General features: G+C 38.1%; 4 protein-coding genes and 1 pseudogene across 5 annotated transcripts; all 5 read left to right on the top strand.

The window, feature by feature from the left end:
• Positions 1-17,335: 17,335 nt before the first annotated feature.
• Positions 17,336-47,083, top strand: LOC311494962 (tumor necrosis factor receptor superfamily member 5-like; the record flags this gene model as incomplete). The annotated part of the gene is made up of 9 exons (XM_084554243.1): positions 17,336-17,395; positions 32,998-33,091; positions 43,338-43,463; positions 43,717-43,872; positions 45,865-45,952; positions 46,055-46,227; positions 46,361-46,392; positions 46,483-46,533; positions 46,644-47,083. 9 exons carry the CDS (start codon positions 17,336-17,338, stop codon positions 46,665-46,667), a joined length of 804 nt encoding a protein of 267 aa, XP_084410369.1. The 3' UTR covers positions 46,668-47,083.
• Positions 47,084-52,769: 5,686 nt separating this feature from the next.
• Positions 52,770-57,398, top strand: LOC311494404 (tumor necrosis factor receptor superfamily member 5-like; the record flags this gene model as incomplete). Its single annotated transcript, XM_084553434.1, has 6 exons — positions 52,770-52,829; positions 53,935-54,028; positions 54,314-54,439; positions 54,696-54,851; positions 56,661-56,748; positions 56,846-57,398. The coding sequence occupies 6 exons, from the start codon at positions 52,770-52,772 to the stop codon at positions 57,036-57,038; spliced, it is 717 nt and encodes a 238-aa protein (XP_084409560.1). The 3' UTR covers positions 57,039-57,398.
• A 10,122-nt stretch (positions 57,399-67,520) lies between these two features.
• On the top strand, positions 67,521-84,759 carry LOC311494405 (tumor necrosis factor receptor superfamily member 14-like). The gene is made up of 9 exons (XM_084553435.1): positions 67,521-69,112; positions 69,923-70,016; positions 70,257-70,382; positions 70,638-70,793; positions 73,022-73,109; positions 84,113-84,285; positions 84,419-84,458; positions 84,568-84,630; positions 84,725-84,759. Exons 1-7 carry the CDS (start codon positions 69,071-69,073, stop codon positions 84,439-84,441), a joined length of 702 nt encoding a protein of 233 aa, XP_084409561.1. The 5' UTR covers positions 67,521-69,070; the 3' UTR covers positions 84,442-84,458; positions 84,568-84,630; positions 84,725-84,759.
• Positions 84,760-88,897: 4,138 nt separating this feature from the next.
• On the top strand, positions 88,898-94,334 carry LOC311494398 (tumor necrosis factor receptor superfamily member 5-like; annotated as a pseudogene). The gene is made up of 9 exons (XR_014699962.1): positions 88,898-89,799; positions 90,905-90,998; positions 91,237-91,362; positions 91,619-91,774; positions 92,609-92,696; positions 92,769-92,950; positions 93,062-93,084; positions 93,187-93,232; positions 93,362-94,334. The product of XR_014699962.1 is annotated as a tumor necrosis factor receptor superfamily member 5-like (transcript).
• Positions 94,335-96,841: 2,507 nt separating this feature from the next.
• LOC311494399 (tumor necrosis factor receptor superfamily member 5-like) lies at positions 96,842-101,408 on the top strand (the record flags this gene model as incomplete). Its single annotated transcript, XM_084553429.1, has 6 exons — positions 96,842-96,901; positions 97,647-97,740; positions 98,005-98,130; positions 98,377-98,532; positions 99,172-99,259; positions 99,353-101,408. The coding sequence occupies 6 exons, from the start codon at positions 96,842-96,844 to the stop codon at positions 99,597-99,599; spliced, it is 771 nt and encodes a 256-aa protein (XP_084409555.1). The 3' UTR covers positions 99,600-101,408.
• Between the last annotated feature and the right edge of the window lie 3,157 nt (positions 101,409-104,565).

Here is a 104,565-nt window from a genome sequence, read left to right as displayed (position 1 = left end):
TCCTGTTTACATCTCACATGCATCCAACAACTCAAAGTCAACTGTATGTTCTCTCGTTACCCTCTGATGAGATATGCTGTAGAGCAGAGTTCAACCAGTCTGTACATTCAGTAACACTGTGTGTTATATAGAAAACTCATCCACCATAACAGTACAGAATGAATCCTCTCTGCATTTACAGACCAAGCTATTCTGTAGTTTAACTTGTATTAGTGTTAAATAACACGATTATCAACAACTCTTATGTGACAGTGTTTGATAAATGACCTGTAACAGAAACTTTCATTATTATAGTAGAACTGGTTTTGATTGAGTGACAGGATATTTATCCCACTGTTCTGGCTTTTGTTTTATCTTTTTTAGACATGGTACTGTCAGGGAGACTTCAACATCATAATGTAATCTTAGTGTGGTATTGGTGAATGTTTAGTCAGTCCACAAACTCCTTTTAGTGATTTGACTGTTTTTGACTTTACTGAATAACCAACAGTAAAGTCAAGATATGCATGTATATACGTTAACAAATTTACAGAGTGCTTGTAAAAGTCACCTAATATGATCCAGACAGATTACAGTTTAAAGAAAAGTCAGAAAGGAGAGATGGACGGATCAAAGAAACATGGGAGATGACTGATTTTATGACTGTTCACAGATAATTGTGATGAAAGTCTTGTGCTGTCAAACCCTCAGTTGTCAAGTGATTTGTGCATAGTTAAACTAGGTATAAACAACCTGGGCTGAAGGAGAGGGAAAAATTCCTCCTTCGACAATTGACTGAGTGGAGTGAAGTCCAGTTTGAGTGTTTGGCATAATTCAGGAAGCAGAAGAGAATCTTTAAACTGACTGTTTCTTTTGGCTGAGTCAACGCATCATGTGACCCCTTCTGTCTCTTCCTTTTTTTCCTCTTAACTTTAATTCGTTGGTTTCTACGTTTTTTGTTGGATTTGGGTTCCTACATCTGTCGTCGCCAGTAAGTTCCTCATGGTCGATATCTGTATAATTATGACCCATCTAATAGGATTCAACTTCTATATATGACCTGTTTATACTCTAAATGCTGTCTCTCTGTTCTCCAGTACTATGGCTCGTCTCCCTCTTCATAATACCAGGGTGGAGTTGTCGAACTAAGAAGTACGACACGAGTGAAGGACAGAGTTGTTGGATGTAACACGAAGGTACTGAAATAGAAATGATTCAAGGATTCAAGGATTCTTTATTGTCATTTCAACACATGTTGGTACATGGGATGGAACGAAATTAGTTTCTCTGGTCCCGATTCAAGCCATAGCAGAGATAGAAAATAGAAAAGTATAAATATGAATAAAATTAACTAACTAAGAATCTGTACAACAAAAAATAAAATAAAATAAAATATCAAGAAGTATATAAATAAGCACTGTAGTAATTGGAAGTACTAAAAGGGGGCTTGACCCCGGGAGCATGAGAAGCCGCTCCACTAATACCGCCATCTTGATCGCCTATATAGATCGCCTATACGACAATTGTCAGAAAAATAAACTACATCCTCCATTTTGTGTTTGTGCTGAACACGAGGTCTGAATCCCGCGTCCCTTCACTGGACAAGCGGTTACAGAGGAAGATGACTCAATTGCAGGCAACGTAGGGCTTTAGAGAAGTGGTAAAACACAAAGAAAAGAGGAGCTGATTGAGAGAATAGCATAAGTCAGCAAAACTGTCATCAAAGCCAAAGCCAGTGATATAAGATATAAAACACATTCTGTTTTTCTTAATTCTTCTTTGTTTACAATTCCTCATGTGTTCCTTCATAGTTTTGATGTCTTCTGTATTAATCTACAATCTAGAAAATAATAAAAATACAGAAAAACCATTGAATGAGAAGGTGTGTCTAAACTTTTAGTGAAATCTATAAACTGAAACTCAACTGTATAGTGAATGTACTCTGTTATTGATATATGTAACTGTAACTATAATGTATAACCAGGATTCCTGCTGGAAAATGCAGTTTTTGTAAAGATTTAATTTTGCTTACAGATGCTGTTCTGATGTCTTGCATGTTCAAACTCACCTCATCCCAAATCTCACTGAGATGTCTTCAGGTCAAGAAACAATGTACCTGCCATATAACAAGACTTCAAGAAGAACATCTTGGAGAACTTCAGTTTTTCTGGTAAAATTCTTTACTGCAGAAAATCACAGGATAATAAATCATAATGCTCCTCCTCTAATCCTCCTAATCCTGGGAGATTCTTTCTATTAGTGGGATAGAAGCAGTGGGGTTGTTCTTGAAGTCCTGTTTACATCTCACATGCATCCAACAACTCAAAGTCAACTGTATGTTCTCTAGTTACCCTCTGATGAGATATGCTGTAGAGCAGAGTTCAACCAGTCTGTACATTCAGTAACACTGTGTGTTATATAAAAAACTCATCCACCATAACAGTACAGAATGAATCCTCTCTGCATTTACAGACCAATCTATTCTATAGTTTAACTGTATTAGTGTTAAATAACACAAATATCAACAACTCTTATGTGACAGTGTTTGATAAATGAACTGTAACAGAAACTTTCATTATTATAGTAGAACTGGTTGTCAGATGAGTGACAGGATATTTGTTCCACTCTTTAGGAGTTGATTTTTAAAAGTCACTGATTTAAACTGTTCTTGAAGTGGAACTGACAACGAAATCAAGATATTTATGTATATACTTTAACAAATTTACAGTGTTTTAAGAAGAGACTGTCCCCCTGTAAAGAATGCCTTCATCAAATGCTTGTGCAAGCTTCCTATTATGATCCAGACAGGTTTCATTGTTAAGAAAAGTCAGAGGGGAGAGATGGACGGATCAAAGAAACATGAGAGATGACTGTTTTTGTGACGTTGTTTCTTTTAACTTCTCTTCACAGATAATTGTGATGAAAGTCTTGTGCTGTCAAACCTCCATATGTTTTCCAGAGGAGTATCAGATAGAGAATAAATGCTGCCTGAAGTGTCTACCTGGTAAGATCCAACTGAATACTAAAGGTTCCTTGTCCTTTGCCGTTAAATGTATGATCATAAGTGAAAACTGCTACTGAACAAAAAAAAACAAAGAAGTTTTATTTATACTCTTTTTTTAATTTGCCATCATCTGATGGTAGTAATAATAATGACAGTATAACAGATAGCAGTGTGTGAATCTTTGCTTCACAACATGCTCTTTATCCTAAGGTTTAAAAAAAAAAGATTTCTTGAAACATAATAACTGGTTGTCTTTTCAACAGGAAACAGAGTTAAAATAGATTGCACAGAGTTCAGAAGTACGTCATGTCTGCCCTGCTTGAAGGGAACTTATATGGATAAACCTACTGAACGTACGCACTGCTTCCCATGCACCAACTGTGATGCAGGTACATTTCTGTTAATATTATTTATTTATCAGTAGAAATGTTTTTCCTTTTTTCAACTAGTGAATTTTAAATTAAATCCACATCAGACAAGTTAATTTATGCAGATGTTTCCTATGAATTCATAAACTGAAGAGACTATTGTGTCACATTTTCTAAAGTTGTTCTAACCACTGAAGGTATCTTTAAATCAGAAACAGATTAAACACAATAGGAGTTTTGTTTCTGCATGTTTTGTAACTTCCATATGTGTTGATAGGTTCTGGTCTGAAGGTAAACAGGTCATGTACACCAACATCAGATACAGTTTGTGAACCACTTGAGGGATTCTTCTGTATTGACTTAAAGGACCAATGTGAAGCAGCACAGAAACACAAGGTCTGTCATCCAGGACAATACATCAAGGAGAAAGGTTGGTTTTCTAGTTTTAAATGAGAACAAAGTTTAAGGAAACTGATCTTTCTGACAGTTTGCTGCATGTGCTGATTTCTGACCACTAGATGGTAGTAAAGATCACCAAAAATCTAATAAAGATGTTTGTATCCACATTTACTGAGTAGTACAGTAAATGAGTAGTTTTTTAGGTTCAAAAACTACTTTGTCATATTAATCCCATGACGCTTTAAGACAGATTTAACAAGCCACCATGTGGACGTTGCTCAGTTGTCCTGTCATATTGGAGTTTAAATAGGAACATCCGTGGGTGTTTATCCACCTGGAACTCACACCTGAAATTGGAGGAATATCTTTTCATCCTGTTTCCTTTTCGCAATGAATGATACTCAAATGATTAATGGTCTGAGACTACAGACTCATGTTATGAACGAGGCTCTACGTACTTAAATAAATAAATAAATAAATAAAACATTACTTCACTGTTCCGATGATTAATGGTGTAATTTCAGGTGTTTTCTCATTAGTGTGTCTTATCCAATGATGTAAAGCCTGCACTCTAATGGTGTCTTGATATCTGAAGATTTCCTGTCTTTGATTGTAAAACATTGTTCTTAAGTTGTAAACATTACAAGACAATTTGTCATTTTAATGTAGTTAAACATGACATGGATATACGCATCTAGACCATGTTTCTACATTAGTCTGATTCTTCATAGATTAATAAACCACATTCCAACACATTACTTACTCATTAATTCATCTCTTCATACTTTAGACTGAACTAGTTTCAACTTCCATATAATTTGTGTGTGTGCAGGCTCAGCCTCCTCAGACACTGTGTGCTCTGACTGCAGTGATGGAACATTTTCAGATGGAACATTAACATCTTGTCGCAAACACACAAATACTGGAGGGATCATCACTGGTGTGGTGTTTTTATTAGTCATTCAAATAGTAGCAGCAGTATTGTACTACGTCTACAGAGAGAAAATATGTCCAACAGGTAGGTTTCATTTATAGCAGGAAAATGTTCTTCTTTTCTATGTTTTGTCATATCTTTGATGGATGATAATGTTTTCTGCTGAGTCATGACAGTGCTGGTAATTATGTTTTTCACTGGTTTTGTTCAATTATAGTCAGAAACAGAAATGCAGACAACTCCAGAGAGGTATGTTTATTTCTCACTATTTGGTTATGTGCACTGTTACAGATCACAGCACTGGGTTTATCTAAGGAATTAAATTATGTCTTTTTTTTTCTTTGTTTTTTTTTATTATTATTATTCTCAAAAGAATGTCCAAGGTACAGTAGAACCAGTCCAAGAATCATTGCCACTACAGGAGGTAAGACAGCTGTGTGTTCTTCAATGAAATGTTTATTAACTGAGGATCGTCTGGCTGTGTGATGTCTCTACAAATGTTTCTGCTTTAATGAATGTGTTTCTCTCCTCAGGGTGAAGTTTAGCAACCAGTCTAAACTCTCAGATGAAACCATTCTCTGTGGAGTACATTTGCTCCAGAATCCAGTTATTATACATTTGGATGCTGTCAAATTATCTTTTCAGAGAACAGTAAAGACAGCTCAGTAGATCAACTTCTGTCTTGAACACCCTGCCTCAGTCCACATGAACACCCTGCTGACAGTGACATAGAGACGCTTTATTTTATTTGGAGACAGTGTTATGTATGAATGCTGACTGATTGTTGTATTACATAAATGAAATCTATTGCTGCCTTTGCATGTGAAAATACCGCATATGGCTGTTATAACAGTTAAAAAATAAGCTCGTCAGCCTTAAAGTATCAGTAAACATTAAAATATCATAGGTTTTTAATTTTTTCATTTTATTTTATATTTTGCCAAAGTTTGAGACTGTCCTGGTTGGACCTGTATGCCTTGGTAAAAAAAGTTGAGCATGGGGAAATATAAGTTGTTGCACTGTTTCTAACTTCAGTTTTAACATTTGAAGTTCATTTTACTTGGAGAAAAAAAAAATGCTGGCGTGGTGGTTAGCAAAACAGGTCATTACAGAAAATGATTGAATGAATGAATGGATGAGTGAATGTTCTCACCTCATGTTTGCATTATTGTGGATACTGGTGACTGTGTGAATGGATATATGTTTGTTTGTTTTTATCTTTGTACTGTTTAGATGTAGCATACTATTTTGTTGTACTGATGTTGAATATATTAGTTGAATATATTAGATTAAAACACAAATATATAAATAGTGAAGTCAGTCTGAGTCTGAGAGGAGAATCTTTAACCTTCGGGTTCAGGACTTCTATTGGCTGAACCAACGGATCACATGACCTCAGAGAAATACAAGACAGACTTTCACTTAATTTTTTCTACTTTTTAGGATGTTGTTCTTAGTTGGTTCCTACGTTGATCGTTGTCAGTAAGTCCCTCATGAGTAAATACCTGTACTGATTCTGACTCATCTTCTCGGATTCAGCTTTCATATATGACCTGTTTAAACTCTAAACCAGGGATGTCAAACTCAATCAGAGAGGGGGCCAAAATTAAGAACTGACTCCAAATCAGAGGCCAACCAGAATGGAAAGAAGTTCCTGGACAACCAGTCTGCCTAAAATATTATCTTGCAGGCCAGATACAAATAGAATAGAATAGAATGTCTTTATTGGAATAAATTAAAAAAAAGTAAATGTAAAAAAACTAGAATATAAAACCCTACCATGACATAACAATCCCATTCCCAGCTACATCGTTAAAAGATACACGATAAAAAGGCACAAATTTTATATCTACAATGTTCTTTTTACTGATGTTTGTTTGAATTTTTGGAGTTTTTTGTTTTTTAAATTAAGATGGCTCCACCTGCATACTTCTTTAACGGCTCATCTTTCGAAGGGTGTCATGGTTTGTTTAGTTTCCTTGGTTTATTGTATTCTGTTTTCTGTTTACTGTTTCATTTTGTTAAGTTCTTGATTTCCTGTTGTGTTACTTCCCTGTTTTCCTTTTGATTAGGTCATTGGTTTCACCTTGTGTTATTTCTTGATTTGCTTCACCTGTGTCTCGTCACCCCTCTCTTCCTTGTGTGTATATATAGCTCTGCCTTCCCCTTTGTTCCTTGTTGTGTCATACTGTTTGTCTGCCATGTTCATGTGTTCCAGGTCATGGTTTTTTCATGTCTTGTTCTTGAATGAAATAGTGTTTGGATTTAGTGTTTGGATGATCATGAACCATGAACAGTTTACGGTGATCAGACTCAAACCACAGATTTTTCCATTTTCAAATGACTGGACCTTGTTTCTGGCATAAAATACTATCGAAACACATGGTCTGTCATTACAGATCACAGCACTGTGTTTATCCAAGGAGTTAAATTATGTCTTTTTTTCCTTAATTTCTTCTACAAAGAATTCCCAATGTACACCAGAACCAGTCCAAGAATCTGTGTTACTACAGGAGGTAAGACAGCCGTGTGTTCTTCAATGAAATGTTTATTAACTGAGGATCGTCTGGCTGTGTGATGTCTCTACAAATGTTTCTGCTTTAACTGAATGTGTTTCTCTCCTCAGGGTGAAGCTGAGCAACCAGTCTAAACTCTCAGATGAAACCATTGTCTGTGGAGTACATTTGCTCCAGATTCCAGTTAATATACATTTGGATGCTGTCAAATTGTCTTTTCAGAGAACAGGAAAGACAGATCAGTAGATCAACTTCTGTCTTGGAACACCTTGCCTCAGTCCACGTGAACACCCTGCTGACAGTGACATAGAGACGCTTTATTTTATTTGGAAACTGCGTTATGTATGAATGGTGACTGATTGTTGTATTACATAAATGAAATATATTGCTGCCTTTGCACGTGGAAATACCACATATGCCTGTTTTAATGGTTGCTGTGTCTTTATGATTTATATCAGTTAAAAATAAGTGTCTCTCTTAATATACTGGTAAACATTTCCTAGAATATCATAGATATTTCATAACTAAAAGTATTTTATTTTATATTTTGCCAAAGTTTGAGACTGTCCTGGTATGACTAGACAAAAAAGGTTGAGCATTAACTTGTGTTTTATATAAGTTGTTGCATTGTTCCTAACTTCAGTTTTAACATTTGCAGTTCATTTCACTTAAAGAAAAAAAATATCTAATATACATATGTATATTATTTATTTATTATTTGTTTTTCAAGTTAAAAAAAAAAGTACTGATGCCTCATAGCAAGATGGTTCTGGGTCTGAATCCTTTCTGTGTGGAGTTTGCATATTTTCCCTGTGTCACCCCCTGAATGAATAAATGAATGTTCTCATGTTTGTATGATTGTGGATACTGGTGGCTGTGTGAATGGGTATCTCTCTAATTTATTTTTTTTTATTATCTTTGTACTGTTCAGATGTGGCATACTATTTTGTTGAACTGATGCATAAGGACAATAAAGCATTAATTCAGTTCAGTATAGAACACTGCCTCTGTGATTTTACACCTTAAAAGACTTAAACCTTAGTTATAAATACTTTTAATAATAATATAATATTTAATATTATAATATCTGAAGATACTTCACAGTAACAAAATATCTTAAAATATATCAAATATCAAAATATCTAGTTAGCATAAAACTTCTGTGTGTGCTCTGTTCCGGGCATCCTCTACCATACCGCGCATAAGGAGGTTAATGAGAAGCCCCAGCACTGGCTCTGTACCAATTTACCAAACTCTGCGTGAATCTAAACTAAACCTATCGACAGGGTCAAGTTGTCGAGTGATTTGTTCATAGTTAAACTAGCCTTTCCAATAAAGAACCTGGGCTGAAGGAGAGGGAAAAATTTCTCCTTCGACAATTCACTGAGTCGAGTGAAGTCTAGTCTCAGTGTTTTTGGTTTGTCCTCTAACTGATGAAGCATAATTCAGGAAGAAGAAGAAAAACTTTAAAATGACCCCTTATTTCGCTTCCTTTTTTTTAACGTTAATTCGTTGGTTTCTACGTTTTTTGTTGGATTTTGATTTCTACATTGGTCGTCGTCGGTAAGTTCCTCATGGGTCGATATCTGTACAATGATGACTCATCTAATAGGATTCAACTTCTATATATGACCCGTTTAAACTCTAAACATAATACCAGGGTTGAGTTATTGAACAAAGAAGTACAACACGAGTGAAGAACAGAGTTGTCTGATGTAACACGAAGGTACTGAAATGTAAACCACAACTGCCAGAAAAGGGAACTACATCCTCCATTTTGTGTTCAGACACCGTATTCAGCACTCAGACAAAAGTAATTTTTAATCTATCCGTAACAAAACCACCATAAATCTCTAAAGGAACAATCAAAAAGATACACGATAAAAATGCGTAAGCCATATATATCCATAATGCTCTTTTTACTTAGTCCCCCCCCCCCCCCCCCCCCGCGTCCCTTCACAGGACAAGCGGTTACAGAGGAAGATGACTCAGTTTCAGGCAACGTACAAAGGGCTTTAGAGAAGTGGTAAAACACAACGACAAGAGGAGCTGATTGAGAGAATAACATAAGTCTGCAAAACTGTCATCAAAGCCAAAGCCAGTGATATAAGATATAAAACACATTGTGGTTTGATTAATTCTTCGTTTACTACACAATTCCTCATGTGTTCCTTCATAGTTTTGACGTCTTCTGTATTAATCTACAATCTAGAAAATAATACAAATACAGAAAAACCATTGAATGAGAAGGTGTGTCCAAACTTTTAGTGGAATCTATAAACTGAAACTCAACTGTATAGTGAATGTACATTCATTCATTCATTCATCTTCTATACCCGCTTATTCCTGTTAAGGGTCGCAGGGGTCTACTGGAGCCTATCCCAGCTGTCATCGGGCAAGAGGCAGGGGTACAGCCTGGACAGGTCGCCAGTCCATCGCATGGCCAACAGAGAGAGAGACAGACAACCATTCACACTCACATGCACACCTACGGCCAATTTAGAATCACCAATTAACCTAATAAGCATGTTTTTGGATGGTTGGAGGAAGCCGGAGTACCCAGAGAGAACCCACGCAGACACAGGGAGAACATGCAAACTCCACACAGAAAGGCCAGCCTTCTCGCTGTGAGGCATCAGTGCTAACCACCTCCCCACTGTGCCGCCCTGAATGTACACTGTTATTGATATATGTAACTGTAACTACAATGTATAACCAGGATTCCTGGTGGAAAATACAGTCTTTGTAAACCTTTAATTTTTCTTACAGATGATGTTCTGATGTCTTGGATGTTCAAACTCACCTCATCCCAAATCTCACTGAGATGTCTTCAGGTTAAGAAAAAATGTACCTGCTATATAACAAGACTTCAAGAAGAACATCTTGGAGAACTTCAGCTTTTCTGGTAAAATTCTTTACTGCAGAAAATCACAGAATAATAAATCATAATGCTCCTCCTCTAATCCTCCTAATCCTGGGAGATTCTTTCTATTAGTGGGATAGAAGCAGTGGGGTTGTTCTTGAAGTCCTGTTTACATCTCACATGCATCCAACAACTCAAAGTCAACTGTATGTTCTCTAGTTACCCTCTGATGAGAGTTGGTACGTTAAAGAAAGAAAAACCCACGGTGGTCACTTAAATAACCAGAAGCTTTTGACTTGTGGGTCAACAGAATCATTTTGCCCATTTAAAGGGTGAAAAGTAATCACTGTGCTGCTTGGTATCACGATGTGTAACACACTGAACATGGAGCACAGAAAGTTAAGGAGCGAGCTGTCTCAGGATATTAGAATCCGTTTTAAAGGTAAAGGCTACGAGGCCATCTCCAAGCAGCTTGATGTGCCTGTGACTACAGCTTCACATATTATTCAGATGTTTAAGGTCCATGGAACTGTAGCCAACCCACCTGGATGTGACTGCAAGAGGAAAACTGATGACAGATAATATGAATGATAACCAAAGTTATGTTCTTGGCTGCTTTGCTGCATCTGGGACAGGAGGTTTTGGCGCTGGACTCAGTGGCTCCTCTTTTAACAAAAACAATTAAGACAAAACCTACAACCCCGCAGAGAAATGAGGAGATAAAGAAATTGAAAAGAGTCTGCAGGAGTACTGAAAGGAGATGGAGAAAATCAAAACTAACAGTCCACCATGAACTTTTATGTCAACAACTCAAAACCAACAATAATGCAATCAAACAGGCAAGAATTTCCCATCTCAAAAGACTTATCATCGACCATAAAACCAATTCTAAATTCCTCTTCTCCAGCATTGATCTCCCATAAAATAACAACAGATACCTTCTGTGAAGACCACTTCAGAGGTAAAATTGATGTTATCAGATCCAGTCTTTTATCTCAACAGATTTTAACTGTTGCCACACCTGGATCATTGATTTTACCTGAGGAAACACTGGAGAGTTTTGCCCTGGTTGATGCAAGGACACTTGGTCGAGTTTTCTCTCAAGTAAACTCTACAACCTGCCTTTTAGATCCAATTCCCACACCATTTTTTAAAACAGTTTATGGATTCCTTGAGGAACAGCTTTAAAACACTGAATTGCTCTCTTCAGACGGGTGTCTTCCCACCTCCTTTAAAAAGGCGGTGGTGAAGCCCCTTCTGAAGAGGAGCAACATTCTTAATAATTACCGGCCTGTATCCAACTTACCATTTTTAAGTAATATTTTCGAAAAACAGTTTTTTAACCAAGTAAATGATTTTTTTAAACACGAACAACATTTTAGAGAGGCATCAGTCTGGTTTTAAGACGAACCACAGTACTGAGACAGCCCTTTAAAGATTTTAAATGATATCAGGTTCAACTTGGATAAACATAAACTCACAGTCTTGGTACTACTGCATCTAACCGCCACCTTTGATACAGCGGACCATCACATTTTGTTAAACAGAACCTGGTCAGCCTCTCTGATAATGCTTTCAAATGGTTCGTCTCTTACCTCACAGATCGACACTTCTTTGTAAGTATGGATACATGTTCCTCAGGAACCCATGAGATCAAGTGTGGGGTTCCCCAGGGGTCAATTTTAGGTCCAGTTCTTTTTAATCTCTACATGATTCCCCTCGGGGATGTCATCAGGAGGCACAGCATCAGCTTTCATAGTTATGCTGACGATACACAACTGTACATTGCCGTGTCTCCTGATGACACAGGGCCTATTGATGTCCTTTTTAACTGCATTTTAGATATCAAGTCATGGATGGCAGCGGATTTCCTGCAGCTCAACCAGGACAAAACAGAGGTTTTAGTCATTGGTCCTGAAGGCCAGAGAGAGAAACTTTTAACAAAATTACAACATTTTAAACCATCTCAAACTGTAAAAAACCTGGGTGTGATTTTTGACTCTGAGCTTAGTTTTATCCCACATATCAAAAACATAACAAAGATTGGTTTTTACCATCTTAAGAATATAGCCAGAGTCCGCCCATTTCTCTCTCAGGCCAGCACGGAGGTGCTGATGCATGCTTTTATCTCTTGTCATTTAGATTATTGTAATGCCCTGCTCTGTGGTCTTCCCAAAAAAAGTATCTCTAATCTCCAACTACTATAGAATTCAGCTGCACGAGTGCTGACGAGGACCAGAGGGCGGGAACACATTACACCAGTTTTAAAATCGCTGCATTGGCTTCCCGTGTGCTTCAGGATTGATTTCAAGGTTCTTTTACTTGTTTTTAAGTGTCTTAATAGTCTTGGGCCTCCTTATTTATCTGACTTACTTTTACCATATCAACCCTCACAGACCTTGAGGTCTTCTGGCACTGGCCATTTAACCATACCAAAAGTTAGATCGAAAACACACGGGGAGGCGGCTTTTAGTTATTATGGCCCCCGATTGTGGAACAGCCTGCCAGAGAACCTCAGGGCCGCAGAGACTGTTGATGTTTTTAAAAAGAGGCTCAAGAACCACCATTTAATCAGGCTTTTAATTGATTTCATTGATTTCATTGATTTCATTGATTTCCTTTATTCCTTTTAATTACACTTTTTGTCATATTTAATCTCTGTTCTGTACTATTTTAATTATATGCTTTATCTACATGTTTTAATTTTATGAGCTCAAAAGCATTTTATTTATTTTGTTCATTTTTATCCTATTTTACAGTTTTAGTCCCACGGTTAGTAGTAGCTCCAGTGTTTCCTCATCGGGGCCTACCACACTGAGAGTTGCTGCTGGTCTTACTGACAGGGGTGCTGTCCTGTGGGCGGCTCTGGCCCAGGTGGCTGGAGGGCTCTGCACCTTGGTGTGGGGCCTCCTGTCTGCCCGGGTCGGGACTGTCTCTATGGCGGCGCTCCCTGTAGTGGTGGGCTGGAGGCCCTCTCGGTGTGGTCGGCCCCCAAAGGTGGCTTTTTCCTTGCTCCAGGTCTAGGTGCCCGGCCATGTCTCTTTTCTAGTGTGTACAGTGAGTGTGAGCTTGTGTGTGTGTGTATGTGTGTGTGTCTGTATGTCTCTGTGTCTCGGTTACTCTCTGTGTTTTTACGGGGGTGGGAGGGTTGGGGTTTTGTCCTTGCTGTTTTTAGCCCCTGTGAGGTACTTTGTATTGCTTTTAAGTATGAAAAGTGCCATATAAATAAAATTTTGATTGATTATTATAGTAGAACTGGTTGTCAGGCGAGTGGCAAGATGTTTGTTCCACTCTTTAATTTTAGGAGTTCCTGATTATTTTAAAGTCAGTGATTTAAGCTGTTCATGAAGTGGAACCAACAGCAAAATCAAGATATTTCTGTATATACGTTAACAAATTTACATTGTGTTAAGAAGAGACTGTCCTCCCATAAAGAATGACTTTTCTCATAGATTGTACAAGCCTCCTACTATGATCCAGACAGGTTTAGAAAAGTCAGAGGAGAGAGATGGACGGATCAAAGAAACATGGGAGATGATTGTTTTTATTGTTTTAATTATGTTGTTTTTTTTTAACTTCTCTTCACAGATAATTGCGATGAAAGTCTTGTGCTGTCAAACCTTCACATGAGTATCAGATAGAGAATAAATGCTGCCCTATGTGTACACCTGGTAAGATCCAACTGAATACTAAAAGGTCCTCGTCCTTTCCTGCTTTTTAATGTATGATCACAAGTGAAAACTACTATTGAACAACAGCAATAGATTAATATTTAATTATACTCTTTGTTTTATCTACCTTCATCTGATGGTAGTAATAATAATGACAGTATAAGAGGTAACAGTGTATGACACTATACTTAGCATGCAACAGATTGTATTTTAATTGAATTAAAAAAAGATTTCTTGAAATATAATCACTGGTTGTCTTCTCAACAGGAAACAGAGTTAAAATAGATTGCACAGAGTTTAGAGCTACATCATGTCTGCCCTGCTTGAATGGAACTTATATGGATAAAGCTAATGGACGCACGCACTGCTTCCCATGCACCAACTGTGATGCAGGTACATTTCTGTTAATATTATTTATTTATCAGTACAAATGTTTTTCATTATTTTCTGCATCAATAACATCAACTGGTGAATTTTAAATCAAATCCACATCAGACAAGTTAATTTATGCAGATGTTTCCTATGAATTCATAAACTGAAGAGACTATTGTGTCACATTTTCTAAAGTTGTTCTAACCACTGAAGGTATCTTTAAATCAGAAACAGATTAAACACAATAGGAGTTTTGTTTCTGCATCTTTTGTAACTTCCATATGTGTTGATAGGTTCTGGTCTGAAGGTAAAGAGGTCATGTACACCAACATCAGATACAGTTTGTGAACCACTTGAGGGATTCTTCTGTATTGACTTAACAAAGGACCAATGTGAAGCAGCACAGAAACACACGGTCTGTCATCCAGGACAATACATCAAGGAGAAAGGTTGGTTTTCTAGTTTTAAATGAGAACAAAGTTTAAGGAAACTGATCTTTGTGACCGTTTGCTCATTAAAGCTGCACATGGTGATTTCTGACCACTAGATGGAAGTAAAGAGCACCCAAGATGTAATAAAGGTCTTTATTACAGAACTGCTCCTCGAAAATGAACTGGTGGCTAACTGCAGTAAAGGTCATAAGCTCCAGTTATGGTTTCAGTCACAATTGGAGAATATAAAAATAAAATCTATTGTTCATACCTGCCTACAGGTTAGTTTGTTTGTGATTGGGTTCACTTGAGTCACTTGAACCAGTGTTGTCGTACACTGCTCCCTCCACCACCCCATACAAAATAAGTCAAAAGTAGAACAAGTTAGAGAAGTTAAATAAGTTAAACTTATAAAAGCAACAAGAATTGCAAAAAAAAACAAAAAAAAACCAAAAAAAAAAAAAAAAAACTGAATAAAAAGCCTAGCTCACTTAGATAGGATGCACCGCACTTTAATGTTTCACCTTGTAGAAACCATTTAGAGCCGGGGTGGAAAGCTACTGAATACACGAAAGGCCGCGCTCCTTACACTGTCTTTGGGCGGAGTTAGCATAAAACTTCCGCACGTGCTCTGTTCCGGGCCTCCTCTACCAGACCGCGCCTAAGGAGGTTGATGAGAAGCCCCATCGCTGACTCTGTGCCAGTTCTCTGCGTTAATCTAAAGTAAACCTATCAGAATCAGAATCAGAATCAGAAAATACTTTATTGCCAAGCATGATCGTACATACAAGGAATTTGCTTTGGTGTTGTTACGCCTAAAATAAAATAAAATAAAATATAGAAACTATATTATAGAATAAATATAGAAACTTGCTCTCAGATATATAAAATATAAAAATACAACAAAATACAAAAATATATACACAGTATATATATGTATATTCCACCAGAACATTTATTGTGGGATGGTAGTGGGTTTGATGTGTTCATGGTGGGGGCTTGGCATTGTTCAGTAGACGCACTGTGGATGGAAAAAAACTGTTCGCCATGCGAGTGGTCCTACACTCGATGGATCGCAGCCGTCTGCCAGAGGGGAGTCTGTTGAATAATCCGTGTCCAGGGTGAGAGGGATCAGCCACAATCTTAGCTGCACGCGAGTCCTGGAAGCGTACAGCTCGTCGAGAGGTTTCAGACTGCAGCCAATCACCTTCTCTGCAGAGCGAATGACACGCTGCAGTCTGCTCTTGTCCTTAGCAGAGGCTGCAGCATACCAGGTGGTGATGGAGTTGGTGAGGATGGACTCAATGATGGCAGTGTAGAAGTGAACCATCATTGTCTTTGGCAGGTTGAATTTCTTCAGCTGCCGCAGGAAGTACATCCTCTGCTGTGCTTTTTTAATTATGGCACTGATATTCAGCTCCCATTTGAGGTCCTGGGAGATGATGGTGCCTAGGAAACAGAGGGACTCCACAGTGTTGACTGTAGAGTCACACAGGATGATGGGGAGGAGTGGGGCTGTGTTCTTCCTGTAGTCCACAATCATCTCCACTGTCTTGGAGGCGTTCAGCTCCAGGTTGTGGCAGGTTGTGCCTCCTGTCAGCATGTGAGGCTCCTCCTATCGACAGGGTCAAGTTGTTGAGTGATTTGTGCATAGTTAAACTAGCCTAAACTCCTCCTTCGACAATTCACTGAGTGGAGTGAAGTCCAGTCTGAGTTTTAATGGTTAGTCCTCTAACTGACGAAGCATAATTCAGGAAGAAGAAGAGAATCTTTAAACTGACTGTTCTTCTTTTGGCGGAGTCAACGCATCACGTAACCCCTTCTTTCTCTTCCTTTTTTTTTCATGTTGTTCTTAACGTTAACTCGTTGGTTTCTACGTTTTTTGTTGGATTTTGGTTTCTACGTTGGTCATCATCGGTAAGTTCCTCATGGGTCGATATCTGTATAATTATGACCCATCTAATAGGATTCAACTTCTATATATGACCTGTTTATACTCTAAACACGTGTCTCTCTGTTTTCCAGTACTATGGCTCGTCTCCCTCTTCATAATACCAGGGTTGAGTTGTGGAACAAAGAAGTACGACATGAGTGAAGAATAGAGTTGTCGGATGTAACACGAAGGTACTGAAATACAAACGAAAACTGTCAGAAAACGAAACTAAATCCTCCATCTTGTTCAGACCTCGTGTTCAGCACTCAGACAAAAGTAATTTTTAATCTATCCATAACAAAACCACAATAAATCTCTAAAGGAACAATCTAAAAGATGAAGTCCGCAGGACCAGCAGTTACAGAAGAGGAAGATGACTCAGTTCCAGCCAACGTACAAATGGCTTTAGAGAAGTGGTAAAATACAAAGAAAAGAGGAGTTGATTGAGAGAATAACTCTGTCTGCAAAACTGTCATCAAAGCCAAACCCAGTGATATACAATATAAAACACATTCTGGTTTTCTTAATTCTTCTTTGTTTACAATTCCTCATGTGTTCCTTCATAGTTTTGATGTCTTCTGTATTAATCTACACTCTAGAAAATAATACAAATACAGAAAAACCATTGAATGAGAAGGTGTGTCCAAACTTTTAGTGAAATCTATAAACTGAAACTCAACTGTATAGTGAATGTAAACTGTTATTGATATATGTAACTGTAACTACAATGTATAACCAGGATTCCTGCTGGAAAATACAGTTTTTATAAACCTTTAATTTTTCTTACAGATGCTGTTCTGATGTCTTGGATGTTCAAACTCACCTCATCCCAAATCTCACTGAGATGTCTTCAGGTCAAGAAACAATGTACCTGCTATATAACAAGACTTCAAGAAGAACATCTTGGAGAACTTCAGCTTTTCTGGTAAAATTCTTTACTGCAGAAAATCACAGGATAATAAATCATAATGCTCCTCCTCTAATCCTCCTAATCCTGGGAGATTATTTCTATTAGTGGGATAGAAGCAGTGGGGTTGTTCTTGAAGTCCTGTTTACATCTCACATGCATCCAACAACTCAAAGTCAACTGTATGTTCTCAAGTTACCCTCTGATGAGATGCGCTGTAGAGCAGAGTTCAACCAGTCTGTACATTCAGTAACACTGTGTGTTATATAGAAAACTCATCCACCATAACAGTACAGAATGAATCCTCTCTGCATTTACAGACCAATCTATTCTATAGTTTAACTTGTATTAGTGTTAAATAACACAAATATCAACAACTCTTATCTGACAGTGTTTGATAAATGACCTGTAACAGAAACTTTCATTATTATAGTAGAACTGATTGTCAGGTGAGTGACAGGATATTTGTTCCTTCGCTTTAATTTTAGGAGTTGATTTTTTAAAAGTCAGTGATTTAAACTGTTCTTGAAGTGGAACTGACAGCGAAATCAAGATATTTATGTATATACTTTAACAAATTTACAGTGTTTTAAGAAGAGACTGTCCCCCTGTAAAGAATGCCTTCATCGATTGCTTGTGTAAGCTTCCTATTATGATCTAGACAGGTTTCATTGTTAAGAAAAGTCAGAGGGGAGAGATGGACGGATCAAAGAAACATGAGAGATGACTGTTTTTGTGACGTTGTTTCTTTTAACTTCTCTTCACAGATAATTGTGATGAAAGTCTTGTGCTGTCAAACCTCCATATGTTTTCCAGAGGAGTATCAGATAGAGAATAAATGCTGCCTGAAGTGTCTACCTGGTAAGATCCAACTGAATACTAAGAGTTCCTTGTCCTTTGCCGTTAAATGTATGATCATAAGTGAAAACTGCTACTGAACAAAAAAAAACAAAGAAGTTTTATTTATACTCTTTTTTTAATTTGCTATCATCTGATGGTAGTAATAATAATGACAGTATAACAGATAACAGTGTGTGAATCTTTGCTTCACAACATGCTCTTTATCCTAAGGTTTTAAAAAAAAAGATTTCTTGAAACATAATAACTGGTTGTCTTCTCAACAGGAAACAGAGTTGGCATAGATTGCTCAGAGTTCAGAGCTACGTCATGTGTGCCCTGCATGAATGGAACTTATATGGATAAAGCTACTGGACTTAAGCAGTGCTTCTCATGCACCAACTGTGATGCAGGTACATTTCTGTTAATATTATTTATTTATCAGTAGAAATGTTTTTTCCTTTTTTCAACTAGTGAATTTTAAATCAAATTCACATCAGACAAGTTAATTTATGAAGATGTCTCCTATGAATTCATAAACTGAAGAGACTATTGTATGGAATTAGAACGCTGCCATAAATCGTGCATTTTTGCCCCCCGAGCGCTTTTCCAAGCACTCGCGAGCTATTTTGTAGCTCGCGCGCGCGCAGAGTCCGCTCGCAAAACTTTCCCCTGCTCGCTCGCGAAACTCTCCTCTCCTCGCGCGGAAAACTGTCCCCTGCTCGCGCGCGAGTTATTTCTTTTACTGGGCGTTTTTGTCAGTGAGGGGGACGGGCCTGGGGGCATGCCAATCACCATTGTATCCCCGAATATAATTGGTTGAGCGTATTGGCCAGTTAAACAGCAGGGTACGGCAACACTAATAGGACAAACGGGACAAACCACACTTATTCACACTCCAGAACAGAAGGTGGCGGTAATGCACCAAAAAGCTGGTTGCCGAACCGCCATTCAGGTAACGTCAAAGACAGTACCCTGCAAACATTTCATCAACCTTGACGGTAGGTCTAAGGGGCGACCTCTAGCGTGAAACGAGTTTAAAATAGGTCTAGGTCGCGCTTCGACCACAAACCAACTTGATGAAAAAAATAAATGTAGGTCTAGGTTGCACCTCGACCACAAACCAACTAGAAGAAAAAATTAAATTATACAACCAATCGGGTGAGCCCTTCTAGCCAATCAGAGGCGGAAAGGGCGGGACCTTCTACTCCAAACCTGGCAGCGGAACGACTGCAGAGAAGCAAGTACGGCACGTACCGAACAGTTTTTTCGGTAAGTTCGTTGACATAAAACATTAGAGACGGTTTATATGTGTTCATTATCATAGACTGTAGGTTCATATTGCAACTTTCTGTGTTTTAAAAAGTGTCATTGACCGACCGTGCGTTATGTGTTTAACTGTCGAGTGGATTTCAAGCTAGCTGCTCACTCGGCTAACATGAAACAGGGCTCTTCAGTGTGCTTTCTGTCTAATATTCTGATATTTTTGGACTATTGGAGTTTAGAAATCCAGACATAAATCAGTGAAGCACTTATACAGACGAGCTGACATGGAGGTGTCCAGAAAATGCATTTTTTTCCCCAAGATAATTTGAAAATGTTAATTTATCTTCATTAAAAAACAAACAAACAAAAAAAACAATAGTAGCCTAATCTATTGATTAGCTGTTAAAATGTTAATATTCAGTGGATTGTGAACATAAAAATTTGACTCCCAATGCAATGCCTAATTGTCTGCTTTGTTAATCAACAATGTTTCTTCTGTTTAAGATCATGTAATGTTTTTATTTTATCATTATCTGGGACTTTATGGCCTATGTAAATATAACCAAAAAGCAATTTATGTCTGTTTCATGACTTAACATTCATGTGATGTATGTAGTATGTACGTAGGTGAATTAGATGGTAAAACGGTGTATAATTTTCCAAGATGTGTTTAAGAATTGTTAAGTAATATACTTCAAATGTTTTTCCAGCTTCACATGACAGAGTGAGGATCTCCACTCCAGGTGAAGGAGCCATTGATAGGAGGGAGAGGGGTCCAGAGGAGATCGTGATCGCCTACAAAGTGTTTTTCAACTGTGTGGGTGTTTTTATGTTTATTGCACATACAGCTAAAAATAAAGAGACCACTGCTGCGATTAAATTGGGATTATTCCACTAACGTTGATTTCTAAACTCCTCCTAAGTTTGAAAAGTAGTGTTGTGTTCTAAAATGAATATGAACCTGTTTTCTTTGCATTATACAACGTCTGAAAACACCAGAATTGTTTTGTCATATTGACCTGTTGCCATTTTCTGCAAATACATGTTCTAAATGATAATATTTTTTTTTCCAATTTGGGAGAAATTTTGTCAGTAGGTTATAGAATGAAACAAAACTGTTCATTTTACTCAAACACATAGCTATGAATAGTAAAACCAGAGGAACTGATCATTTTGAAGTGGTGTCTTAACTTTTTCCAGAGCTGTATGTGTAAGAATCATGTTGGTCTGATTAGTTTTTAGTTTTTCAAGTGTTCTGATTGTTTGTGTAATAAAACTTTAAAGAAATTGCACTTTTGTGTTGTCAAACTTATAATTTCCCCCCAAAGGTAGGTTCTGTTAATACATTGTATTTATATAAATGTGTTAATTTATAGCAAAAAATATTTTTAATATCATTTATTATTCATTAAATGTATTATCTATATGTAAACACTAATTGTTACAGTTAATCAGTCAGTTTGAACAGATAACATTTCGACGTTGAACAAACGTTAAAACGACGTCGAGACCGAGACGCAGCCAGGGGCTTTAAAAGTAATGCTGAAATGCAGGTTGAAAAGACGTCAGATCGCAACGTCAACATCTTCTCTACCTGCATTTGTCAACCTCTTTTTAACTTCACTGCAGAAACAACATCTAAAACTCGACACATACAGCTGTAAATATATATCAGAATATTTACTGGATCGTTTTTAGAAGGTGAATAATGCGCGCTTAGAAGACATCTGTGTTACAACGGGACGTTGTTTATGACCGTTAAAAAGACGTCGAGGTTGCAACGCGACGTCGTTTCAATTTGCCTTTCAGCATTACTTTTAGACCTCCTGGCGACGTGTACGTTTAGACGTTGTTTCAACGTTTATTAGACGTCGAAATGTTTGCAGGGTTGTGTCTCTTAAAAAGAGTGTCCATGGGCATCTTTGCCTTAATAAGATTTTAATAAGAAATAGCCTACTATATTTTGACACACATCTGCATCTGGACCATACGTCTATATGCTGCTTTCATATCGAGAGTTGCTGACGCCTATATAAACTACAGGCCTTCTATCTTTTTTATTTTTAGGATTTTTTAACATTACGTTTATAATTTTCAGGGAGAAAGAAGAAGTCTAAATCGAGAATATGAACAAAACAGTTTTACCAAAATAAAAAATGTCGTTGTGCAACAGAATCCAAGTTACAAAAAATGATCAGCATTTTATCAGATTAATGTCGACGATGGAGGGAAGGAAAGACAGCACTCAGTCAAACATACTGAAGTTCATTGCTCTGTGTGACATTTTGCAAACTTTCAAGTCAAGACACCAAATCACAATACATGTCATTCAGGCATTCGGGGCTGTGTGGTTTGTCCCGTTTGTCCTAGTAGTGTTGCCGTACCCTGCTGTTCAACTGGCCAATACGCTCAACCAATTATATTCGGGGATACAATGGTGATTGGCATGCCCCCAGGCCCGTCCCCCTCACTGACAAAAACGCCCAGTAAAAGAAATAACTCGCGCGCGAGCAGGGGACAGTTTTCCGCGCGAGGAGAGGAGAGTTTCGCGAGCGAGCAGGGGAAAGTTTTGCGAGCGGACTCTGCGCGCGCGCGAGCTACAAAATAGCTCGCGAGTGCTTGGAAAAGCGCTCGGGGGGCAAAAATGCGCGCGCGGATGTTTGATTTGCGCTCGCGCGAGTCTCATTGCGCTCGCGCGAGTCTCATTGCGCCGCGCACGATTTATGGCAGCGTTCTAATTCCATACTATTGTGTCACATTTTCTAAAGTTGTTCTAACCACTGAAGGTATCTTTAAATCAGAAACAGATTAAACACAATAGGAGTTTTGTTTCTGCATGTTTTGTAACTTCCATATGTGTTGATAGGTTCTGGTCTGAAGGTAAAGAGGTCATGTACACCAACATCAGATACAGTTTGTGAACCACTTGAGGGATTCTTCTGTATTAACATAACAAAGGACCAATGTGCAGCAGCACGGAAACACACGGTCTGTCATCCAGGACAATACATCAAGGAAAAAGGTTGGTTTTCTAGTTTAAATGAGAACAAAGTTTAAGGAAACTGATCTTTGTGACAGTTTGCTGCATATGTTGATTTCTGACCACTAGATGGGAGTAAAGAGCAACAAAAGTCTAATAAAGATGTTTCTAACCACATTTACTGATGTAGTGCAGTAAATGAGTAGCACTCCTGTGTTTTTTAGATTCCAAAACTACTTTGTCATATTAATCCTATGATAGATTTAACAAGCCACCAGGTGGACGTTGCTCAGTTGTCCTGTCATATTGGAGTTTAAATAGGAACTTCTTTGGATGTTTATCCACCTGGAACTCCTGAAACTGGAGGAATATCTTTTCATCCTGTTTCCTTTTCCCAATGAATGATACTCAAATGACTAATGATCTGAGACTACAGACTCATGTTATGAACGAGGCTCTATGTACTTAAATAAATAAATAAATAAATAAAACATTACTTCACTGTTCCAATGATTAATGGTGTAATTTCAGGTGGTTTCTCATTGGTGTGTCTTATCCAGTGATGTAAAGCCTGCACTCTAATGATTTCTTGATATCTGAAGATTTCCTGTCTTTAATTGTAAAACATTGTTATTAAGTTGTAAACATTACAAGACAATTTGTCATTTAAACGTAGTTAAACATGACATGAATATACTCATCTAGACCATGTTTCTACATTAGTCTGATTCTTCATAGATTAATAAACCACATTCCAACACATTACTTACTCATTAATTCATCTCTTCATACTTTAGACTGAACTAGTTTCAACTTCCATATAATTTGTGTCTGTGCAGGCTCAGCCTCCTCAGACACTGTGTGCTCTGACTGCAGTAATGGAACATTTTCAGATGGAACATTAACATCTTGTCTCCAACACACACAGTAAGTAAATCTTCACATCACACATGGAGACACATACATTTGTTGTATCTGTACATTTCTCTATAAAATGTCCCTTTATTGTTCCAGATGTGAATCAAAAAACCTTCGGCTGATAACACCAGGAACTACGTCAACTGATTCTGTATGTTTAGGACAAACTTCAAATGTTGGCGGGATCATCACTGGTGTAGTGTTTTTATTAGTCATTCTAATAGCAGCAGTACTGTGCTACGTCTACAGAAAGAAAATCTATTCAGCAGGTAGGTTTCATTTATAGCAGGAAAATGTTCTTCTTGTTTATGTTTTGTCACATCTTTGATGGATGATAATGTTTTCTGCTGAGTCATGACAGTGCTGGTAATTATGTTTTTCACTGGTTTTGTTCAATTATAGACAAAAACAGAAATGCAGACAACTCCAGAGAGGTATGTTTATTTCTCACTATTTGGTGATGTGCACTGTTACAGATCACAGCACTGTGTTTATCTAAGGAATTAAATTATGTATTTTTTTTTTCTTCTCAAAAGAATACCCACGGTACACAAGAAACATTGCTAGAACCAGTCCAAGAATCATTGCCACGAGGTAAGACAGTCGTGTGTTCTTCAATGAAATGTTTATTAACTGAGGATCGTCTGGCTGTGTGATGTCTCTACAAATGTTTCTGCTTTAAGTGAATGTGTTTCTCTCCTCAGGGTGAAGCTGTGCAACCAGTCTAAACTCTCAGATGAAACCATTCTCTGTGGAGTACATTTGCTCCAGAATCCACTTATTATACATTTAGATGATGTCAAATTATCTTTATATAGAACAGAAAAGACAGATCAGTAGATCAACTTCTGTCTTGGAACACCCTGCCTCAGTCCACATGAACACCCTGCTGACAGTGACATAGAGACGGTTTATGTCACAGTCAGTTAGGGATATTGTTATTTACATGAGTGCTTTTCCAATTTGGTCTGAATTTAAAAGTAAAAGTTCCCTTTGATATTACTAATAATGAATGAGAAAAAAAACCATTTCCATTAGTTTAATATTCATTACCCCAAAATTTTAGACAATAACAAGGATAGCCCCAAATAACAAAAACTGACAATGTCAGTAGCGGGTGTTTCCACCATTTGCCACAATGACAGCTTGACAGCTTGACAGCGACGTCTCATGCTCCTCACTGGCCTCATGATGTTGTTCTGAGGCAATGTGTTCCACTCTTCCACAAGTGCTACACGCAGTTCTGCCAGGTCACGTGGGGGTGGGGTACGATCATCCAGTCTCTGCTTCAGCTGGTCCCAGACGTGCTCTATGGGGTTCAGGTCAGGGGACATTGCTGGCCATACCATATGAGGCACTCCGACTTCCTGAAGTTGAGCTGTGACAATTCTGGCACGATGTGGTGGAGCATTATCATCCATGAACAGAAAGTTGGGGGTGTGCTGGTGGAATTGGGGGATGATGATGTGTTCTATGATGTCTCTGAGGTAAGAATGTGCAGTGACTAAGCCATCTAAAATAACCAAATCTGTTTTGCGCTGACTGGTGATGCCTGCCCAGACTGTTGCACCTCCTCCATCAAAGCGAACCTTGGGGACCATGTTCACCTCGGCGTATCGCTCACCTCGCCTTCTCCAGCAACGCTGACGACCGTCATTTCTGTGCAAGGTGACCCGACACTCATCAGTGAACAGGACGGTAGACCACTGCTGCCTTGTCCAGGTCACATGATCTTGTGCCCACTGCAAACGTTCACGGCGGTGTCTTGGTGTCAGTGGAATCACCTGCAACGGTCGTCTGGCATTCAAGCCAAAGCGGTGGAGTCGGTTGTGAATGGTTTGTCTGGAAACCCTAGTACCCTTCACATCTCGTAAACGGGCCTGCAGCTGTGTGGCAGTTGCATAACGATGTCTGAGTGCATAGGTCCTTAGGTACTGGTCATCGTTGTGGTCTGTCACTGGTGGGGCTCCACTCCTGGGTCTGTCTCAAACTCTAAAAAGGAAAATAACGGGGGACGAGCGAAGTCCTGTAGCTGCCCATTTTAAGCGAGCTGGCCACAATGTGAGCGCTTTGAGATATGTTGGGGTGGAATATGTAAACAGCCCTTCAAGAGGGGGCAATCGTGATAAAAGGCTTCTCCAAAGAGAAACTTTTTGGATGTATTTCCTCAACACAATGTCGCCAGGGGGCTTAAATGAGGAGTTTGACATAAAGCCTTTTCTTTAATGTATATTCATGTAACATACAATGTAATTTGGTTACCTTCTAAACAGGGTGTTGGTCTTTTTTTTTTTTTTTTTCTTTCTTTCTTTCTTTCTTTTTCTTCTTTTTTCTTTTTCTTTTTCTTTTTCTATATTTATATCTACTCTGTGTTTAGTGTGGTAAAACTGGATATCTACCTTTAACACTAATTGTCTTATGTGGTGGCACATGTGTGACGAATGAGGTGATACTTTGGCCTTCAAGGCCTTGTTAATCAGTATAAATGGACTGATGAATGATCAGCTGAGCAGGTATATGCTCTATATATATGCTTGAGCCACTGCTGTATACCATTTGCCTGAAGAAGACCCAGCCGGGTCGAAACGTTGCAATAAATAGGGGAGTTTTTGAGTAGAGTGCGGGCATTTTATTTTCCTTTATTTTCCTTTTTTGAGTTCTAGTTACATTTGCCCTGTACCTCACCGGTGGGGATGTGCACACCACTACAACTACTTGATCTGTCTCAAACTCTGCCAGTAGTTCTTTGTCTTGATGCAAGTCTGCTGATGACACTTTGAGACAAACCAAGTTCATGAGCAACATCTGACTGCCTGCCACCGACCCGAAGGCGCGCTATGGCCAGGTGACGCTGCTCGTCCGTTAAGTGACGTTGTGTGTTCATGGCTGTTTGAATGATGAACTTGGAATGACTTACTGACAATACCAGCTTTTTATACCCACAGAATGTTGAAATTGATGCCACATAGAAAAGGGTTGTCTTTTAGTATTTTTTGGTATTGGCCCCAATATGTAAGGTACACTGTACACAGTGAGACCATTACGTGGAAAACACAAAATGAGGTGTGTCCATCACCCCAATACAGTTGCCTCCGTATCCCAAAAATCTCTGAAGTGAAACAAACACCGTATGTATGACATCCACTGAGTCTCTCACAATATCCCTAACTTATTGTGAGAAGTGTTACGTATGAATGGTGACTGATTGTTGTATTACATAAATGAAATCTATTGATGCCTTTGCACATGGAAATACCACATATGCCTGTTATAACAGTTTAAAAATAAGCTATAGTATGAGTAAACATTTCCTATATTATTGATATATCATTTTTTTCATTTTATTTTATATTTTGCCAAAGTTTGAGACTGTCCTGGCTGAACCTCTATTACTTAGCAAAAAAGATGAGCATTAACATTAACGTGTTTTATCAAAGGAAGTTGTTGCACTGTCACCTCCTCCCCCCCATAAGCTGATACAGAAAATGAATGTATGAATGAATGTTCTCATGTTTGTATGATTGTAGATACTGGTGGCTGTGTGAATGGGTATCTCTGTTTGTGTTTTTATGTTTGTACTGTTCAGATGTATCATACTATTTTGTTGTACTGACTTACAATGACAACAAAGCATTTAATTCAATATAGGATACTGCCTCTGTGATTTTACACCAGTGTAGAGACTTAAACCTTAGTTATAAATACATTTAATAATATCTGAAGATACTTCACAGTAACAAAATACCTCGAGGTCGGTGCCAGTCAGAACTGTACAGTCAGGAAACCACTTGTGCTACCATGACTATTAAATATTCAAAGTACATATGGAGAATATAAAAATAAAATCCATTGTTCATACCTGCCTACAGGTTAATGTGTTTGTGATTGGGTTCACTTGAGTCACTTGAACCAGTGTTGTCGTATGCTGCTCCCTCCACCACCCCATACAAAATATGTCAAAAGTAGAAGGACAAGTTAGAGAAGTTCAATAAGTTAAATATATAAAAGTAACAAGAATTGCAAAAAAAAAAATAATAATAATGCTTTCTAAACAAAAACAACCAAACTGAATAAAAAAGTGTCATCATATCCTGTGAATAAAATATATCAGCCACACAATGAACACCAGTGAGTTAAACCACTTGTTTACTGTAATATTTAACTTATTATTTAGATTCTGTTGGATATTAAAGGGTTATGCGAGGTCAAAAACAGGAAGAAGCTCTCTTCTTCTATCATATCATAAATGGGGTTATTTACCGCTTTGCTGCAGCCTCGCTCACTTTGATAGGATGCACCACACTTTAATGTTTCACCTTGTAGAGACCAGTTAGAGCCGGGGTGAAAAACTACTGATGCACGAAAGAGCGCGCTCCTCACATTGTCTTCAGGTGGAGCCAAGGCTGGATTAAGAATTCAGAGGCCCCTGGGCCAGACTCTTATAGGCCCTCACACACACGCCTTCACCCGCACACACATACACACACGCACGCACACTCTTTAACTCCATTTGCATGTTGCTCCTTTTAAATTGTACAATCTACAACTGTGTAGATTCAAATTTCACGGTCATCTGTCTTTTTTTTTTTTCTCAACTGTCATCTATGTGTGTACATGTTTACGTGTGTACGGCCCCGTCATCATCGCCCGGACAAAGACAGCAAAACAAACACTCAGTAATACTTTTATTTGCAAATAATTTGGATAGGCTATAAATTTATAACTCATCACACACTTAATGAGATCTACTCCAGTGTTGTGTTTGGCAACCATTTCAGATTTAGTCTTAGTCTTGGACGAAAATGCTTATTAGTTGTCATTTCTATATGTGATGGTTTTAGTCTAGTTTTAGTCAACGAAAACTCAAAAAGGTTTTAGTCTAGTTTTAGTCAATTTTAGTTAAAAGAAAAAAAAAGAAAGTATTTTCACTAGTAATTACAATAACAAAGGAATGGTTTTAGACAAGTTTTCCACCCAACAGCAAATACTTTCTGATCTACTATAAGGATTATGCATTACACACAGATAAAATGGTAACAGTGTATATATAGTCATATTAATTGGTGCTACAGTGTTAAAAGCTCTATCCAGCTTTGTTTTTATTTTTATCAAGAAACACTGGTGCACTGCACCTTTACAAAAATAGCGCTGTCTCTTTAAGAAAGACGGTAGTCTTGAGTTGTGGTTGAAGTTGTGCGTGGCTGTGGATGTGTGCCGCTGAACTGAGGACATGTTACAAATATAAAGTAAAAATAAATAAAGATGAACGTTTGTCTTGCTGTTTGTTTTGGAGGTGCAACAGATAAATGTTTTAGACTAACATCTAAAAAAAAAATTTCAGTGGCACGCGATCTACCCGCACTACCTTCGCGATCGCGATCGACGTAATGAGCACCCCTGCCATAGATCATCTCGTCGTTTCTGACCACCAAGGCCCTTGCCGCTGCCACTAAGGTCCATCATTTAGTGTGACCGTGACGGCAGGCGTGTTGTCCAGAATGTGCACAGATGCTGGCGTGATGCCATGTGGTGGGCGTGACCAAACAAGGATAGGATGCAGCACCATTGCTGATACTTTTTAGCTTTTGACAGACAATAGGCAGAAATGTCATGCATTTGGAATGTCTGACAGACCCACAACATATTGTCATGAAACAAGGGGCGTCAACGAAATAATTTCGTCATCGTCATCGTTGACCAAAACAACACTGATCTACTCAAAAAAAAAAAAAAAAAAAAAAAAAAAAGTGACGGAGACCTCTCGAAGCTCGAGGCCCCCGGGCCGCGGCCCAGACGGCCCGGTTCAGGATCCGGGCTTGGGTGGAGCCTATAGTTAGAATAAAACTGTGCGTGTTCTGTTCCGGGCTTCCTCTACCAGACCGACCCTAAAGAGGTTGATGAGAAGCCCCAGCGCTGGCTCTGTACCAATTCTCTGCGTGAATCTAAACCTATCGACAGGGTCAAGTGGTCGAGTGATTTGTGCATAGTTAAACTAGCCTTTCCAATAGGTATAAGGAACCTGGGCTGAAGGAGAGGGAACATTTCCTCCTTCGACAATTCACTGAGTGAAGTCCAGTCTGAGTGTTTGTGGTTAGTCCTCTACTGACGAATCCTGATTCAGGAAGAAGAAGAGAATATTTAAACTGACCCCTTCTTTCGCTTCCTTTTTTCATGGTGTAGTTCTTAACGTTAATTTGTTGCGTTCTACGTTTTTTGTGGGATTTTGGTTTCTACATCCGTCGTTGCCGGTAAGTTCCTCATGGTTCGATATCTGCATAAGTAGGACCCATCTAATAGGATTCAACTTATATGATCTGTTTATACTCTAAACGCTGTCTCTCTGTTTTCCATTACTATGGCTCGTCTCCCTCTTCATAATACCAGGGTGGAGTTGTCGAACAAAGAAGTACGACACGAGTGAAGGACAGAGTTGTAGGATGTAACACGAAGGTACTGAAATATAAACGACACCTGTCAGAAAACGAAACTAAATCCTCCATTTTGTTCCGAGCTCGTGTTCAGCACTCAGACAAAAGTAATTTTAAAATGAATCTATCCGTAACAAAACCACCATAAATCTGTAAAGGAACATAATCAAAAAGATACACGATAAAAATGCGCAAGCCATACTAACTCTTCATATCAGAGTGCCACTGAAGCATGCTGTTGGTTGGGTCAGGAGACATGCAGGTCCATTTAAACAAAAACCCGTTTTCATACTCCACTGTATCAGATTAGAAGTTAATACAGTATTTCACAAATCGATACGTACATATATCCATAATGCTCTTTTTATTTAGTTTACCCCCTCCCCTTCACAGGACACGCGGTTACAGAAGAGGAAGATGACTCAATTTCAGTCAGCGTAGGGCTTTAAAGAAGTGGTGAAATACAAAGAAAAGAGGAGCTGATTGAGAGAATAAAATCAGCCTGCAAAACTGTCGTCAAAACCAAAGGTGTGATATAAGATATAAAACACATTTTAGTTTTCTTAATTCTTCTTTGTTTACTTCACAATTCCTCATGTGTTCCTTTATAGTTTTGATGTCTTCTGTATTAATCTACAATCTAGAAAATAATAAAAATACAGAAAAACCATTGAATGAGAAGGTGTGTCCAAACTTTTAGTGAAATCTATAAGCTGAAACTCAACTGTATAGTGAATGTACACAGTTATTGATATATGTAATTATAACTACAATGCAGGGGTGGAGCAGCAATTTTAAAAGTGGGGGGGTTCTAGGGGTATCACATGAGCACCTCAACCACCTTTGGTCCCCGTTTCAGTCTCCAAAACTAATGCAATGCATTTCTAGTTTTTCTTCATGATAATATTGCATTCAAAATGTAGATTATAGCACAACACAATATAACCCAAGATATATATTCACAAATAATCACATACCATGGTATTAAGCAATTAATTTATGTTTTATTAGGAACAAGTGTGAGTGACAAGAACACTGTGTTCCCTCCCTCTCCTCTGATGTTCTCCCCTTCTTCTTCTCTTATGTTCTCCTTCTCTTCTCTCCTGTTCTCTCCCTCATCTTCTCCGTGCTCTCTTTTGTCCTGACTCCTGGACTTCCCTTCCTCATTCTACATAAAGAACTCAATGTTAATATTCCTGAAGATGGAAGTGTTGAAATATTTTATGTAAACCTCGAACAAACCTCTACAGCCTTGATTTTGATGAGGAAACATTCTTTTGTTGTTCTTTTATCTGCTTTTTATTAATTATTTCACATATATTTTGTTGTTCTAATGTGTTTTAACTATTCTTTCATCCTAGCCTTTATTGTACTCTATATTATTATTTTATCCCTCTTATTATTTAAGATTTTAATAGTTTTATTGCATTTTATTGTCTTCATTTCTATTCTTATAGCTTCTGAGAGCAGTAACAGGGATGAGTTGATGTAGGGGATTTTCTTCATTGAAAAGAAGGTTTTAAGCTCCAACAAATAGCTTTAAGTTACATAAATAAACACCTTCATGGCATTAATGCAAGAATATGTACTAAAATAAAATTGAATTAGTGCATTTATGGATTGACAGCTTTCTGTTTTCCTCCTGTCACCTAATTACATGTCAACTTGAGTGGAAAAATAAGCCAATCTTCTGCTGCCTCTTCCTTTTTGTCATTCCTAACACAAAGAATAATGATAATGTTGAATAATATCTAAATCAGTGGCTCTAGAAAACTCAGTTTCCATTAACTTTACTGGGCTTGCATTAACTTTGTTTGCCACCTGGCTTGCTTACTATTAGCTGACATGCCACAAAGCAAGACATAGTTTAGTTATTTACAGAGAAAATTCTACATTATTAACTTAACTTAAATTACCGTTTCATTCTTCTGCTCTGTATACTGACTGCGGCAGTGATTGACGTCAACTCCGTGTTAGCATGTAATTGTTTACTTTGCCGTGTGGCCCGGGAGTAGTGGATTTGGTCAAATGGTGATCGGCTGGATGACTGTCAATCAATCTAACTTGACCAATGGGTTTTCATGTCTGGGGGACTGAGGCACGCTCCATTTCAGTACGCTGGTACACTGCCAGGACGGGCAAACGGTTTAATACCTTAGGAAAAAGTGGGGGGGATGAAATCACCTTGTTGAAAAAGTGGGGGTGTTGCAACACCCCCATCCCCCACGGGTGTGACGCCCATGCTACAATGTATAACCAGGATTCCTGCTGGAAAATGCACTTTTTGTAAAGATTTAATTTTTCTTACAGATGCTGTTCTGATGTTTTGGATGTTCAAACTCACCACATCCCAAATCTCACTGAGATGTCTTCAGGTCAAGAAAAAATGTACCTGCTATATAACAAGACTTCAAGAAGAACATCTTTGAGAACTTCATCTTTTCTGGTAAAATTCTTTACTACAGAAAATCACAGGATAATAAATCATAATGCTCCTCCTCTAATCCACCTAATCCTGGGAGATTCTTTCTATTAGTGGGATAGAAGCAGTGGGGTTGTTCTTGAAGTCCTGTTTACATCTCACATGCATCCAACAACTCAAAGTGAACTGTATGTTCTCTAGTTACCCTCTGATGAGATATGCTGTAGAGCAGAGTTCAACCAGTCTGTACATTCAGTAACACTGTGTGTTATATAGAAAACTCATCCACCATAACAGTACAGAATGAATCCTCTCTGCATTTACAGACCAATCTATTCTATAGTTTAACTTGTATTAGTGTTAAATAACACAGATATCAATAACTCTTATGTGGCAGTGTTTGATAAATGACCTGTAACAGAAACTTTCATTATTATAGTAGAACTGGTTGTCAGGTGACTGACAGGATATTTGTTCCTTCGCTTTAATTTTAGGAGTTGAGTTTTTTAAGTCAGTGATTTAAACTGTTCTTGAAGTGGAACTGACAGCGAAATCAAGATATTTATGAATATACTTAAACAAATTTACAGTGTTTTAAGAAGAGACTGTCCCCCTGTAAAGAATGCCTTCATCGAATGCTTGTGCAGGCTTCCTATTATGATCCAGACAGTTTTCATTGTTAAGAAAAGTCAGAGGAGAGAGATGGACGGATCAAAGAAACATGAGAGATGACTGTTTTTATGATGTTTCTTTTAACTTCTCTTCACAGATAATTGTGATGAAAGTCTTGTGCTGTCAAACCCTCACATGTCATCCAGAAGAGTATCAGATAGAGAATAAATGCTGCCTGATGTGTCAACCTGGTAAGATCCAACTGAATACTAAAAGTTCCTTGTCCTTTGCCGTTAAATGTATGATCACAAGTGAAAATCTCATCATCTGATGGTAGTAATAATAATGACAGTATAACATAGCAGTGTGTGAATCTTTGCTTCACAACAAGCTCTTTATCCTAAGGTTTTAAAAAAAAAAGATTTCTTGAAACATAATAACTGGTTGTCTTCTCAACAGGAAACAGAGTCAAAGAAGATTGCACAGAGTCCATAAGTACGTCATGTGTGCCCTGCATGAATGGAACTTATATGGATAAAGCTACTGAACGTACACAGTGCTTCTCATGCACCAACTGTGATGCAGGTACATTTCTGTTAATATTATTTATTTATCAGTAGAAATGTTTTTCCTTTTTTCAACTAGTGAATTTTAAATCAAATTCACACCAGACAAGTTAATTTATGCAGATGTTTCCTATGAATTCATAAACTGAAGAGACTATTGTGTCACATTTTCTAAAGTTGTTCTAACCACTGAAGGTATCTTTAAATCAGAAACAGATTAAACACAATAGGAGTTTTGTTTCTGCATGTTTTGTAACTTCCATATGTGTTGATAGGTTCTGGTCTGAAGGTAAAGAGGTCATGTACACCAACATCAGATACAGTTTGTGAACCACTTGAGGGATTCTTCTGTATTAACTTAACAAAGGACCAATGTGAAGCAGCACGGAAACACACGGTCTGTCATCCAGGACAATACATCAAGGAGAAAGGTTGGTTTTCTAGTTTTAAATGAGAACAAAGTTTAAGGAAACTGATCTTTGTTATGGTTTGCTCATTAAAGCTGCACATGGTGATTTCTGACCACTAGATGGGAGTAAAGTGGTGGATTGCCTTAGGAAGATGGGGAGCTAATCTTACACTCATGTGTTTTTTGGGTTCTGATAAGATAGGACTTCATTTATCCCCATGGGGAAATTAGGGATACTGCTTTGTCCTATTAATCCGATGCTTTGAGACAGTTTTGATGTCTCATTGTCCTTTCATATTCATTGTGATACTTTGATTGTCTATGCAGGCTGTATTATGTCTTACCTTCCTGACTACCAGGAAGTTTGTAAGGTAATTGTAACACTGAAAACATTTTTTTTTTTTTTTAAATATAAAGTTTATATTATTAAGATATCATATGACTGATGGACATTTTCCTTAATGAGAAAGAGAAAGGTACCAAAGCCTCACCCCTTCACATCTGGTATCATTGAGAAACTTTAAACGTCCTCTGTAGAGGGTTAATTCAGTAGTATGTAGTGGGTGGGAGACATTCAGGTTCACAATGTCCTCCACAGAGGACATATTTGAACTACTGGTAGTCAGGAGGATACAATAAGATTTTCAAAAGAAGCTTATTAGAAAAACATTGCTCTTAAGTTGTAAACATTAAAAAAATAGTTTCTAATTTCAGTTTAGGTTAAACATGACATGAAAATAATCATCTAGACCATGTTTCTACATTAGTCTGATTCTTCATAGATTAATAAACCACATTCCAACACATTACTTACTCATTAATTTATCTCTTCATGCTTTAGACTGAACTAGTTTCAACTTCCATATAATTTGTGTCTGTGCAGGCTCAGCCTCCTCAGACACTGTGTGCTCTGACTGCAGTGATGGAACATTTTCAGATGGAACATTAACATCTTGTCTCCAACACAAACGGTAAGTAAATCTTCACATCACACATGGAGACACATGAATTTGTTGTATCTGTACACTTCTCTATAAAATGTCCCTTTATTGTTCCAGATGTGAATCAAAAAACCTTCAGCTGATAACACCAGGAACTACGTCAACTGATTCTGTATGTGGAGAACAAACTTCAAATGTTGAAGGGATCATCATTGGTGTGGTGTTTTTATTAGTCATTCTAATAGCAGCAGTACTGTGCTACGTCTACAGAGAGAAAATCTATTCAGCAGGTAGGTTTCATTTATATCAGGAAAATGTTCTTCTTTTCTATGTTTTGTCACATCTTTGATGGATGATAATGTTTTCTGCTGAGTCATGACAGTGCTGGTAATTATGTTTTTCACTGGTTTTGTTTAATTATAGACAAAAACAGAAATGCAGACAACTCCAGAGAGGTATGTTTATTTCTCATTACAGATCACAGCACTTGGTTTATCTAAGGAATTAAATTATATCTTTTTTTAACTTTTCTTTTTCGTTAATTATTTTAAAAAGAATACCCAGGGTACACAAGAAACATTTCTAGAACCAGTCCAAGAATCAGTGCCACGGCAGGAGGTGAGACAGCCGTGTGTTCTTCAATGAAATGTTTATTAACTGAGGATCGTCTGGCTGTGTGATGTCTCTACAAATGTTTCTGCTTTAAGTGAATGTGTTTCTCTCCTCAGGGTGAACTCTGGAAATAGTCTAAACTCTCAGATATAATCTGTTCGCTGTGGAGTACATTTGTTCCAGAATCCAGTTATTATACATTTGGATACTGTCAAATTGTCTTCTCAGAGAACAGAAAAGACAGATCAGTAGTTCAACTTCTGCCTTGGAACACCCTGCCTCAGTCCACATGAACACCTTGCTGACAGTGACATAGAGACGGTTTATTTTATTCTGAAACTGTGTTATTTCTGAATGGTGACTGATTGTTGTATTACATAAATTAAATCTATTGATACCTTTGCATGTGGAAATACCACATATGCTTGTTATATCAGTTTAAAAATAAGATAGTCAGCCTTAAAGTATTAGTAAACTTTTCCTAAAATATCATAGATATTTCATAACTGAAAATATTTTATTTTATATTTTGCCAAAGTTTGAGACTGTCCTGGTTGGACCTGAATGTCTTGACAAAAAAGGTTGAGCTTTAACTTGTGTTTTATGTAAGTTGTTGCATTGTTCCTAACTTCCGTTTTAGCATTTGAAGTTAATTTTACTTAGCAAAATAAAAATGATATAATGTACATATGGCCTCACAGCAAGAAGGTCACTGGTTCAAATCCATGGGCCGGTTGGCCTTTCTGTGTGGAGTTTGTATGTTTGTATGAGTCATGACAGTGCTGGTAATTATGTTTTTCACTGGTTTTTTTCAATTATAGTCAGAAACACATATGCAGATAACTCCAGAGAGGTATGTTTATTTCTCACTATTTGGTGATGTGCACTGTTACAGATCACAGCACTGAGTTTATCTAAGATATAAAATTTCGTTTTTGTTTTTTTGTTTTTTTCTTCTTCTAAAAAGAAACCCCAACCTACAGTAGAACCAGTTACAAATGTTTCTGCTTTAAGTGAATGTGTTTCTCTCCTCAGGGTGAACTCTGGAAACAGTCTAAACTCTCAAGATATAATCTGTTCTCTGTGGAGTACGTTTCCTCCAGAATCCAGTTATTATACATTTGGATGCTGTCAAATTATCTTTACAGAGAACAGAAAAGACAGATCAGTAGATCAACTTCTGTCTTGGAACACCCTGCCTCAGTCCACATGAACACCCTGCTGACAGTGACATAGAGACAGTTTATTTTATCTGGAAACTGTGTTATGTATGAATGGTGACTGATTGTTGTATTACATAAATGAAATCTATTGGTGCCTTTGCACATGGAAAACCACATATGCTTTTTTTAACAGTCTTAAAATAAGCTAGTCAGCCTCAAAGTATTAGTAAACTTTTCCTAAAATATCTCACTTTCACTTTTTCGTTCATATTTTGTTCATAGTTTGAGACTGTGCTGGTTGGATCTGTATGCCTGGGCAAAAAAGGCTGAGCATTAACTTGTGTTTTATCAGGTGAAATTGAAGTTATTGCACTGTTCCTAACTTCCGTTTTAACATTTGAAGTTCATTTTACTTGAAGAAAAAGAAAATGGTGGCGTGGTGGTTAGCACTGATGCCTTACAGCAGGGGTCTTCAATGTTTACCATGCCAAGGACCCCCAAACTGATGGAGAGATGGAGCGGGGACCCCCTACTTATGTATATGTGTATGTAAAGACATTTAAATTTATGGAAAAAAATTCCCCCCCAAGCCGTTACATAAAATGAATGTTCTCATGTTTGTGAACATACTGGTGGCTGTGTGAATGGATATCTGTATGTTTGTTTTTTTTATCTTTGTACTGTTCAGATGTAGCATACTATTTTGTTATACTGATGTATAATAACAATAAAGCATTTAAACCTTAGTTATAAACCATTTAATAATATTTGAAAATACTTCACAGTAACAAAAAACTCAAAACCGCCAGTCACAGCTGTACAGTCAGGAAACCACTTGTGCTACCATGACTATTAAATATTCAAAGTACTATACTATAAGTAGTATATATACATATGAAGAATATAAAAACAAAATCCATTGTTCATACCTGCCTACAGGTTAGTGTGTTTGATCTGGTTCACTTGAGTCACTTGAACCAGTAGAAGAACAAGTTAGAGAAGTTGAATATATAAGATTAAAACACAGATATAAAAATAGTGAAGTCCAGTCTGAGTCTGAGAAATTGATGAAAGCTGACTCATTTTACCCTTGTTAATACCAAATGATGAAGGGTAAAAATGACAAGCACGGTAAATGGAAATAAATAAAACTATCAGCATGCGAATACTGTGCAAGTGGGAGTTTTCACACATTTTGTAGGATATTTTTTAAAGTGTAGCTTGCTATTCATTTTTATGTAAAATATTTATAATCAGTCTTCGTAGAGATTAGATTATATTATTAAGTCTATTGATTTGACGGTCCATTCTAGGCCAATTATCACCAACAGTGTATTTTTAGCCAGCTTTTAGGATCATCCATCACCACTTTTGAAATGGTGACTACACCTCCTCACTAAGAGTTTCTGTCCATTCCTTGCTCAGAGTTCTCTGAGAATGTTATGGACTCACTCCTAAGCTAAGACTTCTTGCTAGGAATATTTAGGCTAATTTAGGAGCTCTCTGAGAGGATTCTCAGGATCTTTAGGAATACGAGCCCAGTTTCTCAAACTCAGTCAGAGAGGGGGGCCAAAATTAAGAACTGACTCCAAATCAGAGGCCAACCAGAATGGAAAGAAGTTAAAATAAAACTTGTGGGTGTGTTCTAAACACTTATCCTGGACAATCAGTCTGTAGACATGGTTGTTTAAGAAATAAGAAGCTACTCATTGCATCAGTTGGGGTTAAATTACTTATTTCCAGCTGAAAGATAATCACCCATGCAGTAATTATCCAATAGGAGGCTGGCACCTAGTTGCTTGGTTAAATCCAGGTGACGACTTTTTTTTTTTTTTTTTGGTCAGGCAACGTAGGCTACTTTATCTCGTGGGATAAATAAACTGAAGTTTCAGTGCTTTGAGCTCTCTCGGCCACCGTAATAATCTCCGCCTACTGCGCTTACCTGTGTAGGTGTGTGCCAGGCAGCCAACAAAAGCACACTACTAAACGATGAGACGACCGTAACACCACAAATGCACGGTTAAAATAACTGTGTAAGGCAAATGGTTACAACGTTTTTTATTTTCTTTTTTAGAAGTTGATTCCTTGGTCGTCGTCGGTAAGTTGCACAAGGGATATAGGCTACTCGTGTTGACTCTGGTCTACACGTCTTCAATGGTTGAAGCATTGGCTTGGCTGTTCACAACACGCGTAAACTATAAACACTATTACTCTGTTTGCTACTATGTCGTGTCGCCTCCTTCACATGCTACAACCATTGTTGTGTTCTCGGACAAAATAGTGTCACACAAAAGTACTAAAATATAAACGACACACGCTAAAATGAAACTCGGGCCTGCTTTTTCTGCTCAGACCTTGTTACCAGCTCTCAACCGGCACATGTCGTTTTGAATTATTTTACAACACAGCGACAGCCAGTTTTAGAAAGAACGTCGTTTCGGGAAGCAATAACAAGGCGCGCTGCTTTAAACTCAAACCATATGTCCATAGTGCACTTTTTACTTATGTTCCTATCTTGATTTATTTATTTTTCCTCTTTCAAATAAAGATGGCCGCCCCCTTATTCAAGGATTCAAGGATTCTTTATTGTCATTACAATACATGTTGGTACATGTATTGTAATGACAATACATGTACCAACATGTATTGTCATTACAACACATGTTCAGGCATGCAAACTCCTCACCTTTCGGCGAAATTCGCCGTTTTCAATCCAAATTGGGTGATTTATGCGATTCGTGCAAATCCAAGGAGAAAATATTTTTTTTTTGGGGGGGGGTAGCCTACTCGTTGACTTTTATTTTAATATATTTTAATAATATAATAATATAATGTTCTATATACCGTAAATCCTCTAATATTGGCCTGTATTTCATTAGCGGCCGGGTCTCCAACATTGGCCGGTCTCACTGTCAGCGGAGGTAAATAAAGGCCGGTCTCTAATAGTGGCCGGGGCTATTATTAGAACCATCTCGGCGGGTCAGGATTTCGGCGGCACGGTGTGGGAGGATCCCCTCAGCGGGACCTCTCCCCGGCGTCGGCCGGCCCCCGCCGGGCGCATTTCCTCCGTGGCGGTGCGCGGCCTGTAAGTGCTCGGGGCGAAGGTGGCTCGTCGGCTCCGGCCGCGAGCTTTACAGCGACCCCCCGCATCTCACCTCACCGCTTCCCTGGGATCGTGGAATCAGTGCTCACTGCGCCCTCTCTCCGTGCGGGGAGGGACGGGGCCCACTCGCTCCCGGCGCGACTGCCGACCGGCAGCGGACTCACTGTCCTCAGTGCGCTCCGACCGCGTCGCGCCGCTCATTTGTTGTTAATGTTCTGTATGCATACCATGTTATGGTAACTGTACGTTTTTAATAAATGAACCTAGTATTTTATAGGTTCAAATATACACAAAATCTTGTTTTTATTAATTCTACTCGTAGTTCGTTTTGCTCAAATAGAAATTAAGGCCTGCCTCTAATTCTGGCCTCCTTCCAATAAAGGCCTGCACCGCTATGCGCTTGAGTAAAATAAAGGCCCGGGCCTGTATTAGAGGAAATACGGTATATATAACCGCTGACTTTATTTACAGACGCGAACACATATTGAAATGTGTTGTCAGAGCCCCATGCTTAGCCCCTATGTGTTTATTAAACATGCACAGACTTTACCCGCCACTTGCAAGCGCTATGCACGTCACCGATCAATACCGCAGTACGTTACAGCAATTCATTAATTCAGTCTTCGACAAGGGAGAAGCAAAAGAAGACGTTCAGACGCTGGAAAATTCTCTGTTTTTCACGGCCCCAGAGTTGAATCCTCGTTCAGTCTCATGAATGAGATTATTGACGGAAGAAGTGGAAACATGAAAATTGGCACATTCAACTCCATTCAGACAGTGAAATATGCCCTTCAGGCCCGAGGAAAAACAGCCATTGAGCTGTTCAGGCTCAATGGCTCAAAAGTTTTTTTTTTGGTAAAAATTAGTGAATTTGTAGTCTGTTGTCTTTGTAAATCTCTGTTACCAAGCGGGGGGGGGGGGGGGGGGGGGGGGGGGGGTTCGTGGCCATTTCCCTCTTCTCGCACTCTTCTCACCTTTTTGACCCCTGACCAGTTTGCATGCCTGCATGTTGGTACATGGGAAGGAACGAAACTGGTTTCTCTGGTCCAGATTCAAGCCATAAGTAAAAAAAAAAAAAAAAGTATAAATATAGAATAAAATTAGCTATCTGAGTATTGTACAAAATAGCAAGGTGTGTATAAATATAGGCGGTAAAAAAAAGTGTCAACACTAAAAATGAACTGCAATGAATGACCAGTTATGGCTACGGTGTCCGAGTGCTCAACACACTGCAATTTGAGAAGATGCGTGCGAATGGACTCACAACACCAGCAAATACAAAAATGCCCTGCAGCTCCACACAATGGAAATGTCGCTAAGCGATGAACCTTTTTTGCTCAAAAACTAATCTCCGCTAGCTGTGGTCTCTCTCCGCTAATCCTCACCTGATTTAATGATAATTTCTCAATAGTGTTTGAGGTTTTGGTCAATTTCTGTCATTTTTTTATGCAAATAATATCTGACTGCTTTGCTGCAACTCCTACCAGAACATCCCATAATGTGTCTTTCACTTTAATTTGAATATTATTCAAACGTAGCTGACGACAGTAATGTAAGGTGGGACAAGAAGCATCATACCAGGAGCGACATTTCCGATGTGTGAAGTTGCTGCGCGTTTTTGTGTTTGCTGGTGTTGCACCTGTTTCCTTAAGTTGCAGTGTGTTGAGCTCTCTCTGCCACCATACATAGCATTCAAAAGGTTTTGTAAACACTAAAAAAGTTAATTTTCCTGGTTAATTTAACTGGTTACTTTGATGAACCAACCAACTTTTCCTTCCTACTTTAGGAGGGAGTAGTTGATTAGTAGATTCAACTTTTATTTATTGTGCATTTATCAGAGCAGCTATGACCATGAACTAGAAGGTACTGAGGAGTACTGTAGGCACTGGATGTATCTTTGCTGTAGAAAGGATAGCAGGCTTTTTAGTTTTAAAACTGCACGTGAGCTTTAATTAGAATTAACTCATGACTCTATTTGAGGCAGCGTACAAAGGGAAGAGAAAATACAAATGCACAAGGAATAGTGAAACAAACAAAAAAACCTGAAGCCTGACACTGAGCTGCTGAATAACAGAAGTCTGCAAAGCTGTCATCAAAGCCAAAGGCGGCTACTTTGAAGAATCTAAGATATAAAACACATTCTGGTTTGCTTGTGCTAGTGTAGAGCTGCCGAGTATTGGTTAGAGGTGCAGCTTGGGACCGAAGGGTACGCCTGTGTCCGTGGCTGTGGCCAAATTGCTCCCCAGGCGCAGTCCTTAGAAGCTGCAGCCCACTGCTCCACATATACTCACTACTGTGTGAACGAATGGATGGGTCAAACAGCAGGAACATCATTTCCTCTTCAGGATCAATACAATATAAATTATTGTATATACTGTAATACTGTACAATTCCTCATGTGCTCCTTCATAGTTTTGATGTCTTCTGTATTAATCTACAATCTAGTAAATAATAAAAATACAGAAAAAACATTGAACGAGAAGGTGTGTCCAAACTTTTAGTGAAATCTGTAAACTGAAACTCAACTGTATAGTGAATGTACACTGTTATTGATGTATGTAACTGTAACTACAATGTATAACTAGGATTCCTGCTGGAAAATATAGTTTATGTAAATCTTTCATTCTTCTTACAGATGCTGTTCTGATGTCTTGGATGTTCAAACTCACCTCATCCCAAAGATGTCGTCAGTTCAAGAAAAGTTTTACCTAACAAGACTTCAAGAAGAACATCTTGGAGAACTTCAGTTTTTCTGGTAAAATTCTTTACTGCAGAAAATCACAGGATAATAAATCATAATGCTCCACCTCTAATCCTCCTAATCCTGGGAGATTCTTTCTGTTAGTGGGATAGAAGCAGTGGGGTTGTTCAGTCCTGTTTACATCTCACATGCATCCAACAACTCAAAGTGAAGTCCTGTAAAGAATGCCTTCTTCGGTTGCTTGTGCAAGCTTCCTATTATAGAAGCTTGCAGATGTATTATAGATGTAGATTAAGCTAGCCAGTAGCATTTGGTTAGCTTATATTTCACAAGGTTTGAGTTAGCGTCTGCTGCTGAGCGGGCCATACAAGCCAGCAGCATTTACTTAGTTCATTTAGATTGTAGGTTAAGCATCATATCACATGACGATAAGTTTATTAGGGTTTCTCAGTTGGACAGGGCCTCTAAATGTGTTTTCCCTGGGATTTTCGCACAAGGGATTGTAACGTCTAATCCTGTGTATTAATGAATGTTATGATCCGGACAGTTTTTATTGTTAGGAGACTAAAGTCAGAGGGGACAGATGGCAGGATCAAAGAAACATGAGAGATGACCATTTTTATGACGTTTCTTTTAACTTCTCTTCACAGATAATTGGGATGAAAGTCTTGTGCTGTCAAACCCTCACATGTCATCAAGAAGAGTATCAGATAGAGAATGAATGCTGCCCTATGTGTCCACCTGGTAAGATCCAACTAAAGGGTCCTCATCCTTTCCTGACTTTCCTAATGTATGATCCCAAGTGCGAACTGCCATTGAACAACAAACAAAAATGAATATTTCTGTATACTCTATTTACCTTCATCTGATGGTAATAATAATAATGACAGTATAAGAGATAACAGTGTATGACACTTGGCATGCAATATGCTACTTACTATGATGATTATATTTTAATTGAATTAAATAAAAATTGCTTGAAATATAATTGCTGGTTGACAGGAAGCAGAGTTAAACTAGATTGCACAGAGTTCAGAAGTACGTCATGTCTGTCCTGCTTGAATGGAACTTATATGCATAAACCTACTGGACGAAGGCAGTGCTTCCCATGCACCAACTGTGATGCAGGTACATTTCTGTTAATATTTATTTATCAGTAGAAATGTTTTTCCTTTTTTCAACTGGTGAATTTTAAATCAAATCCACATCAGACCAGTTCATTTATGCAGATGTTTCCTATGAATTCATAAACTGAAGAGACTATTGTGTCACATTTTCTAAAGTTGTTCTAACCACTGAAGGTATCTTTAAATCAGAAACAGATTAAACACAATAGGAGTTTTGTTTCTGCATGTTTTGTAACTTCCATATGTGTTGATAGGTTCTGGTCTGAAGGTAAAGAGGTCATGTACACCAACATCAGATACAGTTTGTGAACCACTTGAGGGATTCTTCTGTATTAACTTAACAAAGGACCAATGTGAAGATGCATGGAAAGACACGTTCTGTCATCCAGGACAATACATCAAGGAGAAAGGTTGGTTTTCTAGTTTTAAATGAGAACAAAGTTTAAGGAAACTGATCTTTGTGACAGTTTGCTCATTAAAGCTGCACATGGTAATTTCTGACCACTAGATGGGTGTGAAGAGCTAAAAGTGTAATAAAGGTGTTTCTAGTTGAAGACCAGAGTTATGACTAGCCACCAGCTGGACGTTGCTCGGTTGTCCTTTGATACTGATTATGTTTAAATTGTGGTTTGATACTTTGAGGAAGCAAAAACTGCTGATACTAAACACAACTAAAACATTTTAATCAGTCTTCTTTCAAAATTCTCACTTCTCTATCCAATATTTTGAGGCTAAGCTTATTTTCGAAACACATTGAAAACCTAAAATACAGTTTCTCATTTGAATGTAGGTTGAACACAAAACATAATCTCATCTATGTTTCTATGTCTGAATCTGCATAGATTGTATAAACCAAATTAAAATAAAATGATGACGATATCTATCGCGATAGACACATGATCAATATCAATAAAAAAAAATGCGTTCGATAATTTCACTTGAGCTCCGTTAGAGAAAAATAGGAAGAAAACCCCGAGCCAGAACTGCAAGTCATTCTGGGGGATGTAGGCAGAGGAAGGACTTTAGCCTCTCGACCTATCACGGCCCAGCTAAACCAGGTTGGTGGCATCAACAACAAAAGAACGTTGTGGAGTGAAAGGAGAATATGAGTGCGACAGTGCGAGAGGAAATTGTTGATAAAAAAGGAAAGGTCACGTCACCAGTTTGGCAATATTTTGGTTATTTTAAGTCAGACAAGATCAGATGATGTTGTCTGCAAACTTGGTGGCTAGTGAGCATATTAATTGTCTTGGCTCTTGATTAGTAGTAAGAGTCGGTTAAAGGTGCAGTAGGTAACTTTTATAAAACTAACTTTCTGTCATATTTGCTGAAACTGACCCTATGTTTAAGTATAATTGCATAAAGCAGGTCATTTGAAAAAAAAAAAAAGGCTCCTCTGGCCCCTCCTAGAGCCTGTAGTGCGATTTGCAAGACATCCACCGCTCCACATTCAGATGCACCAATCACGTCCAGGGGTGTATCTAACAGAGTGTCAATCACTGCTAATGGACACGCATTTCATAGCGCCCTCCCCTCCCCTCCCCTCCCTCCACCACCTCGCACCACTTGGCCGCGGGCGTGTAGAAGGAGCCGGGACGTAATCCTCGTCTGAGGCCTGTGCCTCAGCTTCACTCTCAAACGTCTAACCCCATCAACAGGTAGCGGTCATATATCTACCACATAGCAAATTGATAAATCTAAACTGTGGAATAAAACGCCACAATGAATGCTTCTGTTACTGATAGCAAACATCACCGATGTAGGCTACTTTCAGAAACATCCTAACCTTGGTTTTGTCCTAAAGTTGACTATTGCTAAATATTTTGACCTAAAATTATTTAGCAATAACGAAGGGTATTATAAAAACTATTTTGTTGTTGTTACGTGGGTGTGTTCCATGCTAGTTTGTTTACTCGCTCTCTCTCGGTTCTCTGCTCGTGCACAGTATTCCAGGGCCAATATGCACGCGCTCTATCGTGCACAGCTCTCCCTTGTGGGGGGAGGGGCTTGGGAGACCTTTTTGGGCTTTAGCGGAAAGTGGGGAGGGACTGAGTAGTTGTCGATGTTCAAATTTTTTGGCTAAGTCCTGGATCTTCGCAATCCTGCCTACTGCACCTTTAAGTTTCGTTTCTCTGCGTACTGTGCGTAAGTGAGTCAGTGGCTGAGTGCCTTAGTTTGCTAGTGGTCAAGTCGGGTAGTACGTTTGATACATTTTTCAGCCATGTCGACCAGCCCTAAACCATATTACATTTTTGTTCCCTTCTAGCACACTACTTACTTATAAAATGTGTTGCTGTCATCCAACTGTCATATTGTGAAGCAGGCTGCATCTCTATAACACTTTAATCTTTGATCTGTAGACCTAACTAGTTTCAACTTCCATATAACTTGTGTGTGTGCAGGCTCAGCCTCCTCAGACACTGTGTGCTCTGACTGCAGTGATGGAACATTTTCAGATGGAACATTAACATCTTGTCTCCAACACACACAGTAAGTAAATCTTCACATCACACATGGAGACTCATTTGATTTTTTGCAAAGAATTTGTAGTATTTGTACATTTCTCTATAAAATGTCCCTTTATTGTTCCAGATGTGAATCAAAAAACCTTCAGCTGATAACGCCAGGAACTACCTCAACTGATTCTGTATGTGGAGAACAGACTTCAAATGTTGTAGGGATCATCATCGGTGTGGTGGTTTTATTAGTCATTCTAATAGTAGCAGCACTGTGCTACGTTTACAGAAAGAAAATCTATTCAGCAGGTAGGTTTCATTTATATCAGGAAAATGTTCTTCTTTTCTATGTTTTGTCACATCTTTGATGGATGATAATGTTTTCTGCTGAGTCATGACAGTGCTGGTAATTGTGTTTTTCACTGGTTTTATTCAATTATAGTGAAGAACAGAAATGCAGACAACTCCATAGAGGTATGTTTATTTCTCACTACAGATCACATGCAGGCTTGGGTTTATCTAAGGAATTAAATTATATAATTTTTCTTTAATTCTTCTAAAAAGAATCCCCAATGTACAGGAGACTCAGTCCAAGAATCATTGCCACTACAGGAGGTAAGACAGCTGTGTGTTCTTCAATGAAATGTTTATTAACTGAGGATCGTCTGGCTGTGTGATGTCTCTACAAATGTTTCTGCTTTAAGTGAATGTGTTTCTCTCCTCAGGGTGAAGCTGAGCAAACAGTCTAAACTCTCAGATGAAACCATTCACTGTGGAGTACATCTGCTCCAGAATCCAGTTATTATACATTTGGATGCTGTCAAATTATCTTTTCAGAGAACAGAAAAGACAGATCAGTAGATCAGCTTCTGTCTTGGAACACCCTGCCTCAGTCCACATGAACACCCTGCTGACAGTGACATAGAGACGGTTTATTTTATTTGGAAACTGTGTTATGTATGAATGGTGACTGATTGTTGTATTACATGAATGAAATCTATTGATGCCTTTGCACGTGGAAATTCCACATATACTTATAGTTATTTCAGTATTGATGATGACATGACATTTTTTTTACATTAAATCTAAGGTATGCACATGACGTAACTTATGTTTCAATATTAAAAAAAATATTAAACATTACTGAACTATATTTGTATGTATTTTAAACAATAAAATGTAAAAGTAAACGTGGTGTTGTGTTAACATCTTTTATGTATCTAGAGAGCTGAGAGTACATGGGATTAAAAGTGGATAAGATAGATAGATAGTTTCTTTATTAATCCCAAACTGGGAAATTTCTCTGTTGCAGCAGCAATGTACAGGCATTCAACCATACATAAATATAACAAAAGCTAAAATCAACAATAAAAATAAAATAAGTATACACAATATTAACAAGATTATAAGATAAGTGAATAAGTGAATATTAAAGGTGAATATCAAAAAGAAATGTTAAATTAGATTGCAATGAGGTGTAATATAGGTAAGATTAAAATTAAAAATTTACAGCCATTTACCCAAAACAAACATGTGCAAATGTGCAAGAAAAGATAAAAGTCCAGAGTGTCATCTGTCACACACAGTTGAGGAGTTGTACAGACTGATGGCTTGGGGCAGGAAAGATTTCCTGTAGCGTTCTATGAGACAACCAAGTTGTGTGAGCCTTCTGGAGAAGGTGCTCCGTTGTCTGTCTATTGTGTGGTGGAGAGGGTGGTCAGGGTTATCCATGATTGATAACAGTTTGTTCAGAGTCCTCTTCTCCACCACTGATTCAAACGTGTCCTGTCTGCAGCCAATGACAGAGCCAGCCTTCCTGATCAGTTTGTTCAGTCTGTTGGCGTCACTGGTTGCAATGCTGTTCCCTCAGCAGACCACAGCAGAGAAACGTGTGCTGGCCACAACAGACTGGTAGAAAATCTCCAGCATCTTGCTGCACACATTAAAGGACCTAAATTTCCTCAGGAAATAGAGTCTGCTGCAGCCCTTCTTGTACACAGCTGTACTGTTGGTCCTCCAGTTCAGTCTGTTGTCAATGGTCACTCCCAGGTATTTGTAATCCTCCACCTTCTCCACATCCCTACCCAGGATGCTGAGGGGCAGAGGAGCTATTCCCTTCCTCCTGAAGTCGATCACCATCTCTTTGGTCTTGTCCACATTAAGCAGCAGGTGATTTCTTCCAGCCCACCCCACAAATCCGTCCACCAACCTTCTATACTCCTCCTCATCCCGTTCACCGCTTATACACCCAACAACTGCAGAGTCATCAGAAAATTTCTGTATATGACATGACTGAGTTATGCTGGAAGTCAGTGGTGTATAAGGTGAACAGGAACAGAGAAAACACAGTGCCCTGTGGGGCTCCCACACCACTCACCACCACATCAGACAGGACATGACCCAGACGCACGAACTGTGGCCTGTCTGTCAGGTAGTCAGTGATCCAGGAGACAGTGGACGCACCAACACCCATCGACTGCAGCTTATCACCCAGCAACAAAGGCTGGATGGTGTTGAACGCACTGGAGAAATCAAAGAATGTGATTCTCACTGAGAATCACATTTTTAATCACCTTAATTAATAATTTTTAAATTAAAGGAAATTTCTAGAAGCCGAGCAAAGTGAATTTAAAAGCACTGACTCTAAAACTCCAGCTCTAAAAACACTTCACTGTAGATATTTATATCTGTTCAGGATTAAAAACATAAATATTGTGCCAACATGTATGTGAACCAGCTCACAGAGGAGATAAAGAGAAATGGAACAGATCACTCATTAGTAACGAGGGGCTTTAAAACAGGCAGGTAAATGTAAATATAAAAGAATTAATGTTAAAGAGAAGAAGAGTAAAGCTTAGTCTGACACACTGGATTAACCTTAAAGGACATAACGATTCACATTCAACAAAGAATGTATTAAATGACTGCTGGGAGCATAATGAATCAAACGTTATGAGTTTTGGATGGGTTGCTGATGTGAAAGCAGGAAATATACGATTGAGTCAGTTCGATTTAGTCCCACAGTTCCCATTTTACCCACACCTCCCTGGTTATTCCCCATGCCACCTATAGATTTCAATATACAGCAGGAAATAAAATGAAAAATCTAAACCTTTATGCTACGTAGTTCAAAAATAATCTCATATTTACAGATGGCTCCAAAGATCCTTATACAGCGTGTGCAGGTGCAGCAATTTACAGTCATGGACGAAAGTACTGGCACCCCTGGAACTTTTCCAGAAAATGCACCATTTCTCCCAGAAAAGTGTTGAAATTACAAATGTTTTGGTATACACGTTTATTTCCTTTAAGTGCATTGGGACAACACAAAAAAGCAGAAGAAAAAAGCCAAATTTGACATAATTTTACACAAAAATCAAAAATTGACTGGACAAAATCATTGGCACCCTCAACTTAATATTTGGTTGCACACCCTTTGGACAAAATAACTGAAACCAATTGCTTCCTATAACCATCAACAAGTTTCTTACACCTCTCAACTGGAATTTTGGACCACTCTTCTTTTGCAAACTGTTCCAGGTCTCTCAGATTTGAAGGGTGCCTTCTCGCAACAGCAATTTTTAGATCTTTCCATAGGTGTTCTATGGGATTTAGATCCGGACTCATTGCTGGCCACTTCAGAATTCTCCAGCGCTTTGTCTCCAACCATTTCTGGGTGCTTTGTGAGGTGTGTTTTGGATCATTGTCCTGCTTCAACACCCATGACCTCTGATGCAGACCCAGCTTTCTGACACTAGGCCCTACATTACGGGCCAGAATGTTTTGATAGTCTCCAGATTTCATGATTCCTTGCACACAATCAATGCACCCAGTCCCAGAGGCAGCAAAACAACCCCAAAACATCTTTGAACCCCCACCGTATTTGACTGTAGGTACCGTGTTCTTTTCTTTGTAGGCCTCATTCAGTTTTCTGTAAACAGTAGAATGACGTGCTTTGCTAAAAAGCTCTACCTTAGTCTCATCTGTCCACAAAACATTGTCCCAGAAGGATTGAGGCTTACTCAGGTATGTTCTTGCAAACTGCAGTCTTGCTTTTTTATGCCTCTGTGTCAGAAGTGGGGTTCTCCTCAGTCTCCTGCCATAGCGCTTCAGCTCATTCAGACGACGACGTATTGTTCAAGCTGACACCGTTGCACCGAGTCTGCAAGACAGCCTGAATTTGTGTGGAAGTTGACTGAGGTTGTTTATCCACCATTCGAACAATCCTGCGTTGCATTCTTGCATCAATTTTTCTCTTTCGTCCACGTCCAGGGAGATTTGCCACAGTTCCACGGGTTAAAAACTTCTTGATTATATTGCGCACAGTTGACAAAGGAACTTTAAGATCTCTGGAGATTGGCTTGTAACCTTGAGATTGTTGATATTTTTCCACAATTTTGCTTCTTAAGTCCTCAGACAATTCTCGGCTCTTCTTTCTCTTCTCCATGCTTGGTGTGGCATACACAGGCAAACAACACAAAGGTTGAGTCAACTTTTATACATTCCAACTGGCTTCAGTTTTGATTTCTATATTGCCAGCACCTGTTACTTGCCACAGGTGAGTTTAAATGAGGATCACATGCTTGAAATGAAATTATTTACCCACAGTTTTAATAGGGTGCCAATGATTTTGTCCAGTCAATTTTTGAGTTTTGTGTAAAATTATGTCAAATTTGGCTTTTTTCTTCTGCTTTTTTGTGTTGTCCCAATGCACTTAAAGGAAATAAACGTGTATACCAAAACATTTGTAATTTCAACACTTTTCTGGGAGAAATGGTGCATTTTCTGGAAAAGTTCCAGGGGTGCCAATACTTTCGTCCATGACTGTATATCCCAGATATATAAATATACATGAAGACAAGGGTTTCTGATCAGTTATGTGTTTATTCCACAGAACATTTAGCAGTAATATTAGGACTGCAGTGGGTTGAGGAGAGTAAGATAACAAACACTGTGAACAGATCTCGTGAATTAAATATTTCACATGTTATATATCATGGGAGTAAAGAGACTGTCTACTAGCTTCCACTGCGTCCCTCCCTTCCACATCTTGGCCAAACAAGCAGTGAGAACTTCAAGTTCTAAAAAGTGAAAATGAAGCTAAGTCAAGAATTAAATCATATTCACTTTCAGTCTGTCAGGATCACTGGGACAACAGTGAAAGAGGGAGACATCTATACGATCTAGAAAAACTAGTTGGGATTGGGCAGAAAGAAGAAAACATGGTCACAAACGTCTGAGAATCAGTCATACAGGTCTTAATGACACGTTATATAAAACAGACGAACACCCAACAGGAAAGTGTTCACACTGCAACCAACCAGAAACTGTTGACCATGCTTCATTGCACCAAGTCCAGTCCACAGAGAAAATCATCTGTTTCAGTCATTGAGGAAGATTAAGCTTTGTGATTTTTCATTATCTGGCATCTTAGATGAGACGAAAGACAGAGCCATCATAATATTTTTTATCATGTTGTCAATTTTTTTTTCTATTTAATCTCATGCTCCACACTCCAGTCCAGATGGACCAATGTACCATGGTTTTGGCATTTTTTATTTTTATTTATTTTTTATTTTTTTGCATCCCCACCCACACATCACCAGAAACAGCTCACGTCTGCGTCAAGAACGTGCTTGCGCATCTCCACTGGCACAGCTACAGGCTTAATAGAAACTGAAAGTGAACATGGATTTGGACTCGGAGGAAAAAGATTACTAAAAGAAAAGACACGGACACGAGTAAGAAGACGTTTTACTTTTCTCCTATAAGATAAGATAAGATCTGACTTTCGGACTTTATTTATCCCCGTGGGAAATTAAGGTTATTAGTGATTGTAAATTGGCCGTAGGTGTGGATGTCATTGGTTGTCTCTCTGTGTTAGCCGAGACAGACTGGAGACCTCTCCAGGGCGTATCCCCCCCAGCATCCTTACCACCGCAACCCTCAATTTACACTAGTTGTGTTTTTTTTTTTTTTGTTTGTTTGTTCCTTTGTTCAACTTTTGGTTAGCTACTTTAAATCTGATGCAATAAGTAAATATTCCACGTTGATTGGAATGCACAAAGGAAATGTGCTTTTGGATCTGAGCGTGCCTCATGTATAGGCCTCTACTTTATTTTACTTGCAAGCACTGCAGTGAAAATAATATAGTATTTTAATTAACTGAAATCTGAAAATTCCCCATCAGTGAAACAATGGATTAATGAGCTCATGTCCTGCTGCACACCTGAAAATATAGTATATAATGTGAGGGGAAAGAATACATCCTTTGAAAAAATCTGGGCCCCTTCATAGACATTCTGGCTTCTTTAGACTTGGTTGACCGTGGTGGTGTGAACCTTCTTGACCGGCTTCAAATTAGTAAACTCTGTAAGTTCTTCTCGTATAACTTCCTTATTGGTATTTTTTTTTTGTTTTGTTGTTGATTTTAATTTTTATTATTATTTCATTTCCCTTTTAATATTCAAAACTCATCCTTTTGTAGTGTATCTGTAAGTTTATACATTTATGTGTATTCCTTTCATAAAATGCGTCTTAATTCACTGTAACAAATTGTAGATGCTTGTTAAACACCATAAACATCATGTAAAAGCTTCCATTAATAAAAATAAATCTTAATATCATCCATGCAGTAATTATCCAATAGGAGGCTCGTACCTATTGGCTTAGTTAAATCCAGGAGGTGACTTCTTTTTTAGGCCAGACAGTGTATGTAACCAGGATTCCTGCTCAAAAATGCAGTTTTTGTAAACCTTTAATTTTTCTTACAGATGCTGTTGTGGTGTCTTGGATGTTCAAATTCACCTCATCCCAAATCTCACTGAGTTGCCTTCAGGTCACAAACAAAAATGGACTTGCCAAATGACAAGACTTCAAGAAGAACATCTTGGAGAACTTCATCTTTTCTGGTAAAATTCTTTACTGCAGAAAATCACAGGATAATAAATCATAATGCTCCTCCTCTAATCCTCCTAATCCTGGGAGCTGCACTCACTCCCTCTCCTGTCAGGTCAGCTCTTTCTTTATTTATTTGAATGTTTACTTTTACTTACAATTTATTTAGAATATTTTTTTGTGTTACTTAACTGAATCCTGTTTAGTTGATTTATACTTTTAAGTTAATATATGTTCTTCCAGGTGTTTGTTTGGTTTGATTTTTAATCCTTCTCTCTTTTGGAGGTTTTCCTGTCACATATCCACCAGGTGTTTCCAATCTAGACTGCACCATCTAGTATTCAGAGAGGGAGAGAGGGGGATTGCTTTATTTTGTATTTTCTTTTGTTAAGCCTAATTAATTTAAGATTAAAATATTTGTTTTGAAGTTAATGTATTTAAAAGGGTTTGTTTACATTTGTAGTTCCTTGGTTTGGTGGTTTTCATTTTAACCTACACATCTCAGAGATGGTTTAGTCCAAAAGTATTTAAGATCATGTGTTAAGGCGTTCTGTGTCTTCTTCCTTTTTGTGTGTGGGCTTGGGAACCTGAGATCCTTGACCTCTAGTATCACTGCTGCCAGGTTGTAATTCATTTTTTTTAATTTTTTTGTATTAAAACTGTCGGAGCTCTGAGGTCTGCTGTGTCATCATTTTGGGGAACTTAATGCTTCTTCAGAAGACTGCCCTCATTCTGTGGGGGGTAAAAACATCAATCCCTAACATAGTGGGATAGAAGCAGTGGGGTTGTTCTTGAAGTCCTGTTTACATCCAACAACTCAAAGTGAACTGTATGTTCTCTAGTTACCCTCTGATGAGATATGCTGTAGAGCAGAGTTCAACCAGTCTGTACATTCAGTAACACTGTGTGTTATATAGAAAACACACCAACAAATTAGTAACAATTTTACACTGTGTTTAGAAGAGACTGTCCTCTTATAAATAATGTGTGGAGGGTCACCTATTACGATCCAGACAGGTTTTATTGTTAAAAGATGTTGATGTTGGGGGGAGAGATGGACGAATCAAAGAAACACAGGAGATGACCGTTTTTATGACGTTGTTTCTTTTAACTTCACAGATAATTGTGATGAAAGTCTTGTGCTGTCAAACCCTCACATGTCGTCCAGGACAGTATCTGATAGGGAATAAATGCTGCCCATTGTGTCCACCTGGTAAGATCCAACTGAATACTAAAGTTTCCTCGTCCTTTCCTGCTTTTTAAAGTATGATCACAAGTGAAAACTGTTGGTGAACAATAAAAACAGATGAATATTTGTTGATACTCCCTTTTTTATTTACCTTCATCTGATGATAGTAATAATAATGACAATATTAGAGGTAACTTTGTACGACACTTTGCTTAGCACGCAGCATGCTCCTTAACCTGAAGATTGTATTTTAATTTAATTAAACAAAAAGATATCTTGAACTATAATCACTGGTTTTCTTCTCAACAGGAAACAGAGTTAAACTAGATTGCACAGAGTCCAGAGGTACGTCATGTGTGCCCTGCATGAATGGAAATTATATGGATGAAACTACTAAACGTACACAGTGCTTCCCATGCACCAACTGTGATGCAGGTACATTTCTGTTAATATTATTTATTTATCAGTAGAAATGTTTTTCCTTTTTTCAACTGGTGAATTTTAAATCAAATCCACATCAGACAAGTTAATTTATGCAGATGTTTCCTATGAATTCATAAACTGAAGAGACTATTGTGTCACATTTTCTAAAGTTGTTCTAACCACTGAAGGTATCTTTAAATCAGAAACAGATTAAACAGAATAGGAGTTTTGTTTCTGCATGTTTTGTAACTTCCATATGTGTTGATAGGTTCTGGTCTGAAGGTAAAGAGGTCATGTACACCAACATCAGATACAGTTTGTGAACCACTTGAGGGATTCTTCTGTATTGACTTAACAAAGGACCAATGTGAAGCAGCACAGAAACACAAGGTCTGTCATCCAGGACAATACATCAAGGAGAAAGGTTGGTTTTCTAGTTTTAAATGAGAACAAAGTTTAAGGAAACTGATCTTTGTGACAGTTTTCTGCATGTGTTGATTTCTGACCACTAGATGGTAGTAAATAAACGGCAATATTGTAATAAAGGTCTTTCTAGGTTAAGACAAAGTGAACTTCATTTGTCCTTTAATATCGATTATTTATCAATTGCAGTTTGATTCTTTGAGGAAGCAGAAACTACTGAGACCAGTCCAGTTGTAGAACACCACTAAAACATTTTAATCAATCCCATCTAAAGTAAAACCTTCACTCTAGTGGTATCTTGATACCTCACTCTTTCCTTTCTTTGATTGTCTATGCAGGCTGTAGATCGTCTTACAACACAACAACATTTTCAGGAAACGCTTAGTATTAGAAAAACATTGTTCTAATGTTACAAACATCAAAATATAGTTTCTCATTTCAGTTTAGATTAAACAAAACTCTCATCTAGACCATGTTTCTACCTTCGTCTGATTCTTCATAGATTATTAAACCACATTCCAACACATTACTTACTCATCAATTCATCTCTTCATACTTTAGACTGAACTAGTTTCAACTTCCATTTGAGGACAGAATTATTAGCCCCCTTATGAAATTTAAAGTCTTTTCAAAAATAGCATTTCTTAACATACTAGTTTTCTTTAGAAAGCATAAATTACTTCTATTTGCACACAATAACAGAATTATTCAAAAAACAAAAAAAAAGGCAAAAATTACCAGGGTCAATATTATAAGCCCCCTTAAGAACTGACCTTTTTATTGAGCCATAGTGCAAACCACTGTTGTGCAATGATGTGCTTTGACTTTGTAATGCTCAAAGCTTGTAAAATCAAGTTAAGATTAAGAGTTATCTCCCAATTTACACACAGTATAAATCCTCCAGTAAGGGTTTTGGCTGCCGCTTGAGAAAGCATCATGCCAAAAACAAAAGAAATCAGTTTATACGTGTGAAAGAGAATTGTTGATGCTCACAAAGCGGGAGAAGGATTCACAAAGTTATCAAAGTGTCCAGAAGTGGAGTGAGAAGCATCTTCAAGAAATTCAAAGTGGCCACACTGTACAGAACAAGCCTGGCAGAGGTAGGAAGCGAAAAATGGTTAGAAAATTAGTGAGAGATGTGTCTAAAGATAATGCTGTGCGCATGCTTTAGTGCATCTGGAACTGGGAGTCTGGTGAAGGTGGAAGGAATCATGAAGAAAGAAGGTTATGTGAAGCTTCTGACAGAAAATGTCAAGCAGTCAGCAGCAAAACTGGGTCTGAATCGTTGCTTTGTCTTCCAACACAACAACGTCACTCCTGGTGAAGAACTACCTCCAGAAGTCCAAAGTGAATGTTATTGAATGGCCTGCACAAAGCCCTGACTTGAATCCCATGCAAAATCTGTGGGGTGAACTAAAGACCAAGGTCCATGCCAGAAGGCCGTCAAATCTGGGGGAGCTTGAGAGATTTGCCAAAGAAGAATGGGCTGGTATTCCTCGAGAGACGTGTCAGAGACTTGCTGAAGACTACAACAAATGATTCCTGGCTGTTATCCAGTAAAAAGGATACACAACTGACTATTAACATCAGGGAGGCTAATAATTTTGACCCTGGTAATTTTTGGTTGTTTCTGTGTGGAAAGTAAAATAATGTAAGCTTCCAAAATAAAACAAGGATGTTTGAAAAAGCTGTGTTAAGAATTCTTTGTTCTGTTTAACAGCACTTGGGAAATGCTTTCAAAAGAATCAAATTTTCTTAGGGGGGCTAAAAATTTTGTCCTCATCTATACATATGATTTGTGTCTGTGCAGGCTCAGCCTCCTCAGACACTGTGTGCTCTGACTGCAGTGATGGAACATTTTCAGATGGAACATTAACATCTTGTCTCCAACACACACAGTAAGTAAATCTTCACATCACACATGGAGACACATTTCTTTTTTATATATTGTTGTATCTGTACATTTCTCTATAAAATGTCCCTTTATTGTTCCAGATGTGAATCAATAAACCTTCATCTGATAACACCAGGAACTACGTCAACTGATTCTGTATGTGGAGAACAAACTTCAAATGTTGTAGGGATCATCATTGGTGTGGTGTTTTTATTAGTCATTTTAATAGTAGTAGCAGTACTGTGCTACATCTACAGAGAGAAAATCTGTTCAGCAGGTAGGTTTCATTTATAACAGGAAAATGTTCTTCTTTTCTATGTTTTGTCACATCTTTCATGGATGATAATGTTTTCTGCTGAGTCATGACAGTGCTGGAGTAACTGCTCCCAACGGTTTTCTTCTAGCTCAGACAGACTTTACGAGTCAACCAATGTTCAACAATTTATTATCACGCATCCACAGTAGATGAACATCGTTTTGGTGAAAAAATGTAACAGAAATAAATAACGTATAAACATATTTACATGTCAAATAAGATAAGATAAGATAAGACATGTTTATTGATCCCACATATGGGAAATTAACTTGTCACAGTAGCACAGAATTAGTCAAAAATATATACAAAACAGTGACGACTTAAAAATCACATTATTATTATTATTATTATTATTATTATTATTATTATTATTATAAACAAATGCACATTACAAATACACATGGTCACACATATGTTTGGCCGTCTGAACCGGAATTCGGGAGTAGTAAGGAGAATGTGCCTACATTGCATCCTTTGAACCATAAACCAGAAGTATTGAGCAACTCTTATTCTCGGCTTCCTTCTCAAACCTAACTGTGCGATCCTGATCACCTGACCTTCCTACACCACATTCAATGCAACTCTTAAAGGAACAGCAGGGGTTGCAATTAACCAAATTGAATGTGAAATTTCACAGCATATTACACCTGTAGTAATATTACAATCATGAACGTAGAAAGGTAAATTATTTATTTATTAATGTCATCATGAACTTAAATCCGAGACAGTTACAGCTGGTAATTATGTTTTTCACTGGTTTTGTTTAATTATAGTCAAAAAGACATGTGCTGACAACTCCAGAGAGGTATGTTTATTTCTCACTACAGATCACAGCAAATGGTTTATTTAAGAAATTAAATGTCTTTTTTTTGTTTTTTTCTTTAATTCTTCTAAAAAGAATCCCCAAGATGTGCCAGGACCAGTACTGAGGATCGTCTGGCTGTGTGATGTCTCTACAAATGTTTCTGCTTTAACTGAATGTATTTCTCTCCTCAGGGTGAAGCTGAGCAACCAGTCTAAACTCTCAGATGAAATCATTCACTGTGGAGTACGTTTGCTCCAGAATCCAGTTATTATACATTTGGATGCTGTCAAATTGTCTTTGCAGAGAACAGAAAAGACAGATCAGTAGATCATCTTCTGTCTTGGAACACCCTGCCTCAGTCCACATGAACAACCTGCTGACAGTGACATAGAGACGGTTTATTTTATTTGGAAACTGTGTATGAATGGTGACTGATTGTTGTATTACATAAATGAAATCTATTTATGCCTTTGCACATGGAAATACCACATATGCCTGTTATAACAGTTTAAAAATAAGCTAGTCAGAATTAAAGTATTAGTAAACGTTTCCTAAAATATCATAGGTATTTATTTTTTTCATTTTATTTTATATTTTGCCAAAGTCTGAGACTGTCCTGGCTGGACCTGTATGCCTTGGCAAAACGGTTGAGCATTAACACATGTTTTATCAAGGGAAATGTAAGTTCATTTTACTTGAAGAAAAAAAAAATGGTGGCGTGGTGGTTAGCACTGATGCCTCACAGCAAGAAGGTAGCTTGTGCTACTATGATCAGTGAGAATCACATTCTTCGATTTCTCCAGTGCCTTCAACACCATCCAGCCTTTGTTGTTGGGTGATAAGCTGCAGTCGATGGGTGTTGGTGCGTCCACTGTCTCCTGGATCACTGACTGCCTGACCGACAGGCCACAGTTCGTGCGTCTGGGTCATGCCCTGTCTGATGTGGTGGTGAGTGGTGTGGGAGCCCCACAGGGCACTGTGTTTTCTCTGTTCCTGTTCACCTCGTACACCACTGACTTCCGGTGGAGGAGTATAGAAGGCTGGTGGATGGATTTGTGTGGTGGGCTGGAAGGAATCACCTGCTGCTTAACGTGGACAAGACCAAAGAGATGGTGATCGACTTCAGGAGGAAGGAAGCAGCTCCTCTGCCCTTCAGCATCCTGGGTAGGGATGTGGAGATGGTGGAGGATTACATATACCTGGGAGTGACCATCGATAACAGACTGAACTGGAGGACCAACAGTGCAGCTGTGTACAAGAAGGGCTGCAGCAGACTCTATTTCCTGAGGAAACTGAGGTCCTTTAATGTGTGCAGCAAGATGCTGGAGATCTTCTACCAGTCTGTTGTGGCCAGCACACTTTTCTCCGCTGTGGTCTGCTGAGGGAACAGCATTACAGCCAGCGACGCCAACAGACTCAACAAACTGATCAGGAGGGCTGGCTCTATCATTGGCTGCAGATAGGACACGTTTGAATCAGTGGTGGAGAGGAGGACTCTAAACAAACTGTTATCAATCACGGATAACCCTGACCACCCTCTCCACCACACAATAGACAGACAATGGAGCAACTTCTCCAGAAGGCTCAGACAACTTTGTTGTCTCGTAGAACGCTACAGGAAATCTTTCCTGCCCCAAGCCATCAGTCTGTACAGCTCCTCATCTGTGTGTGACAGATGACACTATGGACTTTTATTTTTCTTGCACATTTGCACATGCTTGTTTGGTTATAGGTTGTAAATTTTTAATCTTACCTAAATTCAGTACACCTCATTGCAGTCTTTAACTTTTTTACTATTCACTTATCTTGTAATTTTTGTAAATATTGTGTATGCTTTTTGTAAAATTCTCTATTCTTTTTATTGTTGATTTTTAGCTCTTTTTATATTTATGTGTGGTTGAATGCCTGTACATTGCTGCTGCAACAGAGAAATTCCCCAGTTTGGGATCAATAAAGAAACTATCTTATCTTATCTTATGACTATTAAATATTCAAAGTACATATGGAGAATATAAAAATAAAATCCACTGTTGATACCTGCCTACAGGTTAGTGTGTTTGATCTGGTTCACTTGAGTCACTTGAACCAGTAGAAGAACAAGTTAGAGAAGTTGAATATATAAGATTAAAACATACAGCTCTGGAAAAAAATAAGAGACCACTGCAAAATGACCAGTTTTGCTGGTTTTGCTATGTATTTATTAAAATGAACATTTTTGTTTCATTCCATAAAGTGCTGACAACATTTCTCTCAAATTTGAGAAATTAAAATATTGCCATTTAGATCATTTATTGGCAGAAAATGACAACTGGTCAAAATAACAAAAAAGATGCAGTGTTTTCAGACCTCGAATAATGCAAAGAAAACATTTCTTAAACAACACAACACTAATATTTTAACTTAGGAAGAGTTTTGGAATCATTATTGGTGGGATAATCTCAAGCTTTAATCACAGCAGTGTTTTTTATAATCTTCCTCATAAAATAAGATTTGGTTCAGGTGATCACCTGATCAGTGTCTTATTAAATAGAATGAGGAGGCTTGCGTTGGAATCGAACGAACACTGGAATGGACTGGCTGCCATAGATGTAGAGATGCTGATTTAAGAAACATTTGTGGGAGTGGTCTCTTAATTTTTTCCAGAGCTGTAAATATAAAAATAGTGAAGTCCAGTCTGAGTCTGAGAGGAGAATCTTTAACCTTCTGGTTCAGGACTATTATTGGCTGAACCAACGGATCACATGACCTCAGAGAAATACAAGACAGACTTTCACTTCATTCTTTTAATTTTCATGGTGTTGTTCTTAATGTTAATTAATTGATTTCTACATTGATCATCGTCAGTAAGTCCCTCATGGGTAGATACCTGTACTGATTCTGACTCATCTTCTAGGATTCAGCTTTTATATATGACCTGTTTAAACTCTAAACCAGGGATGTCAAACTCAATCAGAGAGGGGGCCAAAATTAAGAACTGACTCCAAATCAGAGGCCAACCAGAATGGAAAGAAGTTAGAATAAAACTTGTGGGTGTGTTTCAAACACTTTTCCTGGACAATCAGTCTGCCTAAAATATTATCTTGCAGGCCGATACGAGTAGAATAGAATAGAATAGAATGTCTTTATTGTCATTGTACAAGTACAATGAAATTAAAGTGACCTACTTCTCCTTGGTGCCGTAGAAGTACTGGAATAAATAAATAATAATAAAAAAAGTAAATGTAAAAAAACTGCCATGACATAACAATCCCATTCACACTTAATAATAAGTCACTGTCACATGAAATGATTGCACTTGTTTGTGTTGCACATTATTGTGTGAATTATTGTTCATTCACATCATTATTTCTTTATTGTTTGAGTTGTCCAGTGTGATTATGGCTCTTGCATGGAAGCCATTTCTCAGTCAGTACAATACAAGTGAAGGACAGAGCTGTGTGATGAAGGTACTAACATATAAACGACAACTGCTAGAAAACACAACTACGGCCTGTGGAAGAAGTTATCAAGAAGTTATCAGCTCTCAGACAAACGTCGTTTTTAATTGATCTGTAACAAAACCACAATAACTTTCAAAAGCCACATTGTTAAAAGATACACAATAAAAAGGCACAAATTTTATATCTATAATGCTCTTTTTACTGATGTTTGTTTGAGTTTTTGGAGTTTTTTTTTTTTTTTTTTTTTTAAAGATGGCTCCACCTGTATACTTCTGTAACGGCTCATCTTTCAAAGGGTTTAGAAAGGAAACCCCAGTTCTTTTTTCTAGTTTATTACTATTAATTATTTTTTTGTCATTTGTGGTGGGCAAACCAACTACTCGCTCCTACTTTAGTATTCCACTTTTATTTATTGTATGAGCTCTCTTCTGTGCTAATGCACAATAAATAAAAGTTGAATCTGGAAATCTAACACATATTTCATATATTTGCATGTGGAAATACCACATATACTTGTTTTAGTTGTTGCTTTGTCTTAATGAGTCATTTCAGTTAATAAGCACGTCTGCCATCATTTTTTATTAAATCTTTTTTTGCCAAAAGCTGCAAATGCTGTCAGAATTTATTGAAACGTGAACCATAACCTTTCACAGAACACTTTAAGATTATTATGTTATTATGTTTTATATATATATAAAGATATTAAACATTAAAGGGCTGTATTTGCATATGTTTCAACTATAAAATGTAAAAGTAAACATGTGGTCTCTTGCTAGAGAGCTGAGAGTACATGGGATGAAAAGTGGATAAACGATGGGTTTATAGGAACGAGGAAGAGCAGAAGCAAATGTTGTAGCTAGCGACATTTTTAATCACCTTAATGAATATTTTTTAAATTAAAGGAAATCTCTAGAAGCTGAGCAAAGTGAATTTAAAAGCACTGACTCTAAAACTCCAACTCTAAAAACACTTCACTGTATTTGTATCTGTTCAGGATTAAAAACATGAATATTGTGACAACATGTATGTGAAGCAGCTCACAGAGGAGATAAAGAGAAATGGAACAGATCACTCATTAGTAATGAGGGACTTTAAAACAGGCAGGTAAATGTGAATATAAAAGAATTAATGTTAAAAAGAATAAGAGTAAAGCTTAGTCTGACACACTGGATTAATCTTAAAGGACATAATGATTCACATTCAACAAAGAATGTATTAAATGACTGAATGAATCAAACATTATAATACATCATAATGTTTTTATTATGTAGTCAAATGATTTTTTTTCTATTTAACCTCGTGCTCCACACTCCAGTCCAGATGGTGGCGGTAAAGAAGCACAGACGCAGTGATTTATTTATTTATTTTGTTTTTTTAAGTTTCCAGACGGTAATTATCTACACGATAGTTTTAGGGCCTATACTATACGATATACGACAAGATATACTTTTAAAAAACGCCAAATGTCCCATGGTTTTGACATTTTATTGTTATTTCTTTGTATCCCCACCCACACATCACCAGAAATTTCAGCTGACGTCTGCCTCAAGAACGCGTTTGCCTAGAGTAATTATAGAAACAAAAGATATAGTAGGGCAGTATATTGAGACTATGTGTTACAATACTGCAAAAATATATACAGACGCATCAAAGGATTCTGAGGGTAAGACTGGAATTGGGGTGTATATTCCTGAATCAGAGATATATATCAAAAAGCGAACTACTGATCATTTATCTATCTTTGCAGCTGAGATGGTAGCCATTATCATTGCATTGCAATGGCTAGAAGAGGCTAGGCTCCCTAAAGCTGTTATCTGCTCTGACTCTATGTCATCATTAACATCTATTCAGAATGGTGAATCAGTGTGTAGACAGGACCTCCTGAATGAAATCAATCAAATTATGTTTACAATTAATCAACAGGGAAGAATAGTGCAGTTTGTATGGGTCCCCGCACACAAAGGCATAGAAGGGAATGAACAAGCTGACAAACTTGCAAAAGAGGCAACAAAAGAAGAGGAAATTCAAATAAATGTTCCACTCAGTAAGTCAGAGATAAAGGTAGTAATCAAACAAAAAGTGAATGCAATGTGGCAGTCTGAGTGGGATAAGGAGAGGAGGGGTAGACATCTATACAAATTGCAACAAGAAATATCAAGGAAAAGGACCAGGTACACAAATAGACAGGAGGAGGTTTGGTTTAACAGATTACGAATAGGACACACTGGTTTAAATAGTAATTTATTTATCATCAAGAAACATCCATCTGGGAATTGTGAGGTTTGTGGAGAGAGAGAAGATGTGGAGCATGTACTTTTAAGGTGTAGAAGGTTTTCTAGGGAAAGAGAAATACTGAAAAGGGCGGTTAATACAGCTAAGAAAGTATTCTCCTTAGAAACATTATTGGCAGAGCCCAGGTCAGGAAACATAAATAGCTCTATAGTAGCATTCATCAAAGACACACAGTTAGCAAGTAGGATTTAGAACTCTTTGTTTTGTTTTGATTATTTTGTTTCCCTGTAGTTTATTTTTATTTATTTAATTTTCTTTACTTTTATACTTTATTCAGTTTCTTAAAAACCCAAAATGAACTGCACCTCAGTCCAGCAGATGGCGGTAATACACTTTGATTGTAAACTGCCATAAAACTCAACCGAAGAAGAAGAAGAAGAAGAAGAAGAAGAAGAAGAACGCGTTTGGTTATCTCCATGGCACCGCTACAAGCTTACAAATAAAAACTGAACCTACAAGTGAACATGGATTCGGACTCGGAGGAAAAAGGTTACTAAAAGAAAAGACACGGACACCGGTAAGATGACGCTTCATTTTCTCCTTTTGAGGTCATTCTGCGAGCATTTAATTTGATCGTGACGTACAGAAGCGGACTGGGCGAGTTCTTATTGTTCCACGCACAAAGAACAGCTTTGTTGTTAAGTTTGGGTCAAGATACGATCAATATAAAGCGACAGTTCGATATCTCTACATTTCCCATCCGGGAACGCTGAGATACAGCCTGTTATTTACACTTATGCAGTCTGATCATGAGGAGGACGTGGTCCATCAATCTCGGTTTTGCATCAGCGTTTAACAGCTAAAATTACAACAAGGACGAACCGAGAGGACACGGAGGACACAGAGAGGACACATCTTCCTTTGAATATCATGAGAGGTTAGTTGGTGATTCTAAATTGGCCGTAGGTGTGCAGGTGAGTGTGAGTGATTGTCTAGACATGGTGGATGCATCATCACTTTAAATCTGAATGAATTTCCATGATTTTTATGTGTTTTTGTGATTTGCCTTATTAAATCCAGTAATATCAGTATTGTCACAATAAAAGTTTTTGTTCAGAAACAACACAAAATAGTTGAGAACAAATAAAAACAAATTCTTTTGTTCAGAAAATACAGTATAATTATAAAACTAAATCCCTGCCTTCATTGCTCTTCTTCTTGTATTTTTTTCTTAAATAAAAGTGTACAAAATTATTATTCCACAACAAATATTATAAAAAACGTAAAACTTATTATTATTTTTGAAGTAGCATGTATGTTTAGGAAGTACAATACAATATACATAACATATTTACTTTCTTATATAGTTTCTCTTTTCTTACCTTATTCTATTTTTTGTATCTTTACTTTTACTTATAAAAGCTGTGAGTGTAGAGGAGGCAGCCAGACGAGCTTCTCTCCACAGAGAACCTGTAATTAGACTCTGTGTGAATCATTGATTAAAGAAACCTTTTTGACTTTTGACCAGAGTCTCTCAGAGTTGTTTTTCCATCATTTTGGTCGTTTGAGCCGGAGTCCTCTGCCAGAAGAAGGAATTTCTGAACTGAGGCAGGAGTCAGTGTTTTGTGCTGTTCTGTACTGCCAGTGGCACTGCAGAAAACTCTGCAGAAGGTGCAGTGTGCAACGTTTCATCACGTCATGGGAGAGGAGGAAATTACAGTATGCAATATGTTTTCGCTGACGGAGAGAAAGACAAACTAGCCTTGCTGAAGGAGAGGTTTCAGTACTATTGTGAGCCAAGGAAAAACTTACCTTACGGCACATATTCTTCACAGGAGCCCAGAAGCAGTCTGAGTCCATTGATGCGTATGTAACGGGTTTAAAAAATAAGGCCAGGGACTGTGATTTTGGACTGCTGCACGACTCCCTGGTACGTGACAGAATTGTTTGTGGTATTATTGACGACCAAGTGAGAGGGAGACTGTTAAGAGAAGCAGATCTGACCCTAGAAAAAGCCATTGATATCTGTCGTGCAAGTGAAATAACAACCAGCCAAGTCAAAGCACTGACAGAAGAAGTACAAATTAACAGAGTGCGGACTGTCAGGCAAAAAGACAAAATAAAAGCTAACACAGAACAAAACGAGTCAAGTTGCAGCAGATGCAACAAGAAAAATCACTTTGCCAATATGTGCAGATCAGAGTCGGCAGCACCAACAGAGAAAGAAAGTGCATGCAATAGAGCAAAGTGAGGAAGAAAATGACATTGGCACAGTGAGAAAGGAACACGTGATAGTGATGGAGTCTGCAGAAACAGGAAGAAAAATGGACTGAAAGACAGAAAATAATGAGGAGGCTGGTAAAAACAGGGAGGAGGCGGCCATGGAGGCAGCGGTAATGACAATCGCGGAAGCTATTACCAGCGCGAGGAGGACGAACAACCGAAAACCATGACTAGCCGTGGTCAGCCAAGCCAAGGTCATTCACACACAACACACAAAGAGACACTTTGTGTCACACTGAGACAGACTTTCACTATGAGTATACTGAAGATGAATCTAGTGAAATAGAAGATTTTTTGTTTGAACACGACAAAGAGCATGCTTATATGGCGAAATACTAAACCTGAGCAATGCTGACATAATGTTAAGCTTAGAAGGACAGAAACCTTACATTACTTTGGAAATAAACAACCAGGACGTTGTGTTTCGCTGTGACTCAGGAGCATGCAGAACAGTGCTAACATCACGTGAAATCACAGATAACATCCGCATTCATAAAATACTAAGAAAAACGCTAAGAAGCAGAAGACTAGAACAAGAAAACTCATAATCACTCACAATGAGGAAAACACACAATCTGAGGTAAGAATACCAAAGTATCAGACAATCAAGGAAAATAACAAAAACGTTCACAGAGAACAATGACCTAGCAGGATAAGGCTTGAGATACAGCTGGTTCTACTGACATGAAACAGGACGAACTGGCGAAGGATTAAGGGAGACACAGGCAATATATACACACTGGGAAAATGAGAGGCAGGTGGGAACAATCAGGACGGGGAAGACAATCACATAGGCGGGAACATACAGGAAGGAAAACTATAACACAAAAAGAAAACAGTTAACAAATCAAAGCAGAAATAACAGAATAAAAACACAAGGCAAAACATGAGAAGCTTAACTTACTCAGTATGATGAGCTGTGAGTGTAGGGGAGGCAGCCAGAGGAGCTTCTCTCCAGAGAGAACCTGTAATTAGACTCTCTGTGAATCACTGATTAAAGAAACCTTTTTGAGAGGTTCTGGAAGTGGCAGCTGTGTAGATGGTGAAGATGAATGGAGAAAGAACTGTCCCTTATGGAGCACCTGTTTTGCAGGACACCTCATCAGACACTGTGAAGCCTCATATGTGATCTGTTAGTGAGGTAATTAATCGTCCATTCAGTCAGCTGGCTGTTTCCTCCTGCTCCCTCCCTTCCCTTTGAAGGGAGGGAGGGAGCCCTTACAGTACCTCTGGGCTCCTCAAGGTGCAAGAGGGATCAGAGCAGCAGGTAGATGACAGCGTCTTTGACACTGTTACACGTCTAGCCTGTTCTTTTATTTATTATATACACCGATCAGGCATAACATTATGACCGTCTTCCTAATATTGTGTAGGTCTTCCTTGTGTCTCCAAAAACAGTTGTGACTCATCAGAGAATGGACATGGACCTTCTGAGGGTGTCCTGTGATGTCTGGTAACAGGATGTTGTTAGTGGGAGGCTTTGACTCAGACTTTATTCATCCACAAGGGAAATTGCTTTGTCACAGTAGCTTAGTTGCGCATAAAAATCACTCTTGAGAACCACAAGTAAAAGGAAAGATAAAATAATAATAAGATAAAATAAAAATAAGTATAAGCCAAAGATTTACAAAATTAGCACATGAACAAATGTAAAAGAAATAGAGACAGAAGTAGATATATATTATATACATAATGTCCATTAACATGAATAACATGGAGTTATCTGTTACAGGAAGTGGGAGCAGAGCCTGATTAATCTGTTGCTCCACTGTTCCTCTATAGTCTGGGGTAGAGGGTGTGACGAATTGTCCATGATAGAGAGCAGTTTGTCCACTGTCCTGCTGTCTTTCACTGCGACAAATGTCTCTAACTCTCTACCAATCACATGTCCACATGTCCTGGATCAATTTGATGATCCTACTTTTTGCTGGTGCTATGGGGTCATTGCTGTGGGGTGGGGGTGCCTGGTCTGGTCTAGGTGGGTGCTACATGTCTAAGTAACATCCACATGAATGAATGAATGCCAGGTCCAAAAGTTTCCCAGCAGTCCGTGGTTTTAATGTTGTGACTGATCTGTGTACATCTAAACTAGTGAAACCAAGAGTCTGTGATGGTTCTCAGCATCCAGGTCATGGTATATCCAAAAAGGATTCAAAAAAAGGCAACTGGACTCACAATAACTCTACAATTCCTACAACTCTAAACTCCTTTTTGAACCCTTTTGGATATGAAACCAAGGTCCTTTCAAATCTGTTGTGTATGACTCAAGTGCGTCCGTTGATACAGTCTGTGATTCAGACTGTCCACAGAAGTGGTTGTGTTTGTTCTGTCAGTATGAGTCAAATAAAATAATAAAACGATTTTAATCATGTTAACTTTCAACATTACAGTTAAACTTTCTGTGTCCTTCTTCACAGCATCGAAAGCAAAACTTAGTGTTTAAGAAACACGAGATCTGAAAGTGTGTTTCTACTGAAACATGCCTATCTACTTGTAGATTCTTCCTGTTTGGTTCTGAGTACTAATCTCCAATCAGCAGAGTTTCCTTCTGCTTCTGCAAAACATCTAGATCTAGTTTGTTGAACCTCTTCTTAAACTGGACATCTACACTGTCTTAATTTTGTGGGACTCTGTTCTGTGACGCTTCTCAAGTTCTCAGATGACTTGGGAGTGTGCTGGCTTGCCCCGGCAGTGTACCTGCTGAAAGGTGTTTGTTCAACAGTTTAACTTTGTTTTTGCAGAGAAAGAGCAGTCACATGCTGTAATGTGATACATCCTCATATTTGTTTTATTTGAAGTGAAACCTATGATCTGAGGTTTCACACCCCGTACCTGTTGGTTCACTTCCCACACCATAAGAAGACCAAACTATCCAGCACACTTCCATACTGAGGTAGCAGTGCTCTGATAGCTGGACCTCGAACTCTTCGCCTAGCTGGACACAGAGGTCTGAGAGATGTTCCTGGTCCTTCTGAACCTGCTGCTGTTGAAAATAGGACCTTGAATTTTCCAGACTGTGCTTAATGTTTCTACCTTATGGCCCCACAGCAAGGTATCACATTTAATCTAGCAGAAATCTGACTGTTACCCAGGTGGCTCCTAAGAGCGTACACACAGTAACCAGCTTACCTACTGTGCAGTTTTTCATTTTTCTTACAGATGTTTCTGTTTTGGATGTTCCAACGCATCTCATCCTGAAGCTCATCTCTGACGTCTTTGGTTTAAGAAAACTGTTCACCCTCCAAAAACCATGACTCCGAGAAGAACATCTTTGAGAACTTCAGCTTTGCTGGTAAAGTTCTTTACTGCAACAAATCACAGGAAGCTTGTATTTGACATAACTCACAAAGGGTGAGTTATCCTCTTCCATCCTCTTCTAAGAGAGTATCTGTGGAATCCATGCAGCTGTTGTGAGGGTTGTATTTGAAAATAGTGCAAATATGGGATGGGATAGAGGGCGTGGATTTCTTCTGGGAGTTTGCATCTGGACATCTGGAATCCCCCTAGTCCATGGCCAAGTTCCTTTTTCTTCATTTAACAACATTTAGGGATGCACCAAAATGAAAAAAAATCTTGGCCAAAACCAAAAATGAGGAAACCAAGGCCAGAAACCGAAACACCAAAAGAAATTATTATTCCAATTATTAGTACCGTTGCATTTATGGCTGTGACTGTCTACTAACTTCTCTAAATTGAAGGCATTGCAATTGCATATATTAATATTAATGTTTCAAAGAATAAATCAGTTACAAAATTATGAAAATATTTATTTTTTCAACAATGCACAATATAAAATAAAATAAATCAATGGGCACATTTTTGGATGTTTTTCCTCCAGCACTGATGAAATTCTCAAGAAATGTCAGCAAAGATGACATTTACTCAGTAATATGAGATCCTTCAGAGTGAATAAAAACATTCTCATGACTTTTTACCATGAGTGTACTCTCCTTCTCCTATTATCCAGACTATCCTCCCACAAGGAATGACTTTATCGATTGCTTGCTCCTATTATGATCCAGACATTTTTTATTGTTTAGAAAGGTCAGACGGGAGAGATGGACAGATCAAAGAAACATTATGATGTTGTCTCTCTTCACAGATAATTGTGATGAAAGTCTTGTGCTGTCAAACCCTCACATGTCATTCAGAAGAGTATCAGATAGGGCGTGAATGCTGCCCTATGTGTCCTCCTGGTAAGATCCAACTGAATTAATCTGTGAAAGTGAAAATTGTTGGTAACCAACAAATATAGAATAATATTTATTACTACTTTTTTATCTAGCTTCATCTGCGGGAATTAATAATAGTGACAGTATAAGAGATAACAGTGTACGACACTTAGCATGCAGCATACTCCATATCCAGAAGATAATATTTTAACTGAATTAAAAATAGATTTCTTGAACTATAATAGCTGGTTGTCTGTTCAACAGGAAGCAGAGTTAAAATAGATTGCACAGAGTACAGAAGTACGTCATGTCTGCCCTGCTTGAATGGAACTTATATGGATAAAGCTAATGGACGTAAGCAGTGCTTCCCATGCACCAACTGTGATGCAGGTACATTTCTGTTAATATTATTTATTTATCAGTAGAATTTTTTTTCTTTTTTCAACTGATGAATTTAAAATCAAATCCACATCAGACAAGTTAATTTATGCAGATGTTTCCTATGAATTCATAAACTGAAGAGACTATTGTGTCACATTTTCTAAAGTTGTTCTAACCACTGAAGGTATCTTTAAATCAGAAACAGATTAAACACAATAGGAGTTTTGTTTCTGCATGTTTTGTAACTTCCATATGTGTTGATAGGTTCTGGTCTGAAGGTAAAGAGGTCATGTACACCAACATCAGATACAGTTTGTGAACCACTTGAGGGATTCTTCTGTATTGACTTAACAAAGGACCAATGTGAAGCAGCACAGAAACACACGGTCTGTCATCCAGGACAATACATCAAGGAAAAAGGTTGGTTTTCTAGTTTTAAATGAGAACAAAGTTTAAGGAAACTGATCTTTGTGACAGTTTGCTCATTAAAGCTGCACATGGTGATTTCTGACCACTAGATGGTAGTAAAGAGCAAAATGTCTAATAAATGTTTTTTTTTTAGATTTAGACAAGGTGGACTTAGACTTCGATAAACTTTATTGATCCACAAGGGAAATTGCTTGGTTACAGTAGCTTAGTTGTCCATAAAAACACACTCTTAAGAACCTCAGATAAAAGAACAGATTAAATTAAAAAAATAGAAATAAAAAATAAGTAGAATAAAATTAAAGGGATAGTTCACCCTAGAATGATATTTCGCTCATTATCTACTCACCCTCATGTTGACTAAGGGCTGGAAGAAGTTTCAGAGTCCTCCGTCCCTTCTCTGAGTTACAGGGGGTCTTGGTGTAGCAGTGCATTTCAATGCAACGGTTGTAAAGGGACACCAGAGCTCTTCGTAAAAAAACACACACAAAAAAACATCCAAATACCTCCATGATGCTCGTATGTAATGTCCGTCTTGTGCTGAAGCCCCAAATTGCGTAATTGTCCCGAAAAAAATTAAATAAGTCCACATTCCAAGCATGTTTGTAGCATTAGCTCCGAGTGTTGTTGTCCCGGCTCTTCCGCTGCCAGCGCGCATGCGCAAGGTTCGCACTGAGACTCGCTTCCTTGTTTACCCCGGCGAATTGAGCCAGCCGGCGAAGGACCAGAACCGCCGTGCAACGAGAGAAGAAGAAGAAGAAGAAATTAAAAAAAATTAAAATTAAAATTGCACGAAAAAGTGTTGTCCCGGTGCAAGGCAGGCTATTACGGGCTGCTTCTAGTCCTTCGCCGGGGTAAACAAGGAAGCGAGTCTCAGTGCGAACCTTGCGCATGCGCGCTGGCAGCGGAAGAGCCGGGACAACAACACTCGGAGCTAATGCTACAAACATGCTTGGAATGTGGACTTATTTAATTTTTTTCGGGACAATTACGCAATTTGGGGCTTCAGCACAAGACGGACATTACATACGAGCATCATGGAGGTATTTGGATGTTTTTTTGTGTGTGTTTTTTTACGAAGAGCTCTGGTGTCCCTTTACAACCGTTGCATTGAAATGCACTGCTACACCAAGACCCCCTGTAACTCAGAGAAGGGACGGAGGACTCTGAAACTTCTTCCAGCCCTTAGTCAACATGAGGGTGAGTAGATAATGAGCGAAATATCATTCTAGGGTGAACTATCCCTTTAAGTAACATAAAATAGAAATAGTATAAGCCAAAATGTGTTTGTTGTAGACTGACAGTGATTGTATTTACTTTTATTCAGCATGCAGACAAAAGCTGTTCCCATGAGACAGTCTGAAGAATCTGCTCTGAACATCCTCTTTTTTTTCTTTTATACCCACTTCTCTCTGTCTATTCAAAGCTTCAAAGCTTGCACTCTGTTTTACAAACCGCCAATATTTTCAGGAGACGCTTATATTTAGAAGCACACTGAAAATGTTAAAATACAGTTTCTCATTTTAATTAAACATAAAACCTAAGCATACTCTCATTTCTACGTTAGTCTGATTTTGCACAGATTTATAAACCACATTTTTGCTCCATTCTAGTGCACTGCTTAGTTATTAGATCTGTTGCTGTCATCCAGCTGTCTTAATGTGAGACAGGCGGCATCTCTTTAACACTTAATCTTTGATCTGTAGACCTAACTAGTTTCAACCATAGACATATATACATAGACGCCTCATTGAGCAGGCTGGCCTGTTGTTGCAATACGTCAACGTCGCCACCATGTTGGAGGAGGCAGCTCTGTCCCTCGAACCGATACGTGTGAATGGAGTGAAGTTTTATTAAGCGTCGTCTACAAAGTGCTGCAAGTAAATGCCTCTCATTTACATATTCACACACGAACGTATATATTCAGGAAACCGATAGGAACCAAAAACATCTGTAACATTAACTACTCAGAATGTAATCAGACATTGTATTTGGTTCCTATCGGTTTCCTCAATATATACGTTCGTGTGTGAATGTGTAAATGCTTATAGTATTTTGTAGAATCACTTAATAAAGTTCATTCCATTGACTCGTATTAGTTCGCGGGGCAGAGCTGCCTCCTCCAATATGGCGGTGACTCTGATGTACGGTCCAGCGCTCAATGAGGCGTCTATGTATATATGTCTATGGTTTCAACTTCCATATAATTTGTGTCTGTGCAGGCTCAGCCTCCTCAGACATTGTGTGCTCTCACTGCAGTGATGGAACATTTTCAGATGGAACATTAACATCTTGTCTCCAACACACACAGTAAGTAAATCTGCACATCACACATGGAGACACATTGGATGTCTTGTAATAGTCTTGAATTTGTTGTATCTGTACATTTCTCTATAAAATGTCAATTTATTGTTCCAGATGTGAATCAAAAAACCTCCGACTGATAACACCAGGAAACACGTCAACTGATTCTGTTTGTGGGAAACAAACTTCAAATGTTGGAGTTATTGCCATCATCATCGTCATGGTGTTAGTTTTAGTCTTACTAACAGGTGTATTCATATTTAGATACCGTGACCAAATAAAGGAACGCTGTCTAAAAAGTAAGACTTGTTTTCAAACCAGCAAAATGTTATCACAGTGTCCACTGTTATAGATGTCAATATATATATATATATAATAGTATGTAATAGATTAATTTATGTTATTTATTTATTTTTTCATAAAACAGAATGAGCTGTATCGTCACTGGTGTCAACAGCAGCAGGTAAGACAGCAGTGTGTTTTTCACACACACACACACACACACACACACACACACATTATAATTAACTGAGGATGGTCTGTCTATGCTGCACCATGATGTTTCTGCTTTAAGTGAATGGGTTTCTCTCCTCAGCATCAACCAGTGTAAACATGCTGAACAACATGTGGACTGTTCACTGCAGAGTAAATGTGCTCCAAAATCCACTTATTATACAGTTGGGTGCTGGCACATTGTCTTTGCAGAGAACAGAAAAAACACATCAGAAAGCCCAACTTTTGGCCTGGAGCAGCTGCCTCAGCGAGTCACGCTGAATGTGATTTTACACATGTACTGGTGATTTTCTGTGTCTTCTTGAGTTCTGTGTGAGCATCCTGCTAAAACTGGAAGTTACTGCAGCAGATGGGACGCATGGCTGCCACCAGAGGACCAGTTACAAATACACTATATGGACAAAAGTATTTGGACACACCTGTCAGTCAGATTTTTGTATGAAAACCCAAATTAGAGATGCTTGCACAAGGTTAAAGCAAGAATGCTCTCAGAATGACTTGTATGACCTCATGGATATGGTTGAGAAGCTAGAATCTGAACTGAAAGAGTTTCACGGCAGTATCCTGTCATGGTTCTGAGTTTTGTACTTCCCTGGTATTTCTTATCCTGTTTTACTTCCCGTGGTTTTCCCCTTTGATTGTTGGATTGGTTTCTCCTTGTGTGCTTCCCCTACACCTGTGTCCCTTTGCTCTCTGTCATTGTCTGATCCTGTTCCTGATGATGACTCTGATCCTGATTGTGTTCCTGCTTGCGATTCCGAGGTCGTTCCTGTTCCTGATGATGTCTCTGATCCTGTTCGGCCTAGTTCGTCTCCTTTTCCATTCCTTCACTCCTTACTCCAGAGTCACTGTACTCAGCCACAGGGGCGGAATGGGACAAAAAAATCGGCCCTGGCATTTTGGACTAGACCGGCCCACCACATTCGATAATGCACCTCGTTTAGGTCTTTTTAGTCTCTTGAATGTATGTACCAACTGTGCAACCCTGTGCAACGACTTAATGAGAATCAGTGAGAGTGGACACATTAAATACTTCCAAAAAGTGTAATTTATTAACACTACAAAACTTTATGCTCCACCACTCCATCACAGTAATGAATCTTAAAGCAGCATTCATCTGTTTTTACTGGTCAATACCCTTTGCACTGTTGGACTTTTGCCATTTTGTTGTGGGTCGTGATCCAAAAAGCTCTGTAATATAGAAGGCTCAGGACGGCCAAAGTAATCTATGTCCTCCTGCTCTCTGCTCTCCTCTCTCTCACTAACACTCTCCTCTCCTGGGAAAGATATCTCAACCTAGCTCAACAAAACATGAACAGAGACTGTGGAGTGAGTTTTTTTGGGTGAAGAATTATTGGATTCTCTGATAAACAGACACACTGGGGCATTGACATAACACTGGCAATGAACAAAATGATGTCATTTTAAAAAGTCTGATGTTCTTTCATTGTAGCCTACATTGTCTTTAGCCTCCTAGGCTTCATAAAAACTACCCCAAACTCATTTTTTTCCAGGCCTAAAAGCAGCTTAGCCTAGGTCTACTAGTTAACAATTAAAAGCCTAATGAAGAAGTCAGAATGCTGCCCACTGACTCACGTTTCATGTTGGTGAGTGGTGGCTTTACGTTTACAAATACGTCTAGAATTATTGGATTCTCTTGTAAAGAGGTGCACAGCTGCATTGGCATAACACAGACAATAGATAAAATTATATAATTTTTAAAAGTCTGATTTTCTTTCATTTCTGTTCATTGTCCCTAACCACCTCCACAAAAACTTTTCCAAGGCCCAAACGTAACTTAGCATTGTGCTAGCCTACAAACAATAATAGTCTAATAATGAAATTAGAATGCTGTTCGCTGACTTTACTGTTATTGTTGGTGAGTAGTGGTTTGAAAAAGTCTTCTCACATTCAAGACTATTTAGACATAACAGTACTAACCTAGGCTTATTTTCTATCTGGTCAGTGTACACAATGTCTTATGAATAGCTGCTAGTGGTAAGGACGTTAGCTAGTTTCACCTGTTTACAATACAAACTAACTTGACCCCTACTGCCAACTGGAATATTGGTCCAGTTGGCAGCAGAAATGCAGCTCTTGCGGTCTGAGGAGGTGCACATCAGCTACGGCATTAGGGTTGTAGCAACACCTTCAAATTGCCCAAGATAGGCATTTATACCTTTTGTTTACTGAGTTTGGTTCTGTTTTCTCTTGTGTGGATTTGACTGCAGTGTTTTGTTCATTTGTTTGCACAATTAAAATTTTCTTGAAATATTAAACGAAAGTAAGAATGCTTTTGTAACAGAATAACTGCACAAAATCAGACAATAATTACGCTTCTCATAAAAACATTGAATTTAATTGAATTAAATTGAATTGGGCTCTTCAGGGGCGGCACAGTGGCGAGGTGGTTAGTACTGATTATAATATAATCATTACCATCATAAGTTGTTTCCAGTGAATTGCATAAGCACTTCTCAGAAACCTCCAGTCATATCTCCAAAACACTGATGTTGAAATACTTGTCATCTCACTTCACAGCAAAAATGTGTGATATCTAAATCAAGTTTCAAGCAATAAGTCCACTGACATTTAAAAATGTTGACAAATCTGCTTAAAGGGGAACTCCGGCGCAAAATGAACCTGGGGTTAATAACACATGTGTACCGAGTTCGACCGTTCTCTGGTATTTGTTTTCATGCATTTGTTTTGTTCGTCAAATGTGACCAGTTTTCTTGCAAACCGCTATTTAGCGTATAACGCTAGCCTTCGGGGCACACCTACACATAAAAAGAAATCGCTATTTCTATACCACTAACAAGGCTCACAATATCACCACACTTACACGGTAGCATAACTAGGGTCTCTACATGTAAACCGAAGCATTGAGAACTTTGCAAGTTTACAGGCAGTTTATTAAAAAAGGAACACAGTACCGTTCATGTCTGGCTCGCATATCCAGGCGGGCGCCATCTTGGGGAAACTGAACTCTCTTCGTTCAGTGCTTCTCTATGCTCTCAGTGCTTTCTTCCGGCAACAGACAGTTCAGTTTCCCCAAGATGGCGCCCGCCTGGATATGCGAGCCAGACATGAACGGTACTGTGTTCCTTTTTTAATAAACTGCCTGTATACTTGCAAATTTCTCAATGCTTCGGTTTACATGTAGAGACCCTAGTTATGCTACCGTGTAAGTGTGGTGATATTGTGAGCCTTGTTAGTGGTATAGAAATAGCGATTTCTTTTTATGTGTAGGTGTGCCCCGAAGGCTAGCGTTATACGCTAAATAGCGGTTTGCAAGAAAACTGGTCACATTTGACGAACAAAACAAATTATTAACCCCAGGTTCATTTTGCGCCGGAGTTCCCCTTTAAGAATGACTTGACTGATGTGTGAATCAGTAAAGAGGTTGAGTTGGAGTGCTGCCTGGAACCATATATCTTTTTTTTTTGTTGTTAAGATGGTGCTCTTAGGTTGAGGGCTTAATCAAATGTAAAAAAATAGAAAAAACCTAGGCACTCATCCAATGAGAAAGTTAAAATGCCTTTATTTTATGGGCAAGTCATACTTAAAAGACCACTTCGACGCGTTTCGGCTCAAACAGCCTTCGTCAGGAAGTGAACAAACTCTGTCACAAGTCTGTTTTAAAAAAAAAAAAAAAATCATCAGTAGCAATGAGTGAACAGGTGTGAGACATTTAGATCAATCAGCCAATGGCAGACAAAGATGGCCAATGATCAAACAGGAAACAAAAAACACAAAACAAAAATCATAGGTGGCCATCAGGGGTCCTCAAAAACGCCAAGTATAATAAGGGTCCATTAGACAGATACACATCACATAAATACAATAGCAAAAGCATACATTTTTACAAGAAATGGCAATATTCTATATCTTCATTGAGACCTGGATAAAGGGTTGCCTTTAAACTAAAGATCCAAAAGCTCTCTCTTTGATTTAATTGTTTTAATCTATTCCCTCCCCTTATAGACTGTGGGATGTGGTCAATGCCAATTGCCCTTAAGACTGAAGGATCACTTCCGTTTCTGTCCTTAAAATGGCGAGCCATTGGATAGTTGTCATTTTTGGTCCTTATGGCGTACTTATGTTCTGAAACACGGTCCTGTAGTCGGCGTTTAGTCCTGCCAACATAAAAAACGTTACAGAGTGGACATTCTAGCTTGTAAATAACAAAAGTCGTTTTACAGTTAATAAAATGTCGTATTTCATATGCTTTGTCTCCATGTGTATCTCGAAAATCTTTACATTTGACCACATTTGTGATTACACTGACCACACTTGAAACTACCACAGGGTCTACCTGACAGCCACGTGTTTCTTGAGGGTGCTGGTAAATAGCTGTGTACAAGTTTATCACTCAAAGTAGGTGACCGTTTGAAGCTGAATATAGGGGGTTCCAAAAACACATTCCTCATAAAGACATCACATTGTAATAGGCTCCAGTTCTTTTTAATGATATTCTTAATGTGGTGTGCTTCTGTACTAAATTTAGTGGAAAAGAAAACCCTCTCAGAGCTCTGTCTAGAACTACCACTTACCAAAAGGGACTGTCGTTCTAGATTTCTTGTTTTATTCTTAGCAATTCGGAGGGCTGTTTTCTTGTAGCCTCTCTGAATAAATCTGGTTTCCATCTCTGTAGCCTTAGCATCAAAGACATCTATTTCATCACAAATCCTTCTAAGTCTCTGGAATTGGCCATAAGGTATGTTATCCTTAAGATGTTTGGGATGAAAACTTTTGGCATGTAAAATGGTGTTGCGGGAGGTAGGTTTTCTATAGATGGTGGAATGTAAAAAACCTTCCCTATCTTTAGATATTTCCAAATCCAGAAAACAGATCTTTTGTTTGTCAAAATCCAGGGACAATTTGATGTTTTTATTTGTACTGTTAAGATATTCATGGAAGGACAAGAGTTCAGATTCAGAACCAGCCCACAGTAAGATTACATCATCTATGTACCTGCCCCAATAGATTATCTTATTGCAGAAGGAATGCTTGGTGGTATTAAATACAAAATCACATTCCCATTTACCCATATATAACCCTGCGTACGAGGGACTATAGCAAGCTCCCATTGCACAACCTTTTACTTGTCTAAATAGGCGATCTTGAAAAATGAAGATGTTCTGATTTAAAGTCCATCTCGTTAGGTCTAGCAAAAAATGTACAGGAGGGGATTCTGTTTGTGGTCTTAACCTCAGGAAATATTCTAGTGCTGTCAACCCTTCTTCATGTACAATTGAGGTGTAAAGCGCCTCCACATCCATAGTAGCTAAAATAGTATCTCGCCCTATATTACCCAGTTCAGAGATCTTGTTAAGAACAGCTGTGGTGTCCTGTATATATGCTGGGAGTGAAGGTAAAATGGGTTTGAGAAAGTAATCAATATATTTTGAAATAGGTTCGATAAGGCTGTCAATACCTGAAATAACTGGTCTCCCAGGGGGAGTTTCCAGATTTTTATGGATCTTAGGGAGAAGATAGAAAGAAGCCAGTTTTGGATATTCATTAAAAAGAAACTTACATTCATTCTCAGAAATCCAGTTGTTATCTCTTGCTTCAATCAACATTGCTTTTAATTCCATTTTCAATGTTTCTGTGGGATTAAACTTCAAAATTTCATAACATTCTGGATCATTTAATTGTCTGTTAGCTTCTTCTATATATTTCTCTTTTCCCCAAACTACAACTGCCCCTCCTTTATCTGCTTTTTTGATCACCAAATCATCATCTTTCATCATCTGTTGAAGTACACAACGTTCATGCTTTGACAAATTATGGTACATTGGTAAGCTTTTCCTCTGCTGATACAGTTTTTCAACTTCAAAATCCACTTTCTTGGTAAATGTATTTAAAGTAGCATTTAAAGTGACAGGACAAAAGGTAGATTTTGGTTTAAAAGGAGTCCCTTGTGGATCAAGTCTATCAGAGTCATTAACAGTCACTTCTGGACGACAGTTCATACTGTACCAGGCCTTGAGATGTAAGTTTCTGTAGAACCTGTAGAGGTCAATTTTCGTATCAAATTCTCTAGATGAGTAGGTTGGAGCGAAAGACAGGCCCTTCGATAGTACATCCATGGAGCTTTCAGATAGAGGCTTTCCCGATATATTGATCACTGTGTCCCTTTGCGGTTCCTCAAGACGGGCTTGGTGACCTTTTCTCCTCCCTCTTCTTGTTGGTTTTGTCTTTTTCGTATTCTTTGTTGCTTCATGGTGATTGGATTTTGTGGCTTTGCTTTCTGCTGCTTTTCTCTCCATCCTAAAAAATGGCCCTCTTCTTCGGTAGTTGAATTGGAGCTTTGGTGAGCTTCCTCGTCGCTGCTCGTGAGGTTGAAAGAGACTGTCCTAGGTTTTCTCTGTGATTGTGAAGTGTCTCTGTGTCTGTAGACTTGATTTTTCCATGTGTAGACATTGCCCCTTTTGTAATCCATTTCATCTCTTCTGAATTTTCTAAGTTTCTCTTGTTTGAGCTTCTGAGTTATTTGCTGTAGCTCTTCCTTCAGCTTAAGCTCCAACTGGGTGAAGTTCTCACATTTTTCATGTTGGGCAACAATCTTTTGTACTTCCTCTATTTCGCTTTTAAGGGTCACTCTATCTTTCTTGGCCTCTTCTATGAGTAACAGCATTAAATCAAATGAGCACTTATTCAAAATGGCTTCCCATTTGCTCTTGAAGTCTATTTTGTCTGTCCCCCCATAGGCTGGAAATTTTCTTAGTCTCAATCCTCTTGGAATTAAATTGTTCCTCCAGTAATCTGAGAGTGTAATCCCGTGTAGATCTAGTTTCATGTCCTTGATCATTAGGTTCTTAAGTTCAAACAAGTGTTTCTCGATGTCCATACCTGGAGAGACTGAAGAATCCATTTCCTCTAGAAGGGAAGTGGCGCTGATAATTTGTCGGCCTTCCTCTGGGGTATATGAGAAACTGGTCGACATCTTTGTCAAAAATAAGTGAAAAAAACAGTGACAAAATGTTCCAAAAAAACGCAGTTCGGTGTCTGCGGAGCTACTCCTTCAGAAACACGGCCCTTGTGTTTGATTTGTAGTAAAGAGGTTGAGTTGGAGTGCTGCCTGGAACCATATATCTTTTTTTTTTTGTTGTTGTTAAGATGGTGCTCTTAGGTTGAGGGCTTAATCGAATGTAAAAAAATAGAAAAAACCTAGGCACTCATCCAATGAGAAAGTTAAAATGCCTTTATTTTATGGGCAAGTCATACTTAAAAGACCACTTCGACGCGTTTCGGCTCAAACAGCCTTCGTCAGGAAGTGAACAAACTCTGTCACAAGTCTGTTTTAAAAAAAATCATCAGTAGCAATGAGTGAACAGGTGTGAGACATTTAGATCAATCAGCCAATGGCAGACAAAGATGGCCAATGATCAAACAGGAAACAAAAAACACAAAACAAAAATCATAGGTGGCCATCAGGGGTCCTCAAAAACGCCAAGTATAATAAGGGTCCATTAGACAGATACACATCACATAAATACAATAGCAAAAGCATACATTTTTACAAGAAATGGCAATATTCTATATCTTCATTGAGACCTGGATAAAGGGTTGCCTTTAAACTAAAGATCCAAAAGCTCTCTCTTTTTGACATAACACTGGCAACAAACAAAAGATCTGTTTTCTGGATTTGGAAATATCTAAAGATAGGGAAGGTTTTTTACATTCCACCATCTATAGAAAACCTACCTCCCGCAACACCATTTTACATGCCAAAAGTTTTCATCCCAAACATCTTAAGGATAACATACCTTATGGCCAATTCCAGAGACTTAGAAGGATTTGTGATGAAATAGATGTCTTTGATGCTAAGGCTACAGAGATGGAAACCAGATTTATTCAGAGAGGCTACAAGAAAACAGCCCTCCGAATTGCTAAGAATAAAACAAGAAATCTAGAACGACAGTCCCTTTTGGTAAGTGGTAGTTCTAGACAGAGCTCTGAGAGGGTTTTCTTTTCCACTAAATTTAGTACAGAAGCACACCACATTAAGAATATCATTAAAAAGAACTGGAGCCTATTACAATGTGATGTCTTTATGAGGAATGTGTTTTTGGAACCCCCTATATTCAGCTTCAAACGGTCACCTACTTTGAGTGATAAACTTGTACACAGCTATTTACCAGCACCCTCAAGAAACACGTGGCTGTCAGGTAGACCCTGTGGTAGTTTCAAGTGTGGTCAGTGTAATCACTGCTCAAATGTGGTCAAATGTAAAGATTTTCGAGATACACATGGAGACAAAGCATATGAAATACGACATTTTATTAACTGTAAAACGACTTTTGTTATTTACAAGCTAGAATGTCCACTCTGTAACGTTTTTTATGTTGGCAGGACTAAACGCCGACTACAGGACCGTGTTTCAGAACATAAGTACGCCATAAGGACCAAAAATGACAACTATCCAATGGCTCGCCATTTTAAGGACAGACACGGAAGTGATCCTTCAGTCTTAAGGGCAATTGGCATTGACCACATCCCACAGTCTATAAGGGGAGGGAATAGATTAAAACAATTAAATCAAAGAGAGAGCTTTTGGATCTTTAGTTTAAAGGCAACCCTTTATCCAGGTCTCAATGAAGATATAGAATATTGCCATTTCTTGTAAAAATGTATGCTTTTGCTATTGTATTTATGTGATGTGTATCTGTCTAATGGACCCTTATTATACTTGGCGTTTTTGAGGACCCCTGATGGCCACCTATGATTTTTGTTTTGTGTTTTTTGTTTCCTGTTTGATCATTGGCCATCTTTGTCTGCCATTGGCTGATTGATCTAAATGTCTCACACCTGTTCACTCATTGCTACTGATGATTTTTTTTTTTAAAACAGACTTGTGACAGAGTTTGTTCACTTCCTGACGAAGGCTGTTTGAGCCGAAACGCGTCGAAGTGGTCTTTTAAGTATGACTTGCCCATAAAATAAAGGCATTTTAACTTTCTCATTGGATGAGTGCCTAGGTTTTTTCTATTTTTTTACATTTGATGTGTGAATCATTTGGAAGTTCGTGGCTGCAATAATTGCAGCTGGCCACTAGATGTCACTGGTAGGGTCTGTATTTGAGTCTTCGAAGCTCAGAATATATTTTCGATAAGAGACTGGGAGTAACGTAGCCTGGTCGTTACCATCCTACGTTTCCGCCCAAAATTTTATTTCGGTCTCGCACGGAGTCTGGCCCAATTGCACTTCCGCGGTTCGCGTGTAACCGCGCCAATCAGCGAACAGTTGAGTGATGACGCGAAACTCGCTTGCCGAGTTGCTTGTAGTCCAACGATGCTTGTAGTTCCACAGCATAGCAACAACGGCGACGGAGGAAGAGACGCTAGAAGCCATCCGCGAAGTTGTCTCAACTCTCGAGAGCATCACGGAATTAAAACCAGAACAAGAGGCTTGTCTTGTCAATTTTATAAATGGCAAGGACGTCGTAGCTCTCCTTCCAACTGGCTTTGGGAAAAGTTTGAAGCGGAAGCGGTAGTGGTAAGCGTAAGAGCCTGAACTCCGGCGCACAATATACGTCATTACCAAACGTTGCTGATTGGTTAAGGGAACTCCAATGATTTTAAACCTCAACAGCAAACCTCAACCTCATCCGCCCATTGTGCCAGACTACGTGCGAGACCGAAATCAAATTTTGGGCGGAAGTATGTAGGATGGTAACGACCAGGCTAGGAGTAACGAACCATATGTGGTAAATTCATTTATTTTGATTTTCTCCATGAAAATTTAAAATTTTGAAAGATTTTCACAAAAGTAAAAAAGTATTCTTAAGACATACAATAACACTCCAGGGTTTAAATTTGGAATTTCCAAGTATTTCAATAAGTTTAAGTTTAGAAAACTTATTAAATTGAGTTCAGTGTCAGAAACCTGACGTGATACGACGGAGTATTAGGGCCACATTGAGGGGGGAAAAAAATCACAAACTTCGAGAATAAAGTTGTAATTTATGAGAATAAAGTCATAATTTATAAGAATAAAGTCGTAATTTATGAGAATAAAGTCATAATTTTATGAGAAAAAAGTCTAAGTAAAACGGAAGCAGGTCGAGACGAGAAAAGGTGAGCAAGGCGTTGGGGCCTCTGCAGGTATTGCCCTGCCGGAGCTCGACTCCCTCTGGATCCAGAATCTTAATTATCAGTCGGATTGTTTTTTGAGACACCACGAAACCTTCTGTTTAGCAGCACTTGGGAAATGCTTTCAAAAGAATCTAATTTTCATGGTGGGGCTAATAATTTTGTCCTCATCTGTACATATAACTTGTGTCTGTGCAGGCTCAGCCTCCTCAGACACTGTGTGCTCTGACTGCAGTGATGGAACATTTTCAGATGGAACATTAACATCTTGTCTCCAACACACACAGTAAGTAAATCTTCACATCACACATGGAGACACATTTATTTTTTATAACAGCCATGAATTTGTTGTATCTGTACATTTCTCTATAAAATGTCCCTTTATTGTTCCAGATGTGAATCAAATAACCTTCAGCTGATAACACCAGGAACTACGTCAACTGATTCTGTATGTGGAGAAAAGATTTTAAATGTTGTAGGGACCATCATTGGTGTGGTGGTTCCTTTAGTCATTCTAGTAGTAGTACCATTGTGCTACGTCAACAGAGAGAAAATCTATTCAGCAGGTAGGTTTCATTTATAGCAGGAAAATGTTCTTCTTTTCTATGTTTTGTCACATCTTTGATGGATGATAATGTTTTCTGCTGAGTCATGACAGTGCTGGTTATTATGTTTTTCACTTGTTTTGTTCAATTATAGTCAGAAAGGGAAATGGAAAATAACCAGAAACTCCAGAGTGGTATGTTTATTTCTCACTGTTTGGTTATGTGCACTGTTACAGATCACAGGACTTGGTTTATCTAAGGAATTAAATTATGTCTTTTTTTCTTTAATTTTTTTCTAAAAAGAAACCCCGATGTATAGTAGAAACATTGCTACAACCAGTCCAAGAATCGATGCCACTACAGAAGGTAAGACATGAAATGTTTATTAACTGAGGATCGTCTGGCTGTGTGATGTCTCTACAAATGTTTCTGCTTTAAGTGAATGTGTTTCTCTCCTCAGGGTGAAGCTCTGGAAATAGACCAAACTGTCAGATGAAACCATTCTCTGTGGAGTACGTTTGCTCCAGAATCCAGTTATTATACATTTGGATGCTGTCAAATTGTCTTTTCAGAGAACAGAAAAGACAGATCAGTCAACTTCTGTCTTGAAACACCCTGCCTCAGTCCACGATTTATTTTATTTTGGAAACTGTGTTATGCATGAATGGTGACTGATTGTTGTATTACATAAATGAAATCTATTGCTGCCTTTGCACAGGGAAATACCACATATGCCTGTTATAACAGTTTAAAAATAAGCTAGTCAGCCTTAAAGTCAAAGATATTTCATAACTGAAAATATTGTATTTTATATTTTGCCAAAGTTTGAGACTGTTCTGGTTGGACCAGAATGACTTGGCAAAAAAAGAAATGTAAGGTGTTGCAAGTACAGTTTAAACAGAAGTTCATTTTACTCAAAGAAAAAAAATGGTGACGTGGTGGTTAGCACTGATACCTCACAGCAAGAAGGTTCTACTCATTTTTTTTTTTTTTTGTCATTTGTGGTGGGTAAACCAACTACTCCCTCCTACTTTAGGATTACACTTTTATTTATTGTGCATTAGCACAGAGTGCTAATAATACTGTAAAAGTTGAATCTGGAAATCTAACACATATTTCATATATTTGCATGTGGAAATACCACATATACTTGTTTAAGTTGTTGGTTTATCTTTATGAGTTATTTCAGTTAATAAGCACGTCTGCCATCATTTTTTATTAAATCTTTTTTGCCAAAAGCTGAAAATGCTGACAGAGTTTATTGAAGCATGAACTGTAACCTTTCATAGAACACTTATTATTTTATTCTATTTTATATATATATAAATACATTAAACATTAAAGGGCTGTATTTGCATATTTCAAACTATAAAGTAAACACGTGGTGTTGTGTTAACATCTTCTTTATGTCTAGAGAGCTGACAGTACATGGGATGAAAAGTGGATAAGCGATGGGTTTATAAGAACGAGGAAGAGCAGAAGAAGCAAATGTAGTAGCTAGCGACATTTTTAATCACCTTAATGAATATTTTTTAAATTAAAGGAAATCTCTAGAAGCTGAGCAAAGTGAATTTAAAAGCGCTGACTCTAAAACTCCAGCTCTAAAAACACTTCACTGTAGATATTTGTATCTGTTCAGGATTAAACACATGAATATTGTGACAACATGTATGTGAAGCAGCTCACAGAGGAGATAAAGAGAAATGGAACAGATCACTCATTAGTAATGAGGGGCTTTAAAACAGGCAGGTAAATGTAAATATAAAAGAATTAATGTTAAAGAGAGTAAAGCTTAGTCTGACACACTGGATTAATCTTAAAGGACATAATGATTCACATTCAACAAAGAATGTATTAAATGACTGAATGAATCAAACATTATAATAGGGCCTACATCATAATATTTTTATTATGTAGTCAAATTTCTTTATTTTTTTCTATTTAATCTCATGCTCCACACTCCAGTCCAGATGGTGGCGGTAAGTTTTCTAACTGCCAATAAAAAAAAAATAAAAAAAAAGAAGAAGAAGCAGCAACAGACGCAGTGATTTTTTTTTTTAAGTTTCCAGACGATAATTATCTATACGATAGTTTTAGGGCCTATACGATATAAGATAAGATATACTTTTAAAAAGGCCACATGTGCCATGGTTTTGCATTGTTATTATTATTATTTTTGTATCCCCACACACACAATAAACAGCTGACGTCTGTGTCATGGATTCGGACTCGGCGGATAAGGATTACTAGAAAAGACACGGACACCGGTAAGAAAACGGTTCAGTTTCTCCTTTTGAGGCCAGTCTTCTGCAGTGTGTGTGAACAGTTGTTTCCTTTGTTTTTAATTTGATCGTGAGAAGCGGACTGGGCGAGTTCTTATTGTTCCATACACAAAGAACATCTTTGTTGTTAAGTTTGGGTAAAAATACGATAAATATAAAGCGACAGTTCAATATTTCTACATTTCTCATCAGGGAACGCTGAGATACAGTGCAGTGCATCATTTGCAGTCTTGCAGTCTTGCAGTCTGATCAGGAGGTCCATCAGTCTCAGTTTTGCGTAAAAACTCGGTCATCACTTTAGGTCTTTGTCGCAGTAAGGTTCCAGATCTGTTAGATTCAGTCGAATAAAGAGCAGCAGCGTTTAGCAGCTAAAACTAGAACAAGAAGGAACCGTTACACGGAGGGCACATCTTGAGTTAAGATCGGACTTTAGGATGGTCAAGGGTGATCTGTCCAAGGTGTACCCAGGGAGTACCTGCCCGATGACAGCTGGGATGACAGCTGTCCCCCGCGACCCTTGAACAGGAATAGCGGGTATAGAAGATGAATCATCATCATCATCATCATCATCATCTTCTTCTTTACCCGCTTAGTCCTGTTAAGGGTCGCGGGGAGAAGATGAATGAATGAATGGAATTAAGGGGTTTAAGTGGGCTGAATGTACATAAGGGGTGGGGGGTGCTAGAGTTTGCACACACAGAAACAGAGGAAGAAAAATGGATCGAAAAACTGAAAATAAACAAGAAAGTCGTGACTGAGGATCTGAGTTTCTGCTTTGTGTTGACTATTGACTATTAAGTTCCCTGAAATATCAAAGTCGGAGCGGCACAGTGGCCACAATGCCTGGAACAAGCGGTTACAGAAGATGAATGAATGAATGAATGAATGAATAAATGAAAGTTGAGAGCTGTACTAAAATCAATATTTGGCATTCCCGATGTGTTCATTGATCCTCAGTATGCCAGTGCTGAGAAAACTAGAAATTCAAGCTCAGCACATCCAGTCCTGGTCATGCTCAATCAAACAGTCAGGCAGAAAGAAAGAGGCTGAAAAAGAGAGACAGGTACTCAGCATGAGAAAACATGATGATGATGATTGAACTAATGCCTGCTGGAGTCTTCTTGTGCTTCCAAGTCCTGTGCAGGCACCGACTGCTCCGGTCCATGCCCCCGATCCTCCTCACCAGCTGGCCCCTCACCCTCTGCCCTACACCGGACCTGGACAGACAACCGTCACTGCAGCACACATTTACACATACACTCCCACACACAAGCTGTCAGAGAGACACAGTGTATCCTAACCTGGTCATATTGGATCTTGTCTTTCACTTTTTGGTGATGGGGAAATGACATATTATCAGTCAACAAAAAAGTCACATGCTATTACAAGGGAACCAAGAAAAGTGAAATGTTCTGTAATAATGAAAGTTTCTCTTCCTCCAGTGAAATCTTCTTTCAAAGGGAGATGATCTGCTTCCACTGCTAGCGAACGGGCCGTCTTGGCAGGGGGTGTCCGGCTCTGGCTCCAGCTCCAGCTCCGGTTGGGCGAGGATGAGGAGGCCATGGGAGGAGGAGGCCATGGAGGCAGCGGTAAAGGCAATCTCAGAGGAGGACGAACAATCGAAAAACCGCATGATTAGCCATCCCGAGCCAAGGTCATGCACACACTGACACAGACTTTCACTATGAGTATACTGAAGATGAATCTAGTGAAATAGAAGATTTTTTTGTTGACATAATGTTAAGCTCAGAAGGACGGAAACCTTACATTACTTTGGAAATAAACAGCCAGGAAGTTGTGTTTCTCTGTGACTCAGGAGCATGCAGAACAGTGCTAAAATCACGTGAAATCACAGATAACATCCGCATTCATAAAATACTAAGAAAAATACTAAGAAGCAGAAAACTAGAACGAGAAAACTAAAAATCACTCACAATGAGGAAAACACATAATCTAAGGTAAGAATACCAAAGTATCAAACAATCAAGGAAACAATCATGACGGGGAATACAGTCACATAGGCGGGAACATACAGGAAGGAAAACTGTAACACAAAAAGGAAATGGTTAACAAATCAAACTGTCCCTTGTGGAGCACCTGTGCTGCAGGGCACCTCAACAGACACACAGCTGTGAAGCCTCATATACTGTGATCTGTTAGTGAGGTAATCAATCGTCCATTCAGTCACCTGGCTGTTTCCTCCTGCTCCCTCTTCCTTCCCTTTCAGCAGCAAGGGTTCTATCGTGTTAAAGGCACAAAGTCAAAAACCGTGACTCTTAACAGTACCTCTAATAAAATAATAAAATGGTTTTAATCATGTTAACTTTCAACATTACAGTTAAACATTCTGTGTCCTTCTTCACAGCATCGAAAGCAAAGCTTAGTGTTTAAATAAACACAAGATCTGAAAGTGTGTTTCTACTGAAACATGCCTATCTTGTAGATTCTTCCTGTTTGGTTCTGAGTACTAATCTCCATTCAGCAGAGTTTCCTTCTGCTTCTGCAAAACATCTAGATCTAATTTGTTTAACCTCTTCTTAAATTGGACATCTACACTGTCTTAATTTTGTGGGACTCTGTTCAGTGAAGCTCCTCAGATGACTTGGGAGTGTGCTGGCTTGCCCCGGCAGCGTACCTGCTGAAAGGTGTTTGTTCACTGTAATGCACAATGCCTGCAACAGTTTCACTTTGTTTTTGCAGAGAAAGAGGAGTCGCATGGTGTAATGTGATGCATCCTCATATTTGTTTTATTTGAAGTGAAACCTATGATCTGAGGTTTCATATCCCAGTACCTGTTGGTTCACTTCCCACACCATAAGAAGACCAAACTATCCAGCACACTTCCATACTGAGATAACAGTGCTCTGATAGCTTTACCTCACACTCATCACCTGGTTGAACACAGTGGTCTGAGAGATGTTCCTGGTCCTTCTGAACCTGCTGCTGTTGAAAATAGGACCTTGAGTTTTCCAGACTGTTTGCTTGATGTCTCTACCTCATGGCCCCACAGCAAGGCATCACATTTAATCTAACAGAAATCTGACTGTTACCCAGGTGGCTCCTAAGAGCGTACACACAGTAACCAGCTTACCTACTGTGCAGTTTTTCATTTTTCTTACAGATGTTTCTGTTTTGGATGTTCCAACGCATCTCATCCTGAAGTTCATCTCTGACGCTTCGGTTTAAGAAAACGGTTCACCTGCCAAAAACCATGACTCCAAGAAGAACATCTTTGAGAACGTCAGCTTTGTTGGTAAAGTTCTTTACTGCAGCAAATCACAGGAAGCTTGTATTTGACATAACTCACAAAGGGTATGGCTTTAGCCCTCCTAACATTCCTCTACTAAGAGAGTAACTGTGGAATACATGCAGCTTATGAGGGTTGTATTTCAAAAGAGTGCTAATATGGGATGGGATAGAGGGCGTGGATTTCTTCTGGGATTCCTGTTTGCATCTCACATGCATCCAACTACTCAAAGTGAGCTATACTTTCTCTAGTTACTCAGGAAACACATCCTCCATAACACTACACAATGAAATCTCCCTTTATACACCAATGTTATGCTATAGTTTAACTTGTATTAGTGTTAAATTAACTCTGTGGGCGGACCCTAAGGCACTGTGCTGAGTAGTTGTTTATCTTGGAGACAATGCACAAACATCTGGACATCTGGAAAAACCCTAGTCCGTGGCCTAGTTCTTTTTTGCAGACTTCATTTAACAACATTTAGTCACACATCCTTGCAGGAAAGTTAAGTTTCATCTGGTCAACCAGCTCACTCTGTGGATCACCAACTTTTTAACCAACAGAAGTCGCTAGTGAATAACTTTTATTCAGACTAGGGATGCACCAAAATGAAAAAATTCTTGGCCAAAACCGAAAATGAGGAAACCAAGGCCGAAAACTGAAACATGGAAAGAACTTATTATGCCAAACATTAGTACCATTGCATTGATGGCTATGATTGTGTACTAACCTCACTAAAATCAAGGCATTGCAATTGCATATATTAATATTAATGTTTCAAAGAATAAATCAATTACAAAATTATGAAAATATTTATTTTTCCAACAATGCACTATATAAAATAAAATAAATCACTGGGCACAAATTTGGATGGTTTTCCTCCAGCACTGACAAAATTCTCAAGAAATGTCAGCAAAGATGACATTTACTCACGAATATGAGATCCTTCAGAGTGAATCAAAACATTCTCATGACTTTTTACCGTGAGCGTACTCTCCTTCTCATTCTCCAGCTGATCCAGATATTTTTTATTGTTTAGAAAGGTCAAAGGGGAGAGCTGGACAGATCGAAGAAACATTATGATGTTGTCTCTCTTCACATTTCTTCACAGATAATTGTGATGAAAGTCTTGTGCTGTCAAACCCTCACATGTAATCCAGAAGAGTATCAGATAGCCAATGAATGCTGCCCTATGTGTCCGCCTGGTAAGATCCAACTGAATTAACCTATGAAAGTGAAAACTGTTGGTAAGCAACAAAAATAGAATATTTATTACTACTTTTTTATCTAGCTTCACCTGATGGTATTAATAATAATGACAGTAAGAGATAACAGTTTACGACACTACTTAGCATGCAGCATGCTCCTCACCCTGAAGATGATATTTTAATTGAATTAAAAATACATTTCTTGAACTATAATTGCTGGTTGGCTTTCCAACAGGGAGCAGAGTTAAAATAGATTGCACAGAGTTCAGAAGTACGTCATGTCTGCCCTGCTTGAATGGAACTTATATGGATAAAGCTAATGGTCGTAAGCAGTGCTTCCCATGCACCAACTGTGATGCAGGTACATTTCTGTTAATATTATTTATTTATCAGTAGAAATGTTTTTCCTCTTTTCAACTGGTGAATTTTAAATCAAATCCACATCAGACAAGTTAATTTATGCAGATGTTTCCTATGAATTCATAAACTGAAGAGACTATTGTGTCACATTTTCTAAAGTTGTTCCAACCACTGAAGGTATCTTTAAATCAGAAACAGATTAAACACAATAGGAGTTTTGTTTCTGCATGTTTTGTAACTTCCATATGTGTTGATAGGTTCTGGTCTGAAGGTAAAGAGGTCATGTACACCAACATCAGATACAGTTTGTGAACCACTTGAGGGATTCTTCTGTATTGACTTAACAAAGGACCAATGTAAAGCAGCACAGAAACACAAAGTCTGTCATCCAGGACAATACATCAAGGAAAAAGGTTGGTTTTCTAGTTTTAAATGAGAACAAAGTTTAAGGAAACTGATCTTTGTGACAGTTTGCTGATTAGAGCTGTACATGATGATTTCTGACCACTAGATGGGAGTAAAGAGATAAAAGTCTAATAAAGTTCTTTCTAGATTTAGACAAGGTGGACTCTAGCACCCTATCATGTAATAATTTCCTGATGAGGTTACATGACACCTGACATAAACATAGGCCTACATATCCACTCATAAATGGTTATTATATCACTTTAAATGTCAAATTGACATCTTACTCTATGTCAAGTGACATAGTGGTCAGCTGACATACTGTCATACTTGTAGTATATTATGAGATTACTTGTATAAATAAAGATTAAGTAAAAATCAAAATGACAGAACTTCATGACAGTTGGCATGGTCATTTTGCATGTTCCTCATCTTTATATATATATATATATTTTAATTAAACATCAAAAGCATCAAATGTAGTTTGAACACCACTAAAACATTTTAATCAGTCTCATCTAAAGTAAAACCTTCACTCTAATGGTATCTTGATACCTGACTATTTCTTGTCTTTGTCTATACAGGCTGTATTTTCTCTTACAAGAAGGAAAGCTTATTATTAGAAGAACATTTTTCTTAAGTTGTAAACATTAAAAATAGTTTCTCCTTTCAGTTTAGGTTAAACATGACATGAATACTCTCATCTAGACCATGTTTCTACATTAGTCGGATTCTTCATAGATTAATAAACCACATTCCAACACATTACTTACTCATTAATTCATCTCTTCATACTTTAGACTGAACTAGTTTCAACTTCCAAATAATTTGTGACTGTGCAGGCTCAGCCTCCTCAGACACTGTGTGCTCTGACTGCAGTGATGGAACATTTTCAGATGGAACATTAACATCTTGTCGCCAACACACACAGTAAGTAAATCTTCGCATCACACATTTTTATTTCTGTACATTTTCATGTAAAACACATCTCTGTTATTCCAGATGTGAATCAAAAAACCTTCAACTGATAACACCAGGAACTACCTCAACTGATTCTGTATGTGGAGAACAAACTTCAAATGTGGGAGTTATTGTGACCATCATCATCGTGGTGGTTTTTTTAGCCGCACTAACAGGTGTATTAATATATTACCGAGACAAAATAAAGGAAAGATGTCCAACAAGTAAGTCTTGTTTTTGAACCAGCAAAATTTTATCACATTTTAGATGTTTGATAATGTTTTCTGCCAAGTCATGACAGTGTTGATAATCATGTTTTTCATTGTTTTGTTTAGTTGCAGACAGAGGAGATGCAGTGGTATGTATGTTTCACACTATTTGAAACTATAATGTCCACTGTTATAGATGTCAACACTTTTATATAATAGATGTTAAATATTTTTTTAATTCCATCAAACAGTAAAAAGAAGAATGAGCTGTGTTGTCACTGGTGTGAACAGCAGCAGGTAAGACAGCAGTGTGTTTTTCACACACAAATTACAATTAACTGAGGATGGTCTGTCTGTGCTGCACCATGATGTTTCTACAAATGTACAAGAGCTTTCTGCTTTAAGTGAATGGGTTTCTCTCCTCAGCGTCAACCAGTTCAAACATGCTGAACAACCAGTGGACTGTTCACTGTTCATTATACAGTTGGATGCTGGCATGTTGTCTTTGCAGAGAACAGAAAAAAACATCAGAAAACCCAACTTCTGGCCTGGAGCAGCTGCCTCAGTCACATGAAGGTCCTGCTGACAGTGAGTCACGCTGCATGTGGCTTAATGCCCCTTCAGCATGAGCCTACACCTTAGGAGGGTCCCCCTGCAGTGGAAGACGTCCTGCATCATTCTTGTCCCTAAGAAGTCACACCGGAGGGAGCTTAATGACTACAGACCGGTCACCTTGACATCCAGCATCATGTGTCTTGGAACACCCTGCTTCAGTCCACATGAACAGTCTGCTGACAGTGACATAGAGACAGTTTATTTTATTTGGAAACTGTGTTATGTATGAATGGTGACTGACTGATGTATTACATAAATGAAATCTACTGATACCTTTGCATATCATATATAATTGTTTTAATTGTTGTTATGTGTTTATGAGTTGTATCAGTTTAAAAATAAGTTAGTCTGTCATAATATATTGGTAAACTTTTCCTGAAATGTCATCAATATATATTTCATAACTGAAAATATTGTATTTTATATTTTGCCAAAGTTGGAGACTGTCCTGGTTGGACCTGTATGTCTTGGCAAAAAGGCTGAACATTAACACATGTTTTATCAAGTGAAATGTAAATGTGAGTTGCTGCACTGTTCCTAACTTCAGTTTTAACATTTGAAGTTAATTTTACTTGAATATATATGTATATTCCCTATCTGAAGTCCAGTCTTTTTAGGAATTGATTTTATTATTGCTATTGTTATTTTCCTTTTTTTATAATTTTATTGCCTTCCTGTTTGTGTGAGATATATGGATACTGGTGGCTGTGTGAATGAGTGTCTTTATGTTTCAGATGTTGCATACTATTTCATTGTACTGATGTATAATGGCAATAAAGCATTGATTCAATTCAGTTCCCTCCATACAAAATATGTCATAAGTAGAATCAGCTACATGATGAACACCAGTGAGTTTAACCACTTGTTTACTGTAATTAGTCCTCTGACTCGGAATTTGGCTGCCAACGGATCATGTGACCCCAGAGAAACACGGCACCGTTTTTTCTTTCGCTTTCATGACTAGACATCTGTACTGATTATGACTGATCTAATAGGATTCAACTTCTATATATGACCTGTTTATACTCCAAACACGGTCTCTCTGTTCTCCAGTCCTATGGCTCGTCTCCCTCTTCATAATACCAGGGTGGAGTTGTTGAACTAAGAAGTACAACAGGACAGAGTTGTCTGATGTGACACGAAGGTACTGAAATATAAACAGAAGACAGCGTCTAGAAAACGAAACTATGGCATGTATAAGAAGTTAAAAACGAAACCATACTAACGTAAATAAAGATAAAAAGACGCACACCATATATCGATAATGCATTCTTCATATGTTTCGATCTAAAGTTTGTTGTTTGTGTTGTTTTTGTGATCACGTGACCTAGAGAAACACGGCACAGTTTTTCTTTCGCTTCTATGTTTTGACTTTCCAGGGTGTTGTTCGTAACGCTAATTAGTTGATCTCCACGTGTGTTTTTGTTGTTGTTTTTTTTTTTTTTTCTGGATTTTGATTTCCACGTTGTTGTTTTTTGGCAGTTTAGTTACGTCCGTCGTTGTCGGTAAGTTCCTCGTGGGTAGATACTAATTTTGACTGATCTAATAGGATTCAACATTTATGACCTGTTTATACTCTAAACACGGTCTCTCTGTTTTCCAGTACTCTGACCCTCTTCACACAGTAGTGCAGTACAACACAAGTGAAGAGTTGTCCTCTGTTGAGTCAGTTCAAAAACGTAATACATTATTTCTTGTTACTGTCATTTCAAAGTAATTCGTTACATTATAATATTACTGTCTCTGAATTGTAATGCATTACACTACTACTGCATTACTTTTAAGTTACTTTCACCAAAATAACTGGAAATATATATACTTATTTTAAATGTCTTATTGCTCCTAGGCTTGAGGCTAACAACAGAAGAATGTAATAGGCACAGTTTAAAAAAATAAAATAAATTGCATTTAAATGAGAAGATGAGGTAGGAACAATAGCTCTGGCTGATGGGATATGGGTATGGTTGCATAGGTATGTATGCGTGTATGTAGGTATGTACACATTTTATATGTGGAGTGTTTATATGTATAGATATAAACATAGGTAAATATTAAAATATTCATTTTATTAATGGACTTCTTATATTGTAATATTATAGAGTTGTAATCATGTTTGTAATCATGTTGTTAAAAACTGAATAAAGTTGTTTTAAAAAGAAGGAACAATAAGTGCAAAACAAACTTATGGTCAATAAACGTCAAAAAAGCAACCCCTAGCAAGCTAACCTCCTGACTATCAGAAAAAAAAATATTATCCAATCTCAATTTTTTTAATTCCCCGATCTTTGTAAGGTAATTAGAATGCTGATTTTTTTTTTTTTTTAATGAGTTTTTATTTTCAAGATTTCATATAACTGATGGACGACATTTAAAATATTGGTTCTTCGATTGTGCTATTTTTTGTCATCTTATCATAGTCAAACCCTTTTAAAATGAAACAACCAATTTTTTTAACTCTTATTTTTAGGGCTGCTTGAGATAAAAAGGCGCACACCATATATCGATAATGCATTCTTATGTTTCGATCTAAAATTTGTTGTTTGTTTTTTTTTTGTTTTTTTTTAAACAAAGGTGGTGCTATCTACATAAATGTCTTATCTTTAGAAGGGATTAGTAAGACTGGGAAACCCAAGTTATTTTTTCTAGTTAATTACTAATTCATTTTATTATTTTTACGTCATTTGTAACCAACTACTCCCTCCAACTTTAGGATTCAACTTTTATTTATTGTGCATTTATCAGAGAGCAGCTATGACCATGAACTAGAAGGTACTGAGGAGTACTGTAGGGACTGAATGTATCTTTGCTGTAGAAAGGACAGCAGGTTTTTTAGTTTTCTGCAATGATAAACTGCACATGAGCTTTGATTAGAATTAACTCATGACTCTATTTGAGGCAGCGTACAAAAGGTTTTAGAGACGTGGTAAAATACAAAGAAGCAAGGAATAGGGAAATGAGAAAAAAAAAAAAATCCTGACACTGAGAAGTGGGAGAGAATAACATAAGTTTGCAAAACTGTTGTCAAAGCCAAAGGTGTAATATAAGATATCATGTGTTCCTTCATAGTTTTGATGTCTTCTGTATTAATCTACAGTTTATAAAATAATAAAATTACAGAAAAAACATTGAATGAGAAGCTGTGTCCAAACTTTTACTGAAATCTATAAACTGAAACTGGAAAATGCAGTTTTTGTAAACCTTTAATTTTTCTTACAGATGCTGTTCTGATGTCTTGGATGTTCAAATTCACCTCATGCCAAATCTCACTGAGATGTCTTCAGGTCAAGAAAAATGTACCTGCTATATAACAAGACTTCAAGAAGAACATCTTGGAGAACTTCAGCTTTTCTGGTAAAATTCTTTACTGCAGAAAATCACAGGATAATAATTCATAATGCTCCTCCTCTAATCCTCCTAATCCTGGGAGATTCTTTCTATTAGTGGGATAGAAGCAGTGGGGTTGTTCTTGAAGTCCTGTTTACATCTCACATGCATCCAACAACTCAAAGTGAACTGTATGTTCTCTAGTTACCCTCTGATGAGATATGCTGTAGAGCAGAGTTCAACCAGTCTGTACATTCAGTAACACTGTGTGTTATATAGAAAACTCATCCACCATACAGAATGAATCCTCTCTGCATTTACAGACCAATCTATTCTATAGTTTAACTTGTATTAGTGCTAATAACGCAAATATCAACAACTCTTATGTGACAGTGTTTGATAAATGACCTGTAACAGAAACTTTCATTATTATAGTAGAACTAGTTGTCAGATGAGTGACAGGATATTTGTTCCACTCTTTAATTTTAGGAGTTGATTTTTTAAAAGTCAGTGATTTAAACTGTTCTTGAAGTGGAACTGACAGCGAAATCAAGATATTTATGAATATAGTTTAACAAATTTACAGTGTTTTAAGGATAGACTGTCCCCCTGTAAAGAATGCCTTCATTGATTGCTTGTGTAAGCCTCCTATTATGATCTGGCCAGTTGTTATTGTTAGGAGACTAAAGTCAGAGGAGAGAGATGGACAGAGCTAAGAAACATGGGAGATGACTGTTTTTGTGACATTGTTTCTTTTAACTTCTCTTCACAGATAATTGTGATGAAAGTCTTGTGCTGTCAAACCTCCATATGTTTTCCAGAGGAGTATCAGACAGGGCATGAATGCTGCCTGAAGTGTCCACCTGGTAAGATCCAACTGAATACTAAAAGTTCCTTGTCCTTTCCTGCTGTTAAATGTATGATCACAAGTGAAAACTGTTTGTAAAGAATAAAAATAGATTACTATTTATTGACACACTTTTTTTAATTTGCCATCATCTGATGGTAGTAATAATAATGACAGTATAACAGATAGCACTGTATGAACCTTTGCTTCACAACATGCTCTTTATCCTGAGGTTTTAAAAAAAGATTTCTTGAAACATAATAGCTGGTTGTCTTTTCAACAGGAAATAGAGTTGACATAGATTGTACAGAGTCCAGAAGTAGGTCATGTCTGCCCTGCTTGAATGGAACTTATATGGATAAACATAATGAACGTAAGCAGTGCTTCACATGCACCAACTGTGATGCAGGTACATTTCTGTTAATATTATTTATTTATCAGTGGAAATGTTTTTCCTTTTTTCAACTGGTGAATTTTAAATCAAATCCACATCAGACAAGTTAATTTGTGAAGATGTTTCCTATGAATTCATAAACTGAAGAGACTATTGTGTCACATTTTCTAAAGTTGTTCTAACCACTGAAGGAATCTTTAAATCAGAAACAGATTAAACACAATAGGAGTTTTGTTTCGTAACTTCCATATGTGTTGATAGGTTCTGGTCTGAAGGTAAAGAGGTCATGTACACCAACATCAGATACAGTTTGTGAACCACTTGAGGGATTCTTCTGTATTGACTTAACAAAGGACCAATGTGAAGCAGCACAGAAACACACGGTCTGTCATCCAGGACAATACATCAAGGAGAAAGGTTGGTTTTCTAGTTTTGAATGAGAACAAAGTTTAAGGAAATTGATCTTTGTGACAGTTTGCTCATTAAAGCTGCACAATGTGATTTCTGACCACTAGATGGGAGTAAAGAGCTAAAAATGTGATAAAGATGTTTCTAACCACATTTACTGATGTAGTGCAGTAAACCAGTTGGTGCTCAGTTGTCCTTTCATGTTGGGCTTTAAATAGGAAAGTCTGTAGGTGTTTATTCACCTGGAACTGGAGGAACACCTTTCATCCTGTTCCCTTTCCCCAATGAATGGTGGTCAATAAATAAAACATTACTTCACTGTTCCAGTGATTAATGGTGTAATTTCAGGTGCTTTCTCATTGTCTTATCCAATGATGTAAAGCCTGCACTCTAATGTTGTCTTAATAACTGAAGATTTCCTGTCTTTGATTGTAAAACATTGTTCTCAAGTTGTAAACATTACAAGACAATTTGTCATTTTAGCATTAAACATGACATGAATACACTCACCTGGACCATGTCTCTTCATTAGTCTGATTCTTCATAGATTAATAAACCACATTCCAACACATTACTTACTCATTAATTCATCTCTTCATACTTTAGACTGAACTAGTTTCAACTTCCATGTAATTTGTGTCTGTGCAGGCTCAGCCTCCTCAGACACTGTGTGCTCTGACTGCAGTGATGGAACATTTTCAGATGGAACATTAACATCTTGTCTCCAACACACACAGTAAGTAAATCTTCACATCACACATGGAGACACATTGGATGTCTTTTTTTATTTCTGTACATTTTCATGTAAAACACGTCTCTGTTATTCCAGATGTGAATCAAAAAACCTTCAGCTGATAACACCAGGAACTACGTCAACTGATTCTGTATGTGGAGAACAAACTTTGAGGGTTCCAGTTATTGTGGCCATCATCATTGTTGTTTTTGAGATTTGTTTTTTATTCATTCTAATAGTAGTAGTACTACTGCACTACATCTACATATACAACAGGGAAATAGGTAGGTTTCATTTATTGCAGGGAAATTTTCCTTTTTTTTATGTTTTGTCACATCTTTGATGGATGATAATGTTTTCTGCTGAGTCATGATGACAGTGCAGGTAAGTCTGCAACCAGTCTAAACTCTCAGATGAAACCATTCTCTGTGGAGTACATTTGTTCCAGAATCCAGTTATTATACATTTGGATGCTGTTAAATTGTCTTTACAGAGAACAGAAAAGACAGATCAGTAGATCAACTTCTGTCTTGGAACATCCTGCCTCAGTCCACATGAACACCCTGCTGACAGTGACATACAGTCGGTTTTCACTGGTTTTGTTCAGTTATAGAGAAAAACAGAAAAACAGAAATGCAGACAACTCCAGAGAGGTATGTTTATTTCTCACTACAGATCACAGCACTTTCTGTTTTTTTTTCTTCATTTCTTTAAAGAAAAACAAAATAAGGTACACTACAACCAGTGCAGTAAGCAGTGTAATCAATGATCAAGGGTGTACTGAGCCTCTCGCCTGATGACAGCTGAGACCCCCGTGACCCTGCAGAGGACAATAAAGCATTAATTTAATTCAGTTCAATATAGAACACTGCCTCTGTGATTTTACACCAGTCAGATTTTACAAGAGTCTTAAACCTTAGTTATAAATACATTTAATAATATTTGAAGATTGGCGACCTGTCCAGGGTGACAGCTGGGATAGGCTCCAGCAGAGCCCCGCGATCCTTAACAGGAATAAGCGGGTATAGAAGATGAATGAATGAGAAAATAGACTAATATTTAAATATTTTCAGTAGCTTTATAAACAAAACAGAGTGTCATCATATCATGTGAATAAAATATATCAGTCACATAATGAACACCAATGAGTTTAACCTCTTCTTTACTGTAATATTTAACTTCTTATTTAGATTCACTGACTGTAGTGAAGTCCATTCTGAGTGTTTGTGGTTAGTCCTCTGACTGTGATTCATGATCCACTCATTATCTGTGGCTCTGAGGTGGAAAAAGTGGACACCTTCAGATGCCTGGGAGTGACCATCTCACAGGACCTGTCATGGACTCACCATCTGAACACTATCACGAAGAAGGCCACACAGCGACTCTACCTCCTCAGGCTCCTCAGAGACTTTAAGCGCCCTTTCAACCTGCAGGACATTTATACCAAACATTGCAGGTTAAGGGCCAAGAAGATCCTCAAACAGCCCTGTCACCCTGGATACTCTCTCTTCTCTCTACTGCCATCAGGTCAGTGTTTCAGATGCTTGAGGACAAAGATCTTATCTATCTCATCTAATAAGTGAATCTTTAACCAGACTGGTTCAGGACTTTTATGGACTGAGTTAACTGATACGGATCACGTGAACTCAGAGAACTACGTGACTCACGTAACTCCGGTTGATTGACGGGCGAACGGACGGTGTTGGCAAAAAGTAATGCAAAAGTTAATTATGTTGAGTCTTCATCTTCATCATGGCTCAAAGTAAAAGACCAAAGAAGCATCAGGTGCCCAGTTCAGAAAAACAAGAAAAGAAGAAGAGGAGAAACGGGCAAAAGGTATGCAGATTTCTATGAGTGACGTGAGTGACAGCGACAGAATTCAGATTATGTTAATTATTTGCTGTTTCTGAACTGGTTTGTTATCATAACTGGAACTGTTCAGATGGTATGGATGATGCAAAACAAAACTCTTTTTTTATGTAGTTTTTTATTCATTTATTTATTTATTTTTTAGCTTTCTTCAGGGATTTTTCAAACATGGTTATTAGATCCCGTGATGAAGGATTTGTGCAATTTACATTGATGTTTATATACTGTATTTCATTTATTTATCTTGTTGTTTCTCTGTTCTTGTTACCTTTTGTATTTAAGATTAAATACAAAAGATTAATATAATATATTGCTGTGTTGGTGGCGGTGTTTTTTTTTGGGGGGGGGGGGGGGGGGGGGGGGGGTGTCAAGGGATGGTTCTCCCAGGGCGTAAATCTAGCCAGGACCGCCTCTGGGTCTAGACATGATGAATGCATCATCACTTTAAATCTGAATGAATTTTCATGACCTTTAAGTGGTTTTGTGATTTTCCTTTTGGATTATTAATCAGTTAAAATCCAGTAATGATGGACTTTAAAGTAAACAGAAAACACTTTATTATCACATTTTTGTTCAGAAACAACACAAAATTGTTAAGAACAAATAAAAACAAATTCTTTTGTTCAGAAACTACAGTACACTTATAAAACTAAATCCCTCCCTTCATTGCACTTCTTCTTGTATTTTTTTCTTAAATAAAAGTGTACAAAATTATTATTCCACAACAAATATTATAAAAAATGTAAAACTTTATTTTTTTTTTGAAGTAGCATGTATGTTTAGGAAGTACAATACAATATACATAACGTATTTACTTTTTTTATATAGTTTCTCTTGTCTTACCTTATTCTATTTTTTGTATCTTTACTTTTACTTATAAAAGCTGTGAGTGTAGAGGAGGCAGCCAGAGGAGCTTCTCTCCACAGAGAACCTGTAATTAGACTCTGTGTGAATCACTGACTAAAGAAACCTTTTTGACTTTTGACCAGAGTCTCTCAAAGTTGTTTTTCCATCATTTTGGTTGTTTGAGCCGGAGTCCTCTGCCAGAAGAAGGCATTTCTGAACTGAGGCACAAGTCAGTGTTTTGAACTCTTCTGTACTGCCAGTGGCACTGCGGAAAAATCTGAGAAGGTGCAGTGTGCAACATTTCTTCAGGAGAGGAGGCAATTACAGCATGCAATATGTTTGTTTTCGCTGAGAGAAAGACAAAATAGCCGTGCTGAAGAAGAAGTTTCAGTACTATTGTGAGCCAAGGAAAAACTTACCTTATATACGGCACATATTCTTCACAGTTGCATGACTCCCTGGTACGTGACAGAATTGTTTGTGGTATTCTTGATGACCAAGTGAGAGGGAGACTTTTAAGAGAAGCAGATCTGACCCTAGAAAAAGCCATTGATATCTGTTGTGCAAGTGAAATAACAACCAGCCAAGTCAAAGCACTGACAGAGGAAGTACAAATTAACAGAGTGCGGACTGTCAGGCAAAAAGACAAAGTAAAAGCTAACACAGAACAAAACGAGTCAAGTTGCAGCAGATGCAGTTTCAAGCATGGAACTAAAAAATGTCCAGCTATTGGCCAAACATGTAAAACATGCAACAAGAAAAATCACTTTGCCAAGATGTGGAGATCACAGAGTCAGCAGCACCAACAGAGAAAGAAAGTGCATGCAAGTGGGTGTGACGGGTTGTCGATGATAAAGAGCAGTTTGTCCACTGTCCTCCTGTCCTTCACTGAGACAAATGTCTCCAACTCTCTGTCAATCACATGTCCAGCCTTCTGGATCAATTTGACGATCCTACTTTTTGCTGGTGCTATGGAATCATTGCTGTGGGGTGGGGGTGCCTGGTCTGGTCTAGGTTGGTGCTACTTGTCTAAGTAACATCCACATGAATGAATGCCAGGTCCAAAAGTGTCCCAGCAGTTTTAATGTTGTGGCTGATCGGTGTACATCCAAACTAGTGAAACCAAGTGTCTGTGAAGGTTCTGAGTCATCCAGGTCATGGTATATCCGAAAAGGATTCAAAAAAAGGCAACTGAACTTGTTGAGTTTTTTGAGTTTTTCTTAAAAAAAAAAAACCTCTACAACGCCTACAACTCTAAACTCCTTTTTGAACCCTTTTTGGATATTGTGAAACCAAGGTAATTTCAAATCTGTTGTGTATGACTCAAGTGCGTAGGTTCATACAGTCATACATTCAGACTGTCCACAGAAGTGGTTACTTTTGTTCTGTTAATATAGGTCAGAGAAAATAATAAAGCTGTTTTTAATCATGTTAACTTTCAACATTACAGTTAAACTTTCTGTGACAGTCTTCACAGCATCTAAAGCAAAACTTAGTGTTTAAAGAAACACGAGATCTGAAAGTGTGTTTCTACTGAAACATGCCTATCTACTTGTAGATTCTTCCTGTTTGGTTCTGAGTACTGAGTCACTTCTCCAATCAGCAGAGTTTCCTCCTGCTTCTGCAAAACATCTAGATCTAATTTGTTGAACCTCTTCTTAAACTGGACATCTACACTGTCTTAATTTTGTGGAACTCTGTTCTGTGAAGCTCCTCAGATGACTTGGCTTACCCCGGCAGCATACCTGCTGAAAGGTGTTTGTTCACTCTAATGCACAATGCCTGCAATAGTTTCACTTTGTTTTTGCAGAGAAAGAGCAGTCACATGCTGTAATGTGATGCATCCTCATATTTGTTTTATTTGAAGTGAAACCTATGATCTGAGGTTTCACACCCCGTACCTCTTGGTTCACTTCCCACACCATAAGAAGACCAAACTATCCAGCACACTTCCATACTGAGATAGCAGTGCTCTGATAGCTTTACCTCACCTGGTTGGACACAGAGGTCTGAGAGATGTTCCTGGTCCTTCTGAACCTGCTGCTGTTGAAAATAGGACCTTGAATTTTCCAGACTGTTTTCTTAATGTCTGTACCTCATGGCCCCACAGCAAGGCATCACATTTAATCTAGCAGAAATCTGACTGTTACCCAGGTGGCTCCTAAGAGCGTTCACACAATAACCAGTTTACCTACTGTGCAGTCTTTCATTTTTCTTACAGATGTTTCTGTTTTGTATGTTCCAATGCATCTCATCCTGAAGCTCATCTCTGACGTCTTCAGTTTAAGAAAACGGTTCACCTGCCAAAAACCATGACTCCAACTTCAAATGTTGTAGGGATCATCATCGGTGTGGTGGTTTTATTAGTCATTCTAATAGTAGCAGCAGTACTGTGCTACGTCTACAGAGAGAAAATGTATTCAGCAGGTAGATTTCATTTAAATGTTCTTTTTGTTTAAGTTTTGTCACATCTTTGATGGATGATAATGTTTTCTGCTGAGTCATGACAGTGCTTATAATTCAATGAGTTTTTCACTGGTTTTGTTCAATTATAGACAGAAACAGAAATGCACGCGTGTGTGTGCGCGTGTGTG

The sequence above is a fragment of the Chelon labrosus genome (genome assembly GCF_963514085.1).
Source record: "Chelon labrosus genome assembly, chromosome: 10".
Lineage (NCBI taxonomy): Eukaryota > Metazoa > Chordata > Actinopteri > Mugiliformes > Mugilidae > Chelon > Chelon labrosus.
Note: the sequence above shows the minus strand (reverse complement) of the source record. Positions and strands in the feature narration are given on the sequence as shown.

Coding starts and splice junctions, on each gene's coding strand:
- LOC311494405 (XM_084553435.1), top strand. CDS start 69,071: ATGACTCCGAGAAGAACATCTTTGAGAACTTCAGCTTTGCTG. Junction 69,113..69,922: donor TGAGAACTTCAGCTTTGCTG/GTAAAGTTCTTT, acceptor CTCTCTTCACAG/ATAATTGTGATGAAAGTCTT. Junction 70,794..73,021: donor ACAATACATCAAGGAAAAAG/GTTGGTTTTCTA, acceptor GTGTCTGTGCAG/GCTCAGCCTCCTCAGACATT.